This window comes from Neodiprion pinetum, chromosome 5, assembly GCF_021155775.2.
Source record: "Neodiprion pinetum isolate iyNeoPine1 chromosome 5, iyNeoPine1.2, whole genome shotgun sequence".
Classification (NCBI taxonomy): domain Eukaryota; kingdom Metazoa; phylum Arthropoda; class Insecta; order Hymenoptera; family Diprionidae; genus Neodiprion; species Neodiprion pinetum.
The window spans coordinates 15581318-15725496 of record NC_060236.1 but is presented as its reverse complement, the minus strand read 5'-3'; the positions used below and the strand labels follow the sequence as shown (position 1 = coordinate 15725496).

The 144179-nt window shown below is 39.5% G+C and overlaps 3 protein-coding genes and 1 long non-coding RNA gene across 23 annotated transcripts; 1 reads left to right on the top strand and 3 right to left on the bottom strand.

The window, feature by feature from the left end:
- Window positions 1–4886: 4886 nt before the first annotated feature.
- LOC138191017 (mucin-2-like) lies at window positions 4887–11948 on the bottom strand. The gene is made up of 2 exons (XM_069136391.1): window positions 11607–11948; window positions 4887–6141 (listed from the first exon to the last, which is right to left on the bottom strand). The coding sequence occupies exon 2, from the start codon at window positions 6130–6132 to the stop codon at window positions 4963–4965; it is 1170 nt and encodes a 389-aa protein (XP_068992492.1). The 5' UTR covers window positions 6133–6141; window positions 11607–11948; the 3' UTR covers window positions 4887–4962.
- Window positions 11949–40834: 28886 nt separating this feature from the next.
- On the bottom strand, window positions 40835–110579 carry Dtwd2 (DTW domain containing 2). Of its 2 annotated transcripts, none has more exons than XM_046626263.2 (5): window positions 110384–110531; window positions 110043–110204; window positions 56682–56862; window positions 53750–53952; window positions 40835–45620 (listed from the first exon to the last, which is right to left on the bottom strand). In XM_046626263.2, coding segments are annotated over exons 1-5 (675 nt in total). In that variant the 5' UTR covers window positions 110386–110531; the 3' UTR covers window positions 40835–45493. The 2 variants fall into 2 exon arrangements, with proteins under 2 accessions (XP_046482219.1, XP_046482218.1); XM_046626262.2 differs by having other exon boundaries at window positions 40843–45620; window positions 110393–110579.
- Window positions 110580–118535: 7956 nt separating this feature from the next.
- Window positions 118536–129702, top strand: Art7 (arginine methyltransferase 7). 19 transcript variants are annotated; one of them, XM_069135978.1, is made up of 13 exons: window positions 118536–118684; window positions 119938–120003; window positions 120928–121013; window positions 122211–122391; window positions 122473–122622; window positions 123436–123657; window positions 123791–124029; window positions 124101–124230; window positions 124772–124998; window positions 126219–126429; window positions 127826–128173; window positions 128242–128417; window positions 128801–129702. In XM_069135978.1, exons 3-13 carry the CDS (start codon window positions 120982–120984, stop codon window positions 129054–129056), a joined length of 2172 nt encoding a protein of 723 aa, XP_068992079.1. In that variant the 5' UTR covers window positions 118536–118684; window positions 119938–120003; window positions 120928–120981; the 3' UTR covers window positions 129057–129702. The 19 variants fall into 19 exon arrangements, with proteins under 19 accessions (XP_068992079.1, XP_068992077.1, XP_068992078.1 ...); XM_069135976.1 differs by having other exon boundaries at window positions 120918–121013; XM_069135977.1 differs by having other exon boundaries at window positions 119930–120003.
- LOC124219013 (uncharacterized) lies at window positions 119943–141485 on the bottom strand. Its single transcript, XR_011177115.1, has 5 exons — window positions 141273–141485; window positions 140989–141170; window positions 123011–123145; window positions 120100–122696; window positions 119943–119991 (listed from the first exon to the last, which is right to left on the bottom strand). It is a non-coding gene; the product is annotated as an uncharacterized lncRNA (long non-coding RNA).
- Window positions 141486–144179: the final 2694 nt, after the last annotated feature.

The window sequence follows — 144179 nt, the reverse complement described above, 5'->3', positions numbered from 1 at the left end:
GCAACAAACGGTTGGCAAACGAAAAAAGTGATGGAATGAATTCGGGTCAGGGAAAGGCGTATCTCAGTGATATCTCGGTTCTTTTCTCCGAAACGACGGAAAGCGATTAGTCTGTGTGGCTGGCAGATTCGGGTGCTAGCATGCACATGACCTTCCGGAGTGAACTTTTTCGTGAACTCGGTCCCGCGACAACAGTGCGTTTCGTGAAAATCGCGAGTGACAAAACGTTACCGGTCGCCGGTATCGGAACAATTGATATTCAAGTGAGCGCGAACAATAAACTGTATGACAGACAGCTGTCGAACGTTCTTTTAGTGCCCGATTTGAAACGAAATTTATTCTCAGTGGGAGCAATAAATGATAGACAATTCTCGTTTCATTGCTATCGTGATCGGTGTGAAGTTCGAGAGAGCGATGATACTGTTTCCGCGGAAGGTGTTCGCTATGGGAAGCTATTCCGTATGCTTTTCGCAATGAAAGCTCCAGCGAACGCGAATGTGGCCGAGACTCAATCGCTACAGCTGTGGCACAACAGACTCGGCCACATCAATGTCAAGGCTATCAAGGAGACCGAAGAACGCGGTGCTGCAAACGGGATGAAAATCGTCAACAAGGCTGATGAATTCTTCTGCGAAGCATGTGTCTTGGGTAAGCAGCCTGAAGTTTCACATCCATCGAGCGAACGAGAGAAAATTACAAAGCCTGGAGAAATGATACACTCCGATGTATGCGGTCCGATAAACGTAGAATCGCCGCTTGGGTCGAGATACTTTGTACTTTTCAAAGACGACCGTACTGGATTCCGAAATGTTTACTTTATGCGGCACAAAGCAGAGCTCTTCGATAGACTCAAGGACTATGTAGCTTTAGTCTCAAAGCAAACTGGCAATAGTGTGAAAACCTTGAAGTCTGACAATGGGAAAGAGTATCTCTCAAATCAGCTTAAAGATTTCTTACAAAAGAAAGGCATTGTCTATGAGTTATCGACGCCGTACGTTCCTGAACAAAACGGCCGTGCTGAGCGTGAAATGCGAACGCTAGTCGAAAGTGCGAGATCGATGTTGATTGCGAAGGATCTTCCTAAGGAACTGTGGGCGGAAGCTGTTAGTACGGCATCGTACGTTCTAAACAGAACGATTTGTAAACAGATCGACGGAATGACAGCCTACGAGAGGTGGTTTCAACGCAAGCCAGAAATCAAACACATACGCGTGTTTGGAAGTGATGCCTACGTAAGTGTGCCAAAACAAAAACGTAAGAAGCTGGATCCGAAAAGTAAAAGGATGACCTTCGTTGGCTACGAAGGAGAATCGAAGAATTATCGATTGTGGGACGCTAAAACCCGAAAAATAACAGTAAGCTGCAACGTCAAATTCAATGAAACCACATCAGTCAAGGATAAGTTGGAAGCTGTACGAAAACAAAATGACCACATGGTTATCGAAGATGACAGTGATTCTGAGGCTGAAGAGGATGAAGAGGACATCGGTGAGCCCGAAGAACAGCCTCAACTACCGGAAGTAATCGAAGTTGAACCTGAGGTGGATAATCAGAGATCGGGAAGAACACGGTTGCGTGATAGGAACCTGATCAGAAAAACTAGCCGCTCAGTTGACGAGATCGCACTCGTTGCTGATGCAGTGCCAGAGACATACGAAAGTGCAATTGCAAGTGATGAAGCTGGAGAGTGGAAGAGTGCGATGTGTGAAGAAGTGGCGGCGCTTCGCGAAAACGAGACTTGGACACTAGAAAAGCTCCCGGTTGGGCAACGCGCGATCAGGTGTAAGTGGGTGTATACAAGAAAGACTGATTTGGAAGGCAATACCAAGCGACTCAAAGCTAGATTCGTAGCAAAAGGCTTTGCACAACGAGAAGGTATTGACTATTTCGAGACTTTTTCGCCAGTGGTCCGCTATGAATCGATAAGAATGCTCCTTGCCATAGCCGCAGCAAAGGATATGGAAGTAGTGCAGTTCGATGTAAAAACGGCGTTTCTTCATGGAGAATTAGAAGAAACTATTTACATGGAGCAGCCCCGTGGATTTGAAGATGAAGAGAAGGCTGGTGTAGTTTGCAGACTACATAAAAGCCTATACGGACTCAAGCAATCTCCACGCTGCTGGAATTCAAAATTTGTCTTATTTTTGAAGCAGTTCAATTTTGGTGCAACAGAAAGTGACCACTGCGTATTTTCCGGTAATGTAAGAGGAGCAAAAGTGTATCTGGCACTTTATGTGGACGATGGTCTACTACTATCATCATCGAAACCAGCAATAACAGTAGTACTGAGAAACTTGGAACAGCACTTCAAGATAACCATAGAAGATGGCAAGCAGTTTATCGGTCTCGAAATTGATCGTGATCGAAAGAACAGGACAATAAAAATTGGACAGAAGGTGTACATACAGAAAATTCGCAAGAAATTTCGAATGGAAGAAGCCAATCCGTCAACTGTCCCCGCTGAACCAGGCTTGCATCTGAGTCAAGAGCAGAGCCCTAGAAATGAGGAGGAGAATAAGAATATACAGAGCATTCCATATCGTGAAGCAATTGGCTCCCTCCTGTTTGCTGCGAGAGTGAGCCGTCCCACAGTGGTCCGAAAGCCCGAATTCCTGGCCAAAACCCCCAAAACCGAAAGTTATCATCCGAGGTAAAGCTTCACATATTTGTCAATAGATAGCATTAGAGCTTTGAAATCCAAAAGGACAGATGTTTATATTCATTCTATGGCCTGTGGTAAACCCTCGAAAGTGACCTTTGTCAAGACTCGCGCGGGACTGTGGTGTGTGCACGCTTTCGAGCGCGGGATAAAAAAGGCTATAGTTTTTTCAATTTGCATCAAAATCGAGTCAACCAAAATGGATATTATTCCTCAAGGTAAGTGAATTACATAAATTTTGTGAAATAACCAAGTTTCGGAATTTATGGCGATGATATTAATGATGCAATACGAGTGCTGCAAAATAACCTATTTCATATAATTGCATTACTATCTGTAGAGAATTAGTTATGATCCCCGGAGATCCTGCGGAGATCTCAACGATTCCTAGTGTGAAAAAGTATAGAGAATGTGAAACCGTTGACATCGCCTGCTCGTTTTTGCTCCATTGGTCAAAAATAAGCATTCTTTGAAGCAGTGTTTTGTCGACTCGGTCGGAGCCTCGTGTCCCGCCTCGTGGGATTAGTGTAGCGCGGCGATGCAGACTTTTTCTTTTGTTTACATATACCTGAGGACTGTTAGAAATGTATCTGATGTAATGTACATAGTGTCCAATTTGAATTTCATTGGACTCGCACTACTGAATATTATCACGAAAGTGAATAATTCTAATTTATAAATTATTAAAAGTAAGTAAAATATTTGCATTTTCAATGATAGGATCCAAGATGGAGGTTGTGCAGTGGACACGACAGCAACTGTTTGATGCCGTGCATGAGGAATGGGACGAAAATCTCGATGACCTTATCGAAAATTTGGGCGTTAAACTGCTCAATAAAGCACCACATTTTTTTCGCATCGAAAAAAATGTGTAAGAATTAAAGAAATTAATTTACAAAATATCACTTTTAACAAAGTTGTATCATTTTTCACGGAATATTCCCGCCATTTTCGGTCCATCATTTTTAATTTCGCATTTTTGCATTCGTTTTCGGAATCAGCGACCCCAAAAACATTACTATGTGACGGATTTTGAGTCCGCACGAATAATATGGGGGGGGAGACAATTAGAGACGGGGCGGATATGATTGGTAAAACTTGATGTGTATATTTGAGCAAAAGGGGCCGACTTAAACTAAGAAAAATACAAAGGGTTGTAGACTCGAACGGGGGCTGATCACGCCTCAGCCCTTAGCGTTTCTTAATACTAACTTACAGGTACGCGCGCGGGGGGGGGGAGTGGGTGAGGTGCCGGGGAATGTGAAGTCGGGAGGGTTGGTATTGCGAGGGGATGGGGTGGTGTAGCGTGACGTGGAGTGTGAGGTAGAAAGGGTCGGTATTGCGAGGGGAGGAGCAGATCGGCTGTAGAATGCAGGCTAACCTGGTGTCGTCGGCGTGTGTGTGTGGGTGTCTCGAGGTGTGGTGGAGTGTGGTTGGGTCTCGTTGGTTCCTGGAGTCGTCGGCGTGTGTGTAGCGGGGTGTGTCGGTGTGAGTGTGGTGGTTTCTCTCGTTCTTTCTTTCTCTCTCTCTTTCGCTCGTAGCCTAGGCTGTTTTTGGTCTCGATTCTGTCACGGCCGTGATCGTACTGACTCTCGCGCTCGGCTCTGCCGAGCGTCGGGGCTTCGGTGATGTTCGGGTCTTTCCCGACGGGACAGGGCTCACCCGTTCGGCTCTTCCCCGCGGGTTTGGGGTTTGTTGTGACTTGCACTCTAGGTGCAACGTCACAACTCTCCCCTCCCCACGCGGGGCGAGGCCTATAGGGTGAGCCGGTTTCGGTGACGCATTTTGTGGTCCTTTCGTCTGTGTATTCTCCTTTTGTTATTTTTGTTGTTTTTGTGTTGTCTGCTCCGATCTGTCGGGGTTAAGGGATGGAGGTTGGGTTGTATTTGCGGGGTGTGTGTTTGGTGTGGGTTGTGGGTCGTCTTATATCTACTTATTCTACTTAGTCTTTTTTTTTTTTTCTTATATACACTTATTCTATTCTTATATTATTTTGTACTCGAATTTTTGGTTTTGGTACGGTGGTTCTCGTCGGTGTGGGTCTTGGTGAGTTTTTGCGTTGTTCTTTGTACCTCGTGGCTCGTGGTTTCTTCTCCCTTCTCTTCTCTCTTTTTGGGTTGTGTTCTGTTTCTTTGGCCTCCGTCTGTCGTTGTTCGTCCGTCGGTTTGGTGTTGTTAGTGTATTTGGTGTTTTCTGTTTTGTCCCCCTTTTTTTTTTTTTTTTTTTTTTTTTTTTGTATCGTATTGCGTCCCGTGTTGTGTGTGCGTCGTTGTTCGTCCGTCCGTTTGGTGTTGTCAGTTTGTCTAGTGTTTCCTGTTTTGTTCTTTTTTCTGTTTCCGTATTGATTTTCGTTTTTTGTATCGTTTTGAGTCCCGTGTGGTGTGTGTGGCTGGTTGGGGTGTTTGTGTATGTTCGACTGTGTCCGTGAGTGAGGTGGTGTCGGTGTTACTGTCTGTGTCGTTGTCCGTCGTTTGTGTTTGTAGTGTGCCTGTGTGTGTGGTTTCGATGTGTATGACTGTCTCTGCGGTGGAGGTGGTGGAATCTGTGTCGCTGTCGGTGTCTGGTGTGTTGTGGGGTTGTGTTTTGTGTGGTGCTGTTTGATGTGTGGTGTGTGGTTGGTGTGTTGAGGTGCTGGCTTCTGTTTCGTCAGTGTCTGTGCGTTCGTGTGCGCGTCTAGTCATGTATCTTTCTTTATGTGCTCGTAATTCGTCGTGTAGGGTGCTTGCTGGTACTAAACTTGCGATTATGGCTATTATCTCGGGGGGTGGTCCTGTGTATTGTTTGCATGTTTGTTTTGTCTGTGTCGATTCTGTGTGTCTGTCCATGTTAGCGAATGTCTGTAAGATCCTGTCCTCTGTCTTCTGTGGTGGTCTCGCGAATCTGGTGTGTGTCCATTGGGGGGTCGGTGTGGGGGGTGGTGTGTACCGTGGTGTTGGTGTGGGTGTGGGGCGTGTGGTTGTATGGGGTGTTTGTTTCTTGGTAGGTGGGTGTGTAGTCGTGTGTGTGGCCGTGGTTCGTGTGGTGTGGATAACTGTTGGTGGGTGTGTGATAGTTTGTGGTGGGTGTGGTGTGTCTGTGTTAGTTTGTGTGCATGTTTGTATGTGTTCTGTGTATTTGGTGCCCCGGACCAGCCCGTTGCACTTCGGGCATTGCCTTGGTCCGGAGGGTGTAATTGTGTGTGTGGTCATCGTTGTATGTGTTTGTGAGTGTCTCTGTGCGGTTGTGGGTGCAATGGTTGTTGTGTGTGTTACTGTCGTGGCGGTCTTTGTTACCTGTGTGTGTGTAGTGGGTGTCGGTAGTAGAGTTCGTCGGGTCTCTGTCCGGTGTGTGCCGTCGCGTCCGTATCTGTGTGGGTGTGGGGCCTGTCCTGGTGTTTGTAGTAGTGGTGTTCTCTCTGTGTTTGTTGTTATTGTCGTCGGTCTCGTCAGTCGTAGTGTCATTAGGGCCGGTATTCTTTGTTGTTTATTTTCCATGTTGTGTTTCTGTGGAGTGAATACACATGTTAGTTTATTTTCGGGGTGTGTTATTTGATTATGTATATAATTTTAGGTCTTCTATATGACATTTTCCTATATTTCTACCGCTCTCTGTTGTTAATTCGTATATTGTGGGTGAGATTTTTCTAGTGATTATGTATGGGCCTATGAATTTTTTATTTAACTTAGCTGTCGTTCGTTCTGGTCCGGATGAGAGTGTGTGGTTCTTTTTTAGTACCCTGTCTCCTTCCTTGAATTGAATGTCTCGTCTTCGTAGGTTGTAGTAGTGTGCTTGTTTTTCGTTTGCTTCTATCAAGTGCCTCTGTACTTCGTCTCTAAGTATTTGTAGTCGTCTTAAGTGGTCTGTCCATCTGTCTGTGTCTTGTAATTCTACTTCGTCGTGGTTCTCTAACTGATTTCTTAGACATTGTGTGGGATTTAATTCCCTTCCTAGGTTTAAAAAGGCTGGTGTGTGTTTAGTTGATGTGTGTGTACATGTATTGATTGCGAATTGTAAGTCTTGTAAGTGTATGTCCCATTCTGTGTGGTCGTTGTTTACGTAGGCTTGGATCATTGTTTTAGCGGTTCTGTTGACTCGCTCTACGGGGTTGGCTTGTGCGTGGTATGGGGGGATTGTTGCGTGTCTTATGTTGAATTTTTGTGTTAGTTCGCGTATGAGTTTGTTTATGTATGGTGTGCCGTTGTCTGTCAGTAGTATGCGTGGTGTACCCCATCGTGATATTACGTGTGAGTGGAATGTCTGTTCTACTGTTTTGGCGTTTGCTTTGCGTGTGGGTATGATTTCCACCCATTTAGTGTATAGGTCTTCGAACACTATAATGTATTGGTTTCCCTTTTTTGATCGTGGGAGTGGGCCCATGATGTCGGAGGCTACTACTGTCCATGGTTCTTCAATAATTCTCGTGCCCATTAGTCCTGCTGGTCGCGCTTGTATTGTTTTTGTTCTTTGGCATGTGTCACATTTTTTTATGTAGTTTACTGTGTCTCTGTACATCCCTGGCCAATAATATGTTTTTGCTACTCGTTGGTATGTTTTTTCGATCCCTAAGTGTCCTGCTTGTGTTACGTCGTGGTTTTCGTGTAGTATGTGTGTTATTTTGTCTTTGGGTATGACTAGTTTCCATGGGTTTGTGTCTGGTAGGAGGTTTGAGTGTAGGGGGTTCGGGCGGTGGAAGTATAGTTGATTGTTTCTGATTCGCCACGACTCGTTTTTCTCTGGGCGTGTTTGTACTTGTGTTTTTTTGTATGTGTACCACTTGTCTGTCGTGTCTACTATTGTGTCTATGTGTTCTTCGTCTTCGTGTCGTCTTGAAAGTGCGTCTGGCACGTCGTGCATTGTACCTTTTCTGTGTGTAATGTCAAAGTCGTATTCTAATAGTTCTAGTGCCCATCGTGCAAGTCGGCCTGTGGGGTTTTTTAATTGTCTAAGCCACTTTAGTGCGTGGTGATCTGTAATGACTTTGAAGTGGTAACCTTCCACGTAGGGTCTGAATTTTTTGATGGACCAGAGTACCGCCAAACACTCTCTCTCAGTTGTTGAGTATTTACGTTCTGCCTCGCTTAGCGCACGGCTAGCGTAGGCTATGACATGCTCTTCGTCATCGAGAGATTGTGTTAGTACGGCACCTATCCCTGTTCCGCTAGCGTCTGTTTGTAGTGTGAATGTTTGTGTGTAGTCTGGGCATGCGAGTGTGGGTGGTGATGTCAGTGCGTGTTTGATTGTGTTCATTGCGTTTTCTTGTTCTTCCCCCCAGTGCCATTTCTGGTCTTTTTTCAGTAGTCGTGTTAGTGGTTCTGTAATGTGTGCGAAGTTAGGTATGAAGCGTCTGTACCATGATGCCATGCCAATTAGTCTCCGTAATTGTTTTATTGTTTTTGGGCTTGGGTAATTTTCTATGGGTTGTGTTTTGTCGGGGTCTATGTGTAGTCCGTGTCTGTCTACTATGTATCCGAGATATTTTACTTGTGCGCATCCGAACTCGCACTTCTCTGGGTTTATTGTCAGTCCTGCGTCTGTAATTCTTTTTAGTATTTGCTCTAGTCTTTGTAAGTGTTCGTCGAATGTTTGTGTTACTATTATGATGTCGTCTAGGTATGCGAATGCATATGGTTCGCATTCTGGGCCTATGAGTCTGTCTAGTAGTCTTTGGAATGTCGCTGGTGCGCCTGTCAGTCCGTATGGCATTCTTTTAAATTGAAATAAGCCCATTCCCGGGACTGTAAAGGCTGTTATGTGTTTGCTGTCTTTGTCGAGTGGTATTTGGAAGTATGCTTGGCTTAAGTCGATTTTTGATATGTACTGTGCTGTCCGTAGTTTGTCTAATATTGCTGTCATGTATGGTAGTGGGTATGCGTCTTTTTTTGATACTGAGTTAACCTTCCTAAAGTCTAGGCAGAAGCGATATGTGTTATTTGGTTTTCTTATCATGACAATTGGGCTCGACCATTCGCTTTCTGATGGTTCTATCACGTCTTCTCTCAGCATTTTGTGTATTTCTGTGTGGATGGCTTCTCTAATTTTTGGTGATACCATATAGTATCTTTGTTTTATGGGTGTGTGTCCTTGTGTGTCTATTTTGTGTTTAATTAGGTGTGTTAGCCCGAGTTGGCCTGGTAGTGTTGAGATTTTCTGCTGTATTGTCGTCTGTAGTTGTGTGTGTTGTGATTGTGTGAGTTCTTGTATTCCTGCGCATATCTGTGGTTCGGTTTCTTTGTCGGTTTGTGTGTCGTCTGTTGTTTGTGCGTTTGTGGGTATGATTTTTTGGTTTGTGATTTGTGTGTTCTGTGGGTTGTCTTTTTGGGGGATGTTTTCCGGTGGTGTCTTTGTGCTGGGTAGTGTTGGTGTTAGTGGTTTTTGTTTCATGGTTGTTTTTTTTTTGTTTTCGTGTCTTTCTGTTGTTTTCGGGTTCGTTTGTTGTTTCGTTGCTTCTAATTTTTCTGCTGCTTTTGCTTGTTTTGTGTGTGTTTGTGTTGATTGGTGTCGTGTTTCTCGTGTTTGATGTGTTTGTATGTATTCTTTGAGTGGTGTTGGTAGTTTTTGTGGTCTAGCTTGCATGTGGTAGTGTGTCTGTGGGTCGTCTATCAGCGACCATGTGTTTTTTCCATAATTTATTAGTATTCCAAATCTTATTAAGTCGCTGTTCCCAATGATACCTTGTGAGCCTAAGTTTGGTATTAATCCGAAATTAATTTTCTTTGTTATGTTGCCGAGGCGTATTGGGAGTGTTACTGCTCCTTCTATCGTCACCTGTGTTCCGTTTCCCATTGTAGCTGTTCTGTCGGGTGTGTTGTTTATTTGTGTGTCTGTGTTGTGTAGTATTTGTATTACTTCTGCGCCTAGGTATGAGTGTGTTGCGCCTGTGTCTATTAGTGCGTTAAATTCGTGACCGTGTATTTCGATTCTGATGTGGAATCTACTTTCCGTTATGTTGTTGTCTGTCGTAGGTGCTACTGTTTCGGGTGTGTTTGTGTTGTTTGTGGGGTTGCCCTCCACCCTTGCTGGGTCAACCCTTACTCGTTTCCCTGGTTCTGTGTTTGTGTGCATTGCCATCTGAAGTGTCCGGGTTGGTTGCAGTTAAAGCATCTGCGTGGTGTTGTGCCTGTGTTTGGATTCGTTTGTGTTTGTTGCTGAGTGTAGTGTGGTGAGTTATACGTGATTGCGGGGTATCGAGTCTGTTGCGTGTTTTGGTTTGTTTGGTTTCGTCGTATGTTGTCTGTGAGTGCCGGTGGTATATTTGGTGTTGGGAGTATTGCTGGGCGGGGTTGTGTTTGTGTGTACTTGTATGGGATGTATTGTGTGTGGTGTGTTTGGTGTGTGTAGGTTTCTCGCGGGTGTGTGTAGTTGTTTAATATTGTTTGTCTCGTGTTTTCCCATTCGATATTTGCTTCCCATTCTTTTGCGGCCATTTCCAGTTGGTCGAAGTTCGCGAAATCGTATGGTTTTATGTATGCCTTGTATTCTATTTTCATGTTTCTGTATGCCAGGTCTAGTTGTGTTCGTGGGTGGTATGGTGGTTTTAGTTGTGATAGTAGTGTTCTAAATTGTATTAGGAATTGTGTGATTTTTTGTGTTGGTCCTTGTACGTAATTTCTGATTTTTTGTTCTAGCCTGTCCCTATGTTGTATGTCTTGAAATGCGTGTGTAATGTCTCTTTCGAATTCTTCCAGTGTTCGCCATTTGCCTCTATTTAATCTGTACCAGTTTTTTGCGTCACCTTCGAGTATTGGGCTGAGGTTGTTGATTAATTGTGTGTCGTGTATTTCATAACCTGTTTGGTAGTCGCGGAGATTTTGTAAAAATTCGTCTATGTCTTCGTTTGTGTTTCCTGAGTATTTTATGTTCCATGTTTGTATTGTTTTCATTGCCATTGCTGGCTGATTCCAGTATGTACTGTTTGGGTTTGATGTGTGGTTTGTGTTTGTGGGGTGTATTGACTGTGTGCTGTATATGTGTGGATCTTCGTATACGTTTCTGTCGCTTGGTGATGCTTCGAGGTCTATTAGGTTTTGCATAAGTCGTGTGTTACGTGTGTTGGTGGCTAAGAATGTGTCTGTTCCTGTGAAGTGTCGGTTCGTTTGATTGGTGGTTACCGTGTTAGTTTGCGTGTGTGTAGGTGTTGGGATTGTATTGTATGTTTGTGTGGGATTTGTTGGTTCTGGGCTTTCTTGGTGTTGAATTTGTGTACTGTGTAAATTGTGTGTATTCTCTATGATAGCTGCATCGATTATATTTATTGTGTTTGGTGAATTTATCGTGCATCGTCTATTTATTTCCTGCCGTTGGGTCGGTGTTTGTTGATCTCGTGTCGCGCGCGGCTCGCTCTGTGTCGAGTTCTTTTGGTTGCGTTCGGGTGTGTGTATGTCCATGTGTTCGCGCGCTAGGCCTTGCGGTTCCCTGTGTCCTTGGTCTGCCATTGTGTGTATCGTGTTTGGTAGTGGTGTGTTCAACTGTCTTTATTTGAATTTTCGTGACTGTGTAATTTTGTTTCGTGAGTCTATGTGTACTTTGTTAGCGTTTATTCCTGTGTTTTGTCTCTTAATTGTTTGGATTTGGGGTAAAAATGTGGGTAATTTACGTTGGGCGCCAATTTGTGACGGATTTTGAGTCCGCACGAATAATATGGGGGGGGAGACAATTAGAGACGGGGCGGATATGATTGGTAAAACTTGATGTGTATATTTGAGCAAAAGGGGCCGACTTAAACTAAGAAAAATACAAAGGGTTGTAGACTCGAACGGGGGCTGATCACGCCTCAGCCCTTAGCGTTTCTTAATACTAACTTACAGGTACGCGCGCGGGGGGGGGAGAGTGGGTGAGGTGCCGGGGAATGTGAAGTCGGGAGGGTTGGTATTGCGAGGGGATGGGGTGGTGTAGCGTGACGTGGAGTGTGAGGTAGAAAGGGTCGGTATTGCGAGGGGAGGAGCAGATCGGCTGTAGAATGCAGGCTAACCTGGTGTCGTCGGCGTGTGTGTGTGGGTGTCTCGAGGTGTGGTGGAGTGTGGTTGGGTCTCGTTGGTTCCTGGAGTCGTCGGCGTGTGTGTAGCGGGGTGTGTCGGTGTGAGTGTGGTGGTTTCTCTCGTTCTTTCTTTCTCTCTCTCTTTCGCTCGTAGCCTAGGCTGTTTTTGGTCTCGATTCTGTCACGGCCGTGATCGTACTGACTCTCGCGCTCGGCTCTGCCGAGCGTCGGGGCTTCGGTGATGTTCGGGTCTTTCCCGACGGGACAGGGCTCACCCGTTCGGCTCTTCCCCGCGGGTTTGGGGTTTGTTGTGACTTGCACTCTAGGTGCAACGTCACAACTAGTATGAATTTCAGCGAATTGGTATCATTTTTCGCGAAAAACATCCGCCATTTTGGGGCCGCCATTTTGAATTTTGCATTTCTGTTTTTTTTTTCGGAATCAGTGACCCCAAAAACATTACTAGTATGAATTTCAGCGAATTGGTATCATTTTTCGCGAAAAACATCCGCCATTTTGGGGCCGCCATTTTGAATTTCGCATTTTTGCATTCATTTTCGAAACCAGCAGGCCAAAAAACTATAGGTATAGTAATACTAGCAATTTTCACTGAGAAATATTTGAGTTATTAGTTTTGGCCAAGAATTCGGGCTTTCGGACCACTGTGCGTCCCGATATAGAATACGCGGTCAACCAAGCTAGCCAATTCCTATCGAATTATGGGCAAGAACATTGGCAAGCAGTTAAGAAAATCTTCCGGTACCTGAAGGGAACCCTGGATTATGGGATTGTCTACGGAAGCAGTGGGAGTAACCTTGAACCTACTGGATTCACTGACGCAGACTATGCTGGATGTGTGGATACGCGAAAGTCAACGAACGGTTTCCTGTTTTTACTTAACGGTGGTGCAATTTCATGGTCTAGCCAACGACAACGAGTCGTAGCGCTTTCGACTACAGAGGCAGAGTACGAGTACATCGCTCTCGCACACGGTACCAAAGATGCGATATGGTTACGCAGAATTTTAGGTGAAATAGGCTTTAAGAGTGATACTATACCTATGTACGTTGATAATCGATCTGCGATCGACTTAGCAAAAAATCCAGAGTACCATAAGAAAACTAAACATATAGATGTTCGGTTTCATTTTGTACGCAACGTAAATGAGCGTGGTGAAATATCTGTAAGACACGTAGAAAGTAAAGAGCAACTTGCAGACATTTTTACTAAACCATTGTCGAAACAACAGTTTGAGTACATAAGAGAGAGACTGAGTATTGTACGCCAGTCTTAATAAGTGGGAGTGTTGGAATATTATGTAGTAAGAAGTGCCCGCTAGAAAGCAAAAAGTCTGTTGTCTGTTGTCTGTCGACTGCCTTTCCTTTTCCATGTTTTTGTTTATTTTTCCTTTTCTTTTGTAGGCTCTTGAGAGGCAGTACTCTCTATGCCGTGTAACGGACATCATCATAACCAAAACCTCTCCTCTAACCACTGTTCAAATTATTTCATTTAATCAATAAAAATACTGTTATTTGTGTCTATCCAATTAAAAAAATAGAAGTGAACCTTTATTATCCTGAATAATATAAAATCCCAACAATAAGTTATAATATCGTCTACATAACGGTAGTAGAAAGGGAGACTAAAAGGAAGCTGTGAAATAATTTTTTGTTAAAAATGTTCAAGTACTAAATTCGCTACCACTGGGCTAATTGGTGAGCCCATGGCTACACCAAAAATTTGTTGGTAAAATTTTTCTTGGTAGGCAAAGTAGCAAGAGTCTAGACAAAGTTTCGTAGCTGCGAGAAATTCTTTTTTGTTTATGTTAGTGTGTGATTTTAATTTGGGCCAATTTTTGATGATTATAGATATTGCTAAATTTGTTGGAATATTAGTAAACAGTGATTTGACATCTAAGGAGACCAATAGGTGTTCTCTGGGGATTGGTGTATTTCTGATTTTATTTACAAAAGACCAAGTGTCCTTGATGTGATAGTTGGATTTACCTGTGATGTTACAGAGTACACTAGAGCAGAATGTAGAGATTTTGTACGTAGAAGAATTGATGTTGCATACAATTGGTCTGAGAGGTACATTGATTTTATGTATTTTTGGTAGAAAATATATTTTAGGAGGCAGAGAGTTGTAGGTTTTGAGATTATTTGCCGAGTTTGAATCTATAAATTTTTTCTGGTGCCACAGGCTTATCATATCATTAACTTGTTTTTGTATCTTATTGGTGGGATCACGAGAGATGAGAGTATATGTGTTGGAATCATTAAGAATATGTTGGCATTTTTCTTCAAACTCCATCTTGTTCATGACGACTGTTATATTGCCTTTGTCAGCATCAGTGACGACTAAGTGGTTATGACGTTTTAGAAATTCTTTTGTTAGTTTTACTTTGGAAGTTATTTGACGGTCAGATTCAAGAGGATATTTGACGAGTCTGTTTCCAATACACAGACAGTTGGGAGAAGCTCGAGGACAGATTTCTATCATCCAATGAACAATTCTACTCAAAATTAAATGATCGGGATATATCAGACGACGACTATGCACATGCATGTGAAGTTTGGCAAACTTTTAACGTTTAAACTTTGGAAGAGTATTCAGACTTATATTTACAGACGGACGTGTTTTTAGTAGCCGAGGTTTTTCAAAACTCTCGACAGAGCTGTTGGGCAACAGACAACCTGGACCCGTTACATTGTTACACCGAACCCGGTCAGTCGTTTGATGCAATGCTAAAGTGTACCGACATCGAGCTCGAGCTTCTCACCGACATAAATATGGTTATGTTTATCGAAAAAGGTATTCGGGGTGGTGTGTCACAGTGTTCAAACAGATACGCAAAGGCTAACAACAGATACATGGGAGGGGAATTAGATCCAGAAGTCGAAGAATCTTATCTCATGTACTTTGACGTTAATAATTTGTACGGTGCTGCTATGAGCTTTGCTCTGCCATACAGTTTCTTCGAATGGGTATCAGACTTCAGACAATGCGACGTTCTTACCAGCTCGGACGATGCGGAGTTTGGTTACATACTGGAGGTAGATTTCGAATATCGTGAGGAGTTGCATGAAACTCATAAAGATTTACCACTGTGTCCGGAGCACTAAATACCTCCGATCTCGAATAGTAAGCAACCGAAATTGATGACCACGCTACTTTCCAAGAAAAACTACGTTGTACGCTATAGCGTTTTGAAACAATGCTTACAATTAGGTTTAAAATTACTCAAAATTCACAGAGTTCTCAAATTCAGGCAAACCCCGTGGCTTAAAAACTACATAGATTTGAATACCGATTTACGCAAAAAATCGAATAATGAATTCGAGAAAAATTTTCATAAACTGATAAACAACGCAGTTTTTTGCAAAACAATGGAAAACGTGCGAAAGTACAGAGATGTTCGATTGATCACCGAATGGGATGGGCGGTACGGTGCTAGAGCTACCATAGCCAAACCTAATTTTCACAGCTGCACCGTTTCCGACAAAGAGATGATTATCGTCAAAATGAGTAAAACGAAAGTCAAGTTGAATAAACCATTGCATGCAGGTTTCTCCATCCTGGATTTGTCTAAAATATATATCTACGATTTTTATTATAATTATATTAAACGGCAATTTGGCAACCGAGCAGAATTAATGTATACGGATTCCGACGGTTTGATTTACAACTTTACTGTCCCCGACATATCGCGTGACTAATGCCAAAAGGGCGTACAATTTTTATACGCCCTTTTGGCATTAGTCACGCGATATTCAGATCCTCATTTTGCAACCTCCCTAGTTCCTTGAAACTTTGATGAACGTTACTATCGCAGTCCAAGAGAGCTATGGTCCAAGATGTAGGATCCTCAACGCCCTTTTCTACCGGAAGAAAACATCGATGCAAGGTAGAAATAATTAACCTTTCTGACACCTCTTCTCCGAATTTTCCTCTCGGATTTCGGCTGAAAAAATCGGCTACTGTATTATCAATTCCACGACAATGCTCAACTGCGAAATCATATTGCTGCAAGAGCAATGTCCATCTCGTTAATCTCGAATTTTGAAATACGGCTTTATCTAGAAACGTTAAACATTGGTGATCCGTCACAATTACAAAGCTAATGCCCAGTAGGTATACTCGGAATTTTCCTATAGCATATACGATCGCTAACAACTCCTTTTCGGTTGTTGTATAGTTGCCCTCGTACTTCGTCAGGCATCGACTGACTACTCCGATCACATTGTGATAACCCTGTTTGTCCTGCTGGTATAATATTCCACTAATTCCTCGGTCACTAGCATCTGTCTGTAATCTATACTGTGCGCCGGGAATGACGTGTTTAAGAGCAATGCAATTCGCAAAATCATATTTCAGTTTTTCGAATGACTCAGTATGTTCGGCATTGCATGTCCAGTCTTTATCTTTTGTCAAAAGGTCTCGTAATTGATCTATACCCACGCTGTGATTCACATTAAACTGTCGGTAGTAGTTGCAAACTCCCAGGAATCGTTGTAGCTGTTTCTTGTTTCGCGGTCCCTCAAAGTTTAGGATCACGTTCAGCTTCCTCGGCTCTGGTGTAATTCCGGCAGCGGAGATAATAAATCCCAAGAAAGGCACTTCTTTGAGGAAGAAATTGCATTTTGATATCTTAATTGTAAAATTGAACTCGGATAATCGTCGGAAAACTCCCTCGAGTACTGCCAGGTGCTCGTCGAACGTCTTCGTACCTATCAATATATCATCAATATAACACGATATGTATGCATCAAATTCTCCTTTTAGCGCATACCCCAGCGCTCTCATAAAGCCACTACCGGCGGTTTTAAGCCCGAAAGGTATACGGCAAAATTGATACAGATTCGAATCGAATAAAAATGCTGTATATTGTCGAGAATCCCTATGCAATTGGACTTGCCAATAACCCTGCGTTAAATCCAACTTTGAGAACCACCTAGCATCATGAAACTTTTGCAACAATTCGTTTATCAGCGGTGGAGATCGATGATCGTCCTCAATAATTTTGTTCAAGAATCGGGCGTCTAGGCACACCCTCACGGAACCGTCTCCTTTCATAACAATCCTTAAGGGGTTACAATACTGACTCACGGCACGCTCTACGACTCCATTGTCTACCATTTGGTCTATTGCCTGCTTGGTGGGCTCTCTTGGGCGAAATGGGACCGGATAGGTGTGTCGAAAACCGGCCCGCGCGGTGATCAGGCGTAACTGATGTTCGTATCCTCGAGCACACCCTGGTTTATCCGAGAACAACAATCTGAACCTCGCGAGGGTATTTATCACAATTTCTTTCTGCGCCATCTCAAGTGATATTAGTTTACACGCGACCGCGCCAAGAGCGTTCGCGAACTCCCCACTATTCACAAATTCTGGTTTTTCATCGATTTCGCTAATCACGAAACAGTCCTTGTCTGATTGAATCAATCTCGCCGCTATCTCGCTCATTTTTCCTTCGTGATTATGAAGTCGCCCTGTCGTTTTTGAGATTTATTCACAAGTGAATCGACTCTCAGGCCATTCCCCCTCGTTTGGGGGTACCCCTTCACCCTTAGACTCAAGATCATTCACTGAATTTATTTTATTCAACCTCTCGCAATCATTTTCAACCGTCTCCTCTTCTACGGGAAAACCCCTGAGGTCTATCACCAACACAAGAGTTTCATTATTATTTTTTTGTGAACAGCGAAGAGTCTCGGAAGCGCTTCGCTCGAATATCACCGTCGACGCAGAAAGAACTTTACCCGCAACCTCGATCTCGCTATTTTTATAATCCAATACCACGCTATTTCGCTCCATCCAATCGTTGCCCAATATAACCGTAGACGTTAACAACGGAATTATCAAAAAAGGAAAGCTCAATTTTTTACCCTCAATCTCTATATCCAACCAAACCTGTTGCTTTATAGTCGTAGATTTTTTCCCGATAGCCGTCGTGACGAATAAATTCGAGACAGGCAAGACGTTTAACTTTTGTTTAGCCGATATTTCTTTGTAGCAAACCTCAGATATTGCTGTAACCTGACTACCCGAGTCAAGGAGAATAGTTCGATCCTCCCCCAAGATCTTTACTTTAAGATGAGGATATCTCATTACCAACGGACTCGAATTATCGTTACTCCCGCGGTCCATTTTTCCATTCACTCCCTCTGAAAGTTCGTCAATGAAATCAAAATCGTAACGACGCGTTGCCGGACCCTTATTCAGCGCGTCGCATGAGAGTTTAAATGACCGGTAGCTCTTTCCGTTTGACTGTTTGAACTAACATTCTGACTTGTCTGTGCCCGCGTATTCATCGGCGGTGGAAAACGCGTGTCTGGCCACCGTTCACTCAGCTGAGAGCCTTGAGCCTGGGCATGACTGTTGCTATATTGCCCGTATCTATACCTGCCTCGTGACTGATCATAAAACCGTCTGTTGTCCGAAAATCGTCCATTTTCATATCGGTAACCATTATTTCGTTCCTGTTGCTCCATATTCACTTGTCGAACTCGAACCGGCTGTCTCATAGCCACATTCTGATTTCCCGGTCGATCATCTCGAAATTTTGCTCGTTCTCTACGTATTCCGTCCAAACTCCCGAGCGTCTGGCCTATCAACGCGTCATTATTAAAGTCAACTGTAGCTAACGCCTCTCTTATCCAGACCGGGTACTGTTGTATTACATTATAATTTATTTCGTATGAGGTTAGGCGCGGACTGAAATATCTCGAGTCTCTGAGCTGACGATAATAGTAAGTTTGTAACGACTCTTCGTTCGCGTTGCACCTCCGCTCTAGCCAACGATTTTTAAATAAAACTCGAATAGGAACTGAATAAAACTCACTTAGAAAATCGTTCTTGAAGTGCTCGTAATCACGAAAAGCTACTCTCAACTCAAACCATAACGCCGCTTTACCCTCCAGCGCGTGCTCTATAATATTCATTCTATTTTCATTTTTTATATTTTTTATCTTGAAGAATTTGTCCATCTCCTCGAGAAACTCTGCGGGATTTCGCTCGATTTCGTTATCGAATTTGGGCATTTTAATTTCCACATGAAAATTTTGTACGTTACCTACAATCGCTGCTATCTCCTCAAACCTATTGTACTGGCCTTGATTTATTTCGACTTGCGGATTAACATAAGCCGCCTGTTGTTGTTGCTGCTGCCGTCCGCGATCCAGGGCTGCCTGTTGTGCTTCGACCTCAGCCCGTAGCTGTTCAAGCTCGCGTCGCTGTCTCTCCAAATTCTGCTGCTCCATTTCTAACTCTCGTCGTTCAGTCGCTACGACCTCGTCATCACGCAGTATCGGCATGTTTGTTTTGATTTCTTCTGTACACCTATTTGAAAAATTGTAACGCTTAAATTTCTGCTTAGCTATTCTACCCGATTTTGTCATGTAGGTTTCAGTACGCTTTTCTTCCATACGCCTTATCACGATTTATAACAAATTAATCTTTTGTTTATTATATATTAGCATCGGTTTCGTGCCCCACGTTGGGCGCCAATTATGAGATTATACAAATAACAAAATATACTTAATTCTGGGAATCTAGCTTCACCAGTCCGACGTCCGATTTTCCTTCTTTACAACAATTAAATAATAAAATATCGGTTCACTAGCCGTACAATCCCTACAGGGCGAAATTACAATGGTCTGAGCAACTTATCTTCTCTAGATGCCTCGTCGATCGTTGGCTCTTTCCTTTAACTCCGGGGACTCTCGGACGGTGATTTGGTGAAGAATTAATGTGTGGAATTTTCCGGTGTTCAACGCGATCGGGATGGGCCGCCGGTATCCACTCCATGTTACCCTCCCTTCCTCCTTCTCCAGTTATTATAACGTTGCGCGCGACTGATCTCTTCAATGTCCCCGGAGAGAAAGAGAAAGAGGTCCCGTGGTCCCCGAAAATCTTACCCCTTTCGCTGGCCGCGCGAATACCGCGAGCGTATCGGCTATTAACGCTACTCGGCGCCGCGTCACCGATCTCCTCTAATTTAACATCTTAGTGGCCTAATAAGGCCGCGAATATTTGAACTTCGCATCGGCACTAACAATCATCTCCAGACTTGCTCTTTATCGGTACAGCTCACGCGTACTGTTGAAAGATATCAATAACTGTGAGCATGTAGCTTTTGTTTTGTCCAGCGTATGACATCATATCAACAAGATCCGCCTGCCAGGTCTCGTCGATGCCGCGAACGACTACACGTCGACGCGGTGATTCCGGCGTGCAGGCTTATGCGGTTCCGTCATCAGTGTTTGCTTCTCCTCGTTCATATTCCAACGCTCTTAGTCTGGTGTCCAATTTAGAAATGATTTCAGCGTTTCGAATCGACAGGTCTTTGCCTGTGTTAAAGTCTGTGCAAAAGGTATCCATAGCTTTCTCCGTGGTGAGCTCCATAGCTTTGATCATTTGATCGAGGTTGTCGATATCTTTTTGCAGCGCATTGAATTTTCGTTTTAAGATTTATAAAGTAACAGCATTGTTCGGCTCTGCGGGATCTGCGACATTGCACAGTCTCTTGTTCCGTATATCGTAATGCCCGTCCGCTGTTATATGAAATTCGACACCCGGAGGACCGCGAGTGCTCGCAGCCGTGTTTTTATCCAGATGCCGTCCAAACACGTCGACGCTCATCTCGGAAATGAATGCAAAACCGATGGGAGCTGTTTAATAAATGATTCCTGCTTAGCGTAGTTCTTCAATAATGGAGATTATTTCGTTATTGTGATTCGGATTTCCCGCTGCCTGAGATGCCAGGAGTAAACGGAGACGCTCTACTAACTCGTTTGGATCATCCCATAAAACGTATTCCGTTTCAACACCTTGTCGAGTGATCATAGCTTGCGGAAGTAGACTTTTACCCTTTCGGCGAGGTGATGGGGCCATCAATTCGGCAATGACATTTTTGAATTTGTAAATGTGATCGTTTCGAACAGCCCCATCGGATGAGTAATACTTTTTATGCGCGTTCGTTGCGAGAATTGTGTTTTTAAAATTCTCCCGATCTCTAGCGCTCACAAAAGAACCGTCAGGCTTCTTTTTGAACAAAAGTTCCAGCAAACCCTTCGTTTTCGGGTAAAGCATATCGCAAATACGGAGGTAGACACTCTCAAAATATATCAACAAATCACCAATCATTAGTCCGTTTGAGAGGTTGACGTTGTCCAATTTACTTTTCGTCTTTGCATCAGTGCAAAATACTCATCCTCGATTTTCTCGACCGGTGTTTCTACGATTGTTTCATCTCCTGCCGAAGCAAAAGAATCGTCCATATCCGAGACAGTTTCATTTTTCGATTCATTTTTTATCTGCTTTATTTCTTCTTTAATTTCTTCCACCTCTTGTTTGACAGGTTTGGTATCTTTTGTAACATTCACCAGTTCTTGCAACGGAGTCACTACTGGTTTGAAAACGTCACTCAATTTCTGAGTCGTAGATTCCTTGCCCGACTTGAGCAATCTGTGTTTTCGACGGATCGCAGCACTTGCTTGAGCGATCTGATGTAAGACATCATTTTGCTTGGAAATTTCAGAGCTCTGCATGTTGACGCAACTGAGTCTGCAACGCTACTGCGTCTTTCGCTCAAAAACGTTAGATTTTATTTCTTTTCTGACAAAGGAATCGAATCCCTTCCGGTATCATCTTTCGTTGAGCCCACTGTCTTTATCGATCACCAGAAACCCGTACGTCTCACCGTTCCAGCATGCGGAGCACAGACTTTGAAACTCTGTGTAAGACATATCGGTGCTCACATGGTCGTTGTATACGTGTCTCAGGTTCATGTCGTCTTGTTTGAATAACACGAGTAAGTTTACGTTATCGCGCATGAGATGCGTAGGGATTCGAGCGTAAGTCTGACAAAGATAGAAACAGTCAACGTCGTCATGTCTACCCATGCAAAAGTAGGCTCTAATATTGTCCTGCTTCTCGCACGCTACATCGTCAAATATGATCATTGAGTTGGGCCGTGCTTCTTCCGGTGTAATCACTTGCTCATGCTCGGTGAACGCAAAATACTCCTTATTCTCAACATTGTCCAACAACTGCTTCAACAATTGGTGCTTCGGCTGGTTGAGAGATTTTGAGTAGATATTGATATTTTCAAATCTGAGTCCGTTGGGATGGGTTATAAGTGTGAGCAACGCATTAGTTTCACCACAATTCGACGGTCCACAGAATATTGCACGTACATTATTCGGGAGTAATTCACCGTGCCATTTGTGCTATGACATTTTGTTCCGAAAGTTTGTCGAAATTCATCACGGGGAACTTAGTAGGTTGTTTCTCAAACCGCATCTCGGACATGACTGATCGTATTTGCTATGAATATCTCGTTTTAAAGCACTTTCCTTCAGTCAACGCACTGTTACGTCCTCCAGACTTCATATTCCTTTCCCACACTCTTAGTTACCTTACGCTCTGTAGTCTACTCTTATCGTTCGCGAGTCAGCAGGTTCTTCTGTAACTCGCGGCTAGCTTGCCTCCTACATCCCGCAAAACCAAGCTGATCCATCCTAGCGCTCAAGCAAGACACCTATCCCTCTAAACCAAGACCATACCTTTTTCCCTCGACCGACTCCGTTGCATTGACTACTAATAAACAATCATATACTTTAAATCGTTTACCTTCCCTTAATACCGATCCCTTTCTATTCCATTCACTTCCTGCATTGGGAGTAGTAGCACGCAAGTGCATAGTCGACGTGAACGGACCCTACAATAGCCAAATAATACCTTGGCTGGGCGTGGAGTAAGCTCCGATTACCGCTCATCGGAGCCTACGCAATCTGCCCCGTGACAGCACGAACATAATCGCGTACAGAGGTAAACGAAGCAGCAGGCGGCAACATCGTGGCAAGGGTCTGATGAATAAAATCATCAACAGCCTTCCAGTCGAATTGCATGTACCTGGTTATCAGTACTGTGGGCGTGGTACAAAATAAACTAGGAGACTCGCGCGGGGTGATCCGGGAATCAATCTTCTCGACGCAGCTTGCAAGGACCACGACATTGCTCACTCGCAGAGTCGTGAAAATCTTGAAGTTAGAAACGAGTATGATAGGGTGTTGGATGAGAAAGTTTGGAAACGGGTTCTCGCAAAGGACGCACATTTGGGTAAGAAGGCAGAAAACTTGTAATGCGAATTCGAGAATAAAAAAATGTGACCTTGAGAAAAATTACAAATGCTGTAAAACGTTCTATGGTTCCAGGCAACGATGCCAAAGTAGCTATCGAATCTGCGCTGAAGGGAGCTGAGAAGGCCGTTAAAAAAGCGGGTGGTAAACGTAAAGTGCGAACACCTCGCGTCCTACCAGTATCTTCAAAAGTCGGTGGTTTTCTACCGCTTCTGATTCCTATTTTCGCTGGACTTAGTGCTACAGGCGCGTTAGCCAGTGGTGCGGCAGGTATAGCAAAAGCTGTGAACGATGCAAGTGCTGCTAAACGAGAACTGGGAGAGAGCAAATGACACAACAAAACTATGGGAGCTATCGCGTTGGGCAAAAGGCTTCCTATGAAACCGTACAAAACAGGTCTTGGTCTCCATCTTTCAAAAAATTAGATGCGATGCTACCACGTCGAGCGTTGACTGATTGGGACTTGTTGAAATATGGAAAAATCTTTAAGGTTCCGCAATTCCGTGGTGTTTTCATGCGAAACGAAATGCCCGAAAATGGTCCACGAAAAAAAGAGTCAGCTATAATCAACCTTGACGACAAAGACGGTCCGGGAACATACTGGGTTGCATACAAGAAACGCGACAATAATATCGATTACTTTGACAGTTTCGGCAACCTTCAACCACCCTCAGACCTCATGAAATACCTCGGCGTTGGTAGTGTTGAATACAATCATGAAAGGTACCAGGATTATGATACATTTGAATGCGGACACTTGTGTTTGAAATTTCTGAGTAGTGAGCTATATAAACATGGTGCGTGATTCATCGAAGTCAGTCTACCACTCGCAGTTATGGATGATTCGTTAACGTTGACGATTTCGGGGACCTCTTTCACTCTCGAGGCACAATATTTCCCACCGATTGAACTTGCTCGCAATAAAAGTTATGCTCTTAGCTTGGTAGAATTTTTGACTTTTAATTCGATTCCCAACGTTAATGTTGGTCACAATAAAATTTACGTAGCTGATAGTGATCACTATACCAACCAGCAGCTACAAGATCGAGCACATAGAGAAGTATCTTCAAAACGTGCTAAGAAATACAGATGTTAGGCTCAGCATCAAACCCAACAATAATACATTACGCAGCGAAATCACATGCAACCACCCGATTGACTTTGAGTCGAATGATTCCATTGCTCAACGTTTGGGATTCACGCCACGTGTATTGGAGGTTGATAAAACTCACGAATCAGACGTGCCTGTAACTATACTCAAGGTCAACGCGTTGCGAGTTGTGTGCAGTATTACAACGGGCGCCTACCTCAATGGACATAAAGTACACACTATTCACGATTTTTTCCCCACTGTCCCACCAGGATATAAGATCGTGTAAGTACCGTCGCACGTCATTTACCTTCCGATCACCGTCAGGACCATGGATCACGTTCAGCTCCGGTTAGTGGATCAAGACGGAGACCTGGTTAATTTTTGTGGAGAAGTTATTACTGTGAGACTACACATCAAATCGCAATAAACGATGGGAATTGTATACAACAGACCGTCAAAGAGTGGGTATATCAGTAAGTCGGCATGCCCCGATCAAGTCAGTCGTCGATCGATTCCCGAACCGCTAACACCTCGAAACGTGGAGTTCCTGATAGCTCTGAGTCTGAAACTGACACCTTTTGGAAGAGGAATTTCCGACAACTGAAAATCCGATTTTGCTGTTTTATCTGCTACGTACCATGGAGGAAGAAATCTTAAACATTCAAACACCAGTCGTCTTTGACAAATCCGTTGCGCATTACGAGATTCAAGCTCACAAACCTTACGCCTCGTCAACTTTCAACAACAGCGATGAAATTCGAATCACCCTTCAGCATCAGAATTTATGCATTTTACCCAGCAAAAGTTCGGTAAGTATCCATGGACGACTCCTCAAACCTGATGGTACAGCTACTGTGAACACACAGCTCGTAAACAACGCGATCTGTCATTTGTTTGAAGAAATTCGCTACGAAATTAATGCAGTTGAGATTGATAGAAGCAAGAACGTTGGCTTGACAAGTCTCATGAAGGGTTACGCTTTCCTGCACCCTGGTCAGACTTGGCTGATGGAGAACGCAGGATGGCTTGATGTAGAAGAGAAGAAAAAATTAACCGATGCCGAGGGTAGTTTTCACGTACTGATACCGCTCAGCATGATATTGGGTTTCGCCTAAGACTACCGCAAGATCGTTGTCAACGCTAAACACGAGTTAATTTTGACGAGATCAAAAACTGACGTCAACGCAATCATGCAGACTCAAGAGGAGGAATTCAAAATCACGATCAATGCAGTGGAATGGCTTATACCGTATTTGAAACTCGCGGATCAGAAAAAAAGTTGAGCTACTAAATTTCAACAAGAGAGATCCGCCTATTTCGATGAGCTTCCGCAGTTGGGAATTGTATGAATATCCCTTATTTTCCACAACATCGAAACACGTTTGGACTGTGAAAACTTCCACTCAGCTTGAAAAACCTCGGTACGTCATTTTGGGTTTCCAAACAAGTAGAAAGAACAAGACCGGCAAGAACGCAAGTCATTTCGATCATTGCAATATCACGGACGTCAAGCTATTTTCAAACTCTCAATCTTATCCGTACAGTAACCTGAACCTCAACATGAGTCATAATCTGTACGCCCTCCTGTACGAGTGTACACAAACTTCCAAGCTACCTACTACGACAAAAACCCCGAGCCGTTGTTGACACAGAGTGAATTCCTTCGAGACGTCCCCTTATTCGTTATCGACTGTTCAAAACAAAACGAATCTTTGATGTACGGACCTGTGACATCCGTCTTGAATTTGAAACTAAAGCCAACTTTCCCGCTGAAACATAGGCGTATTGCTAGACTGTTCACGATCGTATTGTCGAATACAACCCACTCAGCGGTGGGTGAAAAAATTGGTATGAAAGCTGGCCCGTTCCCACCTTGGCTATAATTTCAATCTACTCGGAAGCATCTCCATCAATGTTTTTTCTTCAAGCCACCTTACGAATGGGATTGTCCGGACGTCAAATACAAAAGCCAAAATTCTTGGTTGGAACGCGATTTTCACGGGTTACCTTGGAGCTGTGGAACCATACCGTTTGAGGAAGTTGAGTGGACCATTGAAGACAGGCTGTGCAAAGCTGAAACCGTGTACGTAGAAGGAGTAGAAAAACGAGATTGGTTGCTTAAAATTGTCCCCAAAGTTCAAATCATCGATTTGCTGGACTTTGGCTATCCGTCCCTTCAAACCTTGTAAAAAACTTCAGTTGTGTCTCTAAGGTGTGACGTGCATACAATATCCAACGCAATCTGTGCAGCACAAAACGTTTTGTTACTTCAAAATTGGCTACAAAATCATCATACTGTTCAAACGGCGAGGGTGTACGATTTGTGTTACTGCGCAGAAGCATCTACAAGAGCGGTCCCGCATTCCTGGCGAATATATCATCCTGGTTACCATACCGTTGAATAAAATTATAGTACTATCGTTGTGAAGTAATTGTCAACTGTAGCCTAAAAATTGTACTCAATAAAACTGTTTTTCAAAGAATATTTGTGAATAAATTTTACACCTTTACCTTAGCTCTCAAGAGAGAAATTTTTTCAATACGAAGCTTATGTAATATTCAACCTTGCTCTCCATCCTTGACCGAGCTGTACTCACACCGAGTCATGTCTTGCATTCCGAGAACGATAGTAACCCAACACCGCAGATCCTTGGCTCCGAATGTATTCTACCGCTGGTATCGATCGACCTTGCACTCTGGTCTTGATTGAACCCATTCAAAATTCATCATAGAGTTCACAGTACAGTTACAAGGCGCAAACGCAGCTTGCAACACTTCATTGTTGCTTATTAGTGTTCGGAGTAACAGTTTCTTTGATTTTAAGACTCAATTCTGGTTACAATTACAAGGTACAAAACTTATGTAGGGTTAAAGGTATACAGGATGGCTTAACGTTAAAAGAAAATCATTTAGATTTTCAATCTTTATTTATTGAACGTAAGACTATTACAAGATACTGGATATGTGCATGTGATACTCAGATTATACGTATGGGCTATTCCGCGTCGACCGGATCAGTCATCTCTCAGATATTTTTTTAATTTGGCATGTGGATTGTGTAGGGGGAGTTGGATTTTTGTGCCAAAGCGCGAATCTCATAATGCAAAATTCGATTTTTTATTAACAATAACAAATTAGACTCCCATTTTTTTCAAAAATTCATAACTTTGGCAAAAAATTAGATACAATATATTTTTTTTTTTAAATTACGCGGAAAGCTCCATAGAATTTAAAAAAAAATACGAAATGGTAAAAACAAGTTGTTATCAATTGTTTATTTAACAATTAATTTTTCAAAGATTTTTAAAACAGTGACTGACACGATCAAAAAATTTTGTTAAAATTCTGACATGTTCCTTGAACTGTACTACAACCTGTCAATCAATTCCAGAGGGGTGTTTTTCTTCGTTTTCGAGTAAAAAATCATTAAAGGTGTCGATGCGCATGAAATTGCGGCGCGCCGAGTCTCTAAGTAATGGCGGGCGGCCGGTTGCCGTCCACCGCTGCCCCGCGGTGGCGTCGCAGCGTTATTTTAGAGTCATTTTCACGATGTAGGGCATGATTGGAGAATCTGAAAAAAATACTGTACCTTCACAAGGCCTGCTCAAAGCGATAAGTGAAGTTTGAAGAATGTGTTTTTATTTTAAAATAAGTAGCAAGTTATGTAATCATCATCATTTATGTGCACTCTCATGGTGTGTAACCGTTATTTTGAATCTCTGTAATAAAAAAACGGTGAAAAACACATTCCTGAAACTTCACTTATCGCTTTGAGCAGGCCTTTTGAAGGTACAGTATTTTTTTCAGATTCTCCAATCATGTCCTACATCGTGAAAATGACTCTAAAATAACGCTGCGACGCCACCACGGGGTAGCGGTGGACGGCAACCGGCCGCCCGCCATTACTTAGAGACTCGGCGCGCCGCAATTTCATGCGCATCGACACCTTTAATGATTTTTTACTCGAAAACGAAAAAAAACACCCCTCTGGAATTGATTGACAGGTTGTAGTACAGTTCAAGGAACATGTCAGAATTTTAACAAAATTTTTTGATCGTGTCAGTCACTGTGTCATGTGCGGAGCGGTCTCGCACGCGACGGCTTCAACTCTCTAGATCTCACAGAGGTTTATATTTAATTTTTAGGTGGGTTGGTAGGTGAACGTCCTCTACAGGGCGTTCCCTGGGAATAGGTTTGGAAGATTTCAATTATATTGTACCAATGGTTTGATGGGAAGCAAGTAAAAATGTTTAATGAATCAAAAACTAAAAGCAGAAAAGGTTCTAAACAAGGAAGCTTACAATATTTTCTTACTCTACTCACGTTCTCTCTCTCGCTCTCTCTCGCTTGCTGCTTCGGCCTCGATGGTGCCGAAGTTTACACACCTTCACAAACTCACTTACAGCCTACACTGCTCTACAGAGTTCGTGGCTTATACGATTGCGCTTATTACTAGCTTCAAAGACTGACGCCGCGACGCGAGATGCTCTGTAATACCGCTTGTAGAATTAGAGGTGTTCTCGCTCTAATCGTCGGTGATTCTAAGTCTGATACTCTTCACACAGCAGCTCTGAAGGAGCCTGGGTTCCGTTGATGTCGTTCTTAGCTGTCTCTAACGGGGACTGACTTCGCTCGCTCGTCCGACACCCCTTGGAACGTCGGGCGGCGAGCGAGTTTTCGCTGAATTTACAATTCGATGTTTTCGCTAAATACACAGTTCCAGACAAAGGCTCGCCTCGCGACAGTCATCCTCGAAGCGCTTGATTTCGCGCTCGCCTCATCCCGGTGTTGATTACACCCGGGATCTGGCGGGCGCGAAGACGCTGACGTTGCTGGCTGTCCAACTATGCCGTTGCGCGTGGTTACTCCACGAACTGGTTATGATAAAATATTTTATATAGACTAACTAAAACTATGCTTCCTTGTTTCTAGAAATAATAATAATATATAAAATAATGATTGATATGATCGGTAATATATCATAGTTTTGAGTAAATATGCGGCGCTCGTGACAACTGTTTTAAAAATCTTTGAAAAATTAATTGTTAAATAAACAATTGATAACAACTTGTTTTTACCATTTCGTATTTTTCTTTTAAATTCTAGGGAGCTTTCCGCGTAATTTGAAAAAAAAAATATATTGTATCTAATTTTTTGCCAGTTATGAATTTTTGAAAAAAATGGGTGTCCAATTTGTTATTGTTAATAAAAAATCGAATTTTGCATTATGAGATTTGCGCTTTGGCACAAAAATCTAACTTCCCCTACACAATCCACATGCCAAATTAAAAAAATATCTGAGAGATGACTGATCCGCTTGACGCGGAATAGCCCGTATATGAATTCAAGTTGACCGTTCGGTCCACCAAGATAGCGTAGATGCAACCGTATCTCCCTACTGGCTGTCGTCACCTTCTGGAACAAATCATCATCTTCTTAGAGGGCCTTGGTCAATCGGTTCGGTAGAATAATCGTGAAAGAGTCCTCCAAGTCCAGAACGATTTCAATACCAAATTTCGTTTTAACCTGACGAACGCCGTTGACTCGGTATTCGATGTATACTTCGAGGTCCGAAAGCTTTTTCAAGGGCAGAAGTGTCTCCAGCCGCGAAATTTCGTTCAATTTTGAGAAGTCCATGATCGTAACTGTTAATTCGTGTTTGCTCAAAATCTCTTGCGAGTTGATTTAGTTGAGTTCTAATTTGCACTAGATGTTTTACTCCTCCAATATTCTTGACGAGCAATTCTAGTCGTTTCTTTAATTCACGTTGTTGTTCCAGAACACTTTTCATTTGCAAGAAGAACGGCTTCAGACTGACGCTGAAGTTTTCGGTTCTACATTTTATAATACCGCTCCCCACTTGCATTCAAAATCTGGTGGGGGTAATGAATGTCACGTGGTTGATATCAAACCGGCATCCGAATAAGTGAAAAACAATTCTCAGAACCATTAATTTTGGAATGTCGCGTGGTTGATAACGTGGGGAAGAAATGTGAGGTGGTTGATGTTACACATCAGCGTTTTCCAAGTGGATGAAAAACAATTCTCAGAACCGTCAATTTTGGAATGTCACGTGGTTGATAACGTGGGAAAAGAATGTGAGGTGGTTGACGGTACACATCAGCAGTCCTACCGTGGAAAAAGAATGTGGGGTGGTTGACATTACACATCAGCAGTTCTACTGTGGGAAAAGAATTCGAAGTGGCTGATGTTACACATCAACAGTGCTATCGTGGGAAAAGAATGCGGGACGGTAAAAAAGTTCACGCTCCCAGCTGCGCCCTCTAACGTTAGCAGGCGCGCACTACATAGAGACTTTGACTTTCGGTCGGTAAGACAGCACGATTTTGACCTTTGGCCGATAGAACTGTCGGTAAGGTTGCACGTTTTTGACCTCAAGTCGGTACGGCAGACTGTGACGTCATCGCAGAAAAAGGGTTTGAGTCTGGGGAGGATGTCGGTAAGTGTCGGTAACAGGAATTTGCGTGTAGAACCCGCCTTGCTGTGCTACTACTGAAAGAAATTCAAATCGTTTGAGCGTGACTTCAATATGAGGAATATCACTCGCTATCGTTGGGGCGATCACTTGTTTTTGAGAAAAATGCAAATAAGGTTGAGGTGCTAAATTTCAGTACGCGATTTTTGAAAATAGTATTATGCGAAAAACTTATAGAATTCCAAATACATTGTGGTGCTAATCGTTAGCGTGTCTTTTGCGCGACCAGCATCCCGAAATAATTCAGCCGTAAATATCAAAATTACTAGTAAAAAAATTGTTTTCTCTGATTTACAATATTCATCACCAGAATGAATTATCGCGCATGTGCCGAGAACGGCGTAATTTTGTGCTTTCCAGATTCCAACCGGATAGACCGTAACCAGGACCGCAACAAATTTAGTAAATAGCTGAAATAATATGTTTCAATCAATGTAAATCATTCATGTGGCTTGCGCGTCGCCGAAAACTCAAGAATATCACAAAAATTCATTTGAGCTTTCACGCGGTGTCGCGAAAAACCGGAATGAATACCGAGTGCTGAATTTAGGCACCCGCACTTTTCAAATATCGATCGCATATGAACCCAGTTTGGAAAATTCCATTTTTTGAATCTTGCGTGATGTAGTGACTTTCGGTGAAGTAACGCAATAAAATATGGAGTTCTGAGCTCATGAAGCAAACAAGTGGCTGAAATAGAAGTGCTGAGAGAAATGTTTCAATTGCAAAATGAGTGTTATTCGTTTAAAGTCTGCAACAGGTGTGCTTTTACAAGAATGCTGGTTGACGCAGCAACCTTATTCATTTCAAGATATGTGAAAGCTTATATGTGAGTTTCATTTAGGATAACTACTAGATCACTAGAAAAGGGCATGAAACAGGTGATTTCATCTTTTGTAACATTACTTCCCCTTAAGAAAAAGAATTGACCACGAAGTGAGTGATCTAGTAGCCGATGCTCGTAGGTGAGTTAGTAGTATGTCTCTAAAGATTGTAACGTGGTATTTCGTACCCCGTCACTTTATTTAATTATCGCATTTCCCTAGGTGCAGATATCGCTAAAAATAACGAAAGCACGTCTGAGGCCAATACTCCAAAAATGAACGACTGATTATCTTTAAGTTGATTTCTCTTTACTAAGCTAATTGTATGCTATTTTCTAATTCTGTAATGCTCTTCGAGAACCATCCGCGAGACCTTCGCGTCAAGATACAAGGACACTGCCTGACAGGGGTCACGTACCAGCTCAACATCGACCACAACCGACTACAGACGAACGAATACCGCTGAAACCACTCCCGATGGATGCCTATCTAGTTGTCGAACAGGGTCGTGCGTGATGCACAAACAGCACCTCCAACTATTTGAGACTTATCGGCCAGGAGCCGAACCACGAACGAATGCTTCTACCGCTCGGATGCATCGTTAGGCGGCGTACAGGGCTGTGCGTCAAAAACACAACGAAGCCTCCCGTCGACGATACTTATCAGCCTGGAGCTGAACCGACCCTAACATCTACTAAGTCGTTGACTATCCAATAGAAGACGGTTTTCTCTTCACGAACCGTCTTATCGAAGGACTGCGGCGTGGAATAGGCTAATGATATGCTGACCACGTGGATCTGGTGGATCTAGTGTGGGGATCCGGGTTGAGGGCCATCACCACCAGATCGTTCCGGCATGAGGGCTTCGATGAGCGAGGGCCGGGATGCAGCGCCGACGAAACAGCTACAACGGGGAGTACCAGTAAAGCAAGGAGTGAGTTACAGTCGATCGCAAGTCCAAAGGACCGTTGACGTAATATTGCCGCACACCTCAATATCGCAACACATGAGCAGTACGACCCCCCCCTCTCACCAACGATACCGCATAGCTGAAGGAAAATATCTCTAACCACCTTCCGACGTCCCGATACCTCGATACCTGTCGTCGAGGGAAAAGAAAAACAAGCGGCGAGGGATTATCGCCGCCTACCCGTGGACCAGGCCTACGCGACCTGCTGGTCCAATTAAAATACCGCAAATTTGAGGAAGAATCACGTGACAGCAGCTCGACGAAAATCAGGATCATCGCTCATCTCGTCACTCTACGTTCAGTTCTCGTATCATACCGACGTGCTATCGTAATCTTCTGTGTCTTATCGCTACCTTATCGCATTCTCTCGCACCTGTTATATCTTCTTTTACGTAAGTGAGGTTCCTTTTCTATTTTGTGAAGCCACGAGATTACTTGCAATATATCGTACCTTTACCTTTATCTCTTTTTCTCTTTACCTTGCAGTTGGTCTGCTTGAGCCAATTGGGCTCGTATCTTTTCTCTTTATCTTGCAGTTGGTCTGCTTGAGCCACCTGGGCTCGTACCTTATTCTCTCTTATCTCTTATCTTGTCCCTTTCTCTGTCTTATTGCAAGTAACTTCGCGACTAGTTGACTATTACTTACGCATTGTAGTGACTATTGCTTATTTTATTATCTTTCTCTTCTAGAATATTTGAATGTCTAAAATCGCTGTCTAGCAGCGCGTTCCGTTGAAGGATCAATTTTTATCTTAGCTATTGAGCATTGCTATTTTGTTATATTTTCTCTGATTAGTTATATCTGTCTCTTTACCTATTACCGTTGATTATCGTATCTTAGTGAGTGTACCGCGGGAGCGATCTTACATCGCTGCGCGGTCCCGCTCGTCGTTCATTTGACATTGGAGTATTGTGCCGTATCGCATAACATCTTTTTCACTATTTTCTTCGCTAATATCGCTGATCGTAGTTGTCCGTAGTCTATTTGGTTTGCCGTACGTTGCATATTAATTATCTTGAATATTGTTTGCCTTATCTTGAATAACCTTTTATCGTACCGAATATTATCTCTCTTTCTCTCGCACTTACCGCAAACTAGAGACTACGTATTATCTGTTAGTACCTATATTTTATGATAATTTTCTATTTGACCTGTCGCTTGAATTTACCTTGCAATTCATAATTCCCTGTCTGCCTATTTCTGATCATTCTGGTAATGTGATAACTATTACAATTGTTGTATTTCGCATGTGTTTATAATCGCTTCTCATATTTTATGATTTATTTGCTTACCGCTTAATTTAAGTACCGGATATCTTTTCTGTTCTGCCTATCTATCTTAAAACCGTGTTAATCGTTACCTTTAGTATCGCGAGCTTGCGCATATTTCCCGCTTATTCGGAAAACGTTCCGTTATTTGTTAACTCTCTCGCTTAACCTTTCTCTGGCTGTAAATATTGTTAATCATCGCATTTATCGTAATTGTATCTCAATCTCTTCAGCTGCTTGCTTGTCATTAAGCTTATCGCTTCTTGCTTAATATATTTGATATTATTCCTGCTTCACCTGTTTCTTATTTTATCTATTGGATTCGACTCCGCCCCTCTAACATTATCTTGTCTCTCTGAGCGAACTGTGCAAAACCGTCGTAGAACCTGACCTCACCTTTATCTATTACCTTTACCTTTACCTTTATCTTTTTGTCTAATTATCTATTTTTGACGCATGTGCGTCTGGCGCCCAACAGTCGTATCTTTCTCTCTTAGTATCTCTCTCTCTATCTAATCATTCAGGTTGGTGACTGCGCCGTAGGGTAACCAATTATCGTTATATCGTTTTACCCTCAACTGTATGAAAAATATTGGTTACAAGATCTAAAAATTCCCTTTTTAACACCCGGCATTCGCCCATAGCAGCCCCCTGACACTAACCTGCTTTTCCTATACGATAAATGTAAACGCGTTTTGTTTCGGAATCTGAAGTTCTTGAAATCGCCACCAGCAGCGCTGGCTGTTCTGTGTGAATCTTCGATATTAAGCGAGGAGTGAAGCAGATCAACATAACCTCGGCCTCCCCTTAAACACTCCGACCGCTCCGATTATTGTGCGCATCGTGCTGTTATTGTTGTGACGTGTGAAATTTATTGTTTAAATTGAGTGAAAATTGTAAAATATATAAAACCGTTTTATTCGCGAGGTAAAGTTTTATTAGCGACATGCCAACGTGCTCAGTCCCGGGCTGTACTTCCGGGTATCCTTCAAACTCGGAAAAAGTAAATTTTTTCACAATTTCCAAACATCTCGAAATTGCTGAAAAATGTAGAATTGCTATGAAACGCACAGACGCGTGTATTACAACCAGATTAGCATTTTGTGAAAAACATTTTGTCAAAAATGAAATTCTTTGGCAGCGAGAGTTGCTCGGTCTTGATAGTAAAGTGCTTGGAGTGGTATGTTCATTTAGGAATTCAATCTTTCATGTTTTGCAGGAGGTCAAAACTATTTGTTTAATTTGCTTAGTTTCACGATAGCAATAAAAATGTTCAATCGACGAATTACAGTCACAGTACAAAGTCCCCAGACTGCGCAAAGGTACAGTGCCTTCGAAGTTTTCTTAGGACGATTGGACGAATCCAGTGGAACCTGGTCAGGTTCAGATAAAACCTCAAATTGTAGATAAAAAGGATAATGCATATGATTCAGGTATTCACGTACTACAGTCTGACAATAATGACGGTAGAATCTCTGTTCCCGATTCGATCTTTTTTCAAGAACCAGATTTGCCATCCATTGAATCTACCTCGCTTTTTCAAATGGAACAACAATCTGTAGAAATTCACGTGCTGAATTTCCAACATATCGTGACAGCAGATCTGGACCTGCCGCCTGGATGGATAAAACAAATTATTAGCTGAGTCAAAAAGCAGCTTACAGGATTTTACATCCTCAAGACTGTTGAAACTGAGGGGATATGTGAAAGTGGCATATTCAAAGGAGTGATTATAGCGGAAGATTCATCGATTCAAGTTAACGTTCTTGGCAAACAACTCGACCTTCGTCGGTTCAATATATCTTGCCCCATCATGGATATACACGAACTACAGAATTTGTTATTTGCAATGCATCGGCTGAATGTGTGTCGTGGTTGTTGGGAACCACCAGTGAAGACCGAAATTGAGCAGCTCAGTTGCGAAAAATTAAAAACAGATTTTTCCTCCACTTGGAGACACGTTGAATGTCCTCTGCTACTTTCCCATAAGAAAGTTAATGTACATTGCAACAAAGCTAAACACGCTATCGATACAAATCTTCGCCGGTACATCGAGGGAAAGCTACAAGCACGAAAAAAAAAGTGGATTTAATCTATAATTAATCTATCTATTTATTCTGTAATTGGAGTCACCTATTTCCAGAGTATCCCATTTTCGTCCATTCACCCATTAATCTAAGATGTCTCATTTTGATTTTTCGCTTTTACCTACTGTGTGTGTTTGAACGAAATTTTTTGGAACCGTAAGACAGGCAGGTGACTGTGACGATCACCCTTCGACGCTGACATTTTTGAACATGTTCAAAATACTATCGGTGTACAATATATTAAAACCCCTAAAAACCGGGAATTGTTCCATCATCGGTGACAATACCCTGGCAGAGCCTTTGGTGACACTCGGGGATCTTAAAACAATATACGTCAATCCCGACACTTCCATTGAACTTGCAAATTCTGTTAAACAACAGTTGCAGAAAATTATTAAACACGAAGACTGGGATTTCACAGAAATCACTGAGCGTCATTATAGCATGCCGCAGGTAGTCAGTTGCATAACTTACTGTTTGACTGCCGACTTAGTTAAACGAGTCTGCAATAACGTCAAGTGTATCAAATGTAAGCATGCTTTATTAAATCCAAACAATACGGCAATCCTTCCGGAAGCTGTATTGAATAATTGGCAACGAAGAGATGGGATATCACTTCAAGAGTAACTTATTGCACCATAACACAATATTGTGTCTTATCCGTTATCAGCAGCATCTTTGTCTGGGGATACTTTCTTTGTTCCCGACATTGTCTTAGTTTCCGATGATTCATTTTTGAGCCTTTGATAAAACAGTGAAAAAATGAAAAAAAGTTAACAATTCAAAACGTTTCAGAGGTAGTTCCGTCCAATATTTATTTTCGAGAAAATTCAAATATACGTCTTATTTCCTTTGCATTTATACGCAATATATATTTTTTCAGATTTTTAAGCTTGAATTTTAACATTTTTCGTGTATATGCAAAACATATAGAGTTCAAGGCTAGTTATCCCATTCAATATTTTTTTTTGATAAAATCCAAAAACACGTAAATTTTCTTTTGTGTTCATGTGCAATATATATTTTTTCAAACTTTTAGATTTCAATTTGACCAGTTTTTGCATACCCGCAAGATGAAGAGCGTTCAGGGGTTACCCCTTCAATATTGGTTTTCGAGAAAATTCAAAGATTTGTCGTGTTTTCCTCGTGTATATACGTAATGTAAATTTTTTTCAGATTTTTAGACTTGAATTTGACAATTTTTTGCATACGCGCAAGATAAACAGCGTTCGGGGGTAGTTACCCCGGCCAATATTTTTTTCAGGAAAATCCAATAACACGTAAATTTTCCTTTCCATTCATACGCAATATATATTTTTTCAGATTTTCAGATTTGAATTTGACATCTTTTTGCATTAATGTGATTATATTTAGGGCTGGCTCACCCCCATAATTTTTTTTTTTTTTTATTTTGAGAAAAATACATTTTCCATTTCTCTTCATGAGACAACATTTCCAGTCGGATTGTTTAAAAAAAAACATGTTCTTGGGGGTGAAACTGGCAAATCGCCCCTTGACATGCCTAACTTTGAAGGGTGGTTTCACCCCCTAAAAGGGTTTCATGGCCGTTAAAAAAAACACGTGTCGCTTAGTTTTTAGTCTACTATAACATGTTACGAAAGAAATCAAATCCGAGAGTTCGGGCTGAGATTCCTTCCTTGTCAGTTTTGCTAAGAACCCTGCTATAGTAACAGATTACTTCCTCTAGTTCTCCTTGCACCTGTAACAAAACTCCACCTATACCTGAAAGCGAAACATCCATATCTAAAATAAAAGCAAGCTCAACCTTTGGATAAGCTAAAATGGGAGAAGAAGTTAGACAAGTCTTCAGTTTCTTGAAAGCTTCTTCGCATTCTGAGCTCCACTCGAAAGGAATTTTACTTCCGGTTAGATGATGTAGAGGTTTAGCTATGGTGGCAAATCCCTTTACGAATCTTCGATAATAGGTGCGGAGTCCCGAAAAAATCTGAAATTATTCCTTGTTCATAGGCGTGAGCCAAGTAGAAACTTTGCCGATCTTGCTTGGATCTGTTTTCACTCACTCAACTGAAACAAAATGTCCGAGGAAGCTGACTTCTCTCTGGAAAAAGGTGGCACTTCTTCAGGCTCATCTCTAGGCCCGCCAGTTTCAATTTGACGAAAACTTCTTTCAGATTGTGAACTTCTTCTTCAAAGTTTTTGCCTAAAATGATTATGTCGTCCAAATAAACAAGGCATATTTTTCCTATGAGTCCATGGAGGACAGCCTCCATTATACGTTCAAAGGTAGCCGGGGTGTTACTCAGACCAAAAGGCATAATCTTGAACTGCCATAATCCTCCTAGACCTGTCACAAAAGCTGTTTTTTTCTTTGTCTAGAGGATCCATCTCGACTTTCCAATACCCACCCTGTAGCTCCATGATACTGAACCAAATTGCTCCAGCCATCAAGTCGAAAGTCTCATCAATCCTGATCAACGGGTAAGAATCCTTCTTGATTATGTCGTTTAGTTTTCTGTAGTCAATGTAGAATTGCTTTGTTTTATCTTTCTCGTTCACCAGTACGATTAACGAGGCCCAAAGACTGGAGGAGGGCTCGATGACGTCGTTTGCCAGTATATCCTCGACGAGCTTCTTCATCTCCTCCCGGCCGTTCAGACCGAGTCTTCTGTGAGCTTGCTTAATCGGAGAATTATGTCCAACGTCAATCTTGTGCTTGACGGAAGAACATTTCCCTTTATCACCGCTATTTTTAACGAAAGAATCTGCAAACTCTAGTAAAAGGGACCTAAGCAAGTCTACCCGAACTACGTTAAGAGCGGCAGAAGATTGTTCTAACAGATTCTGTAGGTGCGAGGGAAACTGGTGTCGAGACTTGTTCTGAGAGTATTCTATTTCTCGTATTCTAGGGGGAGACCAATAAATTCCATCTCTATTTGCGTAAAGAGCTATCTAGCGATTATTTGAGGCTAATGAATTCCCTTTTGTTGAAATAATACAGTTCTGAGCTGTAAGGAAGTCTGTTTCCAAAATTTCTTCATCCTCGATATCTGCGATATAAACCTTATGAGGAGAGTACAACTGAAATTGTTAATCTGAACAGTAACCTGTCTCAAAACTGGGGTTGTCTCTCCTGTGGAAGTTCACAGAGGTAAAGCGGGGAAAATCTGATCATCGGATTGAAAGAGCCGCGAGCGTAAAGATCAGACTGCCTGAAATTTGTAACCAAAACCTGAGTACTGGAAGGGCTTTTACTACCCAAGGTTCGCGATGATTTCCGCCCTGCTGAATCATCTGGAGCTAGTTTTTCGTACCAGCTCCGGTCGAGGAACTTGGTTGAGGATCATCATCCCTCTTAGTTGTGTCCCTATTACGCCATTCCGAAGTTCTCGGACTCAAGTCCTGAGGCGGTTCGCGAGCAAACTTTTTCGATGTAAAACAATGATTGGCATCATGTCGTTTTCTTTTACAAAATAAACAGATCGGGACAGGTTGAATAGGTTCATTCCCGCAATTTTCTTGACAGTTATTATTATGTTTCCGAGAGAAACCACGATTATTCTTATTTCTAAATTTTTGATTCTTTTTTTGCTTGTTAGACGAGGTCTTTTCTGAACCGACCTTCTGTCTTTCCTCAGGTACGTTTTTTGAAACTTCAATTTGACGAATTTTAGCTACTCCTAGATGTTCTCTAGACTTCAAGGCGACTATCTCAAGAGCCGTAACCATAGCTTCCCGAAGCGTAGCAGCCTCTGAGGTGCTTGCTAACCACGAGTCTAATATCGGGATCACGTATAGATTTTACAAATGCTTCTACTGCAAAGATACCTTTCAGGCCATCTGCATCCGGAATTACGGCTCTACTTAAACAATCTATCTCCCGACCCCAGGGAGGCTAAATCTTCGTCGCGATTTTGGCGTCTATTCTGCAGAAGTTGGATCATACATAATTTTTTGAGATGTTCACTCCCGTACTGAAATTTGAGAGCGGAACTCAATTTTTCGTAATTCATCATGTCTGTTGGAGACAAAGACGATAAAACGGTAATGGTTGAACCGTGTAGATTAGCCACAAGATTCGCTGCTTCCGAAACGGTCCCAAAGATTGTGATTAGCAGCCGCGAAGAACTGGTTTTCAAAATCAGACTACGAAACTTTCTGTCAAAAGTTGGAGGTTTTATTACTACAAGGGCCTAGTTTCACGTATATAAGACGTCTATCTATCGAGGTTTGGTCAAACTTCCGGGCCACGTCCGGTACGGCTCAAAAACGACTCGTTCAAATGAGGATTATTTCGCGCGTGTTTCGCAATGTTTGCAGGTGTAAATGCCCGCATGCATGTCAGCGCCTGCAATCGCACGAGGCTTAAGAACGTGTGAAGTGATTGTTCAACACCGTGTGTTCACAACAACGTTGTGAACACAACTCATTGGTCGCGCGCCTTCCAACTCACGCGAGGCAACCAGCCTCGCACACTTTCCAATCACGCGACCCAGAAGAAAGTGTGACGTCACGCACGCCGCTCACGCCACCCACACAGCCGAGCGCATTGCGTAATCAACGAACGTGGTCTCCCGCTGCCAAAGACCAACCGAGGCTGGAATAAGAGACGGCCGATCAGACCGATCGGCAGGACACTTCGGGTTCAACTCGTCCTGACGTTCCCAACAGACGCTGACGCTTCAACGCCACGCCGTTCCAGCTCATCAACGCTACGCCGACTTGACTGACGCTACAACGACTGTGACTGACGCTGCGACAGTTGACTGACTCCACGACAGACCGGATTACAAGACATTGTATGACGGACCCCTTTTATCTGGCTTCGGCCAGCGAACAGACAAGAACAACTGCATCCAACCCGCCTGTCCCTTGGATTCTACATCCAATTGACATTCCATCACGACCACTGACCAGACCACCAGCCGTACTTCTTTCTTTATGGGATGTACGCAGAGCACGACTGACCTCTCCGAGCTATCACCGACGCATCCCAGCTCCAGTATCCCCGTTTCCTGAGCCGCAGCGTTCTTTTGTGTCAACTGCCACCCAGACGACAGATAGCGAGTGGGAGTCTCCGGTGAAAACAGCTGAGAACCGCCGTCCCCCAATGCCACCCAGCTCACCAGAGAGCCGATACACTCCGCCACCCAGGACTGTGACCGAACCCCCTCGACGACCGACATCCGCACTGAAGCCTCCGCCGCATTGTTTTACCACGAAAACTACCCCATGTATCACTTGGCGACCATTACAATAACTGTATATATGTAAATAAAATAAATAATAAGATACAAACAACAGGAATTAACAGGAACTTGGACTATTGATAAACGCAAATCATTGATTCCGCAACGTTTCGACCATTTTATTTGGCCTTCTTCAGGCGTCTATAAACATACATATAAATACAAAATATTTTAAACACAACGCATAATACATATAACAAGATTATACAATTAATAGCAAATAAATTTACCTCAATTTATAAGCGTAGACAATATAAATCTTCTTATACAACTTCATTAGCTCCTCATAAATAATTAACAAAATTCAAAAATTTATTAATTAAAAAGAACGCAGCTAACAGAACCGACTTGTACATGTAAATAAACTGTCGACCGCAGTCAACCTCAAAATATACATAAATGAGGAAACAGTAAGCGAATGAAGCGCCCTTGTTTCCCACATTCACCGCCGCGGGAATTCAAAACAATACTCTAAAACATTTCTACAATATCTGAGTCAAAACAAAAATTAAATACATTAAAATAGTCTAAACATTCAAAATAAAGTAAAAACTAACGTGCGTCACCAAGATAATCGTTATAAACCGATAAAATCTCGTTGTACATTGCACTCAGATTCTGGGTGTCAGTACGCTTGTTTACCGTGTCATTAAGTTTAATCCAAACCATTTCACTAACCGATCTTTTTAACCAGTTATTCTCTAAATCTAAGATCTTCGCTTTGTCAAAATCAAACCCTGTTAATTCCTGTTGTTTGTATGATATATCATGGACGTTAATATAATGGATAAATAATAAGTATAAATAAACTCAACACCACAAACTCATCTTTGATTTCAAGCGACTCACACCTTCCACGCGGTTCGGTCGAACTACGAGCTATCAAATAGCGAACACCGTGCTTTATTTAATGAAGCCGTTAAAGTGAGGTTAAAGTCGCCAAAATGAATAAATTTTTTTTTGTTTTTCTGACGATTTAAATTTTTTTCTCAATTACATGCGAACAATGCGTGGATGACCACAACCGGTGACATTTGAGTGGCTACTACTAGAAAAAGCGGGGCTGTCAAAAAAAAACCAGCAAATTTTCTGGTGCGAACTTTTTGCTTCAACCGATACACATAATATATTGTTTTCCATTTCGAAACATGATTTTACTCACCTGTTTGCAGTGACGGAGTGTAATTTGTCGCACTTTTAACACGATAAGCATTTACATCAACGTTGACTGACTGGCACGAAACAATGTTACCGACCGCAGCTAACTTATCATATGGATGTTTTGACTTCGGTGTCAGCACGAAATCATCGTGCTTACATTGGGCACAAACGACAATTGTCGTATCGACTGTATCTGCCCCCTATCGAAAATGATCCAAAGGTGACCACAATCGAAGCATGGCCACAACCGGTGATCTTCCCCTACTATGTCACATGGGCTATAATAAATTACTTCTTCCTCCACAGAATAACGCAAAACACGACGAAAACACGTCGGAGGCCAATACTCCAAAGAAACGACTAGCTAATTTTAAGTGATATTCATTTATTAAGCTAATACCTGTCTATTTTCTACCTTTTATATCGCACTACGAGAGCCAGCTTCATTAGCATCGCTTCGAGAGAACCGGATATCGCAACGCAAAGGTCACGGACCGGGTCAACAGCATCACACCGTCAGCTACAGAGATCGGAATATCCCCAACCCCACTCCAGGTGGATGCCTGCAGGGATTGTGAATAGGGTCATGTCTGGTACACGTTCGGAAGTGCCCACGCAGACCTCCAATGACCAGACTTCTCGGCCAGGAACCGAACCACCCAAACACCGCTACAGCTGCTTGGATACACAAACCGTTGACGACACTTATCAGCCTGGTGCTGAGCAAACCATACCGCCTATTTCGCCATCAGTCATCAAATAGGAGCATGTTTGCCTGATGCACATGACTCATTAAAGGACCGCAGCTTCGTAACCAAACCCGAGTTGGTAAGGGATGGACACCACATCAAATTGGTGGATTCAGGATGGGAACCCCATCTAAAAATCAGCACTACCAGGATGTCTCGGTACAATGGTGCCATAGGGCCAGTGTCGAGCTGAGATACCAGAGAAATGGACTGCGCGGAAAATATCAGAATACCGAGGAGTCGGCATAGGATCTGTACCTTTTCGATATCAATACTGCAATATTGAGTAATATCGTTATATCTTCAATTATCGTCGTCTATCTGCACGATCTACTCACGTATCGATACCGCAATACCGCGAGGGGTGAATCTTCCCTTCTGACGAACAGCGCAGAGCAGCTGACTGCAACCTCTCTACATATCGCTCGACGGATCGATATTTCAATATATGTCAACGAAGGAGGAGAAGCCGAGTGAAGATGGACCACTGCCCGTCTCGCGTGACCTGCTGACTCAATTAGCGATCGCACAGGACGAGGAGAGAACCGTGTGATAGCACCACGCCGAAAATCAGCCGGGATCGCGAGGAGCACCACTCGACCCGGCACACTTTAGTTCAGTCTATTCGGCATTCAGACGTGTTTTCTATTATCAATTCTTTTACCGCATCGTCTCTAATTTTCTATTCGATCTATATCTGTTTCTTGTACCTGTTTTCTGATATTCTCTTCTATTTTCGTAAGTGAGGCTTCGTTTCGTTATTTTGTCAAGCCACGAAGTTACTTGTAACATATCTTGTCTATATCTTCGTTCTCTTCGCTCTTATATTTTCTCGCACTCTGCTCTGCATGAGTCACGTGGGCTCGTATCTCTCCTTTTCCTATCTAATACCGCAATTAATTTCGCGACTGAGTAGCACTTACTTATTTGTAGTGACTATTGCCTATTTTCTTGATCTCGTTTCACTATAATTGATTAATTATCTGATATCGCTGAACAGCAGCGCTTTATTATTTCTTCGCTTACGTTGGATCAGAATATCTGTAATCACCTTGCTTCACTTGAATTTGATCATTTCTTGTTTCTCTGTAGTGATTGGTAAATTAGTCAGCTTATGAATTCACAAAGTTTACTTTCGTCTCTTATTATCGGTTATCTATCTCTTCTTTATCTTGTATATATCTTCTCTAACTTGATTATGATCTGCTTTCTTACCCAATATCTTTCGAGTAATTAATATCGTAAGCGTACTGCGTGCGCGATCTTATATCGCTGCGCGGTATAACACGTCGTTCTTTGCCTTTGGAGTATTGCGCCGTACGGAAGAAAATCTTTCTTATTACCTTTCATCTCTGATACCGCTGTGAGCTGTTACGTAGTTCGTCTCTAGTCCCTCTAATTTGGAATACATCGCGTTGTAATGGTCTCTATTCTCTTTTGTTAATACTGTTACGTAAGCGGGCAAAATAAATAATCAGGAGAATTTAAAAAACTGGGGTGGTTTAATTAGGACAAAAGTACAAGGAGACTTGTGTCGTTTATAAAGTCCGTTCAAGGAAAAATCCAGAAAGATTCTCGTTGATTTCAAGAGACGATCGTTGTCCGGGAACATCAGATCTTCATTTTGCTTAATTAAATGAATACATGCATATTCGAAGGGGGAAACCGTAACAATACGTTAAGAAAATCTGTGTTCTTTTCTGTTTCTTCTCGCTATCTCGTACCTACTGCATGTATCGCAAGAAAGACACTACGTATTTTATTTTTAATTTCTATCGCAACCGTTTGAGTCCCAGGGGGTATTGAAGAAACACTGTCAAAGAATCCTAAACAGCGCAATCGGGCTTTCTCTAAACGAGTACGAAAAGACCCAAGCAGCGCGATAGCACTTTGTTTATTTGATGTCGAGAAATACCAAGCGGCGCGATAGCACTTTATTTTATATCGATAAATCCCAATCGGAGCAATAGCGCTTCTTGTATGCGGTAGGTAACGTGATTCTCGTCTTTTCCTCATCGTTCCATCATTTATTACCTATATAATTGCAAATCTGGTGCGTCAACATCACTAGGTCGGAGTTCGTGATCCACTCGTCGTCAGCCAGTTGAAAACTCTATCAATTATATGCACTGTGTCATTGATAATAAATGTAAATTGCTGAACCTCAAGTTCACGCGCTTTCAGTGGCACCTTCGGTGAATTTCAGATTAGACTTTTCTTTACACATGTTGCAAAAATAGCATGTGTTACACATGCCATTGACTGAATGCATATGTAGGGCGTCCCGATTTGAAAGATACAATACGTTTTCAGCCCACCTAATGGTTCAATTGGAAAATGTGTCCTACAAAAGTTGTATGGTTCAGAAGGGGATACATGAAGAATTTTTTTCATGCGGTCCACCATCATATTTTTTTTTTAACCTCATCCTGCGTTCACACGGGTAGTTGTACCATTGCAGCTCAAGCCTTCTGGTGTAAACGCAGCACTCGTCTTCACACAGCTACATATTCGCTGAAAATTACCCACTATTTGCATTGTTAATACAATGCACCATTTTTTTCCAAGGAATGGTGAAGCCAGCAACTTAAGTTCGGAACTTCCCACAAAATCTATAGGAAAAAAAGTGCGCCACGAGTTCACGTTTTATTCAATCATTTCGAGAATTTCTGATGCCAAATCTATCACAAAATCCCTGAGACATCTCGTCACTTTTCTGCTTAATTCAAGCAGATCTTTCACTCTTTCACTGGGCACGAATATAGCTCCTACTCCGCTTTTTTATCATGATAATTTTTATTCTCTCCAGGCACATGTTCAAGCTGAACTTAATCTAAGTAACCTAACCTAACCTAAGCTCTCTAACTAACTTCAGGTAGAACACGCAATTGTTTAGCTAGCCTCTTTCCAATCAGCTTAGGATATGTATTTTGTTTTATTCTCCACTCTTTGCTTTGATGTGTTACAGCTCCATTCTGTAGTTGAAATCTGCAACATACAATAAAAGTGGTTCAGATTCTCAAACTTGTTTATAAGGTGCACTGTATTATTATGCATACAGAGTGATTATCTATCGACAGAATGATCTGTCGACTGCTATAGTTTGACGCGTATGCGTTAAAATCATAGACATATAAGAATGTCAATGGTTAATATTCAAGAGCAGTTGTTTGTCAGGGTAACCAACAGTCACAAATTCAGATGACAGGCATACAAGGAGATGGTGGGGTAGTCGGGTCTCAGAATATCTCCATACTTACCATGGAGGAAGGTTACTTATTAACTATTAAGTACACAAAGCCATCGAACTAGATAGCGAAGAATAGCCGAGAAAAACGCATTTCTAAAATATAAAGTGACTTAAATGTACTGAAAGTTTTCATGGGTGCGAATGAGTTCGTAGCTCAACAGCGAGACTCGATCCCGCGACCTAACAGTTACTAGGCAAGCACGTTACCAAGTAAGCTACGAAATCATTCGTACCCATAAAAACTTTGACGGGGTATATACAACCTTATAGATTCCTTAGTTTTCCGAAGTTGAAGTTAACCTAATTAACATAAGGAAACATTAAGTCAACACAAGCATAAAATCGTTAACGTCTGTGGTTACGCGGCGGGAGAGGTATTCACAGAACGAGCTTATCACAGCCACCGGGCGAGGGAATTGGGACGGGAGAGGGGCGAGAACACCAGAATCTTCTTAATCAACGAAAATCGGGCAGTCTTGAGTTTGTCGAGCTCGTGAGCAGTTACTCTTCGGTGCTTATAACTGAAGCCAACTGAATAAACTTGCCGCTGACTAATTGTAAGCTGCTGACTAATATCGTTGCTTTATTTGCCTTCCCTAACCCCCTGGTATTTCTCTTAACAATATTATATCGGAATGTATTTGCTATATACACCTTTGCGTACACCTACGGATATCCACAGATGAAGGTGTGCTAACAAGAAAATAGGTAGGGTTGAGATTGAATAAATGCATTTTTTCTCGTACGTGCAAGCAAAGTGGAGCTTAGCGTAGCAGTTTAGCGGGATGAAAGTTGTCAATTTCATCTCAGAGTTGTAAAGATAAGTTCGCGCATGTGCAGTTTGAGATTGCTGCTGTTTCGTCCACAGGGAGAAAAAATTGGTCACTCACGTCTCGCAAAACTGCCACGCAAGTCACTGAAATATAATGAAGGCGTTGTCCCATGGTTCGGAATGCGTTCCGTGCGGAAATCTAGTCACTTCTAAATGCATCAATCAGAAGTGTTCCAGCTTCACTCGTACTAGGTTGCTTTTCTTGGGATGTTCCATGATCTGGAATCTTTACCAGCGAAACGATCGCTTGCAAATCGCAACCGTTGCTTTACTTCCATCCAATTTGATTTATCGTCTATTCAAAAGGCGCTTTGCCTATAGTATTTTATCAATTAAACGAAGAATAAATGAAAATGAATTGAGTCACAGCCGGCGCTATGCTATGCTCTGCTCCGAAATTGACGTGAGTCAGTTAGGCGCTATGCCACGGGTCTGCTGACCGGCGTGTCCGAAGCAGTCGTATTTATACTAATGTCCTGCGGCAGGGACCACGTTCAGACGACGCAAAGATTAGTCACGGTGTATAGTTCATACGTCGGTGTGGTCAGACGTTATGTTGATTGTTTGATCCACTAGTTTGAACGGTCGAACGCTTGGCAAGATACATATATAAGTTTATACATTACGTCAAATATAGCGGAAAGTTTACGAATTTGATTATTTCCATTTAGTTTTTGGAATAATTATACCGTGACAATCTCTTGAAACTATACTGTGACGGGACGCCTGGCTGGCGTACCGACACCTGGGGCTCAGCGCGTGCCCCCTAATATTTTGCTTGGTAAACCCAAGCCAAATCTAACTGTCCACTCGATAACCCCGTCACATACCGGGAACCTAATCAAATCACACGATTTACCGTACCCCTTCTTCAGGGAACGCGACCAATCTCTATCCGCGAAAACGGCGTAACTAGACAATAAGAGTATATAAGACGAGCGCAAACGGGAATCTAGTAATCTATCTATCACCTATTGAGCAACCGCCAGGATAGATCATCGCAGACTTCCACGAGAAGACCCATACTTCCCACATCCACGAGGAGCCGGACACCAAGGACCCACGATCAGGAGACGTGGAGTACCCGTGCAAGGAATCCTCAACACAACTTCCCATCAAAGGAGGGCATTCAGCGTACTAATAAATCCTATTTGTTTTCAATAAAATAAACTCCTTAGGTACCAGGGAGCCGTGTCTGAGTGAAGAACAGCATTGCGTCTGACCTCATAGCTCAGATACGGTGATCGTCTCACAATCCCCCGACCCGTAGGTAGGACACCTGAACCCGTAGAGAGTCACGGTCATAGCGACTGAAAGTCTTAATACAGGTGAAGGTACATTTGCGTAGAATCCCCTTGCCTTTAACTACCACGCTAGTAATATCCAGTCTTGCCATACGCAAACTGAATCACTATCAAAGTCCTTCTGACTACTGTGCTATCACTCACGTAATATTCTGTTTGAGTACTATCGAAACGAATAATTACAATATCAAAATCAACTGTCAGCGACGATTCCTCATTATCAAATACCGTCCCTCTGACGACCAGGCTATCACATAAATAATATTGAGTCTACCCATAGGTAAACCGAACTACCATCCAAGTCCTTCCGACTACCGTACTAGCACACGAATAATATTCTGTCTTAGTTCCCACTAAACGAATCATTATCCATCACCAAAACCGACTAGTCAACGATCCAGAATAATCAAATACCGTCCCTCTGACCAACACGCCATCACGCAATTAATAGTCAGTCTTGCCGCAGGCAAACTTCATTAATATCAGAGCAAATAAGCAAGAACTATCCCTTCCTAAATTATCGAAAATCTCTTAGAGATTCCCAGAAGAATAAGTTCACAACCTTTCATCCTGTCTCTTATCCCGCCTCCCGGGAACAAAACATTGACGTATAATTGCTATATTTCCTTTTCCGAAATAAATAATTTCGCATCACGAGCCAACCTCTCAGAGCGATCTATCTGTGCGTGCTTCACACTCACAGATCAAGTTTGACCCTCAACCGTTTACACGGCCTATGATGATGGGTCTATTCCACTCGTGCCTGTGCACATGAGGGTGAGAAAACAAATTCTGAGGCTATCTCGAAAAACCAAGTTGAAGTGGTCAAACTATTCGGGCTGTTCCCGGAGTTAATCACACAATTAACAAGTCATCCTTCTCCACCTTCCTTCCGTGTCCAGAGACCGAATCCTGCAGCTCTATTCCAGAGACAGAAAACTCTCAAAACAAATATATCATTCGAGTATGCGCTAAATATCACACATAGCGTGTGTAGTTTTGGCGAAACAAAGCCCGCGAATAAACTGTACGTCTCATTGGCGAAAGCGTGCAAACTCGAAACGTTTCATTTCATTTAATGCGCATGCGCGAGTTTTATCGGCTGCTCGGACAGGCTGGCCACTCCGAGTTTCAGCTGTCAAACTCTGTTTCTGGCGGTGATGTAGTTCATACGAATTTTTGAGGTTAGAATCTCAAACAGTCGAGGTAGTGACTCGGAAAGTTGATGCTAATGCTCTTTGAAAATTGGCTTTATTCGACTGAAATGAGAAATCTGTTTAAATGTTGGGTGCTTGGAAGAAACGCAGCAGGTAGGTGGGAACATTTTATTTGATCACTTTTATTATTTCGTACATTAGAAATAACAATGAAATTTTTTTCTATCAACAGGTGATACGGCCAAAATAATTACATCTCTAATATTTACTGTTATCTGCCTATTCAATTTATCACACGTACAAAAATCATCGCCACTTTGAAGCAACTAAGCAACTTTCTCACTCTCTTGTGATTTCAGGTGGTAATATTGAATTTTATCACTTTTGAAAATGAGACATTGAACCGAGCGTTCAAGAAATTTAAATATCTCACTATCTGTAATAGAATGGTGAATCTTTTTTTTTCTCGAAAATAGTTCAACAAAATTTACAAATAGTCGATAGTCAATGTATTTTTTCCGATCAATAAATTATTGCTACTACTATTAAAAATTTTCTAATGATTATCAGAGTTCATTTCGCAAATTTTCAATGATGTTCAATTAAATAAATGAAGGGAACCTAATACTCAAATTGAAAATTCAAGTAATATTAGATTTATTAAAATGATTTCTGTATTTCATGTTAGTGCGGTTCGAAACAAAGAAAATCTAATCGGAAGCGTAGAAACCAGGAACGTAGATCACATCCTATGGCACAAGTTGAAAATCAACTTTCTCAAAATGCGCCTTAACGTCACAATTAGCTTCAAGGACAATCATGTTTTAGAGTAATGTCAGAAAATTATTAAGAAGATATCGACTTATCGGATTCAAGATTGTGTCCCTTATTCCATCAAAATAAATTAATATCTAATTTTTAACGAAGTTTATGAAGATTTTTTTTCCAAATAATGTAATCCGATACAATATCTTGTTCATAGTCCTCCGAACATCACCTTGTAACAAGGATATTTGGAAAGAGTCCCTTTGTTGCAGGAACCATTATAAAATTCTTGGTTTTCAATTCGTGCTACTGAATAACTTCTGCGTTTCAGGTTCCGTTTCCAATCTCAAAATGAGATTTTTTTTGCTCCAGACAATGCTAACATGAAATGCAGAAATAATTGCGGTAAATGGAGATTCACAAGCTTTCAGTCTTAGCGTAGGACCCTATAAAGAGTGTAAAATTAAATTTGGTTTTAAGTTATCGTGCAACTAGCTAGCCTGATGACACCGTCAACTAAGATTAATTTAAAGACATTTTTAACTGTAGTTATTTAACAATTCTAGATTTAGATTGATTCAGTTTGCCTGGAAAAATTCAACCCTAGAATCTAATTGAGGACTTGAAAAACTATTTATCTGAATTTAATGCCAAAGAGAGTAAAAGTAAGCTTCAAAATAAGATACCAAATTAAATGGTATAGTTTGAAAAACAATGCTGGTCAATAATAATGCTTGAATTGCAATGGTGCACAGAATGATTCCTCGGTAGAATGAATTGGCAGCAACGGTTAAGTAACAAACTTATCGCTATTGGCTCGATCAAAGTAAAATGATGGGATATTCAGCCATTATCATCTGTAGTATATCCCGCTTTTCAATTTTGCCTCAACTGATGTTAAGAAGGTGGCGATGGCCTGATGAAATTCAGTCTGGCACCTGATGTCTGACGGAACAACCAGGTTCGATGGTTATAATGATTGCACCGCTCGAGAAACCAGGATCCTTGCCACCTAAACGTTTTGACCATCAGGTAAGGCATAAGTTTCTTGGTGTTAATCAAGGTTTAAACTTTCAGCCTGCTGAAAAAAAAAATAATTTCATCATTGAATCCATGTTAAAATATTGTAATAGTCAAAGATCACGTAATTAGAAATTTACCTAGATGCTTCCATGCCTGACAAATTTAGTCCCGCTTTGACAGTGAATTATTTCGTACCTGAAAATATTAGAAGCTATTATTATCAGACAGGATCTTTTGGTATTTTTTGATACAACTAATTTCCAATAAAATGCACGAAACATAAATCGTTAATGAGACGCATTTTTAATTTTATGTAAATAAAGAATCTGTTCACAATAAACTTTGTTTTTACTTACCTACCTCTGTTTGTCCAGACTCCCACTTGTTAATGACATTTCACATTGAATTTCAGAATTCTTCTTTCAATAAATAACACCCAATTTCTGTATCATTTGATATTTGCTTTTCCGTTGAATTCTTTATTGCGTCGGTTGGATATCTTCCGATATTGACCGCGGTATTGCTGAACGATACTCTTCTTTTTAAACAATTCACTTTACGTAAAAATAAACAGCAGCACAACCTCAATCCACGGCTTTACGCGCGAGAGATTTACAGCTTTAGTTTCATTTTGTGTACGTTGGCGCTCTGCTCAGCAGACGAAAATATCGCCGCAAAGCGATTTCACCGACGAATGAGATTGAATTATATGACGCATGCGCATTGTATGTATAGTTTCAAGAGATTGTCCCGGTATACTGACAAGACCTAATGACGGATTCATCTTCTCTAACCTCGATTTGATTACGCTCTTGTTACGCACACAAAAATGCATCTCACGGATGCACTCTTCCGTTGACAGTACGTAATTTGACCCTATGCATATGGAACGGATCGCCCGAAAAGCCTCTGATTGGTGCTGAAGAGTAATTAGATTTCCGTACGGAACGAATTCCGAACCATGGGACAGCGGCCTAATAACACTAGAGCGCTCACTGCAGTGGTAAGGGTTTCGGAGAAAGAGATATAGCTTGGAAGTAAAGTGCTATCTCTTAACTAGCTATTAAGCATACGCGGAACAGTCTAAGTAAAAATATAATGTTACTAATTTACAAAAGAAAATATATGCTATAGGGGCACTGATCTTCGGTGTACAAGCTTGTCTGTACCGGTGTAAGAAAGACAGCCCTTCACTTCTGAGCTATCTCTCTCTCTCCGGAAAGCCAGCCGTATACCGAGCCATACCGTGAGCGTGCCAGTATACGAGTATTATTATATTTCAGTGCCCAAAGCTCCATTACTTTTCATTCGCTTGTTATAACTATCGTGTGTGACTCGGGCCAAAAGTTGGCAATTGCAACTGCGTGCGCTACGTTTCGCCGGAGGCTATTTTGGCGCAGAAACAATTCGGCGTAGGAATGTTTCCTCGGATGTTTCGGTGCAGGACCAGTTGGGCGCGAGGACTCTTTCTAGGTAGCCGACTGCTTCGTGCTTAAGAAAAAACAATAATAATTCATTGGGAAATTCCGCACGTGTTCCATAAATATGGGAATTGCAGAGAAAGTTCACGCACCTATCTTTACAATACTTAGATGAAATTGGCTACTTTCCACCTGCTGAACTGTTATGCAAAACCCGACTTTTCATGCACATACGATAAAAAGTAAATATTCCAGTAAGGATGATGTGTTGTGGTTTCGGTTATACCCCTGTCATTACGGAGGCCGAATTTATTCTAACCTGTGAGATACGACAGTCACCTTCCAGGTTTTCGTAAGGGATGGTGTGTTGTGATTTCGGTTATGCCTCTGTCATACGGAGGCTGAACTTATTCTATCCTTTGGGACGCGACAGTCACCTCTCGCGTTTTCGTAAGGGATGGTGTGGTGTGGGTTTGATTATGCCCCTGTCGTACAAAGACCTAACTTATCCCAATATCCAGGTTGCAATAGTCACCATCAGCATGTTGGAATTTTTGAAAAATCACAACTTTTAGACGATACTATGCTTGGGGGTAAAAAAAAATTGTTTAACTTTTAATTTGAACCAGTATTCATGCAGAACCAGTCCTTCGGTCTCCCCCAACAATATACCGAAGGAAAATGTTCTATAAACAAATATTCTGTAGAAAAATATTCTATCGGCTCCACGAATCAGACTGCGCCAAAACGTCGCTGCGTCAAATCATCCCAGCGACAACACGTCGCCGCGCTGAATCGTCTCCGCGCTGAAACATCTTGCCCCTAAAATCCTGCTCCCATCGCAACTCGTGTTATTGCTGTCCTCGCTTCGCTTACGTGCAAATTTCACACTGGTCGCAATCGCCAACTTTCGTCCCTTGTCACACAATACACTAAAAATTATCCGCCGATGTTCATTTAATTAGCCTGTTCTTTTATGCATCTGAAACATCTGGTGGTATTTGAATTGATAAACAAAACAATGGAATCTGTGCGAATTTCGACAATGCATAATTTCGTGATTTTAAAATTCAGCAATTCATTCAAGTCTGGAAATTTATTTAAATATATGGTTTTTGACCACGTGTTGTAGTTGTATTTCACGGATTTTTGGGACTGTAATATTTAAGGGTGAGGAACTTTCCGTTATTCTAGTGGTAACGAATAGTGTCATGAGGCGTCATGCTGGGCATCATTTTCCAACAATATAAAACCCGGAAAAACAGTCGTACGATATCTCATTTTGCTCTTAAGTAATAACGAAAATGTTCTCACCCATAGACCTTATTATCTACAAAAATTTGTGAAATACGGAAACATATTTACCGGCACAGGTATTGAAGCGGACGTAGAAGTTCATCCTTCAGCTGGGAGTTTCCCTCTAAAATAGAAAGTGCAAAGGTACCCGTTTCCAATGTAGATAAGCATCCTTCGGTTGGTTGAGTTCGTATTACATATTCGCTGGTGGGTAACCCAACAAGTTTGCAGGAGCGTATAGAGTAAAGCATTGGACTACCATGGAACATTGCCTAAAATCATTCAAAAGTATTCAAAGAAAACCGGACCCTCTGTTCAAAACTCAACACCTAGCTATAATATTATGCGTGAGATCCTATTGCTGTAATATATTGAGTTCGATCCGTGGTTACATTTTCTTTTTAAATTTTTGAGGTTGAAATTGGTAACATTACGTGACGAAACATTCATTAGAAATCACTTATTCGCTACTTCAAATTGACTTTAGAGGTGTCAAGTTTTCAGAATGTCAGATATTATTTAGGTTGTTAACGTTCGCTCAGTTTCACAATGCTTCAGATACTCCTAAAATTGCGGAATAACGATTTTCCCTAAAAGTGCATTGTGAATGTTACGAATTTCAATCTCATATGAAAGCCAAAGGAGGACAAGTATAGTAAAAAACCATTTGCGTATATCTTCACGATATTTTATAGATGACTAGGTATTGTTTAAAATACTCAGGTCATGAAAGGAACAGACCTCACTCGCGATTCGTTTTCGATGAGAAAAAAAAAAAAAAAAAAAATAGAATCATATTTTCCTCAAGATTCACTTACCGCTTTAGTTAAGCATATAATATATTATTGAGGGAGTCAACAGCTTTCATAGGCACAATGGACAGATTTTTAGTTCAATAAATTTATGAGAAAAAATTTTTTTCGTATAGTGCTTTTGTTTTTTTTTCACTGTGATACTTTTCGAGCAAAATTATGAAACTAGTATTTTAACATTCCTTACAGATTTCTGAATAACTCGTACTTTTCCCAAATTTTTGTGACTGTACGCCGTGGTTGAAAAAAAAATTATGGCCATTTTTTTTTCTAGAAAAAATAAATTATTAAACAAGATTTAACCTTATTCTCGCTAATTGTACTTTCATTTTGTTGTGAGTAATGTACTGAAATAATTCACTTACTTTAGAAGTACTGCTTACTTTTGTAGTTAGACTTATTTTCAGGATCTAACAATAAGTATTTTAATAGTACCTACTTGTCCATAAAATATCATTAATATATTTGCAAAAGGCATTTTTACTCCACTTTTCTCTCTATGTCCATTGGCATTATTTGAATGAGTTTCTCGGTGTCCTCAGGTCAATTGTTTGCGAAAAAAAAACCCAAACATTACGTTTCGGCCCAAATTTAGAGGACCCTCCTCAGAACTATTTATTACCACCGAAAAAAATTAAATAAACAAAAATTGTACAGCTATAATTAAGATTGTAATTAATTAAGCAGTTAAACCGTGACCTTATTGTAGAATATCGGGACAGACCAAAGTACACAAAAAGAAAGGAAGCTAACAAAAGAAAAAAGAAAGAGAACTTACAATGAATTACATAGAAAACAGCAAAATAGCCGAAATTTGAGTCAATCCGGTACACAGTAGAAAAAAAACCAAGGAATCGCTGAGTCGTCATCTGTGATAAGGTAAAGCTATTAAGTGCTATGGTTCAGATAAAAGTGAAGAAAAACTTACCAAAAAAAGGAAGGAATTAAAAATTCATATTTTATGCGGTTCTTTCGGGACCATGATAACAAGTAAACCACGATCGCAAATGAGAAAAAACTAGTAGCAGTGACAGGAAATAGATGCTCACAGTGAGGAAAATGGTGAACGAAGGAGACCATGGAAAGATTACTAGGATGACGACACAGTAACATGACAACTTACAAAGTAAAGCAAGACATTCAGTAACTAGGAAGAAGCATGGACTAGAGATGTCATGGCGCTGGCATCCACCCTTTGAAGTTAGGTACCTCTATCGCGAAAAGAAGAGACTCACTACTTATTCATAATCAAACTGTAATAAATGTTACTAAGATTGTCAATATCAGATCTTAGATTGACGATGTTGCAATTTCTGATAATACTACACATTTCTAAAATCAATCTTTTTCTATAATCATTCTCGCGGTGGAGGACACTAACTTCTGTAAAATTAAAATTATGATTATTACCTATTCTGTGTTTTTTCAGGGCTGTTTGTTTATCCGGATCCGAGAAAATCTTTCGTTTATGTTCATTAATCCTTGTTTCTAAATGTCTACTTGTTTGTCCTATAAAACATTTATTGCAATCAGCGCAAGGAATTCTGTAGACTACTTTTGAACTTTTTTCAATCGGAACTTGATCTTTCGGTAAAACAAACAACCCTGACAAAGCATAGAATAGATATGTAGTCAAGGCGGCTAGGTGGTCTAGTGGAGTAAGGCTCCGGCAAAGCATCTCTAGACACCAGGTTCGATTCCGAGCTCCGTCGTAAATTTTTCAAATCACCAAAAATTTCCGAATTTGCATTCTCTAGCATTTTTCTTCTCACTAAAATAGGTATGACGTATTTTCATATCATTGCATAGACGGTCGGATCCGTTTTACGTGGTTTTTAACAAGTAGTGAAATACACTTGTAAACATGTCACATACATATTATGATCTATACTTGTGCTTCTTGAGACGAATTTCATGATATATGTATAGAATAGATAGTGATCATAATTTTGATTTTACAGTTCTGCGGAGGACCTCCCACACTAGGGCCGAAACGTAATGTTTGGATTTTTTTGTCGTAAACAATTGATCTGAGAACACCGAGAAACTTTGTCATAAATCCCAACGGCCGAGAACTTTCTTCATTGTTTGAATGACTTCGAAGTGGCACCTTTATGTTGACACCATAATTCTAAAACAGTTGGTAAATTCCTTTGTCAGACCAGAGTAAGCCAATGACGAAAAGTTACCTTAGCTTGCGGCCATGTTCCGTCAAGTATAACCAGATTGTAAGGTTTTTGACCATTGATTCCTACAGGATCTAGCGTGTCGAGGGCCACAGAGTCATTAGTTGGGTAGAGCATAACTGTATTTGGATCTTTCAAAATGTCTGCCAATCCTTCGTGATGAGGAAGTGGAAATTTTTTACCCCTAAATGATGAGAAATATGGCGATGATTCGTCGTTAATTTAATGATTATCTTAAACATCAATTTTGAACGCGACTGTATAATAGTTACTAACTTGAATTTAACGGAAGAATGAAACAAATAGCTATTTTGACATTTTAGGATTAGTTTAAACTAGGTGTTTTTAATAATATGAGTATAGGTATTTTGCTTTGTTGTGGTTTACACAATTGCATACAATTCTGAAGTTTGGAAATAACGATCGCTGCTAAAAATTTATGGTTACTTTAATGGTACCAGCGCCAATTTCATCATTGAGTTGCGCTTTAGCGTAATTGAGAATTACAGACACGATTTAGTAAATCTGTATTCGAAAGGATGCATAGTCAGTCTTTATCAACTGTATTGAAGATCAACTATTTCAGCTGTTATAGGCACCTATGCATTAGACCCGATAAAACAATAGCACGGAGGATTACAAAGGACTGAAATCTTTACCGGGGATCAAGTAAACCTACGATTCCAAAAAATTTGACAATTCACTGCGCTGTTGTAAGCGAAGACCCTCCACTTTCACCGACTTGGTATAAAATTCGAGCGCGAGTACAAGTAGAGCCGCAAGTAGCCAAATTTATCCCTATCAGCGGGACTTGGACTAACGTTGACGAGTGGTCTGGCGGTTATTTGTCATCATTTTTCCGACAAAACAAATATTTATACCGAAAAAATGTCTCCTTTCGGCGAATGCCTCATGTCTACGAGCTTCTAATCTTAAATACCAGAGCGCACTCAAGAAACCGCTTCTCTCAGATAAACATGTCGCAAAAAGAATCACTTGGGCGCATGAAAATTTTGATCGTGATTGGGAGGATGTAATTTTTTCCGATGAAGCCTCTTTTTGGGCACAAAGTACCATCAAAAGAGCTTGGTCTTCCCCCACAAACAGAATTTTCCAGCGGACCGTAAAACACCCGATGAATCAAGCGAACTAGTTATAGAAAATATACGCGATGCTACCTCTTTATTTCGATCTCCACGCATCATCAAACCCTTACTCTTTCGCGAACCTTCTAGGATTAAAATTATTGAACTTTCTCTACCTCTAAGCACGGTGTAAGAAAAGTGACGGTTGATTGCTGCGCTATTAGTTGTTATAACAATCATCGCGGTATTCACGAATGTTCGTTATATGTTTAACAGGTGTAATTGTATAACGGCTCGTTATAATCTTCTGTTCATTGTATCATTGTTCATCTTATGAAACATGTAAACAGCGTAAGTTTGACGGTCAAAAACAATAAAAACAGAAAATTATAACGGGCTGTTATACAATTACGCCCGTTAAACGTGTAACGAACATTCGTGAATACCGCGGTCAAAAATACCGAGGAAACTGTTATTTACTGTCCCTACGCGACAGACCGATTCAAAAAGATTGGTTAATTTGTCTAAAACCGTCGGTTGAGATGAATGCGGTCGATTTGGAACTATTGTTTATTTTGCGCACGGTCTCTATAATGTGATATATGTTCATGCATGCAAATCGAAAGATTGCGCGTCGCAATACTGTCTGTTAGTAAAACAATGGGAACCGTTTCAGTAACGGATGATTACATAACTCGCTACTTTGTAAAACTCCAAGAAAGTCTTACGCAACAATATTTCCAAGAAACGGATTCTTGTAATTTATAGACCACTAATGTTAGGAATACATTTTCTAGCATGATTCTCGCATAAAAAAGATAAGTTTTTAGATAATTCCCTATTCGTTGCTTATGATAATCTGAAAAATTGACTTTGTATAATTTCAATAAATCTGCACGTTTTCAGTCCTTTAGTATCCGAAAAACAGGGTTCTAGAAAAATTTCGGTTTGTCGGTATGTCAGTCTCTCCTGACAAACTTCCACGATGATCTCTAAAATGGCTCTATGAGAAACTCTAAAATTTATATGAGTTCATATGTAATGATGGGCACAAAAAATTGTTGTTCCATTTTTGAAATAAGAACTTCTTTGGCGGCGCTACCGCGAATTAGCAACAATTTTGTTGAACGTCGTACGTTCGTACGTCCGATAGCCCGCGGCGCGGGTAGGGGAAGCGGCGTAGTGGAGGGACAGGAGAGAGGTAGTAGTTCAGCGAGAGCAGTACTGTGAGCACTGATTTTTCTGAACATCTGTACGTTCGTAGGTCCAAACAGCTCGCGGTGCGGAAGAGGCAGCGGCGTGGAGAGGGGACGGGACAAAGGCAGCAGTGCAGCGAGAGCAGTACTGTAAGGCGAGAGATAGAGGCTCCCCCTCTCTCACCCGCTCTGTCTGTCTCTACTATATCTTTCTTGTAGCCGTGAGAAAAAGAAATAAGGGATGTTAACCCCCCATTTCAAAATTTCCGAATTTCGAGAGTTGCTCTGGTTTGCTCCGAAGTTGCTCTACATTGGTCCAGACAAGTATTTCGGCAAACTCAAAATTGAACAAATAAAAATAAAAAAACCCATTTTCCACACTAGCCCCCCGTTTTTGAAAAAGTGATTTTTTCGCGACTGCTCTAAGTTGCTCAAGTTGTTCCGAACATTGCTCCAGAACACAGTGCTGTCAAATAAATAGTACTCAAACAAAAACCAAAACTCGACGGGGAGCTTAGCCTCCAATTTTTTTAAATAAAAATTTATAAAAATGATTTTGGACAGATGAAAACTTGCTCTGAGTTGCTCCAAAGCCGTAGGATTCTGAATCGAAAATTCGTCCCGGATATGACAGATCAATTTTTTATACTGGGAAATAATCGTGCGATCCGGGAATCGTTCCCGGGTCCACGAAAGCTTACCCGGGAACCAGAGTTGTGAATTACACATAACACTGCCTGATGTGAAATGGATGAGTGCTCAATTACAAATACAATAAGTAACGTGCAATGGTTGGGTATTCCATTACAAATACAAAAAGTAACGTATAATGGATGAGTGCTACATTACAAATACAGGACGTAATGTGTAATGGATAAGTGCTCGATTACAAATAAAAAAGTAATGTTTAGTGAATGCTTTATCCATTGCAAATAAATAAAGTAATGCGTAATGGACGCGTGATCCATTACAAATTTAAAAAAGTAATTTGCAATTGATAAGTGATCCGTTACAAATTACAAATAAGAAAAAAGTAATTTGTAATGTAGAATATTCCGATACAAATTGAATAATTGCTCCATCATCATTTCATTTCACTCACGAAAAGTATCTTCTGGGCAAAATCGTTTTTCTTCTGTTCAAAGATCAATACTTCACGCAGAAGAAGAACGTGCAAATTAGAAATTGAATTTGTAATGGAGCACTCATCCATTACACATTCAAAAAAGTGATGTGCAATTGACAAGAGAACCATGACATATTACAAATGAGAAAAAAAAGGTAATTTGTAAAGGAGAGTATTCAATACTTTTCTACATAAACTTTTCCATCGCCTTGCTACCTCTTAACAGTTGAATTTTGGAAAATGCTGAAATATGTGTTTTATTAATAGTAATGCATAGTGAGAAACTTGGTTTTCAAATGATAGCTTTCTCATATAGAAAACTGTGTCAGTTCAATAAAACAATGAAAATGCAATGCGCAAGTTTATAATTTGCACGTTTTTATTCTGCGTGAAGTATTGATCTATGAACAGAATAAAAACGAATATGCCCAGAAAAAACTTTTCGTGAACGAAATGAAATGATGGTGGAGCAATTATTCAATTTGTAACTGAATATTCTCCATTACAAATTACTTTTTCCTCATTTGTAATTTGCAATGGATCACTTATCAATTGCAAATAACTTTTTTCTCATTTGTAATTTGTAATGGATCACTTATCAATTGCAAATAACTTTTTTCTCATTTGTAATTTGTAATGGATCACTTATCAATTACAAATTACTTTTTTAAATTGGTAATGGATCACGCTTTCATTACGCATTACTTTATTTATTTGTAATGGATAAAGCATTCATTAAACATTACTTTTTTATTTGTAATCGAGCACTCATCCATTACACATTGCGTCTGGTATTTGTAATGTAGCACTCATCTATTATACGTTACTTTTTGTATTTGTAATGGAGCACCCAGCCATTGCACGTTACTTGTTGTACTTGTAATTGAGCACTCATCCATTTCACATCAGGCAGTGTCATGTGTATTTCACAACTCTAGACCCCGGGTAGGCTTTCGTGGACCCGGGAACGATTCCCGGATCGCACGATTATTTTTCTCAAAAACAAATTTCCCAGTATAAAAAGTTTTTTCGTCATTTCCAGGACGAATTTTCGATTCAGAATCCTACGGCTTTGGAGCAATGCAGAGCAAGTTTTCACGAATCCAAGATCAGTTTTAGAAAGTTTTATGTAATAAAATGGGGGGCTAAGCGCCCCGTCGAGTTTTGATTTTCATTTGAGCACTGTTCATTTGACAGCATTGTGGTTCTGGAGCAATGTTCGGAACAACTAGAGCAACTTAGAGCACCGCGAAAAAATCACTTTTTCAAAAACGGGGGGCTGGTGTGAAAAATGGTTTTTTTATTTTTATTTGTTTAATTTTGGGTTTGCTGAAATACTTTTCTGGAGCAATGTAGTGCAATTTTGGAGCAAATCAGAGCAACTCTCGAAATTCGAAAATTTTGAAAATGGGGGGCTAACATCCCTTGTGAAAAGGAGCGGCGGCTCGCTGATTACCGTCGCGCTCTCGCTCCCTGCGGCTCTGCGTGGCTGGCTGGAGTTGCGTTGCGCGCGCACGCAAACGCCGAGTTATTATATATGCTAGTGAGCGTAACGGTCACCGAAGCACACGTGAATATTTGTTTTTGATCGATATAAACAAGTTCCATGGGTATTTTTTGAATACGTCGCAAATAAGCTCTCACTTCTGCGCTACGTCTGCGACGGACCCATTTTTTTTAACGTACGCTTCTGTCGAAAGTCAATAATTTCAATTTTCGACAAACTCTCGCGATGGCCTCGTAAACAGCTCAATGAAAACTCGGAAGTATACGTAACTTCATATTCAACGGATGAGCATAAAAAATTGCCATATCCTGTTTTCTTAGACCGTGTGCTTATATTGAAAAGAATTCTTAAAAGCATACTCGACGAACTAAGACATAGTCCATATGACGTTTATAGAAAATTTTATGTGTTACTATAAACTGAATAAAATAATGCAATGAGCAAGGAAACCATTACATAAAAGAAGAGAATTTTAACGACAAATGTAGTGGGAGAAACTTGACATTTAAGTGGGGAAAAAATACGAAATCAGTAAACTTTGACCAAAAGTATTCTTTTGTGTGTAAGGACAGGTAGTTACCTGCAAGAGTTTATTACTTATCGTTGTCTCCGACAAATGTTTAAACAATTTCGTTAGAAAATCACAGAAAAGTAGAGTTGCCAATAACTCGTTCAACTAGATTTTGATAAAAAACGTGTTGAAAGAAAAAAGAGAGCATTGGTAGTAATGTCAAATGAGAAAAGTTCCGTGAAATTTTAGATATGGTCAATACTGTAAGTGCTAGGGTTTTTTGATTTAATGATCGAAAACTCGGCTCTGAAGTAGTAGTGTAAAAATTCGTAATGCACGCGCACGCTTTTCGTCCAACTTATTCTAACTTTTTTTCTATCTAACCGAATCGACAAAATCGGCAGCAATATTGAAGATGAATATTAGAACTTGTACAAAAACCTGAAACAGACAGTAAAAGCCCGTTTTTTATATTGTTTTCACATCTATATATGTACACGACATTTAAGATAATTTCCGGGGTGTAAATCCTGCTACCCTACGGCACAGATACTGATCTGAACAATAACGATAAGTAGAGATAAAGATATTGCTGTGGGGCGCCATACGCAGTAGCGTCAATTAGATAATTAGAGAAAAGAAAGGCAGAGAAAAGGCACGGTCAGGTTTTACGACGGTTTTGCACAACTAACTCAGTTTAGATGAGATAATGGTAGAGGGGAAGGGTCGTACCCAGTAGATAAAACACAAGAAAATAGGTATCCAGTGTATTAATAAAAAGTGAGAAAATAGTTACACTCAAGCAATTCGAGAAATTTAGGTAGAATCAGACAATGCAGGAAATTCGGTATAACCGGAAAGAATGGTAAGAATGGAAATTAGCAAATGAACGAGAGGGATATGTGGTAAGCGAGAGGTAGATGCGTGTGTTCGCGATACTATTACTCGGAGCAACAATTAGCAAAGTTTACAATATTCGGTTAAGATAAGCTAGCATGCAATCCACAATCTAAGATCCTTAAATTAAATGTTAACAATGCAAGTAAAGGCAGAATAATATAGGGAGAGAATAGTATTATGACAGTAAAGAAAGCAGTCAAGGTAATTCGAGAACTGTTAATAATGTTCGTAAATTCGCTACCCAGTTAGTAGGCAATATTTTAGCAAAAGTAAAAATTTCGTGTTTGAAAGTGAATTATTTAGCATTTTCATTAAATTTGCAATCAATTTTCTTAATTTTGCTTCTAGCTTAGAAAAATACAAAAGCGTATTTTGAATTTATTAAATTGTTGCGGTAAATTTGTTATATTTGTAAATTTATTATTCTTTTACTGTGCGGCATTCGGAATTTAGTAAACATGCTGCTGAAATTACCAGACACATATACAAAATAATTCGATTACCTAGAGTTGGTAAAAATTAAAAATATATTGTGGCATAAGGAATCAATGTATATTACTATTAATTTTGCTCTACAATTAGTTTGATTTCGAATTTCTTAAAACTGAATTGTAAAATATTGAACGTACTGCATTTGAAAAGTTTCGTAACAGGTTTTGGAAATTAAAATTTTTTTTTCTGAATCTACTCAACTTGTACAGGTATAAATTTTATGCGAAATCCGTAACAATATCAGATGTAAGCAATGTCCAAAAAATTACCATGTGAACTTTGGAATTAGTAATCGAATTTTTAATTTGTGAAAATTACACCGTAAGTTGACTGATACGTTCTGAAAATTGACTGAATTTAGCTAATAATTGGATTCGTAAATTCATTAAAAATTGTATTGTAAGGAGGAATTTGGAAAATATCTTATTCATAAGCTATCATTGACTGTATTACTTGTCATGCCCGTGTGGACCGTCGTCCATTGTATTATGAATCAAATGAAGTCATGATTTTCCATAAGGTAGTTTGGCGTAGTAGGTAGGGCGTATGACCACTAATCGGAACATTGCGAGCGAACGGGGTTCGAACACGGGTAAGAACAAATTAAGTGCTAATGCTTCTATTCCATCTAAAATCCGTTTTCGTTCAGTACAGCTACTGAGAAGTTGTTAAAATGATGTCTGTGCTCACAAAAAGTCAATGAAATCAATTATCGAACCGTTTTTTATCGACATTTTTCACTTCACAATTTTAGTATCATTTACCATAAAGTTCCTAAACTCGAACAGTAAATTTAACAAACTGTAATTCAAAATTCCTGTAGCCTGTATTGTAACAACGATATTATTATAAAATGTCAAAGTAAGCGCCTTATTTGCGTAGGTAAAATGAAGTAGGATAGAAGGTTATCTTATGCCAATGAAGTAGAAGTTCATGTTAGGTCTATTTTGCTCGAGCCAGTGTAAAAAGAAGAAAAAACGTCGCTGTGAGCCTCTGGTACTCTCGCCAAGACATATGTATTGTTATTATATTGAAACGTATAATTTTGAAAAACTGGTAAATTCGAAAAATTAACGACTTAACTTACTTAACTTACTGGTGATGAGAGGAATTAACGACATCAGAGTCAGGGCGGCTAGGTGGTCTAGTGGAGTAAGGCTCCGGTAAAGCATCGCTAGATACCAGGTTCGATTCCTGGCTCCGTCGTTAATTTTTCGAATTTACCAGTTTTTCAAAATTATACGTTTCAACAATGAAAAATGCCTCGTGATTAATATTAATATTGATGATGCATATCCGCATTTCAATATTAGACGGTCATTGACTGTCTTACGAGCTTCGCATCAGAAGCGTAAGATTCCAAAATGTAAACACACTTACAGACATTCTTACAAGTTGTGCTCGAAGAGGAAGAACACTTTCTATATTCACACATTGTTATTATATTGTTGTATAGATATATGTAATAGCTATAACAGTGTTTAATCAGCTCGAGTACCCTTTTTTAATCCTTGCTTGTAACAACATGGCTGCTGCTGAAACGTGTGCAATAGCACTTTGGTTGTTTAACGATTCACGACACTTACATGCCACTGAAATCTATTTCACCCACAACAAAATAGCAACACGAAGAGCTCAATTACAACTCCGTTTAACATTTCACTTCCAGGATGGGGCTACGTTGAAGAACGGTTTGTTGCCGACGATTCGTGCACACTGCAATTCATTTCGTCAGAGCAAGGGGCAACCTGATAATGGTTGCTCCCATGGAGGGTATCCCTATATATACCTGGACTGGACCCGTCAAATCCGGACCAAACTACCAACATTCTACAGAATGCCAAAATCTCTAACCCAACTGGAATGCCAAGTCTTGAGAGAAATCAACAACAACCCAGGCATCATCGTACTTCCAGCGGACAAAGGCAATGGCACGATGCTCCTCCGTAAAACCGATTACGAATCCAAGATCCGAGCACTCTTAGATGACTTGACCTACCGGAACATCCCGAAAGATCCTACGTCCAAATATGAAAGACACACTTCAGTACCGATCAAAGAAAGCAAGCTTTCAAACCTTACTAAAAAGCACTATTACCCGAAGAATCGTACCATCCCAGACTGTATGGTCTACCCAAGATCCACAAGGCCAATGTACCCCTGAGATCCACAGTCAGTGCAACCCACTCACCTACTTATAAAGTAGTAGCTAGTATACCTAGCATCTGAACTCAAATGACTACTTACCAACCCCAGCTAACGCATTCTCAATTCAAAAGACTTTGTCGACAGAATCAAGCAGATTCAATTATTTCTAGAGGATATTGTAATCAGCATTGACATAGAATCCCTGTTCACCAAAGTCCCCATCCCCGACATCATGGACATCATAAAGACATCCGACAAGGTACCCCAACACCTACTTCCACTGATTGAACATTGCCTCACCAGCGCCTACTTCCTTTACCAGGAAGAATTCTATGAACAAATCCCCTCCGCCGCCATGGGATCTCCAGTCTTCCCCATCATAGCCGAGAGTTTCATGGACCACTTCAAAAAATAAGCCATCGCCATTACTAAAACCAAACGAGAACTCTGGCTCAGGTATGTAGATGATATATTCGTCATCTGGCGACATAGTAAAGAACACCTTCTTATCTTGCTGGCTCATATCAATTCGCGAAATCCCAACATATAGTTCACCATGGAAATGGAAAACAACAACCAACTCCTCTTGCTAGATGTATTGGTCACCAGGTAAGTAGATGGACGCCTAGAATATCAAGTATACTGGAAACCCACACACGCCAACAGATATCTTCACGCATCCTCACATCACCACCCACCACAAAAAGAATCAATCATCAGCTCACTCACCCACAGGGCTCTCACTGTCTTCGATTCAACCAGCCTAGACAAAGAACTTTTACACCTACGAAAAACCCTACAATCCAGTAGATACTTTTTCCAGACAATCAGACGGACCACTCAAAAACTCCAAAACAAAACGGTCTTGAAAACAAACTCACCCCCAGACGCATCAACAGAAAACACGAGGAGAATTGTCTTCCCTACGTCCGGATCAGCCGGACCATAGGAAGAATCCTATGGAAACACAACATCAGACCGATATTCAAACTACCACAACTGCACTGCAGCACATTAGAAGTAGCGGTACATCAAATGGAAACAGGCCAAAAAATGCTCCTTAATCAAACCACCTCTCTGTCCAATACACCGTAGTACTTTCCACGAAAATAAGGAGACGCTCTTGGAATCCGTAAACATCCCAACAACATCAACGGGAATAAGAGATATCAAACACATCCAATTTGGAATGCCACCTTCTCGGTTTTTGAACTGATTGGCCAATCAATTAAAAAGCACTCAATTGGTCAACTTCACCCAACTGGAACGTCACGCCCAGACGGATCCAGTCCAGGTATATATAGCGACACCCCCAAGGGAGCAACCAGTGTCTAGGCTGCCCCTCGCCCCGCTGAAGTGAATTGCAATTTTCACGAAATGTCGGCAACAAGCTCTTCTTCAACGCAGCTCCATCTCAGAAGCCAAGTCTTATTCAGATTCCGACTGCAAAAGCCTCAAAGACCTTGCAATTCCGTTGGGTAAGCACTATATATTGAGATCTTACATCGCGAAAATTCAGTGATACAAGATGGTGCCACCATGAAATTTTCGGCTCTAAGGTAATATTCACGGACTTATGGACGGAACGCAAAGTGGTAATGTAGGCGCGGGGGTTATCCCAAAAGACAGAAGGGCAATCAGAACGGGAGCCATATTAATAGGAGTCATCTGCGCGCCATGTTCGACCAGTTGAGTATTGAATAGGTGCTAAAAGATGTAGATGCAGTGCAACGTATCATTGGTTTAAGAACAACGCAAAAAGCAAAAGGAATGCCGTGATATTGACCAAGTGGTACAGTGGTTAATGTGATATATTAATATAAATTTATATACTTGGTAAGTATATGTATCTGTATATGTAATTATATGTTTTGTAGTATTATTTGTAAGCTATGAATAATACGTGCTTCACTCATATACTTATTATTTTAGTTTTTAGCTCTGGAGACAACAAAATAAGATGTTTTATCCATATTGCTGTTCATTTTGTCATATAGATTTTTTATAACAGAATATTGTCTGTCAGAGATATGTAGTGGTTTTATATTATTATCCTTTATAACAAACAATTAAAATTGTGCACATACGTTAATTTCATCAATTGCTTTTCGCTGATTGCGGAGATTCCCTACAACCACGTTTATTTGCAGATACTTTGTACCGGATGGGTGTTAATTTCGCGATACCTGACTGGAAGACTTCATTAAGATCCAAGGTACTGTGGACAAGGCGTAACCAATTTGTTTATTAGTGTCATAACATATTTTTATTTCGAATAGTGTTTGCGCTCGGCATCGATGGCGGTAAGAGATTTTTTACCAACGAGGGTTGTAAATCCTCGTCAAACCAATCGGGAAAGATTTTCGATGCACTGGCTTCCTTGAGACAATTGGGTTTGACTCAAAGATGATTCAATGTTATAAGGTTTTAGTCAACAAATATATTTATTAACAGGCTTGAAGTAAATTGAATACACTGTTGAGTTCGGTTGTATGAGATTCACGCGGGGTAGTGAGAAGAAGTTGTGGAAGTTAGAATAAGCTGGTCTTCTCTTCGCGTTGGTCGAAACGAATCTGATCTTAAAGGTAGTTTTTAAAAATTAACTAATTTCCGATGGCCAAAAAACTACTGGAAGGGGTAGGATTGTCCCTTGAGAGAAGGGATGAATTTTGCTTGGGAGTGGGAGTGAGCACCGGAGCCAGAAGCAGAAACGTACATTCCCAATGTGCGATGCACGTGCGGGCGTTTTAGGATACACGTCATAAAAACCAAGGAACGAAAAGTGAAGATTAGAGAATTGGTAGGTAGGCAAAGGTATTTACGAGTAGAAAGTAGAGAATTTGTCGAGATTGCAAGACTGGCTGCCAGATGTGGCAGACAGGCGTAAGGAGTATCCTTTTTTGCAAATCAGTCGACGAAATTCGTCAATAAGGGATGGGAACTTCCAGCAGTTGAGTATTTTATGACCTTAAAACGTGACTAAAATGTCCACGCAGAGATTAGGATTAAATAATGTAAAACGTGAAAACGAATGCCGCTAATTTACAGAGCGGATTCAACAAATAGAGATATAAGTTTGGAGCTGTTTCTACTAAATCTAATCACAGAATGTATCTTTAATAACGTAAATTTATCTCATAGGCTGCTGATTGTTAGTAGTTCGGTTGTTCACAACCACCTTGTGAAGACCAACTTTCCTGTCGCGCGCCACAGCGGACAGCACCCACTACGTCACACGCGCTGCTGACGCCACCCACGCAGCCACGCACGTCCCGCAATCAGCTCGCGTGGTTTCCCGCTGTTAAAGTGGAGCCGCGGCTGGAATAAGAGACCACCGATTTCACCGATCGTCAGGACAACTTCGGTCTCACCCTCATTGAGCCACAATCAAGTTGCACCACCAGTACGTCACAGTCAATCGACAGCAGTCAAGCACCAGCCAGCACAACTAGAGGGACAGGCCCCTACAATCCCCCAGCTCCTTGGGTACTACCTCCTTGGACTTCTCGCCAAGACCGCTGACTCAGCCACCAAGCATACTACTCTCTCTCTCTCTGGGACGTCCGACGAGCCACTACACGCCGCCACCAAGCGCCGCACCAATCAGTCGCCCATCCTCCTCACTGCAGCCTCCACCGAGATTCCAGAGGACCACGACTACTCCTTCCATCACGTGGACCCCAAATATTAAATAACCTTGTGTATATATGTGCTTTTGAATAAATCAGGAATATTATAAACAACACAAAATCTCATCCTTGACTTCAGAACGATCACACCTTCCAAGCGGCTCGGTCGAAAAAAAAGCTAGCAACAACTAGCGACCACCGGTCAATTTAGACATTTGGAAACACAAACATTCCGACATAGCTGAATTTTAGTAGAGACCTTGGGTTTACCATTATAAAGAAATCGCAAAAAGTCCAGATCGATCCCATGTGTACTAAAAAATTATTCAAGGTTAAAGGTCAAAATTTTCGGTTTTTTCGATATTTCTCGTTAAAGGTTGATTTTATCAAAAAAATTTTTAAGACCAAAACTGTAGAACATAAAATTATCCGCAAAAACGGTCTCTATACTTTTTTTCCTAAGAATCATCATTTCTGAGATATCGCGATTCTAAAAGTCGAACGAGTTACATTCTATAAAATATGCACGCATATGATATGTCACGGATATACTCGTACATAGTATATGTATAGTATATATAGTATATATACATAGTGTATACATAGTATATATTATGGTATATATACTGATATACATAGTATACAACGATATACATAGTATATATGTGGGATTTGGAGTAACAGGGATCCTACGTATTAAAGCGTGCGATGGGTAAAATATAAATGGATGTTTATTACGTTTTACAGGTGCGTGGATACGGAGATCTGGTTATTGCGCGGTTACAGTATCGGTACTCTACCGTGTGTTGATTTTGACTTTTTGAGTGTGAGGCGAAGGATCTTCGCTCTCGTTTTTGCCCGCTGGAGTGGGGAAAGCGCGCTGAGGATTATTCCCGAAATTGGGCGATAAACGCCGAGCATTGCCTCGCTCTAATACTAGAGCGAGTGCGTGTATGTGGCAGGCGCCACATATATATGTATAGTATATATCAGACTGCCTCAAAGAAAAAAAATGGGTGCGTGTACTTATGTACGCGCGTGAGAAGTTATACTTCTTTGGCATCATTAAAAAATACACAACATGTCAAAATCTTCTGTCACACAATGATAAAGAAAAGAAGTATGTAATAAAAAACAATAAAACAAATAACGGATGTCTTACATTATATTTAAATAATCTATTAAATTTTTGTCACGAACTTTTTATTAAATGTTCTATTAAATTTATTTCTTCATTTTGTAAATATTAAAAAACCAATAATAAATACTCAACATTGATAATTTAATAATATTTAGTATTAATTATATTAAATAATGATATTTTAATTTATATCAATAAATAATACATACGGATAACTAACCTCAATTATATTGGAGCACTTGAAAAAGTATTTTAGCACAATTTTTTCACTAATATTCACAAAAGTAAATAATATTAATCCAGATATTCAATTTAAATCACTACTGAATATATTTTATTGCCACATATATAATTCGCACTTGTATGAAAATAAAACACGTGTTGTGACTGTAAAAACTAAAACCATGTGGATAAATATTATAAATAAATATGAAAACAGTGATCAGAGGCGACAAGCGTACCAACATTAGCTTTTTTTCGAGACTTAATGAATTCGGTTGAGTGGGCAACTTCATCCTGTTAATTTTGTGTTACAGTGATGCGCGCGCATCCTGAAATTTCACTCTCATCAGTTTTTCATAACGCGCATAAAGAAGTATAACTTCAAAAAAATTTTTTTTTTTCGATCTCCAGCTTCATGAAATCATAGTTTATAACATAATATTGAACGTCGTGACAGGAAATCGCCGTGCGATTTTTTTAAGAGGTGCCGCATCGAGATTTTGTGATTCCCATTTGTTTAACACGTAAGAAATCCAATTCTGACGGTTGGAGGGAGATAATAATTTTTCTCTGCAACGAACGGAACTCTATATGTATAGTAGCGCTTGACAGTTTATATGTTTTCTTCGAATGTATTTGACGGATATTATTCAACATTTTAATGTGACCCAGTCGAGGAAGCTGGGAGTTTATCCTAGGTACCCATTTTTCGAAAAGGCGAAAAACCACGTTTTACGCAATGTTGAATCACTCGAAGGTCGTGCGATCAAAAAATTTCTCCAACACGGCGATTTCCTTTCACAAGGTTCAATATTATGTTATAAACTATGATTTCATGAAGCTGGAGATCGAATAGTCTAATATATACTGTACATATACTATGTATATCAGTATATATACTATAATATATACTATATATACACTGTGTATATACTACACATATACTATGTATATCCGTGACACATATAATGTGCGTGCATGTTATATAGAATGTAACTCGTTCGACTTGTAGAATCGCGATATCTCAGAAATGATAATTCTTAGGAAAAAAAGTATGGTGACCATTTTTGTGGATAATTTTATGATCTACAATTTTGGTTTGAAAAATTTTTTTGATAAAATCAACCGTTAATGAGAAAAATCGAAAAAACCGAAAATTTTGACATTTGACCTTGAATAACTTTTTTAGCACACATGGGATCGGTGGGGACTTTTTGCGTTTTCTTTATAATGGTAAGCCCAAGGTCTCTACCAAAATTCAGCTGTGTCGGAATTTTTGTGTTTCGATCACTATTTTTCTGGCTAAATTGACCGGACTATAGATCAAAAACATAAGTTCTTTGCCCCAAATAAATACTTTAGCGAGCCGTTACTTTATACAGTTAAAAGTTTTACTTGATTCAATATTCATATAATTATCAAAAAAGATGATTATTTCCAAATAAAACAATGTAAATATCATCCGAGAAAATAAAACACTAAATTTAAGCTTATATTTATCAGTAAACTCCTTACGTAGTAATCATAACATAGGGTGAACGGTTTGAACGTGGCGCGCAAATGGCTCCTATCAAGATAGCTGATCGATTCGATTACCCTTCCGTCTTTTAGGATACCCCCGCAAGGGAAGGCTCCGTCCATAAGTCCGTGGTAATATTTAAATATTACAGAAAGATGTCCTGCGCTGGGCGAAGGACTATGCGGCGGTCATAACTTAGAAGCAGCGACTACGGTACATCGATCTACCCGCTGCCTAGCCTGTCCATCCCTGTCGGGATCCTCACCTTCCGGTCACGATCATTCTTCAGTTTTCCGAGTGGTTAACACTCCATGACCCTAGAACCAATGCCCACGGACAGCAGGCCGACTAAGGGAAGAAAAACGCCGTCCTCGAAGCCACTAACACCATTCGAGTGCCCCCCCCCCCCCCCCTGCCCCAAAACGTCTAGGCCGGCAAGCCAGGGCCGTCATCTTACCAAATAAACCCCTTTTGGCAGACCTCCCTCTCCCCATAGCCTGCATCACTTCTTACTATGAAGCTGAAGTTGGCGCACGTGAGAAACTTTCGACCGAACCTATACGTACAGAGCGTTTAGCGCTACAGTGGGTCTAGGATCAGTGTGGCCCAAGCGCGAGCCCCGTAATGATTGGCATCGCCATTTTTAGGAAATCGATCCCGCGAATTTCGAAATATTAGGCAAATTACATACCAGCTTCAGAACGGTTCAGGCTGTGATACTTGAAACTCGCAGAAGAAAACTTAGCTTTTTTTTAGTATTTCTTTTTCAATTAATTCATTTCTGATCGACGTTTATTCAATGTCACTGTGTCGACTATTTTACAATATTTTTTATAATTGAGATTTATACAAAAACAAGTTTTTATACACGTAAATAATCGTATATTTATAGTTTACAATCTTTATCATAATTTTACACAACTTTATTTCTATACATTTTTCTACAATGTACGCAAATTTTTATTGTTTCTTGATATTTTTACTTTCATATATTACTAACGTTTTAACTACTTTTACGTATATGTCGGCGTAAGTAGCCGGCGGCCTCAGCGCTTGACGCCCGTAACGCTCGTACTATTTTTGTTTTGATTTAGACCACATGAGTATCGACTTCAAGTTCCGATCTTTGTAATGTAGCAGAGAATGGGTAAGGTACCCTACTTTAATCTTAGAGGAACAACAAAGAGTTTACCTTGCGGAAGTCGACACGAGAGAGCTCAGTGAGAGTCTGAGGCAGGGGGTCCGCACTCGAGTGTGGAGAGCTGAGATAGAATAGTTCCCAGCTGAGGGAGCTTAGCCATGGTGGCGTTGTATGCGCGCTCGGCAATAAGTATAGTTTAGGCCAATCAGAATATACATGAATATACACCGCTGTACTTATATATATGTACTTATATATATACACCGGTGTATATTCATGTATATTCTGATTGGCCTAAACTATGCAGAGCCTAGGGCGATGATTGAATATGTAAGTGGATACACATTTCAAAATTATTGCTGTAAGCTTTTTATTATCACTTTAATTTGATTGTATAGAAAGAGTACAATTTCGAAAATTTCGTGACGACTTTCAAATATGTTTGATTGTATAATGTTTGTAACGGAATGCCCGTTTTCCATTACAATACAATAAATAAATTAAAATAATAAATAGTTTGGTGTATCACCTTCGCCGTATCTCCGCGTGATACGTTTAATAAAAGAACAATAAAAAAGATAGAATAGAATTGTTCACAACAACCTTGTGAAGTCAACAAGTCGGTCGCGCGCCTTACAACTCACGCACCGCAACAAGCGTTTCACACTTTCTAGTCGCGCGACACAGAAGTATTACGTCACGCGCGCCGCTCACGCCACCCACGCAGCCGAGCGCGTCCCGCAATCAGCCAACGCGGTCTCCCGCTGCTGAAGACCAACCAAGGTTGTGATAAGAGACCACCGATCTCATCGATCGGCAGGACACTTCGGTCTCGCCGAAACTGACCAGACGTACGAACTACACTGCTACGCTACGCTACGCTACACCACGCTACGCCACGCAACGCTACGCTACGCTACGATCACAGACCAGCACGCAGACTTTTGACAACTGCATGACGAACTCTGTTCAACTGGCAACAGCCAGCCCAACCAAAAGGACAGGTTCCCACAACCCACGAGCTCCGTGGGTGCTTCACCGTGTGGACCTCCCATCAAGGCCTCTGACTAGGCCACCGGCGATCCTGCTTTCGCTGTGGGACGTCAGAAGAGCGAGAGTAACGTCTCCAAGTTACTACCGCAGCATCCCGGCAGCGGTCTCTCCGTTTGCAGAGTCTCAACCCACCTACGTGTCAACGGCCACTCAGACGACACCGTCTGACAGCGAGTGGGAGTCTCCACAACAAGCGACCGAGCCGGAGAATCGCCGCCCTCCAACACCGCCTAGCTCTCAGCGCCGGCGCTAGGTATGGGCTAACCGGGCAACCGCCCGGGGCCCTGTTCCCGAGGGGGCCCAAAGACTGAAGAAAATAAGAATTTTTTTCGGAATAAGGTTAACTGCAATAATACATTATCCTGTGTGTGAACATCGAGATGATAGGTGTAAGAAAAAAAATATGAAAAAAAATTATAAAATGAGGTTGAACGATTGGGCCCTTGTAGAAACATTGTACGGCTCACGCTGCTGTACTAGGTTACCGGCGAGCACGGACCGCGCGGGGTGTTAGCTGGACCGACGGCCCCCACCACAATTTGTTCGGCTGCAGCGCATGCGCCAGTTTATAGCTCAAACATCAAGCTACGTCGTGCGGCGCGGCGTGCCCAGAGACTACTATCAGACCACGCTGCTTGTAACTTGTATGGACTGTGGATTCACTGCTACGCTCTGTCTAGCTGAACCGCTGTATTCGCATATTCCATAGGAACTCTTTCAACAACGTGAACATTTCTTGAAAATTTTCTCGCTACCTATTGTTGTTTCTTATTTTTTATTCTCGATGCTCTTTTGAAAGTACTAGTAATTTGCAAACTCTCGGATATCGACGAGACATTTATTCAGAAGCTGCCGACGTTCCGGTCAGGCAGCGGCCGATCACGTTTAGGGCACAATCTTTAATATAGGCATTTCTACGGATATTCATATTACTTAACATTAATTAACCGCGTTCAACTTGACTTACATTGCATAAATTACGATTTGATTGAATTTTTCTGAATTTATTTTTGTAATTGTTGGATTGCACAAGTCATAGTCGATAGTCATTATGAACAAGCCCGAAGACTTATCAGGGTCCCAAAAGCGGAAATTAAAAAAAGCTCGATGTGAAGCGGACAAAAAAAGTGCTGTTTTTTTTCAAGGCTATGTTAAGCGGTTGAGGTCTGATAATGAGGGTGGTGAATGTAGCCAAACCACGGATGATTTAGACCCCGCTTGTCCACCTTCCAAGGACGCCGTAGATTCTGATGGAAATTTGGACGCTCAGTCAGTGAATACCGGAGATATGACGATAGCTACAGATAGAAACAACTTGGCAGAAAAAGTTATAGAAAAAGATTCTACAGTATCAAATATTGATTGGCAAGATCCTGCTAAGTGGCCGAATAAAATCAGCGACAGTTCACGCGTAGCATTGGTAAAGCTAGGGCCTACAAAAATAGATCGGAATACAATTTTTACTTTTGATACAGATCGCCGGCGCTTCACCATAGAAAATTGTTATCGAACCCTGAAGAATGGCGAAAAAATGGAGAGATCCTGGTTAATTTATTCAGAGACTAAGGATTCCGTTTATTGTTTTTGCTGCAAATTGTTTGGCCTCCGCAACATTCCAACCCAATTGCAATCGACCGGATTTAGATCCTGGCGGCACTTGCAAGACAGTTTGAGCTCGCATGAAAAATCCAAAATGCACATTGAATGCATGACAGACTGGAAAGAACTCAAAGTCCGTTTAGATTGTAGAAAAACCATCGATGATGAGAATCAAAATTTAATCCAAAGAGAGGAAACCTATTGGAAACAAGTACTTGAAAGACTCGTTGAAATAATTAAGCATTTAGCTAAGCGGAATATGGCATTTCGAGGTACTGTCGATCGATTATACGAGCCGAATAACGGTAATTTCTTGAGCCAAGTTGAACTGATGGCGAAATTCGATCCTATTTTAAGCGAACATGTACGTCGAGTTCAAAGTGGGGACCTCCAGCGCGTTCACTATTTGGGAAAGGAAACTCAGAACGAATTCATTGACATACTGGGTAATGCAATTTTCAAAGAAATTAGCAGGTGAGTGGTAGCCGCGAAATATTACTCCATAATTTTAGACTGCACCTCCGATATTAGTCATGAAGAACAAATGACTGCCGTTGTTCGATTTGTCACTGTGTCTAAAAACACCGTGGAAATTTGCGAGCATTTCATTGGCTTCGTTGTTGTAGACGATACAACTGGTAAGGGATTGTATGAAACGTTGTTAGATATCTTGAAATCAAACAATCTTGAATTGAATAACTGTCGGGGTCAAGGGTATGACAATGGCAGTAATATGAAAGGTAAAAATAGTGGTGTTCAGGCCAGAATTTTGAAGGATAATAAAAGAGCGTTTTTCGTTTCCTGCAGTTGTCACAACCTCAACCTAGTAGTTTCAGATGCCGGACATTCGTCCGTCACAGCTGAACTATTCTTTGGTGTTCTTCAAAGGCTATTCGCAGTCTTCGCTGCTTCAACCCAGAGGTGGCAAATATTGAAGGAGCACGTTAATATCAGTGTGAAATCATTGCCTGAAACTCGCTGGGAAGGGAAAATAAATGCTGTAAAAGCTGTGAGGTTCCAAATAGCAGAAATCAGAGATGCGTTGCAGGAACTTTGTCGAATGTCGCAAGGTAAAGATGCAAAGCTGAGATCGGAACTGAGAGGCCTATGTTTCGAAATTGAGTCATTGTCTTTTCTGATTAGATTGGTAGTATGGTATGATGTACTGCAAGTGATCAACAAAATCAGTAAAGCTTTACAATGTCCGAAAGTTGATTTGCATACTGCGATGAACATGATTGATGGTGCTCTTCTTCAATTACAAACCTTTCGAGAATCCGGTTTCGAAACTTGCATAGCCACCGCTAAAAAAAAGGGCTGAGAAGTTAGATATTTCACAAACTTTACCCGAATCACGTACCCCACGAACAAGACGATTCTTTGATTATGAGTCTCAGCACGACGAACGACCTAGCGATCCGATGAAAAGGTTAGAAATTGAATTTTTCAACAAATTATGCGATATAGCGATATCAAGCCTACGCGAACGTTTCGAAATGACCCAAAACGTTTGTGAACCATTTAGTATCATCCGAAACTCGGATAACTTTATGAGATTGGACAGAACCCAAATTTTGACTAAGTCCAAGGCTTTAGAAAATTATCTGACTGGTGAAGACGAGAACAGTGACATTGATGGTCGGGAGCTTGCCGAAGAACTGGAATCTTTAAAAGCTTACTTCGTAGCCGCTGGAATGACCGACTTGAGTGCACTCGTTATGATATCGCACATTATTGATAAAGGTCTGGATGAGATATATCCAAATTTCACTGTGACCTTAAGAATTTTCTTAACATTACCAGTAACCTCCGCGTCGGGTGAAAGGACCTTCTCAAAGCTAAAGCTCATCAAAACTTACCTGCGATCCATTATGTGCCAAGATCGACTGAATGGTTTAGCTGCGATGTCAATTGAGCATGGAATTTGCAACGAGTTGAATTTCAGCGATATTATAGCATCTTTTGAGAACAAAAAATCTCGCAAAGTCCCACTTTAAGACTTCAGTGGTCCAAAAATTTCTGATAAGGGGCCCGATTTTCAAGGCTCGCCCGGGACCAGCCGTGGGCTAGCGCCGGCACTGCTAGCTCTCCGGAGAGCCGATACACGCCGCCACCAAGGACCGCACCAATTCATCGCTGCACTTCATCGCTGCAGCCTCCACCGCGGTGCAACAGGACTAGGACTACTCCTTCCCTCGCGTGGCAACCAATGAACTAACTGCCTTGTATATATGTATATCAAAAAATGTAAATAAATAAGGTGTACATACAACAATAAATAAATAACTCATCTTTGAAACTACAGCGATCTACTCCTTCCACGCGGCTCGGTCGAATAGCTAACAACAAATAGCGAACAAGAATACATAACCAGTTAATAAAAATCGTCGAACTATTCCTGCTATGGTGTGTATAATAAAATTGTCGTTATTTGTATAAAATGTATAGAATATGGGTAAAAGGAATATAAATAAGTGTATATGGTAAACTTATCAATAGCAATCCAAGTCTGATTTTATCCTCGTGTTTATCCAGTTTCGTCCGTTAATTTATTCGACTGCGCTGTGTTGTCTTTCCGTATGTTCCTTTAATATATATGTTTTTCCTTTTTTTCTTTATAATTTAAGTGACTATTCAACTTTAAATCCAGTAAATCTTCAAATAAACAATTAGTTTTTTTTTACAAGCTCACTCCATTTTGATAAGTATATCTATTTTTATGTTTTGACCCATGTTACTAGTTTGGTTGCCGTCAAGGGAGTGAGAGCGAGAAATGGTGAGGACGAAACTTATAGGCTACGACGGTCAAGCCTTTACATCCACATTAAAATCTTATTATCATTTAGGTGGGCTTATTCGACTGTTACATGTTTATTTTTCATCGAGACAGCGATGTGCTATTAGTAATGTAAGGTATGAATTCCGCATCATGTGAAACCACCAAAAGTGATATTTCTCAATTTTGAACCTCGCGCTTTATTTTTCCTGAATATGGCGTCTGCCACACTCAGGAAGTAAGAGGAAAGGAGATGTAACTCCGGCAAACAAAGTTGGGCTAGATTTCAGCGCACCGTTCCTTAGTACAACGTTTCACCGCACTGACGATCGATCTGCTATCGATGTTTGATCGTTCAACTATTATGATTATTGACCGGCTAGCAGTTGCTTGTTTACAACATTCGCATATTTCGAACGACCGTAAACACGAACGCGGCGAGTAGATGAAATCGGTACTACTAACTCTGCGCCGAAAACGTGCCTAATTTTTGCTGGCAAGCAGGCTTGAGTTACATCTCCTTTCCCGTTTCTTCCCGGCCACACTGTTCGTAGACCACGGTGTAAAAATAATAGGTGGTCCGGCCACGGTCTTACATACAGGTCTGGGAACTCTGGTGGTGACGGTATGTCCTCTTATTGAAGCACCGGCCGTTTTGCCTAGTGACCACGAGTGTCTCTGCTATCGAGGGATTGAGGCTGTGCGAGAGAGATGGAAAAAGGTTGTTGACCGTCCGTGGTTTTGAAATCTGTTCCGTCTGTCTCACACAGCATAAATCCCTCGATAGCAGCGACACTCGTGGTCACTACGCGCAACGCCGGTGCCTCAATAAAAGGACACCCCCGCCACTGAAATTTTGAGCGAGTTACCAGACCTGTATGTAAGACCATGAGTCCGGCTGCGGCTCGGCGGCTGTGATTATTTTCACATAATTCGGTACTTGTCCACCAGACCGCTACGGAGCTATAGAACCATTGTAAACAATAATGGCGGCATGTAGTATTCGAAAGAGAGGAGAGTAATTTTAGGTTAATCATGAGATGAGCGTGTCATATTTATAAAAATATGAGAAGTTGCAATTGAAAACATAAAATACCAAAAATAATAAAGAATTGTAAAATATATCAAACATGTAAAGTAATATAAAATAAATAGAAGTCATAATAATCCTATGAGGATGAGGTTCGTAATGTTGACGCAACAGAATAATCGAAAATAGTTTGAATTTTGAGGGGTCGAACCTTTCAAAAACAGCAAACTACATTACGTAATTTTCGAAGTTGGTTAAAAAATTGTGTCTCGCTTATTTTGCAATTACAACAATATTTGAGTTACAAAATTGTGCTCTTACAACTATCCTATTGCCTCAACCTTATGGATATCAAGCTGCTAAAAGTTACGTACTCATCAATTTCGCTAATTTTCTCTTTTCACGGCTCTGCTTTAGAACGTCACGAGTATTAATTCTCGGTCATTGTCGCATTCTCATAGTTATGTAGTAGTGCATGATATATGATACAATTTCATCCTTGTGTTGTTCGCAAGGAAATGAAAAACTGTAATTCTGTATCATATCAGACATAGTAGATTCATATACAGATTCATCTTCAGGTTCTATGTACTTACAGAAGTATTTCTCGATCGCTGATAGAAAAAAGATCAGAAATATATTGCTATGACTTGAACCACCTTTGGTTTTCATGTCAATCAATTCTGTATCATTTTCTTTTACTGACTGAACGGCTTTCTGACATGCTTGACATTTATTTTGGTTCCTTAAATTGCGGTAGAAAAAAACAGTCACATAATATATTATGCAATTGACCATAGAAGCTGACATAAAATCATGGTTAAACCTAATAACATGTTCGCATTCCCATCCCGTTGTTTGAGTAATAGAGTCTAACTTCGTTTTTAATTTTTGCAAGTGTTTTGAAATGTGTGTAGTATCTTTTCTAAAAATCATTGGGTAATCTGCCAATGAAACTAAAGCCTTATGCGTTTCTTCTTGCACTGTACAATTTCCAAATTTTGAGGGTTTGAACAGTTGATGTATTGATATTAATTTATGAAGTTGTAAAAATGAGGGAAGCGTAGGGTGGTCATTAGCAGCTCACGCTTACCGGATAATCCCAAAAAATTGCTGCATTATAAATTAGATACTATTTCGTAGCTCAAACAGGCTTGACACAAGAAAATGTAATATCGAATACTACGATATTGACATGCTTAGTTTAAATTTCAATACAAATTGGGTTTACCCCAAGAGATAAAGTAGGAAGGCACAACAAATATAAAATGTGTAAGATTTTGAAGATACGTGTTTCGAACACTGCGTTACGCCATTATTGTTTACAATGGTCCTACAGATCCGTAGCCGTCTGCGAGCTTTGCGTTTTTGTGAGAACCGCGCAGAGCCGGTATGTGCCTTAATGACTATATCTTGGCTTCGCTATGCCGCATATGCTGAAAGTTGCCGCAAGGCATCGGACGTCGTCCGCACTGAACGCTCTGTACGTACAGGCTGTCGAAAGTTTCTCACGCGCGCCAGCTAGCACGCGTGCTAACTTCATCTTCATCTTCACACGCTCGCCAACCAAAATCCCCATCTACACCACCCTAACTTTCTCGCGGATAATCCTGATTGCCGTGCCAAAAAAACCTCATCGTCTTTGAACCGCCTTACCTTTCACTTCTATATATACAGCCCAACCCCCTCTTTTTTCCTTTTTTTCTCCCCCCCCCCTCCCTCTCCCCCTCACCATTACACCCTCTCATCCTAACACAACAGCTAGAGTTACCACATACGGTTACAAGAGGCACAACAGTAGCGTGCAACAATTATTCGAACAAAACACGTGAAATTATTTATATTTCTGAGGATTTGGTAGATCATCATAGTGGTCGTCACATATCATGGTACTACTTAGGGAACGTACCAATACTACGTGACCTATTTTTTTAAATTTTTCGACCCCTCCCCCCCTTCGGTGACTTCTCGTAGTATATGCCAAGACCCCCCATCCCCCCCTTTATTTTTCACGTAGTATTAACTTCACTGAAATACAAACTGTCTGACAAACAGTGTCTGTTTACAATTGGCTGACGTCTCGGCATATGTGCGTCAGCGCCACCAACTGTGAGTTTAAAAAGCACTAAACACTGCGCGCTATATTCAAATACAGGTCTAAAAAATACGAGATTTCTCTCAGTAAAATCGACTACGTGACAAAGAGCTGAGCCACTCCCCCCCTCCTGTGACTGATTGTAGTATTTTAAAGACTCCGCTCCCCCCCTTAAACGGGTCACGTAGTATGGGTACGTTCCCTTACGTGAAATACATATCAGTTTCGAATAATTTTTAAGGATAATAATATGAAATTTGCGGGTATAACCTAAAATTTGTCATTGTTTACCTCTTGTATTCTCAGGTGGGATTACGACATGAGAAATGAAAAATGTTGCACATTCATTACATACTTTCATATAATCATTTATCATGCGAAGTAAAGTAATACATGTGGAAAATATTACAGCATCAACGTTTCCAAAAATGCATTAGCTTCGAATTTCAAGTACAAGCGATTTTTTTTTATTATCCTAATTATGATATGAATTGAAGTAACGCATAAGACTAAAAAAAGCTTAGATCACAGTTTATTTACATGTATTATATGTTATGAGTGAAAAATGTTATGCGCTTTGTAACAGTATACTATAGCGTGTAACAGTCGTACTTCTTCGATAATGTAATGAAGATTTGTTTTTAACTTTGTAAATGAGGTAGGTACAACGCTACAACGTGAAGAAATTGCATTCTTTATCGCGAGGTTGTAACTCGCGTAATAATGAAGATAGCTTGTTGCCACTTGGCAGAAGGATAGCTTTTTGGATGTTGAAAAATATATGAAATTTTTGCAATGATCGAAGATGGCATTTTTGAGAAAAGCTATTTCTCGTGGAATTGACTTCTTTTCAGTTTTCCTTCTTTACCTTGGAGACTTTCAACTGAACCACAGTTTACTAAACACGAACTGAAGGCTTATGAAATTCTATACCTAAAAAAAAAAAAAAAAAAATCGTAAATAGATGATTGGGAACGAAATGGCGTCGATTTGAAGAAAACATCGATTTTTTATTCTCAGAAAAACACAATTTTCTTGAAAATTTCAAAATTGAGAAAAAATACTATGAGATAGATCGTGTAGACTTCGATGAGAGGCTACCGGAGCCTACTCTACGCCCAACGAAGGTGTTATTTGGCTATTTGGGGTTCGTACACGTCGATTATGCACTTACGTGCCACTGCTTCCAATCCAGGAAGTCATAGAAGTGTTACGAACGGCCCTTTTTGACTTTCGCGACACGCGCTAGGCGTCAAGCTGCTTACTCGGCGCATTCCTCCGAGGGTCGCTGCCCCGCACACAACCAGATGAGTCAGGAAGTGCATCGACACCGGAAAGTGGCGCGATGGCTACTCTGCAGAATAACGCCCCGCCACCGACGAAACCGAGCTGTAATCGGTAATCCATCGACACCATCAAGTCAGTCGTAATTGAGGAGTGTGAGATCAACGAAATCTCAGCCTGGAGATAAGTGAGCGGTGCACCACATCGATCGAACCGGCCACTAGAAAGGACCTTCCATTACCCAGAAAAGGCAACGTGGAGACTCAGGATTTCCTGACAGAACGGCTCGGCAAATCGGTGGTGTGTCCTAAGAGTCACCCTCGCGCTACCCAATGTGTCCCACTCCTTGACTCAACTATTCCTCAACTGTAACGTAGTACCTTATTTATCCTACTTTCTTTCAATAATATTTGCAACAATACATTTCATTTATCTTGTACAAATATAAACCATTGTGGACAAAACGAGTGTCATCTATTCGTCCTGTCCATACCACTGAGACCCTGTCACCCAGAATCCTGTACTCTCATCACAGCTGGTATGTTTAATCTATTTCTAAAGTAATCTATTTCTAACCGCTCGGGAATAGACTATATATATATATTAGGCTGATTCAAAAAAAACGGCCAATTTTTTTTTTTTAAATCCTCATATAAAAACTTCCGAGAAGGTGTGAAAAGACGCCTGTAAAAAGCAGAGCCCTTAATGTTATTATTAAGAGGTCGCGCATCGGGAATTTCTATTTCCCGTTCAAATAACACAGGAATAAATTTTTTTAAATTTTGCAATTTCGTATTTTTGCAACGGCTGATTGAATTAGCGAACCAAAGCACATTTTTGTAGGAAATTTGACGCTCTACAAAAAAAGTCCTTACAAAGTTTTCGATAGTCACACTCCTTCAAAAGTTATTCGAGGTCAAAGTTGAACTTACAAAAAAATTCAATGTTTTTTTTTTTCGATGATACTATGAATCTTTTCTCATTATTTTGTTATAAAGATATATTTAATAAATATATCTTACTCTAATTGGGCTTTTTCAATCATTAATTTTCCCATCGAGTCAATATAAAGTTACCTTCCAAAAATGCGATGTTAAATAATAACCATGTTATCATGGAGAATCCATAACTGATGCACTTGACTATTTAAAAATGTAATTGTTCCGAAATCTATCCTCTTTATAACAAAATAATGAGAAAAGATTCATAGTATCATCGAAAAAAAAAAAAAACATTGAATTTTTTTGTAAGTTCAACTTTGACCTCGAATAACTTTTGAAGGAGTGTGACTATCGAAAACTTTGTAGGGACTTTTTTTGTAGAGCGTCAAATTTCCTACAAAAATGTGCTTTGGTCCGCTAATTCAATGAGCCGTTGCAAAAATACGAAATTGCAAAATTTAAAAAAATTTATTCCTGTGTTATTTGAACGGGAAATAGAAATTCCCGATGCGCGACCTCTTAATAATAATATTAAGGGCTCTGCTTTTTACAGGCGTCTTTTCACACCTTCTCGAAAGTTTTTATGTGAGGATTTTGAAAAAAAAAAATTAGCCGTTTTTTTTGAATCAGCCTAATATATATATATGTAAACAAATATGACGAGGCCTATATTCACCTCATGATATTTCTTCCTCACTCCAAAATTTGAAATTTCACCGCACAACAATAAGCGCCTTTGGCAGTTTCACGGTCAATAGTACATACGTGTAATTATGAGCGAATAGAGACAATAGAATGCCGAGGGCATTATGACAGATTAGTACATAAGCTATTATCAGCGGAATCGCACGTGGAAACGTCAGAACGAGAGGAAAATAAGCTGTAAATGTCGTTTCTCCATTTACAGGTAATATTATTTTTATTCAACGTAGAATATAAGTACGTAATGTAAAGAAAAGTAATGTAATGTAATAGTATACGAAACAATAAACTCCATTTACAGAGAAACTCATCGCAGCTTCGACAAAGTTAAAAAAGGAACATTATATATATATATATTTTTATCAAGTCACGTTGGACGAGATCCTTCAGATCATCGACTGCACGTAACAGAAGGAAGGAATCGGTTTTCAGAGAGGTTGACAATTTAAACGGTATAGTTGGTTTATCATAAAAGACCTAGTAATTGAGTTATAACAGTGGCCAATGTGAAAGAGTCGGCTTGGGGAAAGGCCTTGGATATGCATGGAGAGATATAATTAGAAGTGACTCGTGTGCAAGTTAGGATGCCAGTAACGAGTTGTGAGAATGTAGGGGCCTCGCTAGTTGTTGTTTAGAGATGACCCTACTAACTCGGTGAAAATACGGAGAGGATGCAGGGTGTAAAGTGACTATAAGACTGTGGGAAAGAAATATGAGATCTCGAGGACATAGCACAGAGATAGAAATTCGTTCTTCCTCAAAACGCAAAAATACGAGTCTCATGAAATCGCATGAAGATTAACTTTGACATGCTGTCAAAGTTACGAATCGATCCAAGCTGGTCGCCATAGAATGGTCGGTGAATCCATATAGATTTTGCCATATACGTATGTATATGGAAAGTGTCTGCAAGTTACGTGAGTAGATAAACAACTTCTTGAGCAAAAAGAAGTGATTAAATGGACAAGAAATGAAGAAACGGGAAAAATGCTCTTATTAACGACACGTTTTTTTCGGTGTAAGTTGGAAACAAGATTGTATTTTTACAATAATCCCGGCTGACACAACAACCTTATTCATTTTATATCATTTAACAGTCTGTGCGTCTTTTTTTATTTATGATGACTGCTATATCAGAAGGGGGGGGGGGATAACGGGCGCTTTCGCCCTTTATAATAATATCATGAATATGTAGACCGGGAGATAGTGACAGATTTTGGCAAACCAATTGTTACAGTATGGCGACCCTTCAGGGGTCGAATTACGTAATGAAGGAAACGAAAAAATATGGTCATAGTGCTGGTCGTCGAGGCGTTATCACAAGACGATTAATCAAATTTGTCGGATTAATTAAGGGTTCCAAACAACTTGTTACACAAAAATTATTGCATTTTCCGGTAGTCCATAAAAAATAAATAAGGAGCTAGCACAATGCCAGACTTATCCGCTGGGGCTTATAGCCTGCCATACCAATGAAAACACGTTATTTATTTATTCATTTTTTAAACCATTTGTTACAGGCTATTTTTTTTTTTTAACTAATCATTTTCGAATAGTCATCCACGAAAATCACCATGCCATACCGCTTCTATGGTTACAAATAGCCGTCAAACTGCCGCAAAGAAGCAAATTTATTTGTTAATGCAAACGGGAAAACGGGAAGTTCAAAGGCTGGCTCACAGTCAGCCCAAACCGGCTTGTTTTGTTTGAAGACTTTTAGAAGAAAGTCAAATTGAAACCGTTATGGGCCGAAAACTGTAATTTCACCACTAAATGTTTTAAACATTCGGCGGCGACAACCGTATGGTCGGAAACTTTCGCAGGTAGCTTTCTTACACACAAAAGAACAATTTTCATGAAAGTTCACTGACTGCATTTTTTTCCAGGTTAGGCCTGTTTTTCAGCTAGATTTCCTCCACCACAGATTTTGAAAATATTTGATGGTATTTTCAGTAATTGAATTGGTTTGTATAGTAATGAGAGGTATCATGGAAAATACAATTTTTAGGGATTATTTTTGTTGGGTAATGCCAGGCCCGTATTTACGTCTAGGCTAACAAGACTCTAGCCTAGGGCGGCACGTACTTAATTAAGGGCGGCGCAGCGTTGACCAGACGTTTTTCTCCCTTTATTATTTTCATTTTATTTTTAATAACAAATTGATTCTTCGGTTTCATTTTTTTTTCCATAACTTTTCCTTCAATTATAAGAGCGAGTACCGTCTCCGATTTTTTCAAAATTTCTGCTATCCCGTTCATAAGTTCTTAAAAGTAAGAATTTGGTTATTTGCGGAATTCACGAATCTTTGATCAATGTTACCTTACAACTGGAAAGTCATATCAACAAAATCAAGATAGTCAATCAATTCGGCTTGAATCATTGCGAAAAAAGTAAAGTTCAAATTTTACCAAATCGCCTCAGTTGCCCAAAATTGATTTGAAAGACAGAAACTACAATTCTATCGAATACTTCATTTTTTTAAATGTAGACACGTTTCTTCAATCTTACACATTTTTTCACATTCAATGATATTTGATTCTAAATAGATAAATGCGACTTCCATTTATTACGCGAATAGATGTTTCTAACCGAGAGTTTGGAATACATCATTCTTTGGGGAATTGCTTATTCTTGATTGTTTGTAAAAATAACGGGCTTGACTGGAAAGTCGAGGAAAAATCATGATGTGGGCTAAAATTAGTAAAATCACGACTAATTCCGGTTTCAATTGTATGACTGTAAAGTAAATACAAACATGAAGTCAGTGTTTTGAGTCGTGCGGATTATATTTGCGAATCTGTAAGCAAACCCCAAAATGATAATCCGCTTCAAATTATTTTACCGATGTGTAATGTACGAAAATACGGCTGACAAAGTGGGTGAAGGGTCTAGCCAGATAAGAATAATGAATCTGCCCCCACCGAATTTTGTGACGCCAATTTTTTCAAAAGTTTCTAGCCTGGAAAAAAATGCAGCAAAATTATGGCTTCCTACGTAGATTCTTAAGTCTTTGTGCTGAAGCAACATTTTTTTTTTCTATTTTTGCAGCTTCACATACCAGGAGGTGATCGAAAAATCTGAAAAAATTCTGAAATCTTGGAAACATCTCGACATTCATGAGAGAAATTTCTCAAAATTTTTAATGCTAAACTCTATATTTAATTATCGAAACTGTCCTTTAAAAATTTGCTCTGCAGTGTATCCAATTTTTTGACCTTATGAAAAAAAATGATCTAATTCTACTCATCATTTCCTGAAATTTAAAAAAATTAAAGTTTCAAAATTCGACCTGCGACACATTAACCTTCATGTGCGCACCCAGCTTTGACCACATTAATGCGTACCCATGGTATCCGGGTTCCCATCACTAGTTTGTATTATTCATTGAGTACGGATGTGAACGGAACCATCCAAAATCGATTCATTTAATCAAATGAACACAAGTGAAAAGTATTTGAGCTATTTTCAAGTTTTGTAAGACAGTGCAGTTGCCGCAAAGGGAAAAAGGAGCAGGCGTTCCTAGCACTCCGCACGCAGCTCGCGGTCAGTTTTGATCTTTGGCGGCTCGCAAATTTTCGAAATGTTAGTGGTAGTGGTAGTAGCGTAGCATGGCTTTATTTATTTTTTTATTGACCTGTGCTATCTCATGAAGATATTTATCAATATTAATACTTATTTCCAGGTGACTAAACATTTTTCATCTATAAGTGGGTACCCTGGTACCTAGATACTAGATACTAGATACCATATTTTTATAGTAAAAAAACGTTATTTCAGCAGAAAGACCCATCGGAATCGACGTAGAAGGCTCTAATTTTGCACAATTTTTTTTCCAGGTTAGAAACTTTTGAAAAATTCGGCCGGGGCAGATTCACCATTCTTATCCAGCTAGACCTTTTCGGGAATTCATGCTTCGACAACCAATCATTCCGTTTGTTTCAGGTTTGTTTTTTCAAAAGTATGTGAGTCGAGATACATTTCCATTACCATTTCTTTTTTTTTTTGGTTTTGTTAGAATCAATAGCAGGTAGCACTGATGTCGACAATAACGGCAACCATTTCACTCGGTGGCATAGTGTCCCGTTGAGTCCACGATATTCCGGAAACGGCTAATTATAAATATCGATCTGTTCAAAAATAAAACAAATCCGAATCGACTTGCATCATTGGCTGTCGAAATATGAATGACCGAAATTCATCTACTTTGTCAGTCGCCGGCCGGTTCTTAATGCGTTAAAGATCGTAATGCTTCTTCCGAATTCGTGGTGATAATGAATATGGCACATTTTCAGATTCGTATAGGATAAGAATCAGCTGAATGAAGTGTATTATGAGTCCATAAAAAATACAAAATTAAAATACAATTTGAAAGTATAGTTACACGCGGAGTTTCTTTATTTACCGATATTAGAACCCGAATAGAAATTTCGAATAAGAATTTGTTCACACATTCGTGAGCGCACACACACACACGCATGCACGCACGCACGCACGCACGTACGCGGACACACACACACACACAGTTTGGTAATGCATGTCAGATGCATAGGGAAAAAAATTAATCCGAATGAAACGTTCTATTGTTTGGAATCTGTATTTACGATTCGATTTTTCGCCATTTGTTCCATTGGAATTGCAATCCAGTTCTAATTATATGAAATGCAGTTCCTTTTCTAACCATTCCTATACCTGGATGTCAGTTACCGTCCCGCATTCTTTTCCCACAATAGGACTGCTGATTTGTAATATCAACCACCTCACATTCCTTTCCCACGTTGTCAACCACGCGACATTCCAAAATTGATGGTTCTGAAAATTGTTTTTTATCCACTCAGATGTCGATACGATATCATCGACGTGACATTCTTCCACCTCAAATTCTTTTCCCACGGTAGGATTGCTGATGTGTAACATCAACCACCCCGCATTCTTTGCCCACGTTATCAACCACGTGACATTCCAAAATTAATGGTTCTGAGAATTGTTTTTTATCCACTCGAATGTCAATACGTTATCATCGACGTGACATTCTTTTTGGCGTGTTACTGTCATGTGAACTCTACGATGATTTCGAACGGGTTCAGTCAAGGCCAGAGTGAAAGGTCGACCGACAGCTGCGGTAGTATACATTCAGAGCCAAGGATCTGCGATGTTGGGTTACTATCACTCTAGGAATGCAAAGCACAGCGCGCGCACACACAAACATACGTACAGCTGCCCTGTAAAAAGGACGCTTATCACTGCAAGCGATCATTCAGTCTCAACCTGTCAAGTATACGTGAGGAAAAAGCTCAAAATGGAATCCAAGAAGTGTTTGAGATTGATCGATATTATGGAATCGGCGTACAAAATCTTGGACAAATCATCATCGACAGCAGAGATTCAGAAATGGATGAAATTCGGAAGTCAAAATATTCGGCTTCTGTTATCCTGGTTTGTAAATTTAAAGTTAGAAAAGATGATCACACGGTGGAAGAGATTTTTTAATACGAGAAATGAAATCATCCTCCAGACAACGGATATTAACGAATGGTTCATCGGAAACGCGATAGAGCGTTTGTTGAAAAAGGTGGAAGATTTCCAAGGAAAGGATTCAGGCTGGTCGCTGACTGAAATAATCAATTTGACTGTGAATATCGACAAGTAGGTGCCACTACGAGGCGGTGTGTTCACATACACCCCGTTACCTAAGCATATCAGTGATAAGAAGGCTGTGGTAAACATCAGAAACAACGACTCTTACTGCTTTCTCTGGTCGGTCACCGCAGCTCTGTTCTCAGTCGACAACAACCATCCCAACGCGACCAGCTTGTACCCGCATTTCAGCTCAGTGCTGCAGTATGATGGTATAAAGTTTTCTATGTCTCCAGACAAAAACACCATTTCAAAATTTGAGAAACGTAATGGACTTTCCATTAACGTTTATGGTATAGACCAAGGTGATCGGAATAAAAGTGAAGAAGTACCGATTCACCTGAATCAGAATGAGTCTGATAAACCTGTAATTCATCTTTTAGCGATAGAAACTGAAATCACTGACGATGCCGATGATGTTGGTATGGAAAAGTATGAGAAAAATAGAATCTTTCATTTTACTTAAATTCGAAATCTGTCTCGATTAACAAGTTCTCAAATTTCTAAACGTAATGGTCGTACTTGGTTATGTGATAGATGTTTGACTCACTTTCAATCTGAAAGGTGTTTGTTCAAGCACAATGTAGATTGCATGAATTTAAACAAAACCAAAGTTATCTTACCAGCGGGAGAGGACAAGATTCTCAAATTTAAAAATTTTCAACACAAAGAAACCGCTCTATTCTGCATTGACGCAGATCTAGAATGTTTACTGCAACCCTCTCTTAAAAGTTTTAGGGAAAATAGAACAATTTATCACAAGCATCTTCCGTATAATATAGCTTACTATCTACATTGTGCGTTCAACGATTCAATTTCAAAATTCAAAATTAATCGTGGAGAGATTTGCATTCAATGGATTGTGAATGAGTCAGAGGAATTAGCACATTCGTTAGAAGCTTATTTCAAAACTGTTGTACCGATGGAACCGCTACAAAAATTCATTTATTTGATGTTACATGTCCGATTCGTTTATCCAACTGTTGTGTCTGTTGTCAAAACCTAACCATTTAACATATATTTTTCTTCCACGCTTCTTGAGCACCTTCTCCACCAGATAGATATCCGGATATTCAACCTTGAGAAGCTTTTGTTCGTAGAAACCACCAGCGATGGGTTGATCTCAGTAGTCTTTAAGCTTGTACGTCACAGGATGAGTATTTTCCACTCGACTTATCGTGAATATCTCTGTCGTCCAGTTGGAAGTGTAACCTTTCTCAAAGACGTTTTCGAATTTGCTGATTCGAACTTTGTTACCGGTTTGAACTTTGCCAGTTTGGTAGGTTTCGCTCGCAGCCCTCCCTACGCCTGACGTAATAACAGCCTTTCGTTCTCAACGGTGACATCCGACGGTTTCATTCCTATGGTTCGGTGTTTGGCGTCGTTATAAGCCGAAACCAAATCAGATAAGATATCGAGCCACTTGTAGCTTTCTTGCATGCTGAACCGTTTCCACATTCGACTTTTGAGCGTGTGATTGAAGCGTTCGCGGATCGAAGCCTTCAAATTACTGTACGTGGAGTAAAGTTTGATCCCGTAGCGTGACATAAGAGATTCGAATTTCGAGTTGTAAAATTCCGTTCCTCTGTCGACGTAGAATTTTTTCGGTACCCGTCCTTGGACAAGCGCAGATTCCATTGCCTTCGTAACATCATCTCCAGACTTGCTCGTTATCGATACAGCCCACGCGTACTTTGAAAAGATATCAATAACTGTGAGATCATATCAACAAGATCCGCCAGCCAGGTCTCGTCGATGCCGCGCACGTCTACACGTCGACGCGGGTAATTCTGGCGTGCAGGCTTATGCAGTTCCGTCACCAGTGCTTGCTTTCTCTCATTCATATTCCAACGCTCTTAGTCTGGTGTCCAATTTGGAAATGATTTCAGGGTTCCGAATCGACAGGTCTCTGCCTGTTTCAAAGTCTGTGTAGAAGGTATCCAAGGCTTTCTCCGTGGTGAGCTCCAAAGCTTTAATCATTTGATCGAGATTGTCGATTTGTTTTTGCAGCACGTTGAATTTTCGTCTCAAGATTTTTAAAGTAACAGCATTGTTCGGCTCTGCGGAATCTGCGACATTGCAGAGTCTCTTGTTCTGTATATCGTAATGTCCGTCCGCTGTTATTTGAAATCCGACAGCCGGAGGACCGTGAGTACTCGCAGCCGTGTTTTTATTCAGATACCGTCCAAACACGTCGACGCTCATCTCGGAAATGAATGCAAAACCGATGGGAGCTGCTTAATAAGAGATTCCTGCTTCGCGTAGTTCTTCGATAATGGAGATTATTTCGTTATTGTGATTCGGATTTCCCGCTGCCTGAGATGCCAGGAGTAAACGAAGACGCTCCACTAACTCGTTTGGATCAGCCCAGAGAACGTATTTCGTTTCAACACCTTGTCGAGTGATCGTAGCTTGCGGAAGTAGACCTTCACCCTTTCGGCGAGGTGATGGGGAATAATCCATCAATTCGGCAATGACATTTTTAAATTTGTAACTGTTTTCGTTTGGAACAGCCTCATCGGATGAGTAATACTTTTGATGCGCGTTGCTTGCGAGGATTATGTTTTAAAAATTTTCCCGATCTCCGGCGCTCACAGAAGAACCGTCAGGCTTCTTTTTCAACAAAAGTTCCAGCAAACCCTTCGTTTTTGGGTAAAACGTATCGCCAATACGGATGTAGTCACTCTCAAAAGATATCAACGAATCACCAATCATTAGTCCGTTTGCGAGGTTGCGTACACCGTACACGTTGTCCAATTCCCTTTCTTCTTCGCATCTCTCATCAGTGCAAAATACTCATCCTCGATTTTCTCGACCGATGTTTGTACGATTGTTTCATCTCCTGCCGAAGCAAAGGAATCGTCCATATCCGAGACAGTTTCATTTTTCGTTTCATTTTTCATCTGCCGTATTTCTTCTTTAATTTCTTCCACCTCTTGTTTTACAGTTTGACTATCTTTTGTAATATTCACCAGTTCTTTTAACGGAGTCACTACTGGTTTGAAAACGTCACTCAATTTCTGAGCCGTAGATTCCTTGCCCGATTTTAGCAATCTGTGTTTTCGACGGATCGCTGCACTTGCATGAGCGATCTGATGTAGGACATCTTTTTGCTTGGAAATTTCAGAGCTCTGCATGTTAACGCTGTCATGCAAATATTGCGCAACGATTATATAGGTATTTATATGTTTATTCAAACAGAGAATTGAGTGATAATTGATAACAACAAATGGTAAGATGAAGCGTTAACGTTATATTATATTTAATTAGACGTGCGTTACGCCTGGAAGCAGCATTGAGACTGCTCACACGGCCTCTCGCCGGGCTCGGCGACAGTGCATATGAAGTGCATAATCGCGTAATTTGAGCACTGCTGCCGATAAGAAAGCCAAGCGCATAAGGCGGGCTACGCTGCATGGATAAATTTTGTACTCATCTAAATGATCCCCGGCATGTTCCTACGAGAGGATATAAACTGTTACATTTCATTAGAAATGTTCCAGCTCCATCACAACGCAACTGAGTCTGCAATGCTACTGCGTCTCTCGCTCGAAAACGTTAGATTTTATTTCTTTTCCATGCTAACAAAAAAATCGAATCCCTTCCTGTATCGTCCTTCGTTGAGCTCACTGTCTTTGTCGATCACCAGAAACCAGTACTTCGCACCGTTCCAGCATGCGGAGCACACACTTTCAAACTCTGCGTAAGACATATCAGTGTTTACATGGTCGCTGTATACGTGTCTCAGGTTCATGTCGTCTTGTTTGAATAACACGAGTAAGTTTACGTTGTCGCGCACGAGATGCTTGGGGATTCGAGCGTACGTCTGACAAAGATAGAAACAGTCAACGTCGTAATTTCTAGCTATGCAAAAGTAGACTCTAATATTGTCCTGCTTCTCGCACGCTACATCGTCAAATATGATCATTGAGTTGGGCCGTGCTTCTTACGGTGTATTCACTTGCTCATGCTCGGTGAACGCAGAGTACTCCATATTCTCAACATTGTCCAACAATTGCTTCAACAATTGATATTTCGGCTGGTTGAGAGATTTTGAGTAGATATAGATATTTTCGAATCTGAGTCCGTTGGGATGGGTTATAAGTGTGAGCAACGCATTAGTTTTACCACAATTCGACGTTCCACAGAATATTGCACGTACACTATTTAGAAGTAATTCACCGTGCCGTTTGTGCCTTGTGACATTTTGCTCAGAAGTTTGTGAAAATTCATCAGGTGTAGCTTGTTTCTCAAACCGCATCTCGGACATAACATATCGGATTTGCTATAAATATCCCGTTTTAAAGCACTTTTTTTCAGTCAACGCACGAACATGATCGTGTACAAAGGTGAACGAAGCAGCAAGCGGCAACATCGTGGCTAGGGTCTGATTATTGAAATCATCAACCGCCTTCCAGTCAAATTGCATGTACCAGGTTATCAGTACTGTGGGCCTGGTACAAAATTAACGAAGAGACGCGCGCGGGATAATCCAGGAATTAATCTGCTCGATGCAGCTTGCAAGGACCACAACATTGCTTACTCCCAGAATCGTGAGAATCTTGAAGTTAGAAACGAGGCTGATAGAGTGTTAGCTGAGAAAGCTTGGAAACGGGTTTTCGCGTCAGACGCCAATTTGGATAAATAAGGAGCGGCTTGGGCAATAGCTAATACAATGAAAGTAAAATCAAAACTTGGAATGGGAATTCGAAAATCAAAAAATGCGACCTTGAGAAAAAGTATGAATGCTGTGAAACGTTCTATGGTTCCCAGCAACGATACAAAAGTAGCTATCGAATCTGAGCTGAAGGAAGCTGAAAACGCCGTTAAAAAAGCGGGTGGTAAATGTAAAGTGCGAACACCTCGCGTCCTACCAGTAGCTTCAAAAGTCAGTGGTTTTCTACCGTTTCTGATTCCTATTTTCGCTGGACTTAGTGCTACAGGCGCGTCAGCCAGTGGTGCGGCAGGTATAGCGAAGGCTGTGAACGATGCTAGTGCTACTAAACGAGAACTGGAAGAAAGCAAACGACACAACAAAACTATGGAAGCTATCGCGTTGGGCAAAGGGCTTCATATGGAACCGAACAAAAGAGGTCTTGGTCTCCATTTTTCAAAACACTTGATGCGATGCTACCACGTCGAGCGTTGACTAATTGGGTCTTGTTGAAATATGGAAAAATCTTCAAGGTTCCGCTTTTCCGTGGTGTTTTCATGTGAAACGTAATGCCCAAAAACGGTCCACGAAAAAACGAGTTAGCTATAATCAACCTTGACGACAAAGACGGTCCGGGAACACACTGAGTTGCATACAAGAAACGCGACACTAATATCGATTACTTTGACAGTTTCGGCAACCTTCAACCACCCTCAGACCTCATAAAATACCTCGGCGTTGGTAATGTTAAATACAATCATGAAAGGTACCAGGATTATGATACATTTGAATGCGGACACTTGTGTCTAAAATTTTTGGATGGTGAGCTATATGAACATGGTGCATGATTTATCAAAGTTGGTCTATCACTCGCAGTCATGGATGAGTCGTTAACGTTGACGATTTCGGGAACCTCTTCGATTCACGAGGCACAATATTTCCCACCGATCAAACTTGCTCGTGATAAAAGTTATGCTTTTGGCTTGGTAGCATTGTTAACCTTTAATTCGATTCCCGACGTTGATGTTGGTCACAATAAAATTTACGTAGCTGATAGTGATCACCATACCAACCAGCAGCTATAAAATCGAGCACATAGAGAAGTATCTTCAAAACGTGCTAAGAAATACAGATGTTAGGCTCAGCATCAAACCCAACAATAATACATTACGCAGCGAAATCACATGCAACCACACGATTGACTTTGAGTCGAATGATTCCATTGCTCAACGTTTGGGATTCACGCCACGTGTATTGGAGGTTGATAAAACTCACGAATCAGACGTGCCTGTAACTACACTCAAGGTCAACGCGTTGCGAGTGATGTGCAGTATTACAACGGGCGCCTACCTCAATGGACATAAAGTACACACCATTCACGAGGTTTTCCCCACTGTCCCACCAGGATATAAGATCGTGTGAGTACCGTCGCACGTCATTTACCTTCCGATCACCGTCAGGACCATGGATCACGTTCAGCTTCGGTTAGTGGATCAAGACGGAGACCTGGTTAATTTTCGTGGAGAAGTTATAACTGTGAGACTACATATCAAATCCCAATAAACGATGGGAATTGTATATAACAGACCGTCAAAGAGTGGGTATATCAGTAAGTCGGCATGCCCCGATCAAGTCAGTCATAGATCGATTCTCGAACCGTTAACACCTCGAAACGTGGAGTTCCTGATAGCTCTGAGTCTGAAACTGACACCTTTTGGAAGAGGAATTTCCGACAACTAAAAATCCGATTTCGCTGTTTTATCTGCTACGTACCATGGAGGAAGAAATCTTAAACATTCAAACACCAGTCGTCTTTGACAAATCCGTTGCGCATTACGAGATTCACACTCACAAACCTTACGCCTCGTCAACTTTCAACAACAGCGATGAAATTCGAATCACCCTTCAGCATCAGGATTTATGCATATTACCCAGCAAAAGTTCGGTAAGTATCCATGGACGACTCCTCAAACCTGATGGTACAGCTACTGTGAACACACAGCTCGTAAACAACGCGATCTGTCATTTGTTTGAAGAAATTCGCTACGAAATTAATGCAGTTGAGATTGATAGAAGCAAGAACGTTGGCTTGACAAGTCTCATGAAGGGTTACGCTTTCCTGCACCCTGGTCAGACTTGGCGAATATATCATTCTGGTTACGATACTGTTCAATACAATTATTGTATCATCATTGTGAAGTAATTGTCAACTGTAGCCCAAAAAATTGTACTCAATAAAACTGTTTCTTTAAAAATATACATGAATTAATTTTACACCTTCACCTTAGCTTTTAAGAGAGAATTTTATTTTTAATACGAAACTTATGTGAGATTCAACCTTGCTCTCCATCCTTGACCGAGCTGTACTCAAACCGAGTTATGTTTTGTATTCCGAGAGCGATAGTAACCCAACACCGCAGATTCTTGGCTTTGAATGTATACTACCGCAGCTATCGGTCGACTCTGCACTTTGGTCTTGACTGAACCCGTTCAAAATTCATCGCAGAGTTCACATTACAGTTACAAGGCGCAAACGCAGCTTGCAACCGTGCATCGTTGCTTATTGGTGTTCGGAGTAACATTTTCTTGGATTTCAAGACTTAATTTTAGTTACAATTACAAGGTATAAAACGTATGTAGGGTTAAAGGTACACAGGATGGCTTGATGTAAAACAAAAAATACTTATAATTTCAATCTTTTTAAATTGAACGTAAGACTACTACAAGATACTGGATATGTGCATGTGATACTTAGATTATACGTTAATGAATTCAAGTTGATTATACGGTCCACCAAGATAGCGTAGACTCAACCGTGTGTCCTTACTGGCTGTCGTCAACTTCTGGAACACATCATCATCTTTTAGGAGGGCTTTGGTCAACCGGTTCGGTGGAAAAATCGTGAAAGAGTCCTCCAAGTCCAGTACCACTTTATCACCGAACTACGTCTTTACTCGACGAACGCCGCTGACTCGGTATTCAAAGTATAATTCGAGGTCCGACAGCTTTTCCAAGGGCAGAAGTGACTCGAGGCGAGCGCCTTCGTTCAACTTTGAAAAGTCCATCTTGGTCACTGCCGAGTTGTATGTACTCAAATTTTGTTGTGAGTTGATTGTGGTCAGATCTGATTTTCAGCAGATGTTTTACTTCTCCAATGATCTTGACGAGCAGTTCTAGTCGTTTCTTTAATTCATGTTGTTGTTCCAGAGCATGTTTCATTTGCTAGAAGTACGGCTTCAGACTGATGCTGAAGTTTTCGGTTCTACATTTTATAATACCACTTTCCACTTGCATTTGAAATTTGGTGGGGGGTAAAGAATGTCACATGATTAATATCATGAAAGTGAATGAAACAATTCTCAGAACCATTAATTTTCGAATGTCACGTGGATAATAACGTGGGAAAAGAATGTGTGTTGGTTGATGTTACACATCAGTATTCCCAGCGTGGAAAAAGAATTCGAGGTGAAAGAATGTCACGTCGAAGATAACGTATCGATATCCGAGTATATAAAAAACAATTCTCGAAACCATTAATTTTGGAATGTCGCGTGGTTGATAACGTGGAAAAGGAATGTGAGGTGGTTGATGTTACACATCAGCAGTCCTACCGTGGGAAAAGAATTCGAAGTGATTAATGTTACACCAGGTCGGTAGAAAAGTTCACGCCCTCTACCGTTGGCAGGCGAGCACTACAGACTTTGACTTTAGGTCGCTAAGATTGTCGGGAAAGCAGCACGATTTCGGCATTCGACCGATAATAACTGTCAGTAAAGCAGTGCGATTTTTTGAGCGTCGACCGGTACAACTGTCGGTAAGGTTGCACGTTTTTTTACCTCAAGTCGGTACGGCAAACTGTGACGTTATCGCGGAAAAAGGGTTAGAGTCTGGGGAGGATGTCAGTAAGTGTCGGTAACAGAAATCTGCGTGTAGAACTCTCCTTGTTATACTACTAGCCCCGGCTTCATGCGGCCTTCAGACGAGTAGTGCGCAAGAAACGAGTTTGGCCTGGCGTATCAAACACTGTTTTTCTTTACGCTTGTATGGAATTCCGGTTTGTGTAGCGTTTGGGGGCAACGAAAGCCGGGCAGGTAATAATTCGTAATCAGCGACACAAAGAACATGAATTCTTCAATTTTCATCAAACTGCGAATGTTTTAATATTTTTCGTGCATATTTACTACGTGAAATCTTTATTTTGCAAATGTGACTTCAGAAATGTGGTCAGCGACCCCAAATCCCTTCGGATACCAATTTTCATGCAAATCCGTGTGTCTGTTGCGAAGATAACACCATTTTTATTTTATTTTTGTGATTTTGGCTTTTTAAATTATTCAAAAACTACTAAACCAATCACAGCCAAAATCTAATCAGGTCTAAGTCTGAAAGAGGTGCGTCGATTAAGATGAAGTTCATCAAAATCTAAGTACCCGTTCTCGAGATATCGTCGGACAAAAAATTGATCACGCACGTACATACATACATACATACTGTAACGCTAAATTGTTACCCTCACTATCAGATGCAGACTTATCGTTGACACTTTAGCGCTATTCTCCACTTATTAAGAACATTAAACTATAACAAAATCAATTATGTTGGGCGCCAGACACGTTAGCGTCGATTTTCAAACAATAATACGAATCAACAAAAATAACACGACACAGTGAGAAAAATAATTAGAGAACCCGTTGTATGGCTGGCTAGGCTCAGGTACCCACACGAACTGGTAGAGTGGCGGTATTCAAGGCAGCTAACAATAATTACAGAATTAAGGAAAATAATGAAATAAAGAATAACTCAAGTCAGGAAAAAATGAACAGGTCAATCAGTCATATATTGTCGAGTAGGTTACAGGGTTAGGACAGGCAAATGAAATGGTATCGATAGCGGTAGTTAATAAAATAGGCAATAATTGTTCACAAAATTTTCGGTAGAATAGAATTAAACGGTAGCTTTGAAACGAGAGATGGTAGTTAACAGAGAAAAATGAGCGTAGGTCGTGAGAAGCGATATAATGCAAGAATTTACTTAAAACTACACGTCACTGAGCAACGTGATCTTACCCAAGTTGCAAATGACGCTACGAAAATTATTATTCTGTTGATTAAAAACAAGAGTGAGAACTTTATTGCAATCGGTAGAAAACAAAGTAAAGATAGCTCGGTAGATAATAACGGGAGAATACGACGAATTTACCAAAGATTCCAACCAGTACGAAAGATTGACATTCATTAACAATTTATAAAATCGGTAGCGTAAACGATCAACTAGATATACTGTCAAGTACGATAGATAATTTTCGGTAGAGTTATTCATAAACGATAGAATCGATAATTTACAATAATTACGGATCTGAAAAATTAAACAATGAATTCTTAAACATAACTCTCGAGAGAATACAAAATTACCAGAGAATAAAAAATTATGAGAGAGTGAGAAATTCGGAGAGTTCACAAAATAAAGAAATACACTAAATACACCGCAGTACAAAAGAATCAAGAATATACGAAAATTAATAATCACTGAAATCATGCAGTCATATGGCGGCTTACCGCAACTTTAAGCCATGGACCATGATTCACACAAAATACGCAGAACTTAAATTATACAGAGAAAAGAATAACAAGAAAAAATAATATAGAATGGCCAATAGCAATGGAAAAAGGTGCAGTAGTATTTAGAGACTGATTCTATGCTCGGTTATACTCCAAGGAACTCGATATACGATACAATAGGCAGGAAATAAATAAAAATATAATAAGCAATAACAGAAATAAAATATATGGCACAGTATTACTACAAAAAATTAGGAAACGAAAGATAAAGCCAATAGGGCTCAAAATACGATAGAAAGTACAGAAGCAGACTAATGGAAATTCATAAATAATCAGGAAATTCGTAAATACAAAAGAATCGATTATTCGGCAGTTACGAGGTCGCTCAAACACGAAATTTATTAATTACTGAAATCATGCAGTCACACGGCGGCTTACCGCAACTCTAAGCCGTGGACCATGATTCACACAAAATCGGCATCACACGATGCAACCAAGAATCGATAGATACAATATTAACGACCGAAATCATGGAGATATCATGGAACCTCGTCTCCCATGATCTAGTATGTTAAATTACAATGGCTAAGTTTGATAGAAGTAGTAGAGCTACGCCGGTTCTGGACCACTCAATGGTGGCGCTCCCCCCTAGCTCCCCCCTCGGCCCGAGGGAGGCCGGTTCTGGACCACAAAATGGTGGTGCTCCCCCTGGTTCCCCCCTAAATCCGCGGCGCTACCCCCCCCACCCTTCCCGCCCGTCGATCATTCTCGCGGTTTGTTGCAAGATGGCTATTTTCATAGGATAGGACATAGGCAATGGGGGTGGTCCCATAAAAATTCTCCGCACAAAATGCGTGTCGAGACTTGTCCAATGGAAAATTGTAGTGGGGGTGGGTGGTATATAAAGCGTACGCCTATCGTGATCGTCACTCTGTTCTCATCGTATTCTCATTGTGAATTGTTCTCGCTTGTAAAATAACCTCGAAACGCGATGGATCTAGCAAAAGTTAACCACGTCAGCCGCCTGGAGATCTGCCAACCAAGAAGATGTCGGAACTCGAAATTGGGGGAGTGTATGATGTCATCGGGTTACGACTGGTCAAAACAAAATTCGGGGTACGTGTTATAGCGACGATCGATGGAGAATACAACGTCTTCTCACCACCGAGAATCGTAAGAGTTCTACAACAAGATTCCAGTCAGCTGACTGAAATGTGCAACATGGCCGGGGAAAATCGTCTGCAAATTAAATGCCTTGGTGGGGAATTCAACAAGTTTGAATTTTCATGCAGTTATGTGCCATAAATGAACTATGGGATCCCCCTCTACTTCCACAAAATTCATCCGCGAGGGGATAAAACCGGGTGTGCTTGAGATGGAATAGTCAGTCTTCCAAATACCATCCGTCAGTATAATCGAGCGCAACATTCCCACTCCTCAACATGGTGATGATCCTAGACGTGCAATGTTTTATTGGTCATAACATGAAGTTTGTACCCAAGGAAGTTGCAGTCATCAATGTAAACGGGTCGGGTCTGGATAACATCATTTTCAAGCCACCCTATGATTTGGCAAGCTTACCACTTGAATGTAGAGCTACCAATGTATGGTTGACACACAATCACCACGGAATATCATGGAATGCGGGCAACAAATCTCACGAGGATGTGACGAAGATTGTAAGAAAAATGCTTGGAAATGCGTGTTACGTATACGTCAAAAGGGCGGAGAAGAAAGCATGGCTGACGGAGATCGTCGATGGTACAACGAGGGTTATTAATATGGAAGATTTGCATATCATACCCCCTGCACTGGAAAAATTGAGGTATATGGAAGCGGCACCGTGGCATGACTTGAACCATGGATACTCTCCAGCGAATAACTTCCAGCAAGCAGCAGCAGAAGGCTCAATTTGGTATGATGACAACTCTGAATACATCTCGGCATACAACTGCGCCTTTGAAAATGTGCAGCGACTAAGGAGTTGGTATTCGAAGGAGTGTACCAGCTCCCTCGAGAAATCCTTCCGTCTGTACAAAGAATTGGACGGTTTAAGGGCAATGATGTCCGAGGATACAGCTTTTTTACCAAAAGAATTCATCTACACGTTCGCATCAAACTCCATCAATGATGCGTGGGATAAACTACCAGAGAATATGAAAATGGACTACATCATCGCAAGTTTCCGCAGATGTAGCACACATTACACACCAGGACCCGACGGCTATATAGTTGATGGACCGAATCCTCTAATTAAAGACTGTCTAGGTTGCAATCGTGTATATAGATCATATGGACAATATTTGCCAAAATAGCAATAGAATTTATTACAATATATACAATTATATTCGGGTTTATATGTAGAATATTCAATAGAATTAATCTCAATTATATCATAGCTTATACATGAAATTAAAAAAATTTACTATTCGATAAAATTATAATCTAGAACTAGGATACATTACAAATATATATCTTTATCACTTTCACCCATTCTTGTCAAACAAAATGTAGATGTTATGAATTTTTACTTGTGAAAAACATAAAATCAATAATTGTGAATTTAGCGTGGTTTATTCCTCAAAATAATCCATAATATCATTATCGTTATCCTGTTCGCTAACATTATCATCATCATCATCATCATCATCGGTATCTTCGACATCTATAATTATTACGATAGTTTCATTCGCCTATTTTTCAATAATTATTTCTATACATTTATCCCCGTAATCTATATAATGTTGGCTGTTTGGCCTCACTCGAGCAGCTCGCGCGTCCTCAACGAGTTCCCGAAGCTCCTCCAACGAGAACTCGCGTGTTGCTTCGGAAAAGCCTATAATTATCTCTTCCTCAGCCTCTTCATCCTCACACCAATCAACGGTTGCCCACTCATCACCATCATCATCATCACTTGAATCATACTCGTGATGGGAATGAGATGCCATTTTTTCAAAATTGATTCGTGATGAAAAATCTGTAAAAAGAGCGAACCGAAATAGAAAAGTTGATGCTGCTGCACTCACCATTTATATACATGATAAATCTCCAACCCAGAAAAGTTTCCACATATTCAAAATGAGTGATACGACGAAAGTATGGAAGATACTACAATTTTATTTTAATGTGGTGCTACACACCAATCTTCGTCCGAATAATAGCCATCATCGTCAGCTCTATCGATGTCTCCCAGCATTTGATGGATTTGATCAATCTCGTCAAGAAGCAATCTGAATCTGACGTGTACATCTTCGCTACAGTCAAAATCATTAGCAAACTCCACCCGCTCCTCATCAACATCGTCGTCATTCCATACTCCCTCCACCTCCGCCTCCGCCTCCCCCTCATCCTCCTCCTCATCCTCCACATCAGTCGGTGATGGTGATGATTCTAAACGATGATGCTCGCCAACCAAATTTTGCTCAAACTCGCGATCATCATCACCAGCACTGTTGTCAATACATGGCTCGGTGTCGATAATCCAACGTATCGGCATCACTATCGATCAATTCATCAGCATCCTCCTCCTCATCGTAAGCCACCTCTCTGCACACCCGCTTATAAGTCGGCGATCGTGGTGGTGAATTGGGTGGGGAGTCTGACGGTCTTCTTTTCCATCCGTTAATTTTTTTTTTTAATACGTTTCTAAAATTTTTCCAGAATTTTTATGGATATGATGATAGGGAATACAGAAAAGTTGAAACAAATCGAAAAACTTTGTTAACATACTAATCGAATGCGATAATCATTACGGAATTCAAATCAACATTCACAGTATCATAAGAGTACTCACAAAAAATATAAACTCGTTGAAGTCTTAAGATTTTTCAAATGAACACCGTTTTTTTTTTTTCTTTCTCACAAAACACTTTATAAAAAACGCTTGTTTTCACACGAAGGATTTTCAAAATTACTAGAGAAGTTTCAAACCGCTGTTCGAATTTATACTAAAGGAGTCGCACCCGCCCTCCACCGAGCAAAAACCAGCCAGCCAATCATCCGTAGCGCATACACCACGTGACATACAGACAAAAATGTGACGCGGGGGCAGTATAAGCTAGGAGAAAATTTTCACAAGAGCTCACTACCTGCTTTTCGTTGACCGATTTTTTTCTCGTTGCATATCCCACGCTAATATGATTGGGGGTGTGCAGGCTCGGACTTGTTCGCTATAAAGAGTCATAAAACCCAAAAACTGTATGTACACAAACCATCCGGTCAAGAGTAGGCAAGACAAGATTCTTCTCACGCCAAACACTGCTCGCTACCTGTTTTTCGCTTATCGATTTTTCCCATCACATGTCCCCATGCTGTTTAGGGTTGGGGTGTGCAGGCTCAGACCTGTATACCATAAAAATTTTTGATTCTTTGATGGCGGGGGTAGTACAAAGCTTGGACCCCCCACCACCACACCCAAATTCTTGCGATCTATCGACCTATATATAAGCTCAACGCATCCGATGCAGACTCATCAGTGTTACACGATACGTACAAGTCAAAAGTTATACAAAGTTCTGCTTATATCAACGTCAAAGTCATGGCCGTCGAAGCGTATATGGGACTTGCAGAGCAGATGGAGGGGACGTACAATTTGCTTAGAGAGCAACCACCCGGAGAAGAGAATGACGCTGTCATCAATCATTGGACTGATATTGGAATTGCGAATATCCAAGTTCTACGTAATATTTCTATGCAACGAGGAACGACTGTTGGTGCGAAAATACGGATCCAACATACGATCACACTCCTACAATCTTGGATGACGAAGATCAAGCATTTGCAGGAATGCGTAGTGGTGACGGGTGGAAATATCGGTACTCCTGCGGGTATACAGTGGGACGACGTGGATAGTGCATTTGCCAGCCGAATCCGAACAGGGGTTGTCACAAATCTACGTCATAAAAATTTGGACGTCTTTCTGGACGATGTGCAGCGCGTCGTCACCGAGAAGTTGGAGCTGGTACTGCGCGAGGAGGGAAATGTGAAGGTCAACCTCATATTATCGTGCAAATTCGAAAATGCCAGGCACGAAGAGATCTCCACCGAAGTTAAAAGCTTCAACACCTCCAACGTGGCGATTCTTCTCCCATCCAGCGATATAGAGGGCTGGTTTACACGTTCACAGGATGATCTGCTATCAAAGGTGGAAGATTTCGAGTAACGCGATTCCGGCTGGAGTATGATTGAGATCCTCAACATCGCTGTAAATATCAACCGTTACCAGCCTCTCGTCGCGGGGGCTTCAACATTCATCGAGTTGCCCCAGGACTTTCGACATAAGAAGGCTGTGATCAACGTGAGGAACAAGGATGAAAGATGTCTTCTCTGGTCCGGCACAGCAGCCCTCCACCCGGTCAACACCCACACCGATAGGACTCACAACTATCGTCGCTATATTTTCGAGTTGGACTGTACAGGTATCAAATTCCCTGCTACTCTACATGATGTAAGTGCGAACAATTGTCTGATCATGAACACAAAACGTTTTTATGTGACAATTGTTTGTCTCACTTTACCGTGAAACATGCCTACGACAATCATCGACAAGATTGTATTATGCTAAATAAAGTACGCATGGAATTTCCCGAGTGTAAAGATTTAGCATTTTCCAATTTTCAAAACATAGGCACCGTCCCGTTTGTCGTTTACGACGATCTCGAATGTATATTAGAGTCTGCAAGGGTTGATCAATTCCAAAATCACGTTTCAAGCCGTAAAACATGTGAATTTCAAAAGCATATCCCGCACAGTGTAGCATACTATGTACATTGCGCGTACGATGAGACTTTATCGGAGTTCCACAGTAAACGCGGTGCCGATTGCATAGATTGGTTTATGCAACAGCTTAAAGATTCATCGATCCAAGTAGACTCACGCATCAGAAACGTAATTCCGGTGGAGTCTCTTACCCAAGTGCAACGCGATCGTCACATGCGCGTAAAGAATTGTTATATCTGCGAAAAGCCCATTACCCCTGAGGAGAAAGAGTGTCACGATCACTGTCACTTCACGGGTAAATATCGTGGTCCTGCTCATAATCGGTGTAATTTGAATTTCAGGGAGACGCATACAATTCCAATAGTTTTCCACAATTTGTCCGGTTACGATTCGCACTTTTTAATAAAATCCCTCGCGTCAACTTTTCCCGGTGAAATTACACTACTACCCATAAATGAGGAAAAATATATATCCTTCACGAAACGCGTTGATGAGACAATGATGCACTTGAGATTCATCGATTTGTTTCGATTTATGGCTAGCAGCATCGATAAATTTTCCAAATATTTAAATGATGCCGACAAGCACATAACACGTAAATTTTATAATAATCCGACTCAGTTCAGTTTGATGACTCGCAAAGGCGTTTTTCCCTATGAATAAGTCGATTGTTGGAGGAAACTCGATGAAACGCGATTACCTGCAAAGAGGCATTTCTACTCACACCTCTGCGATGCAAATATTTCAGACACCGATTACGAGCACGCTAAAAATGTTTGGGGGAATTTCATTTAGAGTCATTGGAGGGCTATTCAGATTTATATTTAAAGTCCGATGTTCTTCTGCTTACCGATATTTTTGAAAATTTCCGCGCTAGCTGCTTCAAAACATACGATTTAGATCCGTTGCACTACTACACTGCACCGGGACTTGCTTTCGACGCGATGCTCAAGCATACTAATGTAAATTTGCAACTTTTAGATAACCCTGAAATGGTCTTATTTATTGAAAGAGCTATTCGAGGCGGCGTAGCACAATGTTCTAATCGACACGCTCGGGCCAATAATAAATTCATGGGAAAAGATTTTGATCCTAGTAACGTGAAATCGTATCTCACGTATTTTGACGTGAATAATCTGTACGGTGCAGCTATGAGCGTGCATTTACCAATCGGTTCGTTCGAGTGGGAGTATCAGCACATCGATATAACAAACCATCCGGACGATTCGCCGATCGGTTAATTTCTGGAGGTAGATTTGGACTACCCTGTAGAACTCCACGAGGATCACAAAGACTTACCTCTTTGTCCCGAACATTTTACTCCTCCAGGTAGTAAAAATGCCAAACTCTCGACCACCCTTCACCCCAAAACAAAGTATATATTGCACTATAGAAATTTGAAACAGTGTTTGAATTTAGGATTGAAAGTAACGAAAGTGCACAGAGTTTTAAAGTTCGCACAATCTCCATGGCTCGAGCCTTACATCACGCTCAACACAGACATGCGTAAGCGGTCTAGGAATGAATTTGAGAATAACTTTTACAAGCTCATGAATAACGCGGTGTTCGGCAAGACTATGGAGAATGTGCGAAATCATAAAGATGTTAAATTGGTCACAAAATGGGAGGGAAGAGGTGGTGCGAGAACGCTTATTGCCCGAGCAAACTTTTACAGCTGCACCGTATTTGGCACTGATATGGTTATCATTGAAATGAATCGTGTCAAAGTTCACTTCGCTAAACCTATTAACGTCGGCGCATCAATTCTAGATCTGTCAAAAATCTTTCTCTACAATTTCCACTATAATCACATTAAAACCAACTTTTCGAATAAACAAGCTAAATTGATGTATACCGACACAGACAGCATTATTTATCAATTTAATGTGCCTAATATCTACGATATCATCAAACGTGATGTAGATACAATGTTTGATACCTCTGACTATCCACCCGACAATGTGTATGGTATTCCCCTTAAAAACAAAAAACAACATCGAAAATTTTGACCTCTGACCTTGAATGACTTTTTTAGCACACATGGTATCGATGGGGACTTTTTTCTTTTTTTTTTAAATGGTAAACCCAAGGTCTCTACCAAAATTCAGCTCTGTCGGAATTATTGTGTTTCGATCACTATTTTTATGTCTAAATTGACCGGACTATAGCGGGCGAGAGAAAAAATTGTTTTTGGCTGCGCGCTGCTCTACGCGAACAATGCGTCGACTACAAGTAATACTCGCGAGGGATTATTCCGTCGTCGTAATATCTGTAATCCGGGACATTTAAATATTTTGGGTCGATGGGTCAATCAATATCAACTGTTTTTAAAGATAACCGACTGAATAAAAGCAGGAAGGGGTTTCTTTTGTTAATAACAATTTCTCTCTTTCTCTCTCTCTCTCTTGTTCTCTCTCAAGTTTTTAACTAAATTTGAACTGGAATTTACTGTAACTGGCCTGTTGTGGCCCCACGTTGGGCGCCAATTTGTAAAGCTAAATTCTGTTACCCTCAGATGAGGACTAACCGTTGACACTTTGGCGCGATTCTCCACTTGTTCTGAACATTAAACTATAACAAAATCAATTACGTTGGGCGCCAGACGCGATAGCGTCGATTTTCAAACAATACTATAAATCAAGAAAAATAACACGAAACCGTACGAAAAATAATTAGAAAACCCGTTGTATGGCTGGCTAGGCTCAAGTACTCACACGAACTGGTAGAGTGGCGGTATCCAAGGCAGCTAACAATAATTACAGAATTAAGGAAAATAACGAAACAAAGAATGTACATACATACATACATACATACATACATACACACACACACACACAGACGTCCATTTGAAAATGATTGGAGGTGATTCTCCGGACCTCAAAACGTGGAGATCTAGTGAGAACTAAACTTTTTATTTTCGGGGTGATTACAATAACTTCCTATTTTCTCTGAAATCAGAGAAACAGAAAGTTAAAAAGAATGTACGATAAAAGTGTTCATACCATTCATGAATTTACATAAACTCAAATCTTTGCAGTACTGAAAACAAAAATATTATTTCAGAATAATTTTTGCATCATACAAAACGTTTTCTTTTAAATTTCAGATTGGCAGCCATCAGAATAAACCTCTTTTAAGGGGAGTGGGTAAAGCTAGGACGATCTAATATCATACCTAACCTAGTTTTAGGGTTTTTTTTTTTTAAGAAAATTAAAACACTCAGAGCAATTAGAGTTTGAAGGCTTTATTATTTGTATTTTTAAGAACATTTTAGAATCTTTTCATTAAAATTAATAACAGAATGGCGGCACGGCATGTATAAGTATCGAACGACCATGTGTTCAATCCAGTGGTACAGATTTATTGATCAATTTTTAAAGCTCTCAAACTCAAATTGCTTGAAGTGTTTTCATTTTCTTTAGAAAAAACTTCTTAAAAATAAGCATAATTTTAGATCTAACATGTACATCCCCCTTAATACGTTTCGTTCTCATTTCATTTACTTGAGATTATTTCTGACGAATGAAAATTAGGTGGCTCAATTTATAACGTGGCTGCCTCGGAACTGCAGATTGTGGCATCAAAAATAGGCAGCGAATCACTATAAAATTTGCTGTGGCCAACGGCAGTTACCAGCTTCTACCATTCTGGAAATTAGGTTCTCAAACTATGATGCTGCAAGAATCAGCCTAAGCGTATTTACCTGAATGTTAAACATTTTCCTGGTTCTAAAGCGTACGTCAACATAGGTGCGGTTCTGAGGCAACGTTTAACTTCCGCAGGATGCTGAAGTATTATCACTCTTGAGTTTGGAGATAGCCGTGTGTTTGGTAATCCCAGACACCAGCAAACTGGGATAGGTCTCCTGGATTAAAGATATATTTCATAATTTGGTGTCTTTTTGTATCAGTCAATTATTTCAAATGAATAGATAAACTAAAAACAAGCTAGGGTTCTTATGAAATGCATATGGTCTGTACAAATCCAGTTGAAGTAGATTAGATTAGAATAGGTTAGATCCGGCAGGTTTGATGATAACTTTACATTATCTACCTGCATTGTATACACTTGTCACGCATTCTCGGAGGATCGGCATCGATCTTTGGGAGTTCTTCCCATACCATGTCGTCATTTGCCATGAAAAATTGAAGTACGTATTACAAAATATTTACACAGTCACACTTTGGCAGAATTGACATGGAGCAATTCAGCACGGTACTTAAGGCATATACTACCGCAGGTAGCTGCCTTGGAGCATATACAGGCCGTGTTCGTAAATTGACTGCCAGTAATAAAAATTCCCTAGGACAGAGACAGAGCTGTCCATGAACTCGGCAGCGCAAAAGAGATAAAAGATTGCTGACAGTACTGTCAGTCAATTTTCAAACACGACCACAGTACCCACGCCCCTACAAATTGCTTATGCCATGTCGTCAACCTCGCGAAACTGTGGCCGTAGTAATGAGAGAGCGAGATATATTTCCCCGGTTTACCCTGGATACTCCATCTTTTTTACTCGGCATTTGATTGGCTGAGAATAAACGTATCGGCCATCCAGGTTGTAGAGCGACAAGGACAGACTGCACATGGTATTGTTCTATCTTACTTTTACGCCACACTTTCTGGAGAGAGGAATACTCGTCTTACTATGTTCCTCTCTTTCGCACTCGGGGACACTTTTTCCGCCGCCAGGCTTCCTGCATGGTATATGCTCTAAGAGCTGAAAAGGTCATGGTTTGGGAACAAAAATCACCTGATTTTTTTATAATGCCTTTGTTTTTATGACAAGTGTCTTTGAAATTTGCGTGTTTAACACTTATGAATTTACATATACTTATATTCATCGCAGTGAATACCCAAATAAAGGATTGACGACGATGAGACGTACAATATTTCCTACAAAAACAAAGTTCATGAGAAGATATTTCAGGCACTCGGTATTCCTAATTGTTATATTTTTATTACTAAGGGCTTCGCCCCTGCGCGCTTCGCGCGCCAACCCCACCACGGCGCTTCGCGCCTCACTATTTCCTCATACAGTGTCCGTTAGACAGGTGAATTTATTTGTGCTGATTTAATGACAGGTCTGCAACTGTTGATCGGTTGTTTCCGATCAACCCGACATTGCTATTGGCTCCCTATGCAGGTCTGCTCAAATTGTTTTCGTAATCGAATCCACTCACATGTACAAAACCCCCGATGCCATGCATCCCCAGTAGCATTTGGCAACTTATTTTGCTATAGTTATTATTTTGCCCATAGTAGAAGAAATTCATAGCTTTGCTACAAGTAGAATCTCTATGGCTTCAGACAAATTAAAAACTCGTTATGATATTCGAGCCAGGGACATAAAATTTAATCCCAGAGATTTTTTCTGGCTCTTTCAACCTCGAAGACAGAAAGGACGGTGTCCGAAACCACAAAGAAACTGGGAAGGCCCTGACTTAGTGGTTAACCGGATCAAGGATTTACAGGATCCAAAAAAACCTATTTCTTCTCTGATATAACTCTCCTCGAGTTCTGTTTCATTACTTCTGCTGACATGTTTGCCAGTATGATATATTTGAAACGATACTCAGGCCGTGTTCGAAAATTGACTGACAGTACTGTCAGCAATCTTTTATCTCTTTTGCGCTGCAGAGTTCATGGACAGCTCTGGGTATGTTCCGATATACACTGCGAGCACTGTTCAGTGCTCTTACTGGGGAGAAATTCGTTCCGTTATAGACGGACAGTATACAGTCGCAGTATCCTAGGGAAATATATGACGTCATAAATCGTCGCCATTTTTCTACTGTGAAAACTGGTGCTTTCGAGGTAAGGTGCTCTCAGTGCATTGATCACGTGATCAACAGCGTTCAGAAATTTAACAGCTTCCACTATTGATAATTATTACTATTGAATATTGTCATTTAAAAATATCGGCCGTTAAAAACAAAAATGGAAAATTTGAATAAATTGTGTTTATTGCAATGTGAAACAAATATTATGTATCAAATGAAAGTAACGCCAAAAAATGTCGATCACAGTATACTGTACTGCGTTCCGTTTTAAGCAGTAACCAGTATAGCTAACTATACAGGAACGGCTTCGCAGTATACTAAATTGACGACACACCTTACAGTGCTCGTAGTGTATATCGGAACATGCCCTTTGTCTCTGTCCTAGGGAATTTTTAGTACTGGCAGTCAATTTACGAACACGACCTCAGTCTCACCTCTGCGTGTCGACCTTGAGTGTCATATACACCAGAGATGAGTAGGGAGATCTCCAACGCTCGGCTTTTCGTGATACCAGCTAGGTTGGAGCGTCGACGTGACACCTAGGCGGCCACGCACCGAAGGTGGCCCATTTCCGACCTGACACCTAGGCGGCCATGCACCGAAGGTGGCCCACAATCGTGCATATATAGATATACTCGGTCGCTCGAGCAAGCGGTTGCCAATCGCATCCTTGTCCCCGCTCGCACAGATATTTCCAGGAATGCAAGAATTGGGATTTTTTTGTTTCAATTATGAATGTCAGCGAATAAAAGTATCTCCAGATTTGATAAATTTTGGATTCAATTAGCGGACGCTGAACCAAAATAATTAACCATTCCCAGCCCCAATACTTTTTTTTTTTTTTTTTTAATAAATATTATTTTTTTATTGATGTGAAAATATGTGACGCCTGGTGTTCTCGAATATTTGTACACGCAGTCTATGGAAAAATATACGAAGCCAGCTCGATAACATTTATGCAAAATGTGCAATGGGCAAGTGGTTGGGGGAAATTTTTTTTTCTCGAACTGAATCTTCCAGAGAACCATCAGCGAATTCCAAGCAAGCTCCATAAACATACCGAGCAAACGCGCGATCACGGACGTAGCTGTGGTGTGGCTTAGTGGATACCACATGAGGATGAATTTTCAGTCACAGGTTTTTGCGCGAAGTTTTCCTGTATTTAAGTTAATTACTGCTGCCTTTTCTATAATACTGCATTCAAGTCTTAAACAAAACACTAAAAAATAAGTTGACCACTTGATGTAAAACAAAATGTTAGATTGAGTTTAAAATTTAAGCCGGAGTTACATAAACTAAGATAATTACAAGTGCAACATTGTAAATATTGTACATTTATTGTTCATCTAAATAAATATGGTTTCCTCCTCAAAAAAAAAAAAAAAAACATGAGGATGGAGTGATGCGAGAGACGGGTTCGATCGCAGTTCACTCGTTTTTTTTTTGTATTTTCGGAGAGAAAAAACAAATCAAAGAAAGAAAATTTCGAGAGCTGGTCGATTTTTTCCTTCTTTCCTTTTGCTTTTTTTTTTACTGAACCCACCTTTTTTGTAGTGGGGGTAACCCGGAAGAGAACAAATAATTGAAACAATAAAATTCCGAGAGCGAATCGATTTGTTCCCCGTTTTTGGCGCCTCTTTTTTGACAGGGAAAAGTTTTGACAGTAATGGAAAATAGAGATTACTAAACGCAAATGTATTGTTTTTTAATAACACCGGCCCACAAAAAAAAAAAGTGGCCTGTACTTTTGACCGGACCTACCTATCTTTATGTATTTTGACGCGCTGAATCCGAATCTGAAGTCAGTTTTGCCCGTACACCCTCAAAATTTTGAGTAAATTGCAAAAAAACATAAAAATCGCCAAAAATTAGCATTTTTGGTAAGAAAAAAATTTATGGAACAATAGACCAAGTATGATTTTTATGCATTTTGGTCCGCTAAACCCAAATCTGAAGTTTATTCAACCATAAGCCTTTTAAAATTCAATTGGGCCGGTGTTATTAAAAAACAATACATTTGTTTTTAGTAATCTCTATTTTCCATTACTGTCAAAACTTTTCCTTATTAAAAAAAAACGCCCATTTTATATCAGTCTTGACGAGCATTTCTTAAGAAGTTTGAGAGATGCGAGATCGGAACGACAAAATTATTTCAGTAGCAACAGTGTATGGACCCCTCTCCTTTTCTGATATTGGCAGCCAGTTAAGAGGCTTCACAGTGTTCAATTTAGTGCCAGCAGCTCTCGAGGTAGCAAGATGGTAAGTGAATTACATAATTATTTTACATGTATGGAAAAACCGGCAGGTTTGACGATCGTCTATATACTTTATAGATTAAGAAGAGAAAAAAAGGGAAGGACCTGTAGTCGTATTTTATACTTTATTTAATTTTCCTTGAATTGTCAGACGTTTTTATTTTTCGTTGTATAGGAAGAAGATGTGTGGGGAATTCCATTCTAGTGCCCAAGAATATAGTACACATTTTCGATCATTTTTTCTTTTTGGAAAAGATTTTCCTCAATTTCCAAATTTCCTTAATTTTTTGGTATTCAAATCGATTCTTAACAATTTTGCGCACAGGTGGGATTTCTTTAATTATTTTTTCCCTAATCCTGAGGATATTTCCTATCTGAGACCACTGTCAATAGGCGAGATTCCGGATATCATAAAATTACCTTTTTTTCTGATTAAAAAGAAAATCACATAAGGCCACTAAGAACTCGAAATGAAAATCTGAAAAAATTAGAGATGTTTTTTATATTCTAAGCCATTAACGTAAATAATCCGTTTAACGACCATCCTAATAGATATACATTGTATATAGGGCATTCCGCGTCAAATTTGCAACCCATGTACCTCACCTTCTTCGATTTTGATAATTCTTTAGTATGATGTTAAAACCACGGTTTCAATCGACTTGAAACAGTGTCGGAATTTTCACAGATTTCTTTAGCCACCACTGTAATAGAAAAAAATTGTAAAACCAATTCCGAAAAAGCTTCTTTTAAAATTCTGAAGAAACTCACACCAATTTTATAATTAAGAATATTATTTGTAAGCACGACACGATAACGGGATCTGAACATCTACTACTTTTCTAGCAAGTTTTTAGTTTTCTTGGATCTTTGGATAACTTAAAAAAAAAGAATGGAATGGTATTAACTGTATTCAGGCCTTCTGGCATTCCTCTAAATTTCAGAAAAATTGAAATCCATTAATAATAGAGAAATTTATGACCGAACAAATAAATAGAAACTCCAATTCCGGCATGAGAAAAAAAAACTTGCTAGAAAAGTAGTAGATGTTGAGATCACGTTATCGTGTCGTGCTTACAAATAATATTCTTAATTATAAAATTAGTGTGAATTTCTTCAAAATTTTAAAAGAAGCTTGTTCGGAATTGGTTTTACAATTTTTTTCTATTTCAGTGGGGGCTAAAGAAATCTGTGAAAATTCCGACACTGTTTCAAGTCGATTGAAACCGTGGTTTTAACATCATACTAAAGAATTATCAAAATCGAAGAGAGTGAGGTACATGGGTTGAAAATTTAACGCGCAATGCCCTATATACAATGTATATCTATTAGGATGGTCGTTAAACGGATTATTTACGTTAATGGCTTGGAATATAAAAAAACATCTCTAATTTTTTCAGATTTTCATTTCGAGTTCTTAGTGGCCTTATGTGATTTTCTTTTTAATTAGAAAAAAAGGTAATTTTATGATATATTCGGAATCTCGCCTATTGACAGTGGTCTCAGATAGGAAATATCCTCAGGATTAGGGAAAAAATAATTAAAGAAATCCCACCTGTGCGCAAAATTGTTAAGAATCGATTTGAATACCAAAAAATTAAGGAAATTTGGAAATTGAGGAAAATCTTTTCCAAAAAGAAAAAATGATCGAAAATGTGTACTATATTCTTGGGCACTAGAATGGAATTCCCCACACATCTTCTTCCTATACAACGAAAAATAAAAACGTCTGACAATTCAAGGAAAATTAAATAAAGTATAAAATACGACTACAGGTCCTTCCCTTTTTTTCTCTTCTTAATCTATAAAGTATATAGACGATCGTCAAACCTGCCGGTTTTTCCATACATGTAAAATAATTATGTAATTCACTTACCATCTTGCTACCTCGAGAGCTGCTGGCACTAAACTGAACACTGTGAAGCCTCTTAACTGGCTGCCAATATCAGAAAAGGAGAGGGGTCCATACACTGTTGCTACTGAAATAATTTTGTCGTTCCGATCTCGCATCTCTCAAACTTCTTAAGAAATGCTCGTCAAGACTGATATAAAATGGGCGTTTTTTTTTAATAAGGAAAAGTTTTGACAGTAATGGAAAATAGAGATTACTAAAAACAAATGTATTGTTTTTTAATAACACCGGCCCAATTGAATTTTAAAAGGCTTATGGTTGAATAAACTTCAGATTTGGGTTTAGCGGACCAAAATGCATAAAAATCATACTTGGTCTATTGTTCCATAAATTTTTTTCTTACCAAAAATGCTAATTTTTGGCGATTTTTATGTTTTTTTGCAATTTACTCAAAATTTTGAGGGTGTACGGGCAAAACTGACTTCAGATTCGGATTCAGCGCGTCAAAATACATAAAGATAGGTAGGTCCGGTCAAAAGTACAGGCCACTTTTTTTTTTTGTGGGCCGGTGTTATTAAAAAACAATACATTTGCGTTTAGTAATCTCTATTTTCCATTACTGTCAAAACTTTTCCCTGTCAAAAAAGAGGCGCCAAAAACGGGGAACAAATCGATTCGCTCTCGGAATTTCATTGTTTCAATTATTTGTTCTCTTCCGGGTTACCCCCACTACAAAAAAGGTGGGTTCAGTAAAAAAAAAAGCAAAAGGAAAGAAGGAAAAAATCGACCAGCTCTCGAAATTTTCTTTCTTTGATTTGTTTTTTCTCTCCGAAAATACAAAAAAAAAACGAGTGAACTGCGATCGAACCCGTCTCTCGCATCACTCCATCCTCATGTTTTTTTTTTTTTTTTTGAGGAGGAAACCATATTTATTTAGATGAACAATAAATGTACAATATTTACAATGTTGCACTTGTAATTATCTTAGTTTATGTAACTCCGGCTTAAATTTTAAACTCAATCTAACATTTTGTTTTACATCAAGTGGTCAACTTATTTTTTAGTGTTTTGTTTAAGACTTGAATGCAGTATTATAGAAAAGGCAGCAGTAATTAACTTAAATACAGGAAAACTTCGCGCAAAAACCTGTGACTGAAAATTCATCCTCATGTGGTATCCACTAAGCCACACCACAGCTACGTCCGTGATCGCGCGTTTGCTCGGTATGTTTATGGAGCTTGCTTGGAATTCGCTGATGGTTCTCTGGAAGATTCAGTTCGAGAAAAAAAAATTTCCCCCAACCACTTGCCCATTGCACATTTTGCATAAATGTTATCGAGCTGGCTTCGTATATTTTTCCATAGACTGCGTGTACAAATATTCGAGAACACCAGGCGTCACATATTTTCACATCAATAAAAAAATAATATTTATTAAAAAAAAAAAAAAAAAAGTATTGGGGCTGGGAATGGTTAATTATTTTGGTTCAGCGTCCGCTAATTGAATCCAAAATTTATCAAATCTGGAGATACTTTTATTCGCTGACATTCATAATTGAAACAAAAAAATCCCAATTCTTGCATTCCTGGAAATATCTGTGCGAGCGGGGACAAGGATGCGATTGGCAACCGCCTGCTCGAGCGACCGAGTATATCTATATATGCACGATTGTGGGCCACCTTCGGTGCATGGCCGCCTAGGTGTCAGGTCGGAAATGGGCCACCTTCGGTGCGTGGCCGCCTAGGTGTCACGTCGACGCTCCAACCTAGCTGGTATCACGAAAAGCCGAGCGTTGGAGATCTCCCTACTCATATCTGATACGCCAGCGCGCGAAAAAAACAATTCGCGTTGGGAATCATCTTGATAATTCTCGTTTGCATGTTTATTTTTTGCGTGTCAGAAACAGATACCTATAAAAATGTTTGTCAAAGACTGTCATAAACAGCCGATGACAGCTGTCAAAGGAAGTTTTGTTTGCTAGATGCTTTTTGTTTTGTTTTCGGCATCTCACCCCACCGCCAACTTCATATGTATACTATTGTTATTATAATCTTTTTTATACTAATGTTATTATAATCTTTTTTACCAGTTCATTTGTTCAGAACTTTTTTATTAGGTAGAGAGACATATTTAAATGATGTGTTTTCATCAAGAGTCAAACATAGTGGTCGCCGTCCTTGTAGTTGGGACCCTTTACTTTGTTGACGACGGCAGAGTAGACTGGTGGGCAACGTAAGAACTTCCTTGATCAGAAGCGTATGTAACAGGCTTATTTCGTTAGATCAGATTACTGAAATCACGTACGACTCTTAGAGCATATACTGTAAAATTGTACTGAAAATTAATGTAAAAGGAAAACGTCCCAGATCTCCAGTTTTCACGATTTTGGTCTAGGACTTTGGTTGAAAACACTGGTGGAGGATTTTGCATAGACGTTTTTGTTCAATTGTGACTGGTAAATTAGAGTAAAAATTTGGTTTTAGATAATAGTAAAATAAAACCTAATTTGTTAATGAAAATTTATTTCCATAAAATTTGTCATTACCAAATGTTTCTATTTCACAATTAAATTTTGCCGGGTTGATTCAGATCACAGGAGGCGTTTGTTTCTCCATCCGATGTTAGGTTGAATACACTGAGGTTAAATGTTACTCCGAAACAAATGATGAATTTTGAGATTTAACTTGCAAATATCTACTTATATACAGACACAATCGCTAATTAGATTTTGATAATCTGAGGTTATAAATGTCACGTGTATCCAATCTGTACATGTTATAAGCACAAAAAACTTCATGTCCGAATTTGAAACCTTTAAGCTCTGTAATTTAAATTTTTTGTATACGAACTTAGCCATGACCAGCTGTTTTGTTTGAATTTTGTTTGATTATTTATCCAGCTATTCGTGGTAACACTTCAAAGAAAAATTTGATAAGTTGCTTGTTTGAGTCACCTTTGTAATTTTATTACTCTTATTTATTAGAAAGTTGGCATTTTTCCCAATTATGTATACCTGTATCTTGAATTGCAATACGTGCATGAATTAATAAGCGACCAAACCCAATCACAGATTCTAATCTTATTGAGACATACCAGGCCCGAAGGTTCGAGATGCTCAGAAATTTTTTTATCTGAGCCACTTATACGTTATTTGTAAACTACTATTCATTATCACAGACAAATTACCAAGTTGAAACTTGTAACACGAATGTAACAATGTATTTCCAGAAAAACTCGTTATGTTGAAACTCGCTGAAGGTAGAGGTACCATTTGTCGCTAGTAGTGACCTTGTACGAGCCATGTCAAACATTTCAATTGTTACTAGTTCTAGGAATCTTCAATTATTTATTTAATCACAAATATTTTCTACAATAATTGTCAATGAAACTTTTGACCGCTCAATTGTTTTAAAATCAAATTCTGCAGCCATCTTATCTGACCAAACAATCTTGTGCATTTTTAGCCAGGCCTGCACTTTTATGCAATAGATATGATCGTACACGAATCAATTGATAGTCACGGTACATCTAAGGTAGTGAAAATAATACATCTACCATTGTCTAAAACTTAGTAACCTGTATTTAAAATAAAACATACTTATATTTTAGGAACTCATTTCAGTTCAATGTGGAAACTGGGATTTTTCATAGTAAATTAAAAACTTTCGAGAAATTTTTTCTGAAATACCTAATTATACAGTTTTTCAGAAATATTTTCAATGGATTGGTTCTTTTCCGGCAGTCAGCAAGTTCGCCCTCCATCTAGAATATGAGGTTAGATTTTTTAATGTCAAGTAATGATTTACAATAATCATCTATTCAATATTTTATGATTGCCTAAAATTCAGTAAATAATGAAGCAATACATACTCATACCCTGCCAGATTGACTTTCTCAAGTATTAGTAGAAAACTTAGTTTCTAAGCAAACTTAATTCATCGGAACTTCTGGGATATGACTGTTCTTAATGTTTCGTTCCGTTATCGTTACTAAGTTTCAAACCTTTTCCCTTTCTCTTTAAATTCATTATTTCATTACTACGCGTGTACAATAACACAGTTCCTTTGCAACAATGTTTCATTAATAAATTTGTTTTAATTCTAAGCAGACCCACTCTCCCCCATTAGGGCCGAAACGTCAATTCACATATTATTTTCTTTTCTCGACCATTGACACTTAAAAAACTTTGTATGTCACGGTAAATGTTGCTAGCATTTCCGATGAGTTATAAGATATTTATTTGTTGATCGTTCTATAGTGTTTTTTTCTTCAATGTTTATAAATTTTATATGTATTTTAATTACGTGTATAATTTCAAACACATGTTCGTAAGTCTTGTGTTTCTTGAATATCATTGCAATAAAGAATATCAAAAATCTATAGGCCATGTTGAAAACTGTTTTGTGTAATTTTTCCTTCTCGCTCTGTTCATATCTCTAGTTCCATTTCTGCGGTATTCGTGACGCTACTTAGATGTATGGATGTGTGCTATGTCTTTTCCTGTAGATATTAACCTGTCAAGTCATATAACCATATTTTCTGCACTGCTATACCACTTGCAGCCCTACTAGTTGTGTCTTTTGATGTCTTTATGAATAATGTCCCAGTTTTTGGCAATCATTTATAGGGGTATGCCATGTTATTACTCATTACTTATAGAGTCTGCATAACTTGATACTTCTACCTAGTGGATTTTAGATAGTACTAGAGCAAGGAGAGGCATTCGTCATTGCATTAAGCAGCATAGAACAGATGCTGAAAACCGGAAAAATAAATGAAATAATGTAAGATGTCATTTTGCTCTGCCTAATTATATATTTAAAAAAATGTTTCAATACATAATCAAATTATGGATTTCACAAAGTGATAAAAAGTAACGATGCTTGATGCATGCTCGAATAGAATAGTAAGAATTTTTATAGGCGTGAATATCTATGATAACAATGTCGTATAAGACCGAATTTTGATCATCAGATTTGTTGTAATAATCGAAAACGTTAATTTATTTATAAATTATTATTTAAGGTGGTATGAAGGTTCATTTTGACCATATGAACTAGGTTGATTTTTTATCCATTTACTTTTAAACTTTTTACGACCAATCGTGATCGATTGAAATTTCAGGTATAAGCTCTAATTCTAAATGAAACGTTCAAATTGTTTTAAAAACATAACAATGAGATAGCAATTATGGATAGGTGAACACACAGGTTATGAAAATTCAATAACATGATTAGTGTACATGAAGTATCACTACCAAATAATGTTTGACTGTTGGGGCTTATGGTTGTGAACAAGATCACGACTATTGTATGATTTGAATGAAAACTAGGACTCTGCACGCCCATACATTGCGATCTCATTGGTATGTTGCCAGAAAAATTTTAATATTTCATTTGTGATCAATAATTTATAGAATGTAACTTGAATAAATATAACATTCCTCAGCCTCTAATGCCGAAAGTGAAGGCGGTCCAAGTTTGTAAAGTTAATTTAATGATGCATTTTTGGGAAAAGTTGCTATTTTTCTACTCTACATTTCTCTGAAATTTAGAAAACCATAATAAAACAAACCCTTCTCATAGTTTGAAAACTGAATACCTTCAGCTTCAGTCGAAGGTTGCTAAGCAGTGAATTTCATTTTAATATTTCGTTACTTCAATGTTACCAAAATCAATGTCACGAGTTGAATAGTTACGGAAATATAAGAAGTTGACGGAGCATGTAACTTGTTTTTTCACTATTTTTCTTTTATATTCAGCACATCCTATTCAATAATTTGAAATTTAGTTTCTTCATGGAAATCAATGTAAAATAGCGAAATCAGATTGATCTCAGCGATTTTTTCTCTGTTTGAGACATTCTCGAGCTAAAAGCGAGGGCTTATAACGTTTGTCTTAGAAAATGGAGTTTTCAAAATAACGGCTATTTCATGGACGTTGAAAATTGAATAAAATTTATATTTCATTTTTCTTTCACAGACGTTTTGCGGTAAGGCAGCTATCTCGAGGGACTGTGCGTAATAAAAACATGAGCGTCTTCACACAGAGCTTCAATCCAATGACAGGAACAATATGCTGGGAAGAGAAAGATCCGGATTATGATTATCACCAAGAAGTGGCGCGCTCAGCATTCGCAGATATGCTGCACGACAAAGAAAGGGTAATTAGTAGAACTAGCTGCATCAAAGTTGGCAAAAAATAAAGCATCGCTGTTTATTTATTACTTTTCTAATTTTTACAGAATGAAAAATATTGTGCTGCTTTAAAAGCAGCGATTGACAAAAAACATGCGTTAGGAAAAAAAGCTAACGTACTTGATATTGGGACTGGAACAGGCCTGCTCTCAATGATGGCTGCCAAATGTGGGGCTGATACAATAACTGCGTGTGAGGTAAATACCTGCTTTTCACAGATCGGTAATGCAAACGGAAACGAGTTTAGGCCACATTTTTTATCTGATTTTACCTGTAATTTATAAGTTATTAAATAGTTGTGAAAAACTCTATAAACAATCATTCAACAAACATGGTGTCGAGTGTTTTGTAACTTTAGTTTGCTAGTGCCACTGTAAATGCTCAATCAATATGTATTACTTCCAATATTTCAGGTCTAGGTGCATGCAGTGCTAAATATTAACGAAAATTATATTGACCTTACAAGTATATTGAGTCTCATAAAAACTCATTACTGTAAATTCTAATTTGAATATGAAACAAGTGATCTTCTATGGGTTCCCTAGTGTTGTTATTAAAAAATTAACTATAAAAAGTCTTTGTTACCATTGCCAGCTTGAAAGTCAATGACTGATGACTTGATAGTTGTTGACCATCGATGAACCCCATTTACATCAGATTTGTTTGAATAGAAGACTTAAATTAGACAAAATTGGATAATGCAATCACTATCTCATGATTCTGGAAGTCGAAAAAGTCTGTTGACATCAAATCTGATTTAAAATAAAAACACTAATAATTCACCATTTCGTATCGTTAAATTGAATTTTTAACAACTTCATTCTGGCAAAACAAAATTAGTCTTTGCTACATTAAAAGATTCACTATAAATATATATGCTTAAATATCAGCTGAAATTGCTGAAAAATATAATGCCATTTCTGCTGCGTCGACAAAATCTCCATCAAAATTTAACATCTTATTTGGTGAAAGTATAAGTGTCAATTAATTGGTACAGACAAAATTTTCAGGCATTTAAACCAATGGCAGAATGTGCAATTAAAATAATCGAAGATAACGGATATGCGGATAAGATTAAATTGATTTTCAAACGATCAACAGAGATCACTGTTGGAATAGGCGGAGATATGCCAAATCGTGCCAACATTTTAGTTACTGAGGTTTTTGATACTGAATTAATCGGGGAAGGCGCATTATCCACATTTCGACATGCTCACAAGGTTTTGCTGGATGTAAGTATTATTGAGATTAAAAGTTGAACAATCAGAGAACACATTTTCAAGTAGATCAGTTAACATTCAGAAAATGCTGCTGACATCTCTTATCATCAAGCTCTGTAGTATTAAAATATATTATTGAATTCAGAACGACAGTATAGTTATTCCACATAGCGGCACAGTCTGGGCTCAAGTTGTTGACAGCCCACTGGTATGTGCTTGGAACAGGATAGAACCAGTTTTGAATTCTACTGGTGATAAAATCCTTGTTGATACGCCAACTGTCACTAGATCATGCAGCGGTGCTGCTGCAGTCCATGATTTACAGCTTAGTCAGTTGCCACGTGACTCATTCAAACTTTTGACCAAACCTTTGGCAGTCTGCAGGTACTTGATAAATTAGAAGTTGAGAAAGTGATTATTCATTTTCATGCGTCGTGTTTCCGTCTCATTTTTAGATTCGATTGGTCTGATGTAGCAACCCTTCAACTGTCAGAAAGCTTCAGTCATAAAACTAAATCCATTGCAGCAGGCACTGCGCATGCAGTATTTATGTGGTGGGATTTGAAGATGGATACCGAGGGGCAGGTATTATTATATATGGTGTAATATTGACAAAAAACATTAGTTTGGTGTCCCCTGCTAATTCGTTGCAACTATCTATGTTGTAGAGCATAGAAAACTGAAGGATACGTATTTTTTTATTGGAGCAAAAACGATTTTATAGGTGAAAACGACCCCCGAAGATGGGCACCCAACGGGGTGATTTCTTGATGCGCTTGATGTGTTTGAACGAAACCAATGTTGAAATGTTTCTATTGATGAATAAAATATTTCAGTGTTAGCTTTACCCGTATACATTCAGCTCTTCTATCTGAAAATGAGCAACTACCTTATTGGGTGCCCATTTTTGGGGGTTGCTTTTTCCCTTTGAACCGTTTTCTATTGATAAAAAAAAACACGTATCTTGTAGTTTTCAAGGCTCTACTACATTGGTGACTTGCAACAAAATTGGCAGAGAACACAAAACTGATGTTCCTTGTGAGAGTGTTTGTGGGTAAAAAAATTGTCGTGGGTTGTGGGGAACAAATTTACATTCTGTGCAGTAACATAGCAATCATCGATTTAGATACTTTTAAGCTGTGCACCAGTTTGGGAACATCCAGATGTGAAGTTAGAGTTGAATCATGGAAAGAGCACAGTTGAATTGAATGAAAAAATTCCATGGAGAGATCATTGGATGCAAGCAGTTTATTACCTATCACCGGCATATGAAATTTGCTCTGGACAAGAATTAACGTTGGTCACTTCTCATGACGAATATTCTTTCTGGTATCACCTGAATGACGGATCAAGGTTAATAATCATATTACTTAAATATGTGAGGTATTCCACGTGATCTTGTTGTGGTAAAACCTTGCCTCTATCAGAATCTGTTCGATCTTAGTGAAATGTTAGTGCTAGTTGGTCAGAGTTTGTACTTGTACAGTACCTGATATGATTTACTTAAAAATCAAGAGTCTGAGTTACAATTTTTGCAATAATCAAACATGGTTGATCACACTAAAGTTCACTATGGAGTAACTTTTTCACCAGAGATGTGCAACGAATCACACAGACATCAGAATGGTCTGAAAAATTAGAAATACCAGTTTTTTTTCGATATTTTGAAAGGCTATTTTTTTCTACCCAATATTTTACAGTATATTCTCCTGTTAGTGTTCGTAAATTTGATTGTGAACTGGGATTTTGGTTAAAAGCTATGATGTGTTTGCCTTGCAGTTTTCGGAAAAATACATCGTACATCATATGGTTGTCAGCTTCCTATTAAGTACTACTGAAACTGAAACTCATATTCTGTCATAAAATTATTGATTATAAGTTTTTGTATATTGACTTCAGAGTTTTGGAATATTCATTACAAATTCTACGAAGATACGGTGTCATCCAACCAAGGATCTAACATTTCTTGTGAAGATTGGAAAACAATAATATTTTCCTATAATTTCTACACAAAATCCTGCCGATGATAAAATTCACACACTGTCCTACACTAATCAGAGAATATACATGAAATTTCGAGCCAAACAATGTCTTACGTTTTGGAAAATCGAAAAACCTAATATTTCAAATATCATTCTAGCAAATCACACATGCAATGTCAAACAAAATTTGTGGTGATTCATTCACGGAAATATATTTTCTGACTTTATTGTTGCGTAGAACATTTTTTTTTTTTTTATATATTTGTGTACGGCGTTGCATATAAAATTGCGCAATCTGCAGCATTTCCACATCAACGATGCACAAATAATAGTCAAAATGAGTGACACTTTCCTCGGTCGGTTAAAGTTGACTAATGCAGTCTTTTGAGGCAGAATTTGTGCGTAAGAAAAAGTGTAAAAATTTCAATAAATTATCAAACACAATGTACTTAATATGCTGCATCCAAGAATTCTTGTATCAAGCTACGAACGATTCATATCTCAAGAATAGAAAGATAACATTAATCTTTGAATGCAAATCTGTTCAAAAAATTAGAAAGTAGGGCTAATCTGTTATTTATTTGACTACAGTATGGATGAAGTCAACTATCAGCGACCAATATGTGAGTGTTTCGTTCACTTGGCCTACTCGAGAACACGAATAGGGCAATTGAATGATAAGAAGCGCAATAAAAAGTACATACAAGCATTAGAAAAAAGGATCACGTCAGATTCTGTATGCTTGTGTTTGTCAGACAATTGCTTGCTAGGTTTAGCTGCAGCTAAACTTGGATCAAAGAAGGTGAGTGAAAACGAACATGAAAATGCTTGGAAAATATCTCTGATAAATCATTAGACTGAATCCATCTCAAACCATGCCGGCCAGCAGAATTATATTCCATAATTATACATAACTGATGTACGTGCTTCCTCCAAAACCCAACAAATTTGCAAAATTGCAAAAAATATAGCTAGCTGAAAAAAAAGTCTTTTTTCAGAAAAAGCCCAGTTTTGATTTTTCGGAAAACTTAGTATGTTTGGTAGGGAGTATACACTATCTACCCTATGAATGGCAATGTGGATTTATTATTAATCGAGATATCGATTTTATTCTTATTTATCTAATTATTTTCATTTGGCAGCTATATTTACATAGTCAGATACGCTCCTGAGTAGTGTAAGGAATAAGAAGGCCTCCTCCATTGAATATGATTCAATTCTGCATTTCCCTGCAGATGTGAATTCCTGCGAAAACAATATAATATCAGTTTTTGAATTTCGTAGAAGCATTTTTGAATCGATTCACTACTTGTTATCGCATGTGAAATTTATTTTTCATTCCGAATATTTTTTAACAAACACGAGAAGTCTAGATTTGTTTGCTACAATTATCTTATTTCATCATTCTTTCCGATTCTACAAAATGGAACATTAGTTTTTATTCTTTTCTTTGTGTTTTGATTATCAAATTGGTAATTTTTTTTTTTCAATTTTTATATTTTTTGCAATTCTACAAATTTCTTTGATATTTGATTCAACAAAGTGTCAGATTTTACATATTCCAAAACAAGAATTTTTAGAAAAGCTCAAAACTTACGAAATAGCGGTTATTTTTCGGAAATTGTACGATAAATATTAGTCTATATTTACCTTAAATTCTTCAAAAATCGTTATCAGGCGCAAAAAATTTATGTGGGTCATAATAAAATATACTTATGCTCTTATTTTGGGTGAGGAAATCATAGTTCAGTTACAAGCAATTGTGGAATATAACCTGCGCTGTCCTGTATGATTTGAGATGGAATCAGCCATGATCACACTTCAGTGAAACAAAATAAGATCGTTAACAGAAAAAAAAGAATAAATGTATTTTTAAATCGAAATATTTGGTTCAATAAACAAACCTATGAGTCTTTATCAAAAAGAGAATTTTCACAACAGCAAAATATATATAATTTTCTAAAATAATTATAAATATTTATAAATAACAAATATTTGATGTCTCACTGTATCAATTCCTAGATGCAAATTAAATCATATCTCAGGTGTGGATGGTTGAAATTTTGTTTTTTCAAGTGGATTTCGTTTTATGACCAGTACTGTCATAATAAAAATTCTGGAGTAGATCTAGAATTCTGTGACGTGCCCTAAAAATTTAGTTTTTGACTAACACACTAATTATACTAATCAATTCACAGGTTATCATTTTTGAGAGTAACGGTCTCTCCCACAGAGCGATGGAAATGTTTGTGAAGGCTAATGGTCTGTCTGAGAAAGTTCGCATTGTTAATTCAAAAGATGATTTGAATCCAGATGATGGAGTGAACTTAATTTTTGGCGAACCTAACTTTGTTACTTCCATTCTCGCATGGGATAACATATACTTTTGGCATCTGAGTTCGAGATATCCAAAGCACATTGCACGCATACCATCGGCAGTTACCGTCAGAGCTGTTGCAGTAGAATTCAAAGATTTACACAAGATTCGTGCACCAGTTAGAAAATGCGAAGGATTTGATATGTCTAGGTTTGATGAACTTGTTCAGGTACTGATGAAATAATTAATTCATTGACTGCATAGTTTGAGCTCTACTGTAATTTAAATTGGTAATAGGAGCAATTTTTACAGGTTTCTAGTGATATAAGCGATAATCAGATAGAAGCACATCCTCTTTGGGAATATCCGGGACAGGCTTTGACGGCTCCTTTCACCGTTGTAGAATTGCACCTTGACAGAAATATAGATCATCAGCCTGATATTCAAAATTCTGATACAGCTTTCATAGCATGGTAGGTTTTTTTAAATTCCAATATCTATTATATTTTTTATGGAATTTCCCTCAAAGTTTCCTGTGCCGCTTTACGGTTGTCTAGTAAATCCTCAAGTCTAAACCGCACGTTTCAGAAACAGAATACTGAAATTTCTATTGTATGAAATAGGTAATATTCCCACAGATATGCTTACTTCTCCCATCATACTTTTCTACAATAAAACTGCAATTGCAAACATTGTCCAATCGATCATTTCAAAATATATGTCTTCACGATATTTAAATTGATATTTTCATTGAATGCTGTTTCAATGTGGCATTGTTTGCCATAAAAAAATATCGGCAGCTTATCTTATTAAAATGATTCGACACAATCATTATTGCTTGCCAATCTAATTGCAGTACTGGAAATTGCAATGGAGTTGCGTTATGGGTTGACTGGACTCTGGATGCGTCAACTGAGGTCAGTACAGGTCCAATAAAAGATATTGTTCCTGGTTCTAACATATCTTGGGATCCATACACGCGACAAGGTGTTTTTCTTCCGAGAAAGAATTTTGCGGTTACAAGAAATGACCTTTTGCAATGGTCTGTGCACTTTTCCCCAATCAGTGGTGCTGTACAGTTTACGTTTAAAATTACAATGGGAGATAATTAATATTAATGTACACCAAATATATTTAATTTTTTTTTTCTTCTCAACCAAAATTCAATTTACGTTTTGTTTCCCTTCATTTATATTTTTAATTTCCCCTTCCCTCACTGAAAGACGAGACAGTACTGTACTTAAATACATCTGATGCTTTCCACATGAAACCCGACAAAATTTTAAAATCGAATTTTTGATTTGTTATATTTTTTCCATCTCAATCTGCCTATTGAAAAGAGCATTCCTGATTTCTTCGAAATTTTTATCTCAATTTGTACTTGAGTTACAAATTATAAAAATTTCCTGGCTCAACTTTTTAGTTGGATATAACTTGCCAACGAAAAGAGATATTGATTGAATTCTAAACCCGTTTTTCCGTCTTGAATCATAGATTCACAGAACAATTTCAAAAAATTATACCTCCTCAATTGTATTGTATTGTATGTTAGAAGGGGGTAACCAGGTGCTCAGTCCTGCTGGACCATATACCTCCTCAAGATCACAAACTAAATCACTTACAAATAAATAGTATGTACCAATGTAACGAGTAATCGACCCATAATGATACTTGGCTTAAAAGTTATGAATAAACCAATACTTTTTACGATATTTTTCTCAAGAAAATAAAAACGTGACAATCGTGTTGAAAAACCAATTTGTTTTACATCAAAATTCAATCAAGTTCATGATTTCAAGGGGGGGGGGGGACTGCACTCCAAAATTGACCCTACCTAATATTGGGCATACGGAGCTGTCGATTTATTTTCTGGCCATGTTTCTCGATAGAAATAACCATCTGAAACGGGAAATTGATTCCATAAGCAGTTTTCAAAATTTTTATTTTTGAAAAAATGAGTATATCGAAAATCCAATACGATTGATTGTTCAGAACCGTCTTCTGAACATGTAAAAAAATCGGCAAAACTTAATCTTCACAATTGTGGGAGGAGATGAATTTTAGAGGAATCATTTTATGAGATAAATGTACGTCGAGAACTGTGATAGCATACTCATTCATGGAAAATAATGAAAGATGTTTATTACCTATATCATGCGCGCTTCCAGCTTTTATGAGATATATTTGACCGTCCTTGAACGTGAGTGCAGGTATACTATACTTTGTTAGTTGTTATGTATTTCTGAAGCGGCAGTTGCACGAGGAGAGGAGCCAGGTCCTCATTTGGGGCATGTTGACACACCAGTGAAAGAAATATATCTGAAAAGAATCCTATCTATATACAAGAGATTGTCCGATGTTTCGTTGTTGGAACGCTGCTCATCGTGTCGGACCCAAAATGCAAACAAAAGTTTCCACAGCGTGATCTGGCGGAAGTGTAGACTACATGTGGAAACAGCGGTAGCTGAAGCAATTTTAGAATTGAACAAGGGGTGTGTTGCCATGATGATGAAAAATGCACTATTTTGCTGCTCGCTTGGAAAAACAGCTTATTGCCTCGCACAGCAGCGGAATAGAAAGAGAATAAGTCGGTTTCACAATCGACGCAACAACGGTTGAATTCTATAGGCGTACACGTCGTCTCATCAAATTGGCTCAGATAAGATGGCAAGAAAAATTCTGTCAAAATTAAGGTCCTATGTATGGGCCTTTTAACTGTTATCGACAATATCGTTGATGACATTTATTTTGTTATTAATTTACTTGTCTGAAGTTATATAATCTATTTTACGTTGATGTATAATTACAAATTACAATTATAAAATTTTTTTCGACAAAAAATTCCTTAAAAATTCATCTTCTCTCACAATTGTGAAGATTAAGAATTGCAAATTTTTTTACATGTTCAGAAGACGGTTATGAACTATCAATTATATCAGATTTTCGATGTATTTATTTTTTGAAAAATAGAATGTTTGAAAACTGCCTAAAATGATGAAATCAATTTCCCGTTTCAGATGGTTATTTCTATCGAGAAACATAGCCATAAAATAAATCGACAGCTCTGTATGCCTAATATTAGGTAGGGTCAGTTTTGGAGTGCAGCCCCCCCCCCCTGCCCCTAAAGAGGTGTATTTTCTGCCTACAGTCAGACCTCTAGTCCAGGGCATTTAGATCAAAATCAGCCGGAATAGAGAAATTTTTGGAGACAGCAGATATCGAGATGCGGTTTTCTGCATTGTGTTCAGGAAGGTCCCAGGAAAAAAGTCTATATCGTCTGGTGGGGTCATTTTTCGAAAAATGCATTTTGCAATTGCATAATTACTTGCAATATTATGAGAACGACTGGAAACTCGGAAAAATCGCTCGGAAATCGTTACTCGGGGGGTTTTTGGGGATGCTGAATTCAATTCTGGCGTTAGAATTATCCGGTGGCGTTCAGGGGTGGCTCTGCGGGGCCACCCGGGGGGTGATTGGGGGAAAAATTGCAGCGTCCATGGAAACAGATGAAAATCGTTACTCGTGGGTTTTCGGGGATGCTGAATTCAATTCTGGCATTAGAATTATCGGGGGGTATAAATTATAAACATTTTAATTTAATCTTGAATCATATTACATATATTATAAACAAATTGCTTCCGGTTGCTCTACGGGAAAGGTAATGGAGAACGTAAAAAATCACAAATTATGAAAATAACACTTTATTTAAATGATAAATCGTAGGAGTTTCTATTAATATTGAATTTGGCATCCCCAAAAACCCCCGAGTAACGATTTTCGTTTGTTTTCATGGACGCTGCAATTTTCCCCCCAATCACCCCCCGGGCGACCCCGCAGAGCCACCCCCGAACGCCCCCGGATAATTCTAACGCCAGAATTGAATTCAACATCCCCAAAAACCCCCGAGTAACGATTTCAGAGCGATTTTTCCGAGTTTCCAGACGTTCTCATAATATTGCAAGTAATTATGCAATTGCAAAATGCATTTTTCGAAAAATGGCCCCACCAGACGATGTAGACTTTTTTCCTGGGACCTTCCTGAACACAATGCAGAAAACCGCATCTCGATATCTGCTGTCTCCAAAAATTTCCGATTTATTTCCTATCTTCCCTGGACTACTCGATTCTACGGACCTGGATTCTGCGGTTCTCCGCCCCTATTGTAAGAGGGGGAGTAGGCGGGATCTATGGAAGGGATCTGATATAGCGCTGGGATTGGTTCTGTGGAAACCTCGATTTTGTCGATTTTGTAGAATCGAGTCCCGAGTTCTCCGTAGAATTCAGATCCGACTGTATTTTTTTATATTACTTTCAATCTATAAATCGAGACGAAGAAAATGTGTTTTGGATTTTTTCAATACCTTTTTTCATTCTTGTAAATGGAAGAACTGGAAGAACTGAAACTGCAAGTAACTGGAGAACAAATTAAAATGAGAATTTCTGAAAAATTAGGAATGCTTCTTTCCTTTGGCAGATTCAAATACGAAAAACAAAGTATTAATTGTGAACTGGTGACTGAACGAAAATTCATTGAAACTTAGTTTTTGAAATAGTTTGTTAGCGTTTCAATCGTACTTATCTGAACATATAAGGTACAAAAAATTTTCTGACGAAACTGTTCGATGATTATTTCACAATTGAACAGCGTCACGGTCTTCCATACAGGTCTGGTAACTCCGGCACTTTTGAGTGGTAGGGGGTATCACCGTTAGTGAGGCACACGGTCTTGTTTCCTATCTATCCGCTAGGGGCGCCATTGGCCCGGGGTATGATAGATATAGATATATACCGATAAGATAACCTGCTCATCGAAGTTTTTGACAGTTCATAACTCAGTGTAAAGTGTGTAAACGGTGGATTATCTCCACAAGATCTCAAACTGTCTCGAAAGTTGTGAGCCCTCGCTTGATGTTTATGGATTTTATTGACTTAAATATTTGAGGATTCCGTTAAAATAAAACAATTATCACGCCCGCCATGGAATGCTAGTAAACGTCTCAATCATTATTTATTCGCATCTTTCTTCATTTTTGAGTGTTATTCAGGATTGTTGATTCCGAAAAATCAGTTGTTCAGATCTGATTTATGATTGGCTTACCCCGAGGGGGCAGCGCTGCAGACGGCGAAGACAAGAACCACGGTTTTGCCTCATTATCTCAGTCATTCCCCACCCTACTAGTTACCAGACTTGTATGTAAGACCAGAGATGAGTAGGGAGATCTCCAACGCTCGGCTATTCGTGATACCAGCTAGATTGGAGCGTCGACGTGACACCTAGGCGGCCACGCACCGAAGGTGGCCCATTTCCGACCTGACACCTAGGCGGCCATGCACCGAAGGTGGCCCACAATCGTGCATATATAGATATACTCGGTCGCTCGAGCAAGCGGTTGCCAATCGCATCCTTGTCCCCGCTCGCACAGATATTTCCAGGAATGCAAGAATTGGGATTTTTTTGTTTCAATTATGAATGTCAGCGAATAAAAGTATCTCCAGATTTGATAAATTTTGGATTCAATTAGCGGACGCTGAACCAAAATAATTAACCATTCCCAGCCCCAATACTTTTTTTTTTTTTTTTTAATGAATATTATTTTTTTATTGATATGAAAATATGTGACGCCTGGTGTTCTCGAATATTTGTACACGCAGTCTATGGAAAAATATAAGAAGCCAGCTCGATAACATTTATGCAAAATGTGCAATGGGCAAGTGGTTGAAGGAAATGTTTTTTTTCTCGAACTGAATCTTCCAGAGAACCATCAGCGAATTCCAAGCAAGCTCCATAAACATACCGAGCAAACGCGCGATCACGGACGTAGCTGTGGTGTGGCTGAGTGGATACCACATGAGGATGAATTTTCAATCACAGGTTTTTGCGCGAAGTTTTCCTGTATTCAAGTTAATTACTGCTGCCTTTGCTATAATACTGCATTCAAGTCTTAAACAAAATACTAAAAAATAAGTTGACCACTTGATGTAAAACAAAATGTTAGATTGAGCTTAAAATTTAAGCCGGAGTTACATAAACTAAGATAATTACAAGTGCAACATTGTAAATATTGTACATTTATTGTTCATCTAAATAAATATGGTTTCCTCCTCAAAAAAAAAAAAAAAACATGAGGATGGAGTGATGCGGGACACGGGTTCGATCGCAGTTCACTCTTTTTTTTTTTTTTTTTTTAAATTCAATCCCGGCTTTTTTTTTTTGTATTTTCGGAGAGAAAAAACAAATCAAAGAAAGAAAATTTCGAGAGCCGGTCGATTTTTTCCTTATTTCCTTTTGCTTTTTTTTTACTGAACCTACCTTTTTTGTAGTGGGGGTAACCCGGAAGAGGACAAATAATTGAAACAATAAAATTCCAAGAGCGAATCGATTTGTTCCCCGTTTTTGGCGCCTCTTTTTTGATAAGGAAAAGTTTTGACAGTAATGGAAAATAGAGATTACTAAACACAAATGTATTGTTTTTTAATAACACCGGCCCACAAAAAAAAAAAAAGTGGTCTGTACTTTTGACCGGACCTACCTATCTTTATGTATTTTGACGCGCTGAATCCGAATCTGGAGTCAGTTTTGCCCGTACACCCTCAAAATTTTGAGTAAATTGCAAAAGACCATAAAAATCGCCAAAAATTAGCAGTTTTGGTAAGAAAAAAATTTGTGGAACTATAGACTAACAAGGGGAGTGTCAAACTTGGGAATCACAGATTTCCATCACTTTTATATATATTGTAGGGCAGGGTCCCCTCAATAAATATATAAAGCGGCAAGACGCCATTTGTTTTTATTATTGAGAAATTTCAACTCAAAGTTCTATATGTAACTTAAGTAGAAGGAACCTTTTTACCGGTTGCAGCAATAGTTCCGTGGCGTAGCGGTAACGCTCTTGCTTACTGAGGGACCGAACGGCTGTTCAAGTTCCGTTAGAGTTACTTTTTTTTTTTTTTTTTTTTATAAATCATTTAATACAAAAATAAATAATTAATAATTAATATTTCTATAAATTATTTTTTTATTTTTAAGTTAGGAAAAAATACAAAAAATGATAAAAATAGGATTTGTAATAATTATAATAACAAAGTAATCAATATTATCAAAAATAAAGTCGCTCAGTAAGCAAGAGCGTTACCGCTACGCCACGGAACTATTGCTGCAACCGGTAAAAAGGTTCCTTCTACTTAAGTTACATATAGAACTTTGAGTTGAAATTTCTCAATAATAAAAACGAATGGCGTCTTGCCGCTTTATATATTTATTGAGGGGACCCTGCCCTACAATATATATAAAAGTGATGGAAATCTGTGATTCCCAAGTTTGACACTCCCCTTGTTGGTCTATAGTTCCACAAATTTTTTTCTTACCAAAACTGCTAATTTTTGGCGATTTTTATGGTCTTTTGCAATTTACTCAAAATTTTGAGGGTGTACGGGCAAAACTGACTCCAGATTCGGATTCAGCGCGTCAAAATACATAAAGATAGGTAGGTCCGGTCAAAAGTACAGGCTACTTTTTTTTTTGTGGTCCGGTGTTATTAAAAAACAATACATTTGCGTTTAGTAATCTCTATTTTCCATTACTGTCAAAACTTTTCCTTGTCAAAAAAGAGGCGCCAAAAACGGGGAACAAATCGATTCGCTCTCGGAATTTTATTGTTTCAATTATTTGTTCTCTTCCGGGTTACCCCCACTACAAAAAAGGTGGGTTCAGTAAAAAAAAAGCAAAAGGAAAGAAGGAAAAAATCGACCGGCTCTCGAAATTTTCTTTCTTTGATTTGTTTTTTTCTCTCCGAAAATACAAAAAAAAGCCGGGATTGAATTTAAAAAAAAAAAAAAAAAAAAAAGAGTGAACTGCGATCGAACCCGTGTCCCGCATCACTCCATCCTCATGTTTTTTTTTTTTTTTTGAGGAGGAAACCATATTTATTTAGATGAACAATAAATGTACAATATTTACAACGTTGCACTTGTAATTATCTTAGTTTATGTAACTCCGGCTTAAATTTTAAGCTCAATCTAACATTTTGTTTTACATCAAGTGGTCAACTTATTTTTTAGTATTTTGTTTAAGACTTGAATGCAGTATTATAGCAAAGGCAGCAGTAATTAACTTAAATACAGGAAAACTTCGCGCAAAAACCTGTGATTGAAAATTCATCCTCATGTGGTATCCACTCAGCCACACCACAGCTACGTCCGTGATCGCGCGTTTGCTCGGTATGTTTATGGAGCTTGCTTGGAATTCGCTGATGGTTCTCTGGAAGATTCAGTTCGAGAAAAAAAACATTTCCTTCAACCACTTGCCCATTGCACATTTTGCATAAATGTTATCGAGCTGGCTTCTTATATTTTTCCATAGACTGCGTGTACAAATATTCGAGAACACCAGGCGTCACATATTTTCATATCAATAAAAAAATAATATTTATTAAAAAAAAAAAAAGTATTCGGGCTGGGTATGGTTAATTATTTTGGTTCAGCGTCCGCTAATTGAATCCAAAATTTATCAAATCTGGAGATACTTTTATTCGCTGACATTCATAATTGAAACAAAAAAATCCCAATTCTTGCATTCCTGGAAACATCTGTGCGAGCGGGGACAAGGATGCGATTGGCAACCGCTTGCTCGAGGGACCGAGTATATCTATATATACACGATTGTGGGCCACCTTCGGTGCATGGCCGCCTAGGTGTCAGGTCGGAAATGGGCCACCTTCGGTGCGTGGCCGCCTAGGTGTCACGTCGACGCTCCAATCTAGCTGGTATCACGAATAGCCGAGCGTTGGAGATCTCCCTACTCATCTCTGGTAAGACCGTGAACAGCGTGAAAGTAGCAACTCAGGAGACCGAACACCGCATGTAGTTGGCTTATTTTATTGCATGAAAAGGGCTAAGTCCGCAGAACGAAATAGCTACATGCTCGCGCATGCGCTATTCGCAGTATAGCCGTATCCTTTTCTTTCTCACAGAGAGTGCGAGTGAAAGACTCGCTTAACGACGTAAACAATTTTAAATTTTAGTGAAGTGAGGCTGTGTTATGAGTTGAAAGTTATAACGAATTATAAGACTTTTAGAATCTTTATGATGTTTTAATAACTTAACGTCAAGACACTGCTGCGTCTTTTTTTCCTCTGTTTTCTGCAGGAATAATAAAATGCGACCGCATGGACGTTTTCTGTTTTCCTTGCGTGATTGACAACATATATGTAATATTCCTATATTGCCAGCGCTCTCTGCTTCCCTATAAGTGGCGAGGACGGCGATGAAGTGAGACAGAGCGAGTTACTTTGGTCATTCTGCGCACGCGCGACCCATTGGCGTAGACATAATAGATATATGTTACTTGCGCGAGAAATGTCGATGCCATTAGCGGGAAAAGGAGAGGTTCGGCGTTTTAAACACACATTCAAAAAACCTCAACAAATGCATACATTTATTATTCACATGTATTGTGCACTTTTTACATTTTTTATATTCATTTATATTATATTTCATTTTCATAAGCACTCTCGTGTATGTTCAATAATAGACTTAAGGGTGATCTCACCGATATTTTGTATGCTTCATTTTGGCGACACGTGTATGATATATGCTGATAGAAACCTTTTTTCTCGTTATATTTAAAAGTACGGGTTACCATAAACTGTGAACCAACCAAACAAACTAACAATAAACCAAACTAAACCCCAAGCGCGGCTACAACTTAAATATTGGAAGATTAGCCTATAATGATGCTTCAATCAATAGCCCCAATTGGCAGCGTGCTTGAGTGTCGAGGAGAAGACCTGTGTTCGATTCCTATAAGCGATGAAAAAATCCAAAGAAAATTCAATACAGATAATATTTGATTAAGTATAGCAAATAAATAATTGTAGAACGGGGGAGGTGAAACCCATGTGTTCACCCTTATCCCCAGAGCACGTTACCAATTGAGCTATCCATTGCAATATTAAAGCTAAATCGCTCGATGACTGAAATAAATGTTGTAGGTTTAGAAGGAAATTTGCAATGGTTTTGGATAATAAATAAAAAACTGACAACAATAATAAATTATGAAAATATTTGTATTTTACATGTATCTATTAAATATAAATATGTTTTCAAGTGTGAAGTTTACTGATTAGAAAATAATATGAGTTTTGTATACTTAGATCGCACATAACACTTATTTCCGACATTTTTTTCGCTTCAGCATGCATGCGAAATTTTAAATAGAATTCTATGACGTATTTTGACAATTGGTATCGATGATTGTCGAATATGTCTTGGGTCAATACATGTTCATTCATGATATTGTCGAATGGAGTTCCTAGATGGCCCATAATTTTATTTATTAATGTTGCCTTGACATTGGTTTTAATAACGCATGGGAATATTGGCAAATAATTCTTTCGGAAATTTTGCAAATCGCTTCTACATCCTTGGATGGCATGACAAAAGGACCTCTATTTTTATTTTTGATGGAAGTGGCATACTATCACCTATCAACTGCTGTTTGCATGTAACACAGTCAACCATCGATTGTAATTTATAAGAAATATATCCCGATATGTAAGATACAATGCTTTCTACATAAGGAGATGAAGAAAAACATGATTGTATGTAATCGTGATCGAATTGTATGGCACTTTCCGAAAACTGTGCATTACCAATGGGGCATTTATAATTTTTAGGTCTCGACGAAATATGCAATATGCCAATGCCATCAAAAAGGCAATTGCCGTTTTCAAATTCTTTCAATTCGTGTCTAATTAAAAGTCGTTTGTAGGCACTTTTTAATTGTAGGGCGTTGGGATTATAATTAAAACCTCCGCGGCTTTGAATAGCAGAAAAAAAGGTTTCCAAGTAGTCCTGCGACAATTTATATGTCAACAAGTACGTGAAGCTCAATGACTTTAATTTATCGAATAACGGAAACATGTTTCTCAAACATATAATCATGCCTAAGAAGCCCGTGCAGCGACCAGTTGAGTATTTAAGATACATTTTCCTTCATACGTACATAACGAATTTATGTACTTTTCAAAGAATTCCGCATGGGATTTCAATGTTACGTAATTTTCGTCATTTAGAGGTTTCTTGAATTCGTGTTTTGAAAAAACATTTTTACAATTTAGCATATCACCCATATTATTGAAATTCAAACAAAACTCTGCAGTGTGAGTAACATTGGAAAATTGTTTTTGTACACTCGGATCTGGAAATTGATTTAAAAATATCAATGATTTGCTGACGCTTTCATTCAAAGTTTGGATAGCTAATTTTACATTCATTTTGTTATTTTTGAAATGTATGTGTTTTTTGGTCAGCTTATTGGCGGGTTTGAGGCCCTCATCGCTTGAAAACTTATACAATTGTACAATACAATACCAATGAATTTCTAAACCGGCAGAGATTTTCAATGCTTCTCAATCGGCCAACGTATTCCAAATTAATTTTATCATGTAATAAAAATCCAAAAATATGTAAAAGGGCTCAGATGTCACTGGATTTGTAAAGATTTTAGCGTGATGCCATTGTAAAAAAGCAGAAAATTGAAATTCGCAATAAACCCTTAGGCATTATATTTGTTGGCACTGGTATACAACTCAATTTCCTTGCAATGTACAAAATTATCTCGTTGTCAAAAGTACTTTGTACTTTCAAGTAGCACTTTGAGGGGTTAGGGGTAGTCAAAGGCATTAAAAAATGAGTATTTTAAATAATTTTTGTTTTACATTAATTAAATTTATTTGATAAAAATAATAGTACAGAGTTAATTTATTATATTTTAAGTTTACTCGACCAAAATTAAAGAACTAAAAAATGAATTGTAGACGAAGTTATTACCATCTTTGTTGGACCTCGGTGCCTTCGCGGTGATCATCAAAACATTTTACTGGTTCATCTCAAATCAATTGAACAAACAAAAAATCATTCGTTTAATAACAATCATCTAGTATTTAATAGAAGCTGTTTATTTTTTTATACTCCTACTTTTTAATAAACTTTCAGAAGCTGTGATTTCGTTTGTTTAAAAAAATTGGTTGTCTGTAAAGTCGGTTTACGGACGATAGTTTTACGTGATAACGTCATAAAGAAACATTGATTAAAAATTGCATACTTTTATGAATTGAATTGAATTATTATCACTGAATTGGCGTTCAAGTAGCAGAACTATTGGAATTGCTAGCTGTGACGTTAAGCGAGAAGAGTGCGAGAGTAAATGTGTACAAGCCGACGCTTGAGCCGATCGTCCCTTCATATCGCTTGTTCCACGCTCTCGCTTGCACGCTCAGGCTCAGGCGGAATGTGACACTTTTTCGTGCGTGCAGCCGGTGTTCCTCAATTTTTAGATGTGATGTTATCACGTCAAAAAAAGCTTCGATTAAGTACTAGATTTACTAAAAAACTAGTGATTCATTTGTTTTATTGGTTTCTGATGAACCAGTAAAATGTTCTTATAGTCATCGCACAACACTACTTGTGGAGCGGGACCCAACAAAGACGGGGTTAACTTCATCTACAATTGATTTTTTTTTTCGAGATTTTGGTCAAGTAAAGTTAAGGAGGATGGCTACATACATTAATATGATAGGTTAATAAAATTTTGTGATAACATTCTTCAGCATCAATTGTGGAGACACATTCTTTCAAAATTTTTTTGTACATAGTTATCGAGTAATTAGGGTACTTTTGCACGAAACGTATATCTGTGTATATGTTACTTCTATGCTTATACATGTGAAATTTAGTATTTAATTACTCGAGAACTATATAGAAGAAAAATCTAAAAAAAAATTGTATTTTCATATTTAATACCAAGAAATATGCTCACCAAATTTTATTAACTTGTAAGCTTTTGAAATTTCTTAGGCTTTTAACATAGGCATCATCGCCAAGTGCAGCCACCCTCCTTAAAATATCATACATTAACTCTATTATTAGCTGTATAAAATAAATTTAATTACTGTAAAAAAAAATTATTGAAAATACTCATTTTTTCACGCCTTGGACTATCTCTAACCGCTTAAAGTACTACTCTCAATTTAACCTATACATTACCAATAAATTATCGCCAGCTTCCTTGGTCATGAGCCCTTTATCGGTTAAATGTTGTACCAAATTTTGTAAAGAGTTGATACGTTTCTTCAAACGCAGAATTTGGTCCTGAAGCTTCTTCATAGTTCTGGATTTCTTGTCATCGGTCTCCTTCACTGTTACGTAAACCTGGATCCTTTGGAAAACTGCAAACAAGTATACACTACAATATGTCAACACACTTGCCTATGCAATGAAATTTTATCATTTCTCGAGGCTTTACGGTTACACAAATAACAAACATAAACCATTTTCGATTGATGTTGGCGTCGAAAACACGTTTTAGATTTCCAAAACACCAGCACTCATAACCTCACAGCACCTTACAATTAAACCGGCAATGACGTAGGCAAGGAATTTGTAAAACGAACAGCGCCATCTGACGTCACGTCCGCTAAAACGAACGCGCAAGTGTACACTCCCCACGAAAGTGTAGAAAGTGTAGCTAGCGCGAACAAACCTAATGACGCGTTTCCATATACTCAAGACAACTGTTGCGTACTCCCGCTTTCATTCCCGCTTGCGCATTGCAACCTAAAGTGAAGTCGAACGTACCTGTAGCGGGATTCGGTAACTCTCTAGCGACGATTATCGCTATCGTTAACGCTACCTATCGACAATTGTCGCTAGTGGTGATTCTGTACGATGCAGTTAACGATATTTGTCGCTAGTTCGAATCGTTAGTGTACGACACGGTCTTACATACAGGTCCGGAAACTAAAAGGGTGGGGAATGACTCAGATAATGAGGCAAAACCGTGGTTCTCGTCTTCGCTGTCTGCAGCGCTGCCCCCTCGGGTGAGCCAATCATAAATCAGATCCGAACAGCTGATTTTTCGGAATCAACAATCCTGAATAACACTCAAAAATGAAGAAAAATATGAATAAAAAATGATTGAGATGTTCAATAGCATTCCATGGCGGGCGTGATAATTGTTTTCCTTTAACGGAATCCTCAAATGTTTAAGTCAATAAAATCCATAAACATCAAGCGAGGGCTCACAACTTTTGAGACAGTTTGACACACATTTTACACTGAGTTATGAACTGTCAAAAACTTCGATGAGCAGGTTATCTTATCGGTATATATCTATATCTATCATGCCCCGGGCCAATGGCGCCCCTAGCGGATAGATAGGAAACAAGACCGTGTGTTTCACTAACGGTGACACCCCCTACCACTCAAAAGTGCCGGAGTTACCAGACCTGTATGTAAGACCGTGGGTTACGATAATTGTCGGTATGCTAGCGATGGATATGGAAGTCTCGCTAAGGCGTAACGATAATCAGTGACACAGTAGACGACAGTATTGGTGCAACAACGTGTCAATGTGTTGCGCGTGAATTTTTCTCTAGCCTTCAAAATAGTATTTAAATTTAAAGAGGATTGAGAACTTCATCATGCAAGTGAATATGAAGATCTACTTTAACAAGTAATTATTTTTTTCAGCACAATAATGTAATCGTTTTAACGTCCTCTGTAAAACGGTGTTCGTTATCCAAGTAATTTTATAAAATTAAAAAACATACTTTCAAGCTTACGTTGACTCAATCCTCAATATCTTTCCAAATATACAAGTCCATTTGTAAGATATCGTAAGGGTTGATTAAATAATAGTATTTGATCAACTCTCTCGATGGCTTTTTAATATAAAAAATAACAAGTTCATTTTTTATTCACCGAAATAATGGATTAAATAATAATATTCAATCAGTTCTTTCGATGCGGAGAAATAGACTTATGAAGAGGGCTCAGTCATGGTAACCTTAAAAAAATATTTCTGAATTTTATACAATTACTTGGATAGAGTGATTCTACTCATTATTGTGATTAATAGATGACAAACAGAGGACATAAGGCCTTTTCTCCAAATCAGTTGAGTTAAGCATTGCAACATTCATATAGTCAATAGTACTCAATCTAAAACCATTGGAACTATTTGTGCTCAGTATACTTACACTGTTCCATTTTTGATTAATCGGAGAAAAGTTTTTTTATACAACGTGAGGAAAGATCACGGCTAAGATACAGAACAATAGACAATTTTGTTTGCGTTCACAAATAATCTGTCCGAAGTTACTAGATTTTTAGTGATAATATCTGCGACGTTGTCAAATTTGCTGAAAATCTATCGACATTTATCGATGCACCTGTGATTAGTTTTGCATCGATGAATATCGGTACGTCTAAGTTACAGAATCACCCTACGTCGCTAGCATCGTCGATGCAAGCGACAACTGTCGGTGCAGAGTTACAGAATCCCGCTACTGGCGGAAATTTCCAGATGCTAGACACTGGAATCGTTCACACAGCTACAACTAGACTTACATCAGTAGTTTACGTCACCAATTACCGATAAAGTATTGAAATACACCGGACAACGGTCATTCTATCGCTCTAATCGAACGAACCGAGGAAGGAGTAATTGTTGGATGGAAGATTTAATTAATTGGCTTACCTTTTGAGAATGATCTGGATATGATGACTTGCAGCGTAGATTGGTCAGAGGATTTAACGGAATGACTGATTTTAATATATTTGGATACTTTGATTAACTTGGATTTATTTTATAAGTTCAATGTTTCAAGTCACAAGCAACGGGGTTACTCAGTTGTAAGATCTTAAATTAATATGACAAAATAGAGCTGAAAGCTCGCTGGATTCTTGGGCAGAGTAACGTTGTAGGAAAAGTTTAAATGCGAAAGGCAAAAGAATTTTACCGCGAGACTGTACCGGAACAAGATAACGAATCTCGTGGTAGAAACCAAGAGGACGAGCCGGTGATCGGTCACCGTTTTTATAGGTGTCGATCGTTGCGCAGAATGATCCCCTTCTTCAGCTTTTGTCAACTTTTGCGCACCTTCCCCCTTTTTCTAGGAATTAGAATTCGGGCACGATATCTTCGCCGCATGTACGCCTGTGATCTTAGTTATTTAGCTATTACTGTATTACAAGGTTTTACATATGGTATAACGCTGCGTTGGTGCGGTGGTGTAGGTGTAGGGTCGTTGCGCTGTAATTTTCCATTCTGCGTGGGCTTTGGTGTTGGGGCAGCAACCCCCCCCCCCCCCCCCTTGGCCCCTCGGCTACCTAGCTTCTTCCCCCCTGTGGGCGTCAGGACCCGGGCCGATTTTAGCCGCTATTTCTTAATATGG

Bases quoted from the DNA above. Each gene is read 5' to 3' on its own strand.
- Dtwd2 (XM_046626262.2), bottom strand. From the start codon at position 110,478: ATGGCAAATGACGACATGGTATGGGAAGAACTCCCAAAGATCGATGCC. The intron at 56,863-110,042 runs GTAAATACGCTT...CTCATCATTTAG, and splicing joins GGAAAATGTTTAACATTCAG to GGGTAAAAAATTTCCACTTC. The intron at 45,621-53,749 runs GTAAATATGTTT...TGTATGTTGCAG, and splicing joins CCGCTTCAATACCTGTGCCG to ATTTCAACTACAGAATGGAG.
- Art7 (XM_046626055.2), top strand. From the start codon at position 119,721: ATGATCGTACACGAATCAATTGATAGTCACGGTACATCTAAG. The intron at 124,231-124,771 runs GTATTATTATAT...TCATCGATTTAG, and splicing joins AGATGGATACCGAGGGGCAG to ATACTTTTAAGCTGTGCACC. The intron at 128,174-128,241 runs GTACTGATGAAA...AATTGGTAATAG, and splicing joins GGTTTGATGAACTTGTTCAG to GAGCAATTTTTACAGGTTTC.
- LOC138191017 (XM_069136391.1), bottom strand. From the start codon at position 6,132: ATGGAAAATAAACAACAAAGAATACCGGCCCTAATGACACTACGACTG.